We start from the raw sequence: 144,179 nt of genomic DNA, 5'->3' as shown, positions 1-144,179 counted from the left end.
TCTCAGACACAACATGCCACTAACACTGGGGTATTTAGCAATAGGCATGTGTAGGCATATACAACAGACTCATTGTGCCGTTTCAAAGGTTGTGCATCTCCCCAAAATGTTTAAGTAGGTAGCTCAAGCCTCAACTGAAGCCAGTGAACACGCAGGTTCTGATATACTAATTTAACTTGATATAACTACCTTATGTGATGTTGCCCCAGGTTCTCTTTTTATGTTGTCTCTCTAATTTTGTTCAAATTTGAAATATAGTTTTGTCATTAGTTTTTAATGTATCAGATTCCAGAGGTGCCAACAGTCCTTTCAGAGACCACATCATATACAGTCTCACTCCACAATAAACAGCTTGGCTTCCCAGAAGTGATGTATTTTCAACTGTGACACCTTTCCAATATGGCTTCCAGTTGTCACATTGTTACTGTAACTCAGCCAAGGCTCCTATAAGCCTACACCATTTCAAGTAGGCCTTTAGTTTTAAACCCCCATTACAACCATCACCTCTGAGAAAAGGACAGAGGCGCAAGAAAACAGACGTGTGTGGATGGACAAGCAATGTTCAATGTGGAGGAAGGTTAGGCTATAGGAGGTAGGGCAGACATAGCCGCATGTTGTGTGAACCATGCGGTCTACAGTATATTTACTTTCACTTCAAACGGAGCGAGAGAGGATGAGTACGATCAAATGGGGGGATGGTGAGGTGCATCATTGGTTCACGAGGCATGACAGTACAGAAAGAATGGAGAACAGAAGGAAGGTGGGGGTTGAGGGGGGGACTGGGGAGGGAGTCAACAGAGCTGAAAACGGATACGATGACATCGTGTTGTTTAGAAAAAAGTACACCAGAAAACTTTACCACTATTTAGGGCTTTGTTAAGCCAGTATCGCTGAAGCGTTATAGAACGCTCGATTTTCTGCAATATGTATTGAATAGAGCCCTCAGTTGTGTTTTTCACTTGACTTTTAATCCTTTATAGGTTCTAACCCCTGATGCTTCAATAGTCACATGATGGACGGACTCATGCCAAACATAGCCACAGTTCACAGGAGGTTGGTGGCAACTTAGTTAGGGAGTACGGGCTTGTGGTAATGACTGAAGCGGAATCAGTGGAATGTTATCAAATACAGTTGGAAACCAAGTGTTTGATGCCATTCCATTCGCGCCGTTCCTGACATTATTATGAGCCGTTCTCCCCTCAGTAGCCTCCACTGACATAGCTATGCAACAAATCAACAAGTGAAAGCTGATGTGCAACATCATTTAGTTTTTTGGTAGACATTACATAATTTTATTGCATTCATAAAATGTCACGCTTTTTGGTTTAATAAAAAACAAATCAATTGTTACAATTGTGAGTTCTAAAAGCAATATGAAAGGAATCTGCTAATGCGTTGCTAGGCAATAAAGAAGGCTACATGTCATTGTGTAATTTCTTACAATTTTGCAAAATATTAACAAGTAGAAATGGGAGGTGTTTCCGCATGATTAATTTATTCTAGATTTTACATTACCGTTATAAGCTACCATAACTGTTCATAGACCTAGTAGTTTATTGGTGCAAGTCAAATCAGTTTTATCCTTTAAAATAATGTTATAGTACTATCCCATTAGTCTATGAGATACAGCCCATAGCCAATGAAAAAACCCAGGGCTCTGTCCCAAATGAAACCCTATTCCATATACAGTAGTGCACTACTTTGACCAGTGCCCTGGGACACAACTAGGCCTACTGTATAAGGTTATTGTCAATATGTTGGCTAACCAGATGGATCCTCATTCCCATGCAGTCATCCAGATAGTTATGTCCTTATAGGGATAAACCAGTGATAGACAGATAAGCCTGTCTGGATCAATGGGACGAGATGAGAAGGCAATTGGATCCAAGTCATGCGGAGGAAAGGAATTTGGCCAAAGCTGGATCCAAGTTGGTCTGACTGTTCTTTTTTAGTTTGAGTGAATCCTGAGTGTGATTCACTGGGTTCCATCTTTAGTCTGCCTATTCAAGGTGCCAAGATCTGTAGAGACGACAAACAATGAGATCTTTGTTAGTCTTAAATAACTATTTGGATGGTATTCAGGGGTTAAAGTTACTCTGACATTAAAGAGCCACTCACTCAACCAAACATATATCTTATACTATAGGACTCCTTCAAAACCACAGAACCCCAGTCAGAAGTTGTGTATTCAAAGTCAAAGACCCACTTCATATTCATTGATACATATACTTTATTTATGACAAGATGTATAAATGATATATTTTATTTTCTGTGCAATGTTTATTATTATGATCTGTCTCTTGTATTGTGTGCACTAAATGAAACCCCCCCATAGTTTTTACCTGTGTGGCACAATAAAGTCTCTTAAAACAACCATCCCTGTCTGACTCATTGTCTAATAATGGAAGACAATACCGAGATAATACAAAGGTAATGGGGGTGGGGGTATCGACACCGAGTGGCTCATGGGACGGGCGAGGGTGGGATGAGGACAGTGCTGTAGCAGTTCTTTCCACTTCTGAGAGTCATAACTCAGACAAACAGATAGGAAGGCCAGGGAACGAGGGTGAGTTAATTTGCATACACTACCAGTCAAAAGTTTTAGAACACCTACTCATTCAAGGGTTTTTCTTTATTTTTACTATTTCGTACATTGTAGTGAAGACATCAAAACTATGAAATAACACTATGGAATCATGTAGTAACCAAAAAAGTGTTAAATAAATATTTGACATTCTTCAAGTAGCCACCCTTTGCCTTGATGACAGCTTTGCACACTCTCATCCAGCTTCATGAGGTAGTCACCTGGAATTCATTTAAATTAACAGATGTGCCTTGTTAAAAGTTAATTTGTGGAATTTATTTCCTTCTTAATGCATTTGAGCCAATCAGTTGTGTTGTGATAAGGGGTGGGGGTAAAAGACCAAGTCCATATTATGGCAAGAACAGCTCAAATAAACAGAGAAACGACAGTCCATCATTACTTTAATACATGTCAGTCAATATGGAACATTTCAAGAATTTTTAAAGTTTCATCAAGTGCAGTCGCAAAAACCATCAAACTGGCTCTCATTAGGACCGCCACAGGAATGGAAGACCCAGTGTTACCTCTGCTACAGAGGATAAGTTCATTAGAGTTACCAGTCTCAGAAATTGCAGCCCAAATAAATGCTTCACAGAGTTCAAGAAACAGACCCATCTCAACATAAACTGTTCAGAGGAGACTGCGTGAATCAGGCCTTCATGGTCAAATTGCTGCAAAGAAACCACTACTAAAGGACACCAATAATAAGAAGAGACTTGCTTGGGGCATGAAACACAAGCAATGGACATTAGACTGGTGGAAATTGGAGTCCAAATTTGAGATTTTTGGTTCCAAACGCTGTGTCTTTGTGAGATGCAGTGGGGGTGAACGGATGATCTCTGCATGTGTATTTCCCACCATAAAGCATGGAGGTGGGGGTGCTTTGCTGGTGACACTGTCTGTAATTTATTTCGAATTCAAGACACACTTAACCAGCATGGCTACAACATTCCGCAGCAATACACCATCCCATCTGTTTTGGGCTTAGTGGGACTATCATTTGTTTTTCAACAGGACAATGACCCAATACACCTCCAGGCTGTGTAAGGGCTATTTGACCGAGAAGGAGAGGGATGGAGTGCTGCATCAGATGACCTGGGCTTCACAATCCCCCGAATCCCACAAAACCCAATTGAGATGGTTTGGGATGAGTCGGACCACATATTGAAGGAAAAGCAGCCAACAAGTGCTCAGCATATGTGAGAACTCCTTCGAGACTGTTGGAAAAGCATTCCATGTGAATCTGGTTGAGAGAATGTCAAGAGTGTGCAAAGCTTTCATCAAAGCAAACGGTGTCTACTGTGAATATTCTCAAATATAAAATATATTTGGATTTGTTTAACCCTTTTTTGGTTACTACATGATTCCATATGTGTTATTTTATGGTTGATGTCTTCACTATTATTCTACAATGTAGAAAATAGTCAAAATAAATTAAAACCCTTGAATGAGTAGGTGTGTCCAAACTTATAACTGATACTGTATATTTGTTTATTTTTTTTCTCATATGTAGCTAGGGAACTGACTGTTATTGGTGATATGAAGACCTTTACATTGAGATGGATGTTAAGCCAAAACAACAGATATGCTATCCATGATGCATTGACATTTATTTAATAAAAGTAAGATTTATGTAATGTATTTTTCAGTGCGGACACATTACATTTTTGCTTATTTAGATTTCCTGTTTTTGGCAATTAATAAATCTGTCCAGAACAGTACACCGTGTGGACCAAGGGGGCCAAGTAAGGAAATGTGGACAGAGGCATGCATTCGATAACAACATATTTACATTTCTCCCATTGTTCCTGGCTCAGGTATAGCCCAATCACCCATTACCTCAACGCCTACTGTTTCTTTAACCTTCCAGATTATGACAATTGCCAAATATCTCAATCGAGGTGTAAGCTGTGACTGCGGACATAGGCATTGCAGCAACCACATCGCCACCCCACCCCAGTGGTCTAGGAATTATCCATCACATTCTGTCCAATTCTTCTCTCATTGTCTACAGGGTGTTCTAGAACCCTCCATGGGTTCCTTCAGTAGTTATGTGAAACCTAGAGTATTCTTGAAGATGTCAACAACTGTAAAGGACAATAGAAGTTTCCACAGGATGAGGGTTGGGGTTCGAGGGAAGCATTTTCTCACAAAATACTAAGTTGTGGAATAAAGGAGACTGGTTTCCCTTAATGTGTGGGATTCTTATCTCCTATTAGTGTTGACATCATGCCAGTTAATGTAGCCCCAGGGAATTGTTTTCCACTTGGTTGTGCAGTAGTTTCTTCATTACAAACTATACATAACAATGCAAAAACATGTCCTGGAGGTCTCATGTATTAGCTTGTGACTGGGGCCACCTTGGGTCCACTTCTTAGCTCTTTGCCTTGGGGAAAGTAAAACATGATTAATTGTGGTAGGTATTGAACAGGGAAAATCTGCATAATACCAGTCAATCTTACAGAAAATGTATGACAAATCTTTACCTTTTGCAAGATGTGGCCCTCTCAGCTTCAGGCAAATGCTTTTTCTTTGGGATTTGCCTGGCAACAGAAACACCCCTGGCAATGGAAGCAACTTGTCTAGCAGTATGTGCAAAGAAGCCCTGCTAATAAAAGCTGGTTTAGGGCCGCCATCTTGTGGTAAAACTTTGTGTGCATCATGTATAAGACAGCCATCACTAACACAACCATCACGAAATACACCCTAAAAAGGTGGACTGTGCACTAAGTATCAACATAGAGACAACAGAGCATTTAGAGAGGAACTTTATTGGAAAATATGAGATCTTGCCTAGTCAGCATGGCTCCACCTGCCCATATTCCTAACCAAAACTACAATAGGCTACATTTGCATGTACAAAATGCCTGTTCTCATCTCGCATATATGCTTGAAAAGGGCACTAAGGAGATACCATAACCATTGCAGTGCTAGCCATTTTGAAACATAGTTTCCTGTTTACTGTACATAGATAAAGAAGCTTGTGGAATTGTCTTTGCAAATAAAGTTGTTATCATTCTTCTTTTCATGTGAATGGCAGAAAGCTATTGTATATTTTTCTATCAAGTCTTTATTTATCCAGGAAATCCATTGGAAGCATCAGGGGATGGAGGCCCATGTAGGCACGAAGGCTTTCTGTCATATGTTAAGGTCATTCATTCAGTGTTAAATGTTGTTTTTTTTAAACAGTTTGTGCGATTTGCGGTGTCTTTCTCTCTAGCGTGTAGGGCCGCCTCCTCTCCTACATTCATGCATTCTGTAGGCACACATGTAAAATATCCCTGGAACACACAGAGCACACACAGGTTAATGGACAATGGACATTAGAAACCAGCTGTAGACACCCAAAAAACCACAAGCCTCCCGTCAGCACCTACACTATCTATCAGGTCTGAAGGTTCAGCACTATGATGCAGCAAGGCCCCCCTAACCCATTGGAAGGCTAGGGGAAATCATCACCATATTGCTTTCATCAGACTCTTCAGATCTGCTAATGCTGGGGGACTCAGGGCTTGTGAGTTGTTTTTGGACCGGGCAATGGAAATATTGGGCATGTTGGTATGGAGCCAGTTTTGAGTACTGTGATTGACCCTGTATGTCAGTTCTTACCTGCAAAGAAGGTCATGAGCAGTGCCACCCAGCCCAATATGTAGGACCAAGAGAAACGCCAGTCACCGAAACGCTTGCCCAGAAAGTTCACTGTCACACCCGTGTAGATGGCCATTGCCAGAAGAACAAATAAGGCTGGGAGAAAGCAGGGGAATATAACAGGTAAATATGCTGTACTAAACATGTGTGTGTGTGCGTGTGTGCATGCGCGTATGTGTGCGGATGTGCAAGTGTGAGACTCACTGGAGACGAAAAACATGATCCCTGCAGCAAAGGAACGGTTGAACCTCTCGAAGGCAGAGAAGTGGGCGAAGGAGAGGATGCCTGCGATGATGCCCGCAAAGCACGACATCCCTGACAGGATCATAAAGGCCCGGGTGGCATTCCAATATGCTAGAAGAGGACAGACAGAGTAGTGAGCAGGAAGACAACAACAGAGCCCCAGCATCCCTCCTTCAGGCAGTTTGTCAACTAAACCTAGTACAATTCTCAGCCTCTAGATGGCGCCATATTTCTCCTCGTGTGCAACATTACTCTAAAATACATCCCAGTAACGGGTTTGTGACAACAGGATTGTAACATGAAACAAAACAGCTATTGATGAGATGTCTCTGACAAATTACTAGACTAGGAGGAAGCCTCTATTAACTACTGAGAGGCTGCAGGTAGCCTATTCTCTTGGGCCATGTACAGGAGGGGTAAACATAGTTTTAATTACTATTGCTCTCTTAGTCTGTGTCCCAAATGGTACCCTATTCCCTATATAGTGCACTACTTTAGACCAGAGCCCTATGGGCATAGGGAATAGGGTGCCATTTGGGAGGTGTTGCTTGATGTGTGTTCTCACCGATGCTGTCCGTCTGCATGTAACACTTTCCCGACATGCAGTACCTCCACAGGCCCTGGTGGGCGAAGCTGCCCGACAGACGGTACTGCATCCAGTAGTCTGTTGCTGTGGAGACCACCAGCAGGATGTTCCCCACCATGGCACAGAACAGGCCCCCTCCCATGAAGCTGTACATCCTAAGAGAAGCTGCTGTGGCCACTGTGTGGTACCTGATTCTGCATGGGAAGATGAAGGAGGGTGGGTAAACACACCTGGATTATACAATGTTTTGTATGACACACACTCAGTTTGCTCTGGCCACTTCGTAGTTCTTCATACTGGGGAGGGAGATGATGAAGCTAGACAGACACACCTGTACCTATCTGGTATGATCTACGTATGTAGAACACACTCAATTTGAATTATTATTATTCCATACTGGAAAGAATGTAATAGAAACAGAAATAAGTTCAGTACGATTCTTGACACAGGAAATAACTGTTACATGGACAACAATATTTGAAAGCCAAAGTACAAATTGCTGAATCACAGTAGTCTCAAAATGCTGGTAATTTTGGGATCATATATATTACAGAGTTTCTAATTATTATCAGTTGAGCTCACTCATAAGCACTACTTCATATGATTCTATGGCACAGACAATAAGTCAGATACAATCTAAGCTTTATACGACACCTGTTAACATATATGAACATTTGCTCCATATAGCATAAACAAACACGCATGCGGTTTTTACATTGTCATAGAATGCACGTTTACAACTAGTATCCTTAAACAGCTCTTTTGCCAAGTATGTTCTGCCAAGCACTTAATTGAGTTTGATCAGTGTTTATTCAACCACTAGTTCACTATTGTCTTCTTTTCAGACTTCAGTTTATGAGTAACTGTGTCTTTGGCACAACTATACATTTTTATCAAGGGAACATTATATAGATATAATGTATTTAGGATGCCCCTTACCTTGTTTCTTCAGTAAAAACACCCTCTTAATCGTTTACCTTTCTGGGGAGAAAGGGAGAGAGGGATAGTGGGAAAGAGAGAGACGTTGCACGCCTAGGAGAGATAGGAGAGTGGAAGAGGACTCCACTGGGCTATCCCCTCTGTTGATGAAAGCAAAATTCTTAAACAATCAGTCCCCATGTAACGGATGCAATTGAACAAGCCATCGCTAGTGGCACGGGATCATGTGACCCCCACAGCCCTTTCAGTGTAGGCGGCTGGGAGGGGGTCACGGGGTTAGAGTAGGGGCTTTGGCTGGTTTGTATTTGGTATGTTCTAGAATTGTGGATGTGCATAGGTATGCAGTACTGTTGGAGTCAATGCAACATGCTGAAGCCAACATTTTTTCTTTCAATGGATGTGTGGCTATGGCGGCATGGATAGACTGTTAGACACACATACAGTATAGGGATGGAAAGCCCCTCTGTCTATCTGGTTATCCTCTCTCTAATATACAGAATACATCTGTACTATGTTGCTCACCTGCTTCCTCATAATACTGTTTTTAAATACCTTGTAAATTGAATACTCTGCGATCATAGTTTTCCATGACAGTATTTATACAGTGAATTTTTTAGACACACACACACACGCACACAAACTGCCATCTAAAGACAGATACAGACAGTCTGTGAGGTCTGATTAAGGGATACCCTTCTTCAAAAGCCAACGTCAATGTGTCATTTAACGGAATCAGTGGATCGAAACATAGCAATTATGACTGCCATTTAATTTCCCAATACATCAGTATTAGCATTTATGTCCAGAGGATGCAGACGCCAAACATGCAGATAAGGTTCTGTTTATGACTGCTTCATTATGCAAGGTGAGTGGTGGGGATAATTTAAAGTAAAAGCGCTGGTTGACAATTTCAGGGCATGTTTTGACGTGTGAAAAGTGGTGTGATTTTTTGTTTTAAAGGCTGTGCATATGGAGGTACATATGCTATCTGCTTGGTATTTTTCTTTAAAGAATTAGGCTACAACAGCTTTTTCAAACTGGAACTCCAAATCACACTTGGTTTGTGTGGTAGGCTACAGACACCATAGTCTTCTTGTTTGCTTGACAGACTCATGACGCTTCTCCAGGGGCACTTGTTGTGTCAGCAGCTGTGGGAAGAGATTAACACAAGAATACATGTTTATATTATAACAGTTATATATTGATTATATTGACATATACAACTTAAAAATATTGATTTGAATAAGTTTGGAACACAAAGAAAACTTTGCCAGTCAAATCAACATGTAAGATAGTCATCAGGACCAGGTACAGCCTTGTGGAGTGAAATAGCTATTACATTAGTGCTTTGTCATCCGGTCTGGTGCATTTGGGTAGCCTTTGCACGGTATACATCATTGCTGTCAACCTGCAATTGCATATTTTTGTTTGAGGATGGCTTACCCCCTGTTGCCAAGTGTAGTGTATATATTAAATGTTGTGCATTGGAATATTTCACTAGCCTACCATAGACGACAATGCTAAGGCAGCGGCTTTACCGTCCCTTTGCAAAGGCATGTACCGTAGTCTGTGTTTGGTTCAAATTATTCGTCATCATGAGGCACATTTTCTGGAAAGGAAATGGTGACCTATGTTGACCCGGAATTGGACGCCAAATCCGAGCGATTCTATCGGAGGAGTAAACATGGAGGACAACGGCGGTGAAGATCCTGTTAATAACAACAATGATACAACGGTATCTTCGGAGGGATCTACTATTAAGGTTACAGTCAAAACCCCGAAAGATAAGGAAGAAATCGCCATATCGGAAGATGCCTCGGTCACTCAGGTTCGTGTATTTTGTTAATCCGTAGCTTGCAGCGAGCGGCCACAAACGTTAGCTGCTATGCTACATCATCATCATGCCCACTGGTGGGTGTGTGTGTAGTTAAATGTAGTGTAGTGTAGTTAGTTAGCGAGCTAACATTTCAGAATTGGACGATGTAGCGATATTTATAGCTATTTACTTAGCAAACTATTCACTAACTTTGTTATAATACCACTCTCAACTACTCTAGTCCTCCATATTGTTAGGTGCTTAGTTGTTTTATGTAGCCTAGCTAACGTTAGCTAACCGGCTTTCCAACTCAACAAATGACAGCTGATTCCCTGCACAGTCAAGGCAATGTGTCGTGTGACTTCTGTATGTTAGTCATAAAAAAAACAATATTTTAACAAAGTAGTTAGCTAACTAGGTAAATTATTAGCTAACGTTGGATAAATGTTGTTAGCTAAATGCTAGCTATCTAGTTTCTTAGCTGTTTCTCCAGAAACAACTTTGTGCTGGCCTTGGTACTCTATAAACAGTCTTCTTCAGAATGTAACGGAACCTCATTGTTCTGAATATCAGTTACTAGACTTTAGATTTCTGTCCATGTGAATCATCTCTCCCATACACAAGTCCCCCTGTTACATTCAAGCTGATGTGTTATGTATCTGTCAGCTTATGTCTCTTTTCTTCCTGTCACTCCAGTCCTGATTTGATATCCTGAACAGCTAAATGGCCTACAGCTTATTTTTTACTCCTTTATAATGTGCCTCTCATATGTGTAGTATTCTTGTGCTCACTGGAGGCACAACACTAAGAGTGATTTGGTATTTGTGATCAGGTAGTATGATTCTTGTAATAGGATAAGCAGTGAGCATTTACCCAGAGATAAGCAATGAGCATTTACCCAGAGATAAGCAATGAGCATTTACCCAGAGATAAGCAATGAGCATTTACCCAGAGATAAGCAATGAGGATTTACCCAGAGATAAGCAATGAGGATTTACCCAGAAACAAGGCTTTAGAATTATAAGTTCATTTAGAATTGTTTGACTACGTCACTTTGTTTCCCTTTCTTCCCTCATCTTCCGCCCTCTTTCTCTTGCTGTCCATCCCTCCTCTCTCTATATATCTTTCTCCTTTCCCAGTTTAAGGAGGAGATCTCGCGGAGGTTCAAAGCCAAGCAGGATCAGTTGGTTCTGATCTTTGCAGGGAAGATACTGAAAGACGGGGACTCTCTCAACCAACACGGCATCAAGGACGGCCTGACAGTCCACCTGGTCATAAAGACGGCACACAAGTAAGATGATGCAAAATGGATATTGTGTATTAGTTGGATACTGTCGTCTTCTCCGGACATTTGGCAGAAAGGGAAAATTGGAATTGGAAAAGGAATTGCTTGATCAACTTTTGAATAGGTGAATAGGCTATATGTAGTGTCTCCACTTGCATTGCCGAATAGCTTTCGGTAACGCAACTGGTTAGTATGTATTAAAGTGGGCGGTCACGTGTTTTGCAGATTAGTATTGCTAGTTTGAGCCGACAGATCTATAACTGACATTTATGTGAATTTGGTCGGGTCGCTAAATTCATATTGCATATTGTAGCTTTAATGTGAATATGGAAAAATAACTGATCGGTGCATTGTCCCTCCAGGGCAGGAGATGGTGCTAGTTCCTCCACCTCCTGCACCTCCCAGGTAGGCAGCAGTAGTGGCAGCTCCTCGGGCCCCAGTTCTGCAGCCCACTCCTCCACAGTAGGGTCCACTGGAGGCCCTGCCTCGGCACCCCCACAGACCCCCAACATACTGAGTGAGTTTACAAAGCTAAATAAGTACACACTTCTAATCTTATCTATCCACCCCCTCACACACCCCCAACAGTTTATACTGAAAAAGACATCTGACAACAATTTCCAAAGATCATTACTATCACCATCACGCCCTCTGACCATGCCCCTCTCCCTCCCTCCTAGCCGGGTTCGGTGACCTGTCCAGCCTGAGCAGTATGGGCATGGGCTCAGCTAACTTCATGGAGCTGCAGCAGCAAATGCAGAGCCAGCTGATGTCCAACCCAGAGATGCTGTCTCAGATCATGGAGAACCCCCTGGTGCAGAACATGATGTCCAACCCAGACCTGATGAGGCAGATGATCGTGGCCAACCCTCAGATGCAGCAGCTGATGGAGCGTAACCCCGAGATCTCCCACATGCTCAACAACCCCGAGCTTATGAGACAGGTGAGGGACCTTACAGTGAAATGCTTACTTACGAGCCCCTAACCACCAATGCAGTTTAAAAAAATACGGATAGGAATAAGAGATAAAAGTAACAAGTCATTAAGGAGCAGCATTAAAATAACAATAGCAAGACTATATACAGGGTGTTACCGGTACAGAGTCAATGTGCTGGGGCACCAGTTAGTTGAGGTAGTATGTACATGTAGGTAGAGTTATTAAAGTGACTATGCATAGATGATAACAACAGATTAGCAGCTGTGTAAAAGAGGGGGGGGGGGGGCAATGCAAATAGTCTGGGTAGCCATTTAATTAATGTTCAGGGGTCATGGCTTGGGGGTAGAAGCTGTTTAGAAGCTTCTTGGACCTAGACTTGACGCTCCGGTACTGCTTGCAGTGCGGTAGCAGAGGGAACACTCTGACTAGAGTGGCTGGAGTCCTTGACAATTGTTAGGGCCTTTCTCTGACACTGCCTGGTATAGAGGTCCTGGATGGCAGGAAGCTTAGCCCCAGTGATGCACTGGGCTGTTCGCACTACCCTCTGTAGTGCCTTGCGGTTGGAGGTCGAGCAGTATCCATACCAGGCAGTGATGTGTACCAGTCAGGATGGTCTCGATGGTGCATCTGTAGAACCTTTTGAGGGCCTGAGGACCCATGCCAAATCATTTCAGTCTCCTGAGCGGGAATAGGCTTTGTCGTGCCCTCTTCACGACTGTCTTGGTGTACTTGGACCATGTTAGTTTGTAGGTGATGTGGACACCAAAGAACGTGAAGCTCTCAACCTGCTCTACTGCTGCCCCGTCAATGAGAATGAGGGTGTGCTCGGTCCTCTTTTTCCTGTTATCCACAATCATCTCATTTGTCTTGATCACGTTGAGGGAGAGGATGTTGTCCTGGCATCACACGGCCAGGTCTCTGACCTCCTCCCTATAGACTGTCTCGTCGTTGTCTGTGATCAGGCCTACCACTGTTGTGTCATCGGCAAACTTAATGATGGTATTGGAGTCGTGCCTGGCCGTGCAGTCATGAGTGAACAGGGAGTACAGAAGGGGACTGAGCACGAACCCCTGAGGGGCCCCCGTGTTGAGGATCAGCGTGGTGGATGTGTTGTTACCTACCCTTACCCCGTGGAGGTGGCCGTCAGGAAGTCCAGGATCCAGTTGCAGAGGGAGGTGTTTAGTCCCAGAGTCCTTAGCTTATTGATGAGCTTTCAGGGCACTAAGGTGTTGAACGCTGAGCTGTGGTCAATGTATAGAATTTTCACATATGTGTTCCTTTTGTCCAGGTGGGAAAGGGCAGTGTGGAGTGCAATAGAGATTAGAGCTTGACCAATTAATCTGCATGGCAGATTGATTAGGGCCGATTTCTAGTTTTCATAACAATCGGTAATCGGCTTTCTTGGACGACGATTACATTGCAATCCATGAGCAGATTGCGTGGCAGGCTGGAGTGTACTGTGGCTGGAGTGTACTGTGTAATTGACAGGCTGGGATTGGCTGGAGTGTACTGTGTAACATCCAGATTGGGATTTGCTAGAGTGTACTGTGTTTATGACAGGTTGCGATTGGCGTTGGGATTGGCTGAAGTGTACTGCGTTACTACAGGTTGGGATTGTCTGGAGTGTACTGCGTTACTGACGGGTTGTGATTGGCTGGAGTGTACTGTGTTACTGACAGGTTGTGATTGGCTGGAGTGTACTGTGTTACTGACAGGTTGTGATTGGCTGGAGTGTACTGTGTTACTGACAGGTTGTGATTGGCTGGAGTGTACTGTGTTACTCATAAATTGGGATTGGCTGGAGTGCACTGTGCAACAGACAGGTTGGGATTGCCTGGAGTGTACTGTGTTACTGACAGGTTGTGATTGGCTGGAGTGTACTGTGTCACTGACAGGTTGTGATTTGCTGGAGTGTACTGTGTTACTTATAAATTGGGATTGGCTGGAGTGTACTGTGCAACAGACAGGTTGGGATTGGCTGGAGTGTACTGTGCAACAGACAGGTTGGGATTGCCTGGAGTGTACTGTGTTAATGACAGGTTGCGATTGGCTGGAGTATACTGGATCACTGACAGGTTGTGATTGGCTGGAGTGTACTGTGTTAATGACGGGTTGGATTTGGCTGGAGTGTACTGTGTTACTGACGGGTTGGGATTGGCTGGAGTGTACTGTGTTACTGACTGGTTTGGATTGGCTGGATTTTATTGTTACTGACTGGTTGGGATTGGCTGGAGGGATCACTGACAGGTTATTGTTGGCTGGAGTGTACTGTGTTAATGACAGGTTGTGATTGCCTGGAGTGTACTGTGTTACTGACTGGTTTGGATTGGCTGGATTTTATTGTTACTGACAGGTTGTGATTGGCTGGAGTGTACTGTGTCACTGACAGGTTGTGATTGGCTGGAGTGTACTGTGTTACTGACAGGTTATGATTGGCTGGAGTGTACTGTGTTAATGACGATTTGGGATGCCTGGAGTGTACTGTGTTACTGACAGGTTGTGATTGGCTGGAGTGTACTGTGTCACTGACAGGTTGTGATTGGCTGGAGTGTACTGTGTTAATGACGATTTGGGATGCCTGGAGTGTACTGTGTTACTGACAGGTTGTGATTGGCTGGAGTGTACTGTGTCACTGACAGGTTGTGATTGGCTGGAGTGTACTGTGTTAATGACGATTTGGGATACCTGGAGTGTACTGTGTTACTGACAGGTTGTGATTGGCTGGAGTGTACTGTGTTACTGACAGGTTATGATTGGCTGGAGTGTACTGTGTTAATGACGATTTGGGATGCCTGGAGTGTACTGTGTTACTGACAGGTTGTGATTGGCTGGAGTGTACTGTGTCACTGACAGGTTGTGATTGGCTGGAGTGTACTGTGTTAATGACGATTTGGGATGCCTGGAGTGTACTGTGTTACTGACAGGTTGGGATTGGCTGGAGTGTACTGTGTTACTGACAGGTTGTGATTGGCTGGAGTGTACTGTGTTACTGACAGGTTGTGATTGGCTGGAGTGTACTGTGTTACTGACAGGTTGTGATTGGCTGGAGTGTACTGTGTTACTGACAGGTTGTGATTGGCTGGAGTGTACTGTGTTACTGACAGGTTATGATTGGCTGGAGTGTACTGTGTTAATGACAATTTGGGATGCCTGGAGTGTACTGTGTTAATGACGATTTGGGATGCCTGGAGTGTACTGTGTTAATGACGATTTGGGATGCCTGGAGTGTACTGTGTTAATGACGATTTGGGATGCCTGGAGTGTACTGTGTTAATGACGATTTGGGATTAACTGGAGTGTACTGTGTTAATGACGATTTGGGATTAACTGGAGTGTAAGGTGTTAATGACAATTTGGGATGCCTGGAGTGTACTGTGTTAATGACGATTTGGGATGGCTGGAGTGTACTCTGTCACTGACAGGTTGTGATTGGCTGGAGTGTACTGTGTTAATGACGATTTGGGATGCCTGGAGTGTACTGTGTTAATGACGATTTGGGATTAATTGGAGTGTACTGTGTTAATGACGATTTGGGATGGCTGGAGCGTACTGTGTTAATGACAATTTGGGATGCCTGGAGTGTACTGTGTTAATGACGATTTGGGATGGCTGGAGTGTACTGTGTTAATGACGATTTGGGATTAACTGGAGTGTTCTGTGTTAATGACGATTTGGGATGGCTGGAGTGTACTGTGTTAATGACGATTTGGGATTAACTGGAGTGTTCTGTGTTACTGACGATTTGGGATGCCTGGAGTGTACTGTGTTAATGACGATTTGGGATGGCTGGAGTGTACTGTGTTAATGACGATTTGGGATGCCTGGAGTGTACTGTGTTACTGACAGGTTGTGATTGGCTGGAGTGTACTGTGTTACTGACAGGTTGTGATTGGCTGGAGTATACTGGATCACTGACAGGTTGTGATTGGCTGGAGTGTACTGTGTTAATGATGATTTGGGATGCCTGGAGTGTACTGTGTTACTGACAGGTTGTGATTAACTGGAGTGTACTGTGTTAATGACGATTTGGGATGCCTGGAGTGTACTGTGTTAATGACGATTTGGGATTAACTGGAGTGTACTGTGTTACTGACAGGTTGTGATTGGCTGGAGTGTACTGTGTTACTGACAGGTTGTGATTGGCTGGAGTATACTGGATCACTGACAGGTTGTGATTGGCTGGAGTGTACTGTGTTAATGATGATTTGGGATGCCTGGAGTGTACTGTGTTACTGACAGGTTGTGATTAACTGGAGTGTACTGTGTTAATGACGATTTGGGATGCCTGGAGTGTACTCTGTTACTCATAAATTGGGATTGGCTGGAGTGTACTGTGTTAATGACGATTTGGGATGCCTGGAGTGTACTGTGTTACTGACAGGTTGTGATTGGCTGGAGTGTACTGTGTTACTGACAGGTTGTGATTGGCTGGAGTGTACTGTGTTACTGACAGGTTCTGATTGGCTGGAGTGTACTGTGTTACTGACAGGTTGTGATTGGCTGGAGTGTACTGTGTCACTGACAGGTTGTGATTGGCTGGAGTGTACTGTGTTAATGATGATTTGGGATGCCTGGAGTGTACTGTGTTACTGACAGGTTGTGATTAACTGGAGTGTTCTGTGTTAATGACGATTTGGGATGCCTGGAGTGTACTCTGTTACTCATAAATTGGGATTGGCTGGAGTGTACTGTGTTAATGATGATTTGGGATGCCTGGAGTGTACTGTGTTAATGACGATTTGGGATGGCTGGAGTGTACTCTGTCACTGACAGGTTGTGATTGGCTGGAGTGTACTGTGTTAATGACGATTTGGGATGCCTGGAGTGTACTGTGTTAATGACGATTTGGGATGCCTGGAGTGTACTGTGTTAATGACGATTTGGGATTAACTGGAGTGTACTGTGTTAATGACGATTTGGGATTAACTGGAGTGTACTGTGTTAATGACGATTTGGGATTAACTGGAGTGTACTGTGTTAATGACAATTTGGGATGCCTGGAGTGTACTGTGTTAATGACGATTTGGGATGGCTGGAGTGTACTCTGTCACTGACAGGTTGTGATTGGCTGGAGTGTACTGTGTTAATGACGATTTGGGATGCCTGGAGTGTACTGTGTTAATGACGATTTGGGATTAACTGGAGTGTACTGTGTTAATGACGATTTGGGATGGCTGGAGTGTACTGTGTTAATGACGATTTGGGATGCCTGGAGTGTACTGTGTTACTGACAGGTTGTGATTGGCTGGAGTGTTCTGTGTTACTGACAGGTTGTGATTGTGATTGGCTGGAGTATACTGGATCACTGACTGGTTTGGATTGGCTGGATTTTATTGTTACTGACTGGTTGGGATTGGCTGGAGTGTACTGTGCAACAGACAGGTTGGGATTGCCTGGAGTGTACTGTGTTAATGACAGGTTGCGATTGGCTGGAGTATACTGGATCACTGACAGGTTGTGATTGGCTGGAGTGTACTGTGTTACTGACGGGTTGGGATTGGCTGGAGTGTACTGTGTTACTGACAGGTTGTGATTGGCTGAAGTGTACTGTGTTACTGACTGGTTTGGATTGGCTGGATTTTATTGTTACTGACTGGTTGGGATTGGCTGGAGTGTACTGTGTTACTGACAGGTTGGGATTGGCTGGAGTGTACTGTGTTACTGACAGGTTGTGATTGGCTGGAGTGTACTGTGTTACTGACAGGTTGTGATTGGCTGGAGTGTACTGTGTTACTGACAGGTTGTGATTGGCTGGAGTGTACTGTGTCACTGACAGGTTGTGATTGGCTGGAGTGTACTGTGTTAATGATGATTTGGGATGCCTGGAGTGTACTGTGTTACTGACAGGTTGTGATTAACTGGAGTGTACTGTGTTAATGACGATTTGGGATGCCTGGAGTGTACTGTGTTACTCATAAATTGGGATTGGCTGGAGTGTACTGTGTTAATGACGATTTGGGATGCCTGGAGTGTACTGTGTTAATGACGATTTGGGATGCCTGGAGTGTACTGTGTTAATGACGATTTGGGATGCCTGGAGTGTACTGTGTTACTGACGATTTGGGATGCCTGGAGTGTACTGTGTTAATGACGATTTGGGATGCCTAGAGTGTACTGTGTTAATGACGATTTGGGATGCCTGGAGTGTACTGTGTTAATGACGATTTGGGATGCCTGGAGTGTACTGTGTTAATGACGATTTGGGATGCCTGGAGTGTACTGTGTTAATGACGATTTGGGATGCCTGGAGTGTACTGTGTAAATGACGATTTGGGATGCCTGGAGTGTACTGTGTAAATGACGATTTGGGATGCCTGGAGTGTACTGTGTTAATGACGATTTGGGATGCCTGGAGTGTACTGTGTTAATGACGATTTGGGATGCCTGGAGTGTACTGTGTTAATGACGATTTGGGATTAACTGGAGTGTACTGTGTTAATGACGATTTGGGATGCCTGGAGTGTACTGTGTAAATGACGATTTGGGATGCCTGGAGTGTACTGTGTTAATGACGATTTGGGATGCCTCGAGTGTACTGTGTAAATGACGATTTGGGATGCCTGGAGTGTACTGTGTTAATGACGAATTGGGATGCCTGGAGTGTACTGTGTAAATGACGATTTGGGATGCCTGGAGTGTACTGTGTTAATGACGATTTGGGATGCCTGGAGTGTACTGTGTTAATGACGATTTGGGATGCCTGGAGTGTACTGTGTAAATGACGATTTGGGATGCCTGGAGTGTACTGTGTAAATGACGATTTGGGATGCCTGGAGTGTACTGTGTTAATGACGATTTGGGATGCCTGGAGTGTACTGTGTAAATGACCATTTGGGATGCCTGGAGTGTACTGTGTTAATGACGATTTGGCATGCCTGGAGTGTACTGTGTAAATGACGATTTGGGATGCCTGGAGTGTACTGTGTAAATGACGATTTGGGATGCCTGGAGTGTACTGTGTTAATGACGATTTGGGATGCCTGGAGTGTACTGTGTTAATGACGATTTGGGATGCCTGGAGTGTACTGTGTTAATGACGATTTGGGATGCCTGGAGTGTACTGTGTTAATGACGATTTGGGATTAACTGGAGTGTACTGTGTTAATGACGATTTGGGATGCCTGGAGTGTACTGTGTAAATGACGATTTGGGATGCCTGGAGTGTACTGTGTTAATGACGATTTGGGATGCCTCGAGTGTACTGTGTAAATGACGATTTGGGATGCCTGGAGTGTACTGTGTTAATGACGAATTGGGATGCCTGGAGTGTACTGTGTAAATGACGATTTGGGATGCCTGGAGTGTACTGTGTTAATGACGATTTGGGATGCCTGGAGTGTACTGTGTAAATGACGATTTGGGATGCCTGGAGTGTACTGTGTAAATGACCATTTGGGATGCCTGGAGTGTACTGTGTAAATGACCATTTGGGATGCCTGGAGTGTACTGTGTAAATGACCATTTGGGATGCCTGGAGTGTACTGTGTTACTGACAGGTTGTGATTAACTGGAGTGTACTGTGTTAATGACGATTTGGGATGCCTGGAGTGTACTCTGTTACTCATAAATTGGGATTGGCTGGAGTGTACTGTGTTAATGACGATTTGGGATGCCTGGAGTGTACTGTGTTACTGACAGGTTGTGATTGGCTGGAGTGTACTGTGTTACTGACAGGTTGTGATTGGCTGGAGTGTACTGTGTTACTGACAGGTTCTGATTGGCTGGAGTGTACTGTGTTACTGACAGGTTGTGATTGGCTGGAGTGTACTGTGTCACTGACAGGTTGTGATTGGCTGGAGTGTACTGTGTTAATGATGATTTGGGATGCCTGGAGTGTACTGTGTTACTGACAGGTTGTGATTAACTGGAGTGTTCTGTGTTAATGACGATTTGGGATGCCTGGAGTGTACTCTGTTACTCATAAATTGGGATTGGCTGGAGTGTACTGTGTTAATGACGATTTGGGATGCCTGGAGTGTACTGTGTTAATGACGATTTGGGATGGCTGGAGTGTACTCTGTCACTGACAGGTTGTGATTGGCTGGAGTGTACTGTGTTAATGACGATTTGGGATGCCTGGAGTGTACTGTGTTAATGACGATTTGGGATTAACTGGAGTGTACTGTGTTAATGACGATTTGGGATTAACTGGAGTGTACTGTGTTAATGACGATTTGGGATTAACTGGAGTGTACTGTGTTACTGACAGGTTGTGATTGGCTGGAGTGTTCTGTGTTACTGACAGGTTGTGATTGTGATTGGCTGGAGTATACTGGATCACTGACAGGTTGTGATTGGCTGGAGTGTACTGTGTTACTGACTGGTTTGGATTGGCTGGATTTTATTGTTACTGACTGGTTGGGATTGGCTGGAGTGTACTGTGCAACAGACAGGTTGGGATTGCCTGGAGTGTACTGTGTTAATGACAGGTTGCGATTGGCTGGAGTATACTGGATCACTGACAGGTTGTGATTGGCTGGAGTGTACTGTGTTACTGACGGGTTGGGATTGGCTGGAGTGTACTGTGTTACTGACAGGTTGTGATTGGCTGAAGTGTACTGTGTTACTGACTGGTTTGGATTGGCTGGATTTTATTGTTACTGACAGGTTGGGATTGGCTGGAGTGTACTGTGTTACTGACAGGTTGGGATTGGCTGGAGTGTACTGTGTTACTGACAGGTTGTGATTGGCTGGAGTGTACTGTGTTACTGACAGGTTGTGATTGGCTGGAGTGTACTGTGTTACTGACAGGTTGTGATTGGCTGGAGTGTACTGTGTCACTGACAGGTTGTGATTGGCTGGAGTGTACTGTGTTAATGATGATTTGGGATGCCTGGAGTGTACTGTGTTACTGACAGGTTGTGATTAACTGGAGTGTACTGTGTTAATGACGATTTGGGATGCCTGGAGTGTACTGTGTTACTCATAAATTGGGATTGGCTGGAGTGTACTGTGTTAATGACGATTTGGGATGCCTGGAGTGTACTGTGTTAATGACGATTTGGGATTAACTGGAGTGTACTGTGTTAATGACGATTTGGGATGCCTGGAGTGTACTGTGTAAATGACGATTTGGGATGCCTGGAGTGTACTGTGTTAATGACGATTTGGGATGCCTCGAGTGTACTGTGTAAATGACGATTTGGGATGCCTGGAGTGTACTGTGTTAATGACGAATTGGGATGCCTGGAGTGTACTGTGTAAATGACGATTTGGGATGCCTGGAGTGTACTGTGTTAATGACGATTTGGGATGCCTGGAGTGTACTGTGTAAATGACGATTTGGGATGCCTGGAGTGTACTGTGTAAATGACGATTTGGGATGCCTGGAGTGTACTGTGTTAATGACGATTTGGGATGCCTGGAGTGTACTGTGTAAATGACCATTTGGGATGCCTGGAGTGTACTGTGTTAATGACGATTTGGGATGCCTGGAGTGTACTGTGTAAATGACGATTTGGGATGCCTGGAGTGTACTGTGTAAATGACGATTTGGGATGCCTGGAGTGTACTGTGTTAATGACGATTTGGGATGCCTGGAGTGTACTGTGTTAATGACGATTTGGGATGCCTGGAGTGTACTGTGTTAATGACGATTTGGGATTAACTGGAGTGTACTGTGTTAATGACGATTTGGGATGCCTGGAGTGTACTGTGTAAATGACGATTTGGGATGCCTGGAGTGTACTGTGTTAATGACGATTTGGGATGCCTCGAGTGTACTGTGTAAATGACGATTTGGGATGCCTGGAGTGTACTGTGTTAATGACGAATTGGGATGCCTGGAGTGTACTGTGTAAATGACGATTTGGGATGCCTGGAGTGTACTGTGTTAATGACGATTTGGGATGCCTGGAGTGTACTGTGTAAATGACGATTTGGGATGCCTGGAGTGTACTGTGTAAATGACGATTTGGGATGCCTGGAGTGTACTGTGTTAATGACGATTTGGGATGCCTGGAGTGTACTGTGTAAATGACCATTTGGGATGCCTGGAGTGTACTGTGTAAATGACGATTTGGGATGCCTGGAGTGTACTGTGTTAATGACGATTTGGGATGCCTGGAGTGTACTGTGTAAATGACCATTTGGGATGCCTGGAGTGTACTGTGTTAATGACGATTTGGGATGCCTGGAGTGTACTGTGTAAATGACGATTTGGGATGCCTGGAGTGTACTGTGTAAATGACGATTTGGGATGCCTGGAGTGTACTGTGTTAATGACGATTTGGGATGCCTGGAGTGTACTGTGTTAATGACGATTTGGGATGCCTGGAGTGTACTGTGTTAATGACGATTTGGGATGCCTGGAGTGTACTGTGTTAATGACGATTTGGGATTAACTGGAGTGTACTGTGTTAATGACGATTTGGGATGCCTGGAGTGTACTGTGTAAATGACGATTTGGGATGCCTGGAGTGTACTGTGTTAATGACGATTTGGGATGCCTCGAGTGTACTGTGTAAATGACGATTTGGGATGCCTGGAGTGTACTGTGTTAATGACGAATTGGGATGCCTGGAGTGTACTGTGTAAATGACGATTTGGGATGCCTGGAGTGTACTGTGTTAATGACGATTTGGGATGCCTGGAGTGTACTGTGTAAATGACGATTTGGGATGCCTGGAGTGTACTGTGTAAATGACGATTTGGGATGCCTGGAGTGTACTGTGTTAATGACGATTTGGGATGCCTGGAGTGTACTGTGTAAATGACCATTTGGGATGCCTGGAGTGTACTGTGTTAATGACGATTTGGGATGCCTGGAGTGTACTGTGTAAATGACGATTTGGGATGCCTGGAGTGTACTGTGTAAATGACGATTTGGGATGCCTGGAGTGTACAAAGAAGTTAGATTTGGCTAATAATGTAGCATCTGCTGGTTTTTTTCCATTTAAAAAAAAACTGTTCTAAGTCGACTGCTTTTTGAGAGGAATCTTTACATTTAGCTGCATTCTAAATTATTTAAAGATATAGGTTTCTCAGACACAGATTAAGTTTAGTCCTGGACTAAAAAGAAAGCTCAATTGAGAAAAGTATTTTTGTCCAGAATAAGGCTTAGCCTTATCTGTGGCTGGGAATGGTGTTTGGGTCTCCCTTACCGTTCTAGTCCCTGTACCCCAGAACCCAGCCTAGCTTCCTGTTCCCTTCTCCTCAGACCATGGAGCTGGCCAGGAACCCTGCTATGATGCAGGAGATGATGCGTAACCAGGATCGGGCGCTTAGCAACCTGGAGAGCATTCCGGGGGGCTACAACGCCCTGCGACGGATGTACACAGACATCCAGGAACCCATGTTCAGCGCCGCACGAGACCAGGTACCCACTGATGACAATGATTTAAAATCAGTTGACATCACGACTAAGTTAAAATTCAAACCAGAGATTCACCCATTTTTTTTACAAGGTTTTTCAGCCTCAGAAACCAACTCTATGCAATCCCGTGGAGAGTGCTGAACATAAACTCCATTGGTATTCAAGAAGTTGATAATTACTTATTTCTCTCCTTTCTCCCAGTTTGGAAACAACCCTTTCTCAGCCCTGGGGGGCAACTCTGATGGGGGGGTGCAGCCATCGAGGACAGAGAACCGGGAACCACTGCCCAACCCATGGGGCCCCCCCAGCTCCACCAACCCCTCTGAGGGTGGAGGGGGCACGGGCACCACAGGCTCCTCTACCACTGGCAGCACCAACCCCAGTGTCTCCAACCCTCTGGGTGTCAACTCTGCCAGTCTGGGAAATGGTACGGTAATACATAGACTGACTTCCTGTTGAAGTGACAGCATTCAGTTGATATACTACAGCTTCACATACTGCAATATCACATGGACGTGAATTCCTAAATGCATACTTAATGCATACTTATCAATTTGTGACACCCATACATACAGTGCATTCAGAAAGTATTCAGACCCCTTGAGTTTTTCCACATGTTTTTACGTAACAGCCTTATTCTAAAATGGATAAAATATATTTTTTCCTCAATATCCCATAATGACAAATACCCCACAATGACAAAGACAAAAACCAAGTGTAGACATTTTTGAAAATGTATTAAAATTAAAAACGGAAATATCACATTTACGTAAGTATTCAGACCCTCTGTACTTTGTTATAGCACCTTTGGCAGCAATTACAGCCTCAAGTCTTCAAGCTTGGCACACCTGTATTTGCGGAGTTTCTCCCATTCTTCTCTGCAGATCCTCTCAAGCCCTGTCAGGTTCGATGGGGAGCATCGCTGCACTATTTTCAGTTCTCCAGAGATGTTCCATCAGGTTCATGTCCAGGCTCTGGCTGGGCCACTCAAGGACATTCAGAGACTGAAGCCACTCCTGCGTTGTCTTGGCTGTGTGATTAGGGTCGTGGTCCTGTTGGAAGGTGAATCTTCGCTCCAGTCTGGGGTCTTCAGCGCTCTGGAGCAGGTTTTCATCAAGGATCTCTTTCTACTTTGCTCAGTTATCTTTCCCTTGATCCTGACTCGTCTCCCAGTCCCTGCCTCTGGAAAACAACAACATGATGCTGCCACCACCGTGCTTCGCCGTAGGGTTAGGGCCAGGTTTCCTCTAATCAAATCAAATGTATTTATATAGCCCTTCGTACATCAGCTGATATCTCAAAGTGCTGCACAGAAACCCAGCCTAAAACCCCAAACAGCAAGCAATGCAGGTGTAGAAGCACCTCTAGACGTGACGTTTGGCATTCAATCTTGGTTTTATCCAACCAGAGAATCTTGTTTCTCATGGTCTGAGTCCTTTAGTTGGCTTTAAGCAAACTCCAAGCGGACTGCTATGTGCCTTTTACCTCTGTCTGGCCACTGTACCATAAAGGCCTGATTGGTGGAGTGTTGCAGAGATGATTGTCCTTCTGGAAGGGTCTCCCATCTTTACAGAGGAACTCTGGAGCTCTGTCAGAGTGACCATCGGGTTCTTGGCCACCTCCTTGACCAAGGCCCTTCTCCCCCGGTTGCTCAGTTTGGCAGGGCGGCCAGATCTAGGAAGAGTCTTGGTGGCTCCAAACTTCTTCCTTTTAAGAATGATGGACACCAATGTGTTCTTGGTGACCTTCAATGCTGCAGAAATGGGTTGTGTGCCTTTCCAAATCAGGTCCAATCAATTTAACTCCAATCAAGTTGTAGAAACATCTCAAGGATGATCAATGGATACAGGATGCACCCCAGCTCAATTTTGAGTCTCATAGCAAAGGGTCTCAATACTTATTCAATAAGATATTTCTATTTTATTTTAATACATTTGCTAAAATGTCTAAACCTGTTTTCGCTTTGTCATTATGGGGTATTGTGTGTAGATGAAGATTTTTTTATTTAATAGATTTTAGAATAAGGCTGTATCCTAACAGATTTTTGGAAAAAGTCAAGGGGGTCTGCATACTTTCCGAATGCGCTGTATGTCAGGTTGGGGATTGTAAGCACACGCACACACAACGGCACTTACCCACCCTCCCTCAACCTGTGTGTGTGTGTGTGTGTGTGTCTGTCTTTGTCTGTCTGTCTCTGTCTGTCTGTGTCTCTCTCTCTCCCAGGCATGTTCAGCAGTCCAGGCATGCAGAGTCTGATGCAGCAGATTTCAGAGAACCCCCAGCTGATGCAGAACATGCTGTCTGCTCCCTACATGCGCAGTATGATGCAGTCTCTGGCCCAGAACCCAGACATGGCCTCCCAGGTCTGTAGCAACAGAGTAGTGGGGGTTATCATGGTTCATAAAGTCACTTTAAGTGTGTCATACGGCACCCTATTCCCGTTATAGTGCACCCATAGGGGCCATGGTTAAAAGTAGTGCACTATAAAGGGAAGAGGGTGACCTCTGGGACATAATCTGAACGCAGGGGGATCCATAGGAATCGATGGGAATGGGTTGTGTGTAATTCATTGGCAGCTGTACAGAACAGATCCAGCTGGCAGTGCTGTTCCTCGAGGTATCTAGAACAGGTCCAGCTGGCTGGCAGTGCTTTACCTCGAGGTATCTAGAACAGGTCCAGCTGACTGGCAGTGCTGTACCTCGAGGTATCTAGAACAGGTCCAGCTGGCAGTGCTTTACCTCAAGGTATCTAGAACAGGTCCAGCTGGCTGGCATTGCTTTACCTCGAAGTATCTAGAACGGGTCCAGCTGGCTGCCAGTGCTGTACCTCGAGGTATCTAGAACAGGTCCAGCTGGCTGCCAGTGTTGTACCTCGAGGTATCTAGAACAGGTCCAGCTGGCTGGCAGTGCTGTTCCTCGAGGTATCTAGAACAGGTCCAGCTGGCTGCCAGTGTTGTACCTCGAGGTATCTAGAACAGGTCCAGCTGGCTGGCAGTGCTGTACCTCGAGGTATCTAGAACAGGTCCAGCTGGCTGCCAGTGTTGTACCTCGAGGTATCTAGAACAGGTCCAGCTGGCTGGCAGTGCTGTTCCTTGAGGTATCTAGAACAGGTCCAGCTGGCAGTGTTGTACCTATCTCCATATAGATAGACCGATGTGAGGAAGAGGGTGAACGACCTCCCCACTGGGGTAGCAGCAGGTTGCAGCTGGCGAACGACAGGACCCTGATCTTCTCTCACCTTCTGTGTCTCCCGCAGGTGTTGATGAATAATCCCCTTTTTGCTGGAAACCCCCAACTGCAGGAACAGTTCAGGAGCCAGCTGCCTGTCTTCCTGCAGCAGGTATACACACACACACACACACATACATACACACACACACACACACACACACACACACACACACACATACATACATACATACATACATACATACATACATACATACATACATACATACATACATACATACATACATACATACATACATACATACATACATACATACATACATACATACATACATACATACATACATACATACATACATACATACATACATACATACATACATACATACATACATACATACATACATACATACATACATACATACATACATACATACATACATACATACATACATACATACATACACACATACATACACACATACATACACACATACATACACACACACATACATACATACATACATACATACATGCATACATACATGCATACATGTATACATACCAAACAGAGAGCTGAACCTGTCCCAAGGACTTGATTGATTTGAGTCTGGACTGGATGATTTGTTTCAGAATGTTAATTGATTCATTGTTAGTTTGATTGTGACTGATGTTGTTTAGATGCAGAACCCAGAGGCGCTCTCTGTCATGACCAACCCCCGAGCCATGCAGGCTCTCCTCCAGATACAACAGGGTCTACAGACGCTGCAGACAGAAGCACCGGGACTCATGCCCAGGTACACACACACTAATATATGTATATACTAAACGATATCATAACCGCCATCGATAAAAGACAGTACTGTGCAGCCGTCTTCATCGACCTTGCCAAGGCTTTCGACTCTGTCAATCACCATATTCTTATCGGCAGACTCAGTAGCCTCGGTTTTTCGGATGACTGCCTTGCCTGGTTCACCAATTACTTTGCAGACAGAGTTCAGTGTGTCAAATCGGAGGGCATGCTGTCCGGTCCTCTGGCAGTCTCTATGGGGGTGCCACAGGGTTCAATTCTTGGGCCGACTCTTTTCTCTGTATATATCAATGATGTTGCTCTTGCTGCGGGCGATTCCCTGATCCACCTCTACGCAGACGACACCATTCTATATACTTCCGGCCCGTCCTTGGACACTGTGCTATCTAACCTCCAAACGAGCTTCAAGGCCATACAACACTCGTGGCCTCCAACTGCTCTTAAACGCTAGTAAAACCAAATGCATGCTTTTCAACCGATCGCTGCCTGCACCCGCATGCCCGACGAGCATCACCACCCTGGACGGTTCCGACCTTGAATATGTGGACACCTATAAGTTCCTAGGTGTCTGGCTAGACTGTAAACTCTCCTTCCAGACTCATATAAACCATCTCCAATCGAAAATCAAATCAAGAGTCGGCTTCCTATTCCGCAACAAAGCCTCCTTCACTCACGCCGCCAAACTTACCCTAGTAAAACTGACTATCCTACCGATCCTCGACTTCGGCGATGTCATCTACAAAATTGCCTCCAACACTCTACTCAGCAAACTGGATGCAGTTTATCACAGTGCCATCCGTTTTGTCACTAAAGCACCTTATACCACCCACCACTGCGACTTGTATGCTCTGGTCGGCTGGCCCTCGCTACATATTCGTCGCCAGACCCACTGGCTCCAGGTCATCTACAAGTCCATGCTAGGTAAAGCTCCGCCTTATCTCAGTTCACTGGTCACGATGGCAACACCCATCCGTAGCACGCGCTCCAGCAGGTGTATCTCACTGATCATCCCTAAAGCCAACACCTCATTTGGCCGCCTTTCGTTCCAGTACTCTGCTGCCTGTGACTGGAACGAATTGCAAAAATCCCTGAAGTTGGAGACTTTTATCTCCCTCACCAACTTCAAACATGTGCCATCTGAGCAGCTAACCGATCGCTGCAGCTGTACATAGTCTATTGGTAAATAGCCCACCCATTTTCACCTACCTCATCCCCACACTGTTTTTATTTATTTACTTTTCTGCTCTTTTGCACACCAGCATCTCTACCTGTACATGACCATCTGATCATTTATCACTCCAGTGCTAATCTGCAAAATTGTAATTATTCGCCTACCTCCTCATGCCTTTTGCACACAATGTATATAGACTCGCCTTTTTTTTGTACTGTGTTATTGACTTGTTAATTGTTTACTCCATGTATAACTCTGTGTTGTCTGTTCACACTGCTAAGCTTTATCTTGGCCAGGTCGCAGTTGCAAATGAGAACTTGTTCTCAACTAGCCTACCTGGTTAAATAAAGGTGAAATAAAAAAAAATAAAAAAATATATACAGTGCCTTGCAAAAGTATTCGGCCCCCTTGAACTTTGCAACCTTTTGCCACATTTCAGGCTTCAAACATAAAGATATAACACTGTATTTTTTTTGTGAAGAATCAACAACTAGTGGGACACAATCATGAAGTGGAACGGCATTTATTGGATATTTTTGGGGAAAAAACTGAAAAATTGGGCGTGCAAAATTATTCAGCCCCCTTAAGTTAATACTTTGTAGCGCCACCTTTTGCTGCGTTTACAGCTGTACGTCGCTTGGGGTATGTCTCTATCAGTTTTGTACATCGAGAGACTGAAATTTTTTCCCATTCCTCCTTGCAAAACAGCTCGAGCTCAGTGAGGTTGGATGGAGAGCATTTGTGAACAGCAGTTTTCAGTTCTTTCCACAGATTCTCGATTGGATTCAGGTCTGGACGTTGACTTGGCCATTTTAACACCTGGATATGTTTATTTTTGAACCATTCCATTGTAGATTTTGCTTTATGTTTTGGATCATTGTCTTGTTGGAAGACAAATCTCTGTCCCAGTCTCAGGTCTTTTGCAGACTCCATCAGGTTTTCTTCCAGAATGGTCCTGTATTTGGCTCCATCCATCTTCCCATCAATTTTAACCATCTTCCCTGTCCCTGCTGAAGAAAAGCAGGCACAAACCATGATGCTGCCACCACCATGTTTGACAGTGGGGATGGTGTGTTCAGAGTGATGAGCTGTGTTGCTTTTACGCCAAACATAACGTTTTGCATTGTTGCCAAAAAGTTCAATTTTGGTTTCATCTGACCAGAGCACCTTCTTCCACATGTTTGGTGTGTCTCCCAGGTGGCTTGTGGCAAACTTTAAACGACACTTTTTATGGATATCTTTAAGAAATGGCTTTCTTCTTGCCACTCTTCCATAAAGGCCAGATTTGTGCAATATACGACTGATTGTTGTCCTATGGACAGAGTCTCCCACCTCAGCTGTAGATCTCTGCAGTTCATCCAGAGTGATCATGGGCCTCTTGGCTGCATCTCTGATCAGTCTTCTCCTTGTATGAGCTGAAAGTTTAGAGGGACGGCCAGGTCTTGGTAGATTTGCAGTGGTCTGATACTCCTTCCATTTCAATATTATCGCTTGCACAGTGCTCCTTGGGATGTTTAAAGCTTGGGAAATCTTTTTGTATCCAAATCCGACTTTAAACTTCTTCACAACAGTATCTCGGACCTGCCTGGTGTGTTCCTTGTTCTTCATGATGCTCTCTGCGCTTTTAACGGACCTCTGAAACTATCACAGTGCAGGTGCATTTATACGGAGACTTGATTACACACAGGTGGATTGTATTTATCATCATTAGTCATTTAGGTCAACATTGGATCATTCAGAGATCCTCACTGAACTTCTGGAGAGAGTTTGCTGCACTGAAAGTAAAGGGGCTGAATAATTTTGCACGCCCAATTTTTCAGTATTTGAATTGTTAAAAAAGTTTGAAATATCCAATAAATGTCGTTCCACTTCATGATTGTGTCCCACTTGTTGTTGATTCTTCACAAAAAAAATACAGTTTTATATCGTTGTTTGAAGCCTGAAATGTGGCAAAAGGTCGCAAAGTTCAAGGGGGCCGAATACTTTCGCAAGGCACTGTATATACACACAGACACACACACACCCCGCAGGAGGTCGGTGGCACCTTAATTGGGGAGGATGGGCTCGTGGTAATGGCTGGAGCAGAATGGTATCAAATACAGCAAACGCCCTGTTCCAGCCATTATTGTGAGCCGTCCTCCCCTCAGCAGCCTCTGCTGACACACACACTGAGACACTTTGGGTAGTAGCCTAAATCCTCTTTTAGTACAGACTTTGAGAACATATTGCCTAACATCTTTGTGTCTCCCAGTTTGGCACCGGGTGGGCTGCCAGGTGGTCTACCAGGGGGGCTAGTAGGTGGATTACCAGGTGGAATACCCACAACCCCCCTGTCCGTAGGAGGGGGTGTGGCTCCAGAGAACCCCGCCTCTTCACCGAGCGCCGGAACAAACCCCGCCCAGCAGCTGATGATGCAGCAGATGCTCCAAATGTTCGCAGGAGGGAATGCCTCGGTATGTACCACACACATCCTGTCTTCCCTCATTCTGTTTTACTGTTTGATTGATTAGTTGATGATTGGTTGACTGATTTGATTGAGTGATTGTGACTGGTCCCCCCTACAGAGCCAGACCCCGGAGGTGCAGTTCCAGCAGCAGCTGGAGCAGCTGGGTGCTATGGGCTTCATCAACCGAGAGGCCAACCTGCAGGCCCTGATCGCTACAGGAGGAGATGTCAACGCTGCCATCGAGAGACTGCTGGGCTCTCAGCCCTCATAAAGACACACTCGCACACACACCGTTACGTATATAAGCATACGTCGATACAGACACGCGCACACACACTATCCAGCTCTGGGTAGCAAGGGATAAACACACACAGTTACGTATATAAGCATACGTCGATACAGACACGCACACACACTATCCAGCTCTGGGTAGTAAGGGAGAAACACACACACATACTGTCTACAGAGAATCAAGAAGTGAAATGAACCCTCCCAAACCGACACAGATGAGACCCGGTCAGGATATGTACCATTCTAAACATCCACCGCAGCCTCCTGTCAGATCATGCCCCCCCCCCCTCACATCCATATCCCCTGTTCTTAGCCTCCTCCACAGAGCTCTGCCCAGCAGAACCAGACTGACCAGACCTCCTCAACAGAGGGGTGCGAAAGGGAAGGGGGCGAAAGGTACCCTCTCTTAAACAGAGATGCTTTACCCGACAAGATTCATTCATCCATCTTCCTCTCTAATAAATCTGAGGGGTTTATTCAATGAGATGAGAGTTCAGAGTGCGGCAGTTAGAAATGCATTCACTGCATTGCATAGAGCTGTTATGACGCATTTGTTTCCTGTCTATATGTTGCATTTCTGTCTACAGTGATGTGAACAATCCACCATTTTGACCAAACCCCTGCTCTGCAGGGTATATGGAGAGGAGGGGAAGAGAGAAATACAAAATAGTTTTGTCAATATCACACGGATATCAGGCTCCAATCCCTTACCCCTCTTTCCACTACTTTAACCGTCCAAAACCCTTTCTATTTATTGCTAGTGCTGAAAAGAAAAGATCCCCCACACTTCCACATCCCCCACACTTCAAATCAAATGAGTCTGCCGGTGCTGGTGTAGATCGACTTCACACAGGCGGTGCCACAAGATTGAGACCATTGATAAGATTGAGAAATGTCATGATAATCGTTAATGAAGGAAGAAAGGTGTGGTTCTGAGGAAGACAAAGACGAGACAGACAGATTTCCTTTTCATTTTAATCTGATTCATTATGTATTTTAATTTGAGGTGTAAGTCGTACCTACCTATAGATAATCTGATTTGTCTCATTAAACAAAACTCTTCCTGGAAAATGTATGAATAAAATATTATGAAAAAAGGCTTTACATTTTTGGTATGGTGTGGCACCATACGTTGTTGTAAATTAGGTTCTTGCTTTTTGCTTTTATTTTAGCATTGTAGTTGTGGTAACCTTGGCAATGGCTTCCATAGCTGTGATTTGTCTGTTGGCCTCAGCTAAAAATCCATACCCAATTCAACATGTTTGAACTAACTTTTAACAGAACTGTACTACAAAATAAAACTAAGTTGGTCAATAAGATCCCTATTTCAAATTGTGACCATCCTGACTTGTAGTATGAAGAACAGAATTATACTTTGCGTTCCATTCAGCAGTCCACTTCACTTATAAATCACTTATTCTGGACGTAGTGAAACAGTTTCATTTAAGTTGAATGAATAATGCATTTTCCTGGTAGCCTGGAGGCTCCTCGATGTTATACTGTTGTCTACTGTAGTATCTACCTGTCAAGTGAGTATCTGTCACGGTGCATTGGAAGACGGTGCATTGAAACTGTCATTTAGTTTAGTGCACCTCTGTAGTCAGGGCCGTGCACAGACCTTTCAGTGGGCAGGTGCTCAAAATGAAAAATGGGCACCCCCCTCCCCGCTTGATAATTATTTTCAGAATATCTCGAAATTGATAAACATACCAAATGTCTCTGTAGTGAAAATTAAAATAAATTTAAACAACTACAAATAGCATAGGCCTATTTATTTCTGCAACAACACACTAATCATCACAAATTGTAAGCAAGCTATTTACTTAGTGCCCCCTAAAGACATGACTGACCTCAGGGAAAAGATTGTGGGCTGTCAGCTGATCGTTGTTGATTGATTCACATGCTCTTTTACTAATTGTGAATTAACTCTTGTCTTTTTGCATCTCTTTGCTGTGGATATCAGCCAACCAGACCAAATATTGATGATGTAGGCTAATTCAAATGTTAAACAAATGTCATACTGCTGTGGCAGTACTGTTGATATTTACTAGTTAGCTAGCAACACACACTCGACTTGTGACCGCAAAGCTCAAGCCATGCAAGTTTGGATACCAGGCGCGTGTGAGCTCCATACAGGGTGGCCAAGCAGGAGAAACCAGAGCCATATACACAACATGGCCAAAAGTAGTTGACCACTACATGGTCAAATTAGTGGATTTGGCAATTTCAGCCACACCTGTTGCTGGCAGGTAGATAAAAATGGACCACACAGCCATGCAATCTCCATAGACAGACACTGGCAGTAGAATGGCTTAACTGAAGAGCTCAGGGACTTTCAACGTGGCACCTTTTTATAGGATTTCACCTTCCCAACAAGTCAGTTCAATTACTTTTTGCCCGGTCAACTGTAAATGCTGTTATTTTGAAGTGGAAACCTAAGAACAACGACGGCAAAGTGGTAGACCACACAAGCTCAGAACGGGACAGCCGAGTGCTGAAGCGCGTAGCTCGTAAAAATCATTTGTCCTGGGTTGCAACACTCACGACAGAGTTCCAAACTGCCTCTGGAAGCATCGTCAGGACAATAACTATTAGTGGGAGCTTCATGAAATGGGATCGCCAAGCGCCAGCTGGAGAGGTGTTGACCTCGCTGCCATTGGACTCTGGAGCAGTGGAAACGTGTTCTCTGGAGTGATAAATCACACTTCACTATCAAATCAAATTTTATTTGTCACATACACATGGTTAGCAGATGTTAATGCGAGTGTAGCGAAATGCTTGTGCTTCTAGTTCCGACAATGCAGTAATAACCAACAAGTAATCTAACTAACAATTCCTAAACTACTGTCTTATACACAGTGTAAGGGGATAAAGAATATGTACATAAGGATATATGAATGAGTGATGGTACAGAGCAGCATAGGCAAGATACAGTAGATGGTATCGAGTACAGTATATACATATGAGATGAGTATGTAAACAAAGTGGCATAGTTAAAGTGGCTAGTGATACATGTATTACATAAGGATGCAGTCGATGATATAGAGTACAGTATATACGTATGCATATGAGATGAATAATGTAGGGTAAGTAACATTATATAAGGTAGCATTGTTTAAAGTGGCTAGTGATATATTTACATCATTTCCCATCAATTCCCATTATTAAAGTGGCTGGAGTTGAGTCAGTGTCAGTGTGTTGGCAGCAGCCACTCAATGTTAGTGGTGGCTGTTTAACAGTCTGATGGCCTTGAGATAGAAGCTGTTTTTCAGTCTCTCGGTCCCAGCTTTGATGCACCTGTACTGACCTCGCCTTCTGGATGATAGCGGGGTGAACAGGCAGTGGCTCGGGTGGTTGATGTCCTTGATGATCTTTATGGCCTTCCTGTAACATCAGGTGGTGTAGGTGTCCTGGAGGGCAGGTAGTTTGCCCCCGGTGATGCGTTGTGCAGACCTCACTACCCTCTGGAGAGCCTTACGGTTGAGGGCGGAGCAGTTGCCGTACCAGGCGGTGATACGGCCCGCCAGGATGCTCTCGATTGTGCATCTGTAGAAGTTTGTGAGTGCTTTTGGTGACAAGCCGTATTTCTTCAGCCTCCTGAGGTTGAAGAGGCGCTGCTGCGCCTTCTTCACGATGCTGTCTGTGTGAGTGGACCAATTCAGTTTGTCTGTGATGTGTATGCCGAAGAACTTAAAACCTGCTACTCTCTCCACTACTGTTCCATCGATGTGGATAGGGGGGTGTTCCCTCTGGCAGTCCGACGGATGAATCTGGGTTTGGTGGAAGCCAGGAGAACGCTACATGCCCCAGTAAAATAGTGCCAACTGTAACGTTTGGTGGAGGAGGAATGATGGTCTGAGGCTGTTTTTCATGGTTCGGGTTAGGCCCTCTTAGTTCCAGTGAAGGGAAATCTTAACACTACAGCATACAATGACATTCTAGATTCTAGATGATTCTGTGCTTCCAACTTTGTGGCAAAAGTATGGGGAAGGCCCTTTCCTGTTTTTGCATGACAATGCCCGCGTGTAGAAAGTGAGGTCCATACAGAAATGGTTTGTCGAGATCGGTGTGGAAGAACTTGACTGGTCTGTACCGAGCCTTGACCTCAACCCTATCAAACACAGTTGAGATGAATTGGAACCACGACTGCAAGCCAGGCCTCATCCCCCAACATAAGTGCCCGACCTCACTAATGCTCTTCTGGCATAGATATTATAAACAGTACCAGTCAAAAGTTTGGACACACCTACTCAAATGTGAGTAGTTTTCCCCTCATCAAGCTACACACAATAGCCCGAAATAACAAAGCAAAAAATGTAAAACTTAAAAAATAAATTGACATAAGTTTTCAGACCCTTTACTCAGTACTTTGTTGAAGCACCTTTGGCAGTTATTACAGCATCGAGTCTTCTTGGGTATGACGCTATAAGCTTGGCACACCTGTATTTGGGGAGTTTCTCACATTCTTCTCTGCAGATCCTCTCAAGATCTGTCAGGTTGGATGGGGAGCGTTGCTGCACAGCTATTTTCAGGTCTCTCCAGAGATGTTCAATCGGGTTCAAGTCCGGGCTCTGGCTGGGCCACTCAAAGACATTCAGAGACTTGTCCCAAAGCGTTGTCTTGGCTGTGTGCTTAGGGTCATTGTCCTGTTGGAAGGTGAACCTTTGCCCCAGTCTGAGGTCTTCATTGCACTGGAGCAGGTTTTAATCAAGGGTATCTCTACTTTGCTCCGTTCATCTTTCCCCTGATCCTGACTAGTCTCCCAGTCCCTGCCGCTGAAAACATCCCCACAGCATGATGCTGCCACCACCATGCTCCACCGTAGGAATGGTGCCAGGTTTCCTCAAAACGTGACGCTTGGCATTCAGGCCAAAGAGTTCAATCTTGGTTTCATCAGACCAGAGAATCTAGTTTCTCATGGTCTGAGTCTTTAGGTGCCTTTTGACAAATTCCAAGCAGGCTGTCATGTGCCTTTTACTGAGTAGTGACTTCGTCTGGACACTCTACCATAAAGGCTTGATTGGTGGAGTGCTGCAGAGATGGTTGTCCTTCTGGAAGGTTCTCACATCTCCAGAGTGACCATCAGGTTCTTGGGGACTTTTAATGCTGCAGAAAATGTTTGATATCCTTCCCCAGATCTGTGCCTCGACACAATCCTGTCTCTGAGCTCTGCGGACAATTCCTTCGACCTCATGGCTTGGTTTTTGCTCTGACATACACTGTCAACTGTGGGACCTTATATAGACAGGTGTGTGCCTTTCCAAATCATGTCCCATCAATTGAATTTACCACAGGTCGACTTCAATCAAGTTGTAGAAACATCTCAAGGATGATCAATGGAAACAGGATGCATCTGAGCTCAATTTCAAGTCATAGTAAAGGGGCAGAATACTTACGTAAATAAGTGATTTCAGTTTCTTTTTTATATATAAATGCAAATTTCTCAGCCTATTTTTGCTTTGTCATTAAGGGTTATTGTGTGTAGATTGCTGAGGAATTGTTTTATTTAATCCATTTTAGAATAACGTAACAAAATGTGGAATAAGTCACGGGGTCTGAATACTTTCCGAATGCACTGGACATTGGGTGATCAACAGTATGGAAAGCCTTTGTCAGGTCTATGAAGAGGGCAACAAAATGTTGCCTTTTATCCATACAGTTTACCACATCATTTATAACTAAGGATGCAGCAGTGCTATGACCTGGTCTAAAGCCCGGCTGATGTACATTTAGAATACATTTCAAAGGGAAGAACGATCTTAGCTGAGAATGAATCAAGGATTGAAATATTTTAGCTAGGCAAGAAAGTTTAAAAATAGGCCGATTTAATTATTTAGGTCACAAGGGTCAACACCTTTGTGAAGGGGGACCACACTGGCCGTCTTTCAAATCTTGGGGAAAGTACCAGATATAATCGTCAGGTTAAAAATATGAATTAATGATTCAGCTATCGGGGGGCAGAGAGCTGCAGCAAAAATGGATGAATCATATCAGTGCCAGTGGATATGGATACACAGTTGCAAATGCTGAGCAATAAAATGTCTGTCTAGTAAATTGTTGAAATATAAACAGAAGATTGACTTGAAGTTGACGGGTTAGATGTGGAGTCAACTCGAGACTGGCAGAGAAAAGAGCAGTTGATTGACTGACCAGGGTCAACTACACCACCGTTTCTCTCAAATAAAAAGCCTGCTGAGATAAAAATGATGATTAAAAGCATAACTTATCCCATTCATCTCAGTTATGATGCCAGAGTCAGACAGAACTTGCTTAGGCAGGGAAGATGAGGAATTTGTTCGCTTCAGTGCATTTACTGTTTTCCAACATTTTGAAGGATCACCAGCAGAGTCAGAGAGAGAGCTTAAAAAGTAGCTTGATTTAGCTTTTATAATCGAGATTGTACATCTGTCTCTCAATTGCCAGTCCACTATGGAGACAGTTTTCCCTTGCTTTGTCCCAGGCATGATTTCTCATCTGAATGAGCTCAGAGAACTTTGAAGAAAACCAAGGCTTCGATCTATCTCTGACTGTTAATTGTTTAAGAGGGCCGTGCTTATCTGCCAGAGAAATAAATATGGATTATACATTTTTTTGTAGCCAACTCAGGGTCAGAAATACAAGAGACCGTGGTTAAATCAGAGAGCAGACTATGTCATGTAAAAACCCTTGAGCAGAAAACATTTTAAAAATGTATTTTCTAAAATGTAGATAAGTGTTTTGGTGTTTTGTAACTCAAATGCCCTCAAACTCAACTCTGGCCCTGGAAACCAGTTCCACTGGATTTTTTTTTATTGTTCCCCTCTAATCAGGTACTGAGTTAGATCTGGGATGTCAGGTGTTTGCAATTCATTATCAGGTAGAACAGAAAACCAGCAGGCTCCGGATCTCGTAGGGTAAGAGTTGAGTACACCAGCTCTAACACATACTATGGGACATTGATCACTGAGATCATATGCAAATACTCCACTAGACAAATATTAGATTTTTTAAATAATTAAATCAATTAATGAAGAGAGAATAGGGCTTTCAGATCACTTGAGTCAGATTCAAATGAATGCATATACTTTTAAATTGATCTGAGGCCAGAGATGGCCAATCCAGAGTCAAATCCCCTAAAATGACCAACTTTGAGGACAGAAAATGTGTTAAACACTCCGATATAGCACCAATAGCATCCACCATGGCAGCAGGGGGGGCAGTAAATCCCAGCAACAAATAAATGTGTATTCTGATTTATCGACACATCTACAACCAGGAGCTGAAATTTCTAAGGATCAGAAATATTTAAAGATTGAGATGCCATGAAATTAGATTTGACATATATGGCCACTCATTCCCCCTCTGTCACATCTAAATACATTACAATAATTTACTTCAATGTCTTTGTCAGAGTCAGAACCATCTAACCATGTTTCCAAGAGAACCAGAATGTCAGGATATAAGTCCTGTAGCCAAATGTCAATTGTGTCCCTTTTTTAAATCTTACTTCACACATTTTGGTGCATTAGTCCAAGCCCCCTGTGCTATTTAAAGTCAGAGGGGGTTTTCAGAGCATTCCCATAAGAGCTAACAGGCAAATGGTCATTTGCAGCTATTTGTTGAGTGAGCTGAGACTTTGCCATGGTCCCTGGCCTTGGCAACCAACGGACCGTGTGTGGAGTGGCAAACTTGACAACTTGCGTGCAGTGGGTTCCAAACAACACGAGGCAGGTTTCCATTGACCCAGGTTTATTTGATAAAATCAATGTTGTGACATGTGTAATGGAAACAGCAGATAGATCAATAGGAGAAATTTTATTAACAATATTTTCATCCGTTCGACGGGTATATTTTTCTTCTGTCTAACTAACTTTCTTTCTTGCGACAAATGATGGAAACTGTTTTTTTTTCGAATAAATTATTATTGACAAATCATTTTGATGGGTAGGCCGATGCGGGGCATGTGATGTCACCCGTGTAACCATAAAGCTTGACTCCACAATTCATTCTAAATGCCTACCTCTTGCAAAATAAATGTTTTCAACTATAAAAATAATATTTTTTTGCAGTACAGAGATTGTCCTGATTTTCAAGAATGGCAGAATTGCTTTGCCTTCCTTTTCTGGTTGGTTGGTAAGTTTCACCATCCAATTATTTCAGATCTACAGGAGTGCAAGTTTCACCACCACACAGACCGTGGCGATACTTTGACACAACAGAATTAGAATATGTCAAATATTAGTCAATTCTTGCATTCTATCCATGCTGGCTTTCGCGGGCTACCTGAGACATGAAACTGATAGGTGGGAGGGCATACAAGCTGTCGCCAATTTATTAAGGAGAAATTTTCCTAAATGTATCATGGAAACACTTTATCCACTTAAAATGTACTTTTTTTGGTGTGACATCATTACATCCAGCTGTTTTCATGGGAAAAAATGGTGTTTGACCAGATACAATGATATTTTACATTAAACAAATTGACAAGACTTTCAGCACACTTATATGGAAGTACATTCAACAAGCACAGCACTTACACAAATGACTGATGATTGGCTGAGAGAAATGTATGATAAAAAGATTGTGGGGGACTAAAGCAGTCTGTTTTGCTTGACTTCATTGCAGCTTTTGACATTATCGATCATAGTCTGCTGCTGGAAAAACGTATGTGTTATGGCTTACCTGTCTAACAGAACACAAAGTGTTCTTCTTCCAACATACTCCAGGTAGAATCAGGAATTCCCCACGGCAGCTGTCTAGGCCCCTTACTTTTTTCAATATTTACTAACAACATACTACTGGCTTTCGGTGTGTTTATGTATGCGGATGACTCAATACTATACACGTCAGGTACTACAGCAACTAAAATGACTCCAACAATCAGAATGGGTGGCAAGGAATAAGTTAGTCCTAAATATTTCAAAAAGCATTGTATTTGGGACAAATCATTCACTAAACCCTAAACCTAAACTAAATCTTGTAATAAATCATTTGGAAATTTAGCTAATTGAGGTGACTAAATTGCTTTGAGTAACCCTGGATTGTAAACTGTCATGGTCAAAACATATTGATACAGTAGCTAAGATGGGGACAAGTCTGTCCACAATAAAGCGCTGCTCTACCTTCAACAATGCAGGTCCTACAGGCTCTAGTTTTGTCACACCTGGACTACTGTTCAGTCACGTGGTCAGGTGCCACAAAGAGGGACTTGCAATTGTTCAGAACAGGACAGCACGGCTGTCCCTTGGATGTACGCATAGAGCAAACATTAATAATATGCATGTCAATCTCCCCTGGCTCAAAGTGGTCGAGAGATTGACTTCATCGCTACTTGTATTTGTGAGAGGTGACATGTTGAAAGCACCTAGCTGTCTGTTTAAACGACAAGTACACAGCTCAGACACCCATGTATACCCCACAAGATATGCCATCAGAGGTCTATTCACAGTCCCCAAGTCTAGAACAGACTATGGGAGGTGCACAGTACTACATAGAGCAATGACTACATGGAACTCTATTCCACATCAGGTAACTGATGCAAGCAGTAGAATCAGAATTTTTAAAAACGGATAATATTATACCTTGTGGAACAGTGGCGACTGTGAAGCAACACAAACATAAGCACAGACACATGCATACACACACACATGATAACATACGCACTATACACACACATACACATGGATTTAGTGTTGTAGATATGTGCTAGTGGAGTAGGGGCCTGAGGGCACACACTTAATGTGTTGTGAAATCTGTTATGAATGTATTGTAATGTTTTTTTAAATTGTATAACTACCTTAATTTTGCTGGACCCTAGGAAGAGTAGCTAATGGGGATCCACAATAAATACAAATACAAGATACAGTAGTTAAATGGAAACGCACCCTAGCAGGCAAATGTCATCTATTTTCAATGCAACTTTCTAAATGTCAACACCAACAAAAATGACTAGACAAGTTAATGGAAACACAGTTAATGACAAATGTATACATTTTGGAGGAAATTATACCACCACCCAAAAGGACACTTTAGAGAGTGGAAAGTCAAAGGGGCGGAGCCCTATCTGTGCACGTGCATGTCTGTAGTAACAACCCGAGGTAAGAGTTGCCCTCAGGGTCAGCTGATCTAGGATCCAATTACCCTCTACAAATCATAACCTGAGGAGGAAACCAAAAATGATCTTAGATCAGTGTCTAAGGACACGTTTGTCCTATTCACCATAGCACTGCTTCACCTGCCATTCACTGAAGATGCACCTGTCAGACGAGATAGACAGACTCGATGGGGAGGGAGGGTGGAGTCTATTCTCTTGTGATAACTGTACATGCTAGTGGTTCTACCTGTTACACCTGCTCTGACATCAACTTTCCTCCCCCCGCCTCTGCCTCTCCCATGTGTCAGCTGAGACGCAGGAGGAATCGGCAGCAGGCATCGTCTCTCTGTCTGTCCATAGACAAACCGCCCCCATCTACAGGTAAAGGAAGAGGAGTGTCAGTGTTAGACTAGCCCTAACCTGTTCTCTCTCTTTCTCCTTCATTTTCACCTCTGTTACACTGTCTCACTACATTGGTGCCTTGGGAGACAAGAGAGAGGCTTGTCTCTGCTGTTCTCTCTCTTTTTCTCTCGTTCTCCCTCTCCTGGGACCTAATGCAGTAGCGCCCCTATACCAGGCGGAGTAGGAACCCGCTAAGGCTCAACAACGGCACAGTATGGGTGACGAAAGCTACAACTTTGTCTTCAAAGGTGAGCCTTGTTTGTCAAAGAAGCTGATTCTGTATGTAAACAAATCCCCTGGGATGTCCTTTGGGTGGTGGACCATTCTTGAAACCATTCTTGAAACCATTCTTGAAACACACGGGAAAGTGTGTGAAAAATCCTGCAACATTCCAGTTCTTGACACAAACTGGTGCACCTGGCACCTACTTCCATACCCCGTTCAAAGGCACTTAAATAGGTTGTCTTGCCCATTCACCCTCTGAATGGCACACATACACAATCCATGCTTACAAATCCTTCTTTAACCTTTCTCCACCCGTTCATCTACACTGATTGAAGTGGATTTAAGTGACATCAATAAGGGATCATAGCTTTCACCTAGATTCACCTGGTCAGTCTACGTCATGGATGTAGATGGTACTGTTGTACCTCTAACATTGCACCCAAGAAACGTAATAATGATACAAGTAACTGACTAAATAAAGGAAACAGCAACAAGATTCTACATGTTTCTGGAACTCTATTGGATGGATACGACACCATTCCTCCACAAGAAATTCCATCATTTGGTGTTTTGTTGAAGGAGATAGAAAACGGTTTCTCAGGCACCGCTCAAGAATCTCCCATAAGTTTTCATTTGGGTTGAGATCTGGTGACTGAGAAAGCCATGGCATATGACTTACATCGTTTCATGCTCATTAAACCATTAAGTGAATATTCGTGCCCGGTGGATGGGGGCATTGTCATCCTATGGGGGCATAGCCATGTAGCCAAAATAATGGCTAAAATAATGGCCTGCCCAGCATTTTTATATATGACCCTAAGCATGATGGGATGTTAATTGCTTAATTAACACAGGAACCACACTTGTATGGCAGCACTTGCTTTCAAAATACTTTGTATTACATTTACATTTACAAAATACATTTACTCAAGTGCTTCCATGATATCTGTCATCCTTTAGTGGTTCTGATTGGTGAGTCTGGTGTTGGGAAAAGCAACCTGCTGTCTCGCTTCACCAAGAATGAGTTTAACCACGACAGCCGCACCACCATCGGAGTGGAGTTCAGCACTCGCACTGTTCAGCTGGATACCTTCGCCATCAAGGCTCAGATCTGGGACACGGCAGGGCTGGAGAGATACAGAGCCAACACCTCCGCGTGGGTACACACATCAGGACACACACGTGCACTCAACACACACATATGTGCACTCACCAGAACGCATGCACAGACATACACACACTCCTTGTACACAACAAATACATTAGAGCGCTAGAGAGCCAATCACCTCAGTGTGGATAGATACACACACTTAAAATGCGTTCGGAAAGTATTCAGATCACTTGACTTTTTCCACATTTTGTTACGTTACAGCCTTATTCTAGAATTTATAAAATTATTTTTTTCCTAATTAATCTACACAGAATACCTCATAATGACATAGCGAAAACAGGCTTTTAGGTTTTGCAAATGTATAATAAAACCCCCAGAAGTAACTTATTTACATAACTCTCTCTCTCTCTCTCCGTTTCTCTCACTTTCTCTCTCCAGGTACTACAGAGGGGCGGTGGGGGCTCTGCTGGTGTATGATATCACCAAGCATCTAACCTATGAGAGTGTGGAGTGTTGGTTGAAGGAGCTGTACGACCACACCGACCCCCACATGGTGGTCATGCTGGTGGGCAACAAGAGTGATCTGGATACCCTGAGGACCGTGCCCACCGAGGAGGCCAAGGACTTCACAGGTGATCATTTACTTACCAGTTAGTTAAAAGTTACTAGTTACTTACTAGTTATTTACCAGTTATGAGTTACTTAGCTACTAGTTAGTTAATAGTTACGTACCAGTTATTTACCAGTTACCTGTAACTTAGTTACTAGTTACACAAGTGTGCAATATGCAGTCAATGACAGAAAGTGGCAGAATATTGCAAAATGTTTCATAAAGCTTTTCGATAGAATAGCATGGTAATGTAAAAGAAATGACCAACTTTGCATCAATGAAAAGGAATTCTATGGTTGGTTCTTAGCATGATTGAGTGTGATGTATGTAAGAATATAGTCAACAAGGTATTCCTTCTCATGCAGAAAAGAATGGCCTCTTGTTTATGGAGACGTCAGCTCTGGATTCTACCAACGTTGAAGCTGCTTTCCAGGAAGTTCTCACAGGTTCTTATGTTGCTCTTCTACTTCATACCTTTATCTAGAAAACGTTAGACAACACCATGTCATGCTGTGTGCGTGCGTGCGTGCGTGTAAGTAAGTAAGTAAGTAAGTGTAAGTAAGTAAGTAAGTAAGTAAGTAAGTAAGTAAGTAAGTAACCAAGTAACCAAGTAACCAGCATCACTTTTTGACGTGATGATATCTGTTACCCCCAGCGATCCACAAGAAGGTGGCCAGTCGAGAGGTGCCCCGCGTGTCCATCACTGCCTTGACCCTGTCCAGTACTATTGGAACAGCTAGCGACGCCCAGGAGAAACGCAGTACCTGCTGCAAGAACCTCTGACTGGTTCTGACCAGGTTTGACCTGTTCTATCTGATTATCTTCAGTTCTACACAGAATCTTCCTAATCTGCCCTCATTCAGGTTAAAGGAAATAGTGTATAGGACTGTCCAAACCAAAGACCAGGCAAGTCAAATCAAGTCACATTTAATTTACAGTGCATTTCACAATTCTCAGCAAGACAGATTTAAGAGACATGCCACATTTATGTACAGTTGATCAATGTTGACACTATTGGTGCTACTGCTTGGCTAAATGTTGCTGACCACAACATATTTGGGTGGATTTTTTCTTCATCTGTATGTTATTATACAGCAAATAAATCTTGATTTGGTATATTCGAAAGGAGGAACTACATTATTTTGGTATATACATCAAGTCAGGATGACCACATAAAAAAAAATCGCAAATGCGGAACAGCGGTATGATTTGCGTGATATTCGAGTGACAATGTAGCTTACACACACACACACACACACACACACACACACACACACACACACACACACACACACACACACACACACACACACACAAATCCCCCTCCCGCTGCACTAACAGAGCTAATTGAATAGCACGTAGCATAGTCTTTTGCCTCTTGCAAAATTTGGTGATGCAGAAACGAGAGACCACTTTTGTGGCTGTTTTATGAAAATCTGCAAATATTTGGCCAAGGAAACGTTTCTTGTTGGTCTCAAGGAATGTAAAACAGTTAGGATGGGAGACTTAAAACCTCTCTGGGATAGGGGGCAGCATTTTCACTTTTGGATAAATAGTGTGCCCAATTTCAACTTCCTGCTACTCATGCCAAGAATATAAGATATGCATATTATTAGTATGAGTATAACAGAACTTATGTAGCAGGCAAAACCCAGAGGACTAACCATTCAGATACATATTTTTTGAGGTCACTGTCTATTCAATGAGTTTTCATTGGGAAACAAGATTTCTAAGACACTTGTTTGCAGTTCCTACCACTTCCACTGGATGTCACCAGTCTTTGGAAATTGGTTGAGGTTATTCCTTTGTGTAATGAAGAAGTACGGCCATCTTGAATTTGGGTCATTTGAAGTGGACTTTTTGAGAAGGCCCCTGACTGGAAAAGTAGCATGAGATTGTTGTCTTCCTGTATTGAACACAGCTTGTCCCGTCTACAATTTGATCGATTATTAACGTTTAAAAATAACTCAAGTTGTATTACAAAAGTAGTTTGAAATGTTTTGGCAAAGTTTACAGGTAACTTTTGAGATATTTTGTAGAAATCTCTCCTCCTTCAGCCTTCTTCTTCTTTGGACTTTATATGGCGCTTGGCAATCAATTAAGGTGCATTACTACCCCCAGCTGGACTGGAGTGTGGACCTCAATTAATCTTTCAATCACCCACGTTGGTATATGCTCCAAAAAAACAATGAGGAGATGGGAGACTTGCAGTGCCTCAAGCTTCACCAATAAAACCACGTTATATCTTAGTGCCTAGCTATGCAGACACTCGTTGATGCGAGCGAGCCGTGTGTGTGCAACTATTGAATAACATGTATGTGTACATTTATTTTGCGACACAGGCTGTGTGGTCTGCATGTGAGAGATTGCTGAGTACTCTGTCATTCACTCTCACTATTATCCTCCAGAGGGCAGTGCTGTTTAAAATACATCTACGGTGGTGTGAGGACTCAACAAAATGGTGTCTCCATAGGTCTACATTTGATACGTAATTCCTTATCACACATATTTCCTTCAGTATTTTCTGAATGAATAAACATCATAAACACAGATAAATGTTTGATCGGTCTTATTATGGGACTTTGACCTCATCTACATTTCGATTGAGTCAGTCTGAGCGTGGTGTCTTGGTAAGTGTTTGTGTTGGTCAAGGCCCATGTCATTGTCTCATAACACCCACATACTGTGTCGTTCTCTGTCAAACACACCTGTTTTAATGGTACCTGGTTAGAGAGGACAGCAGTGTCAATGGAGGGAGCGATTCATTCTCACAAACAATACTAGTCAAACGTTTGGACACACCAACTCAAGTTTTTTCTTTATTTTACTATTTTCTAAATTGTAGAATAATAGTGAAGACATCAAAACTATGAAATAACAAATATGGAATCATGTAGTAACCACAAAACTGTTCAACAAATCAAAATATAGTTTATATTTGAGATTCTTCAAAGTAGCCAGCCTTTGCCTTCATGACAGCTTTGCACATGCATGGCATTCTCTCAACCATCTTCACCTGGAATGCTATTCCAACAGTCTTGAAGGAGTTCTCACATATGCTGAGCATTTGTTGGCTGCTTTTCCTTCACTCTGCAGTCCAATTCATCACAAACCATCGGGTGATTGTGGAGGCCAGGTCATCTGATGCAGCAATGCATCATTCTCCTTCTTGGTCAAATAGTCCTTACACAGCCTGGAGGTGTGTAGGGTCATTGTCCTGTTGAAAAACAAATGATGGTCCCACTAAGAGCAAACCAGAAGGGATAGTGAATCCCTGCAGAATGCTGTGGTAGCCATGCTGGTTAAGTGTGCCTTGAATTCTAAATAAATCACTGACAGTGTCACCAGCAAAGCACCATCACGAAAAGTCAAAAAGTTCCGTTACAGTCCGTAGAAACATGTCAAACGATGTATAGAATCAATCTTTAGGATGTTTTTAACATAAATCTTCAATAATGTTCCAACCGGAGAATTCCTTTGTCTGTAGAAAAGCAATGGAACGTGAGCTACCTCTCACGTGAACGAGTGTCACGGGTTTGTGGCACTCTGCCAGACCACTGACTCAAAGAGCCCTTATGAGCCCCTCTTACAGTAGAAGCCTCAAGCAAGTTTCTAATGACTGTTGACATCTAGTGGAAGCCTTAAGAAGTGCAATTTGACCCCGTAGACACTGTGTTTTCGATAGGCCAAACTTTGAAAAACTACAAACCTCAGATTTCCCACTTCCTGGTTGGATTTATCTCAGGTTTTTGCCTGCCATATCAGTTTTGTTATACTCACAGACATCATTCAAACAGTTTTTGAAACTTTTCTATCCAAATCTACTAATAATATGCATATATTAGCAACTGGGTGTCACACCCTGACCATAGTTTGCTTTGTATGTTTCTATGTTTTGTTTGGTCAGAGTGTGATCTGAGTGGGCATTCTATGTTGTGTGTCTAGTTTGTCTATTTCTATGTTTGGCCTGATATGGTTCTCAATCAGAGGCAGGTGTTAGTCATTGTGGTCCGCCTCTCCTTCCCAGGGAGAATCCCGTTACACTAGGACTGTGTAGCAGGCAGTTTACTCTGGGCACGCTTTTCATCCAAACGTGAAAATGCTGCCCCCTATCCCAAACAGGTTAAGGCCTTGTAAGTAAGCATTTCACTGTAAGGTGAACACCTGTTGTATTCGGCGCATGTGACAAATACTTCTTTTTTTTGATAAAGTAATGATGGACTGTCATTTCTCTTTGCTTATTTGAGCTGTTCTTGCCATAATATTGACAAGGCCTTTTACCAAATAGGTCTATCTTCTGTATACGACCCCTACCTTGACACAACACAACTGATTGGCTCAAACACATTAAGAAGGAAAGAAATTCCACAAATAAAATTAAAAAGGCACGCATGTTAATTGAAATGTATTCCAGGTGACTAACTCACAAAGCTGATTGAGAGAATGTCAAGAGTGTGCAAAGCTGTCATCAAGGCAAAGAGTGGCTACTTTGAAGAATCTCAACTTTAACATATATTTTGATTTGTTTAACACTTTTTTGGTTACTACATGATTCCATATGTGTTATTTCATAGGTTTGATGTCTTCACTATTATTCTACAATGTTGAAAATAGTAAAAATAAAGAAAAACCCTAGAATGAGTAGGTGTGTCCAAACTTTTTAATTGTACAATATTTAGAAAATGGCCTTCATAAACCTATTTTTGAATCAAGCATTTTGAGTGTGTGTGGGCATGTGCACATGTATACAACTGTGTCTGTAGCTCATCTGTGGACCATGGTTTAAATTAGTATTTTTGTGTAGCTCGGCCAAGAGAGTATAAATCTCCAGTATTGTTGATTAGTGACATTCATGATAGAAACTGCTCTATCTGTGTCTCACAGATGTGCACAAAGGACTTTTACAGTGTGTGTGTGTGTGTGTGTGTGTGTGTGTGTGTGTGTGTGTGTGTGTGTGTGTGTGTGTGTGTGTGTGATCATTTCATTATAGAAAAATACAAAGGTTTCATAAAAAAATATTTTATGAATAGTCGCTGAACTTTCTGCACAGGACAGTAAATGTTTTGACCGCGTTTTGACCGCGTTTTGACCCTTCACTATCGAAGTTAAGTTTGAGAGTGGCCTGAGTGAATGCGGGGAAAAGTGGGGATTTAAAAGGTCCGTGGTGGCCATTACGCCACCTGACATGCATCCCGTAAAACCATGTGTAAACCCTGGGATGCATCCATGGCTAATGGTTGAGCTTCTAAAACAGCAGCACTGGTCGTATATCTACTGGTTGAGTTTTGACGTGAGTAGTTGCTGTCCGTCCACTCCGCTCGATTGGCATTATCCCTGTGTTGATTTACGATCGTCGCACCGCACCTATGTTTTATCACGACCCCCATGACCCCTGCGTTCATCCTGATCCTTGACCACAGAGAGCGTGGAACCCCCCCCCCCGACCAAACCTCGGCGGGGAATCTTTCCAATCCACTGATGCCATGTATAATGTGGATCTCTCTCTGTAATCTGGTGGAGACCCTTCTATTATCTACAGTATCCCCAGACAGAATGCAGCCATAAGCTATTGCTACAGCCCCTCTAGCAGTGTATACTATAAGGTTAACTGTGAAGTGATGTGTGCATTAGCTGTGTTTATGGTTCATCTGGTGTTAGGGTTCAGCCTAGGGACAGACCATTGTGGCTGCTGAGGTTTGACAGGGAGTTTGTGCTACCCTGCTCAGCTCTAACTCTGAATCTCCATGTCACAGGCAAGGATCATGGTTCAAACCACAGGGAGCTTCATTCTATTCCGTCCTCCCCTCTATACACTCCTACATGTGTATAGAAAGCTGACTGGTTGTGCTAGCTTTAATCACACATGTACGGTGCCATCAGAAACTATAAACACCCTTTGACTTAGGAGTTAATGTTTTAAGTTCAAGTTTTACCCTTTCAATGTTTACAATACTGGTTGAAATGAGATGAAAATGAGATGAGATGAAAACCATAATGGTTGATTACTTTTTTCAAATACAGTGTATTTTCCATGCTGATTCCAAATCACAGTACGTTGACAAAGGACGTTCAAACAACGTTGATTCAACCAGTTTGTGCCCACTGGAAAGGAGGTCTACAGATTTCCCAGTGTGTGTGACTCTGTTCTTCCTAAAATAGTTTGTCTTGTTCTGCCAGAGGCTATCTCTGCACATTTACCCTACACACAGGAGAGGAAACACACACACACACACTCTGTCAACGATTTGTGTATAGGTGGCAGGGAAGTCAGGCACAGGAGAGTCAAAACGGAGTGTAAATGGAGTCTTTTAATAAATGTCCACGCAACATGCTCCATCACACTAAAATGTACAGACATAAACACACATGGGTACGAGGACCCGTCGCGCACCTATACAACATAAAACTACACTGACAATAAAACAATCTCTGACAAAGACATGAGGGGAAACAGAGGGTAAATACACAACAGGTAATGAATGGGATTGAAATCAGATGTGTGGGAAGACAAGACAAAACCAATGGAAAATGAAAAATGGATCAATTATGGCTGGAAGACCGGTGACGTCGACCGCCGAGCACCGCCCGAACAAGGAGAGGCATCGACTTCGGCAGAAGTCATGACACACACACACACACACACACACACACACACACACACACACACACACACACACACACACACACACACACACACACACACACAAAGGTAGAACAAAAAAGCTTTAGGAAGAACAGAGTCACAGACACACTCATCACACAGACTCACACAGGCATACTTACACAGTCTGTCAGTCACTCGCAGTGGGATGGGGACCTTGAGGAAACGCAGGAGTGAATGGAAACCATCTAGAAGTTCCTTCATCCCATCTCACACATCACAAGGCACAGGAGACTGCATTCCGTAAGCTGCTGCTGAGATGTACAGGAGACTGGATACCATGAGCTGCTGCTGAGATGTACAGGAGATTGGATACCATGAGCTGCTGCTGAGATGTACAGGAGATTGGATACCATGAGCTGCTGCTGAGATGTACAGGAGATTGGATACCATGAGCTGCTGCTGAGATGTACAGGAGATTGGATACCATGAGCTGCTGCTGAGATGTACAGGAGACTGGATACCATGAGCTGCTGCTGAGATGTACAGGAGACTGGATACCATGAGCTGCTGCTGAGATGTACAGGAGATTGGATACCATGAGCTGCTGCTGAGATGTACAGGAGATTGGATACCATGAGCTGCTGCTGAGATGTACAGGAGATTGGATACCATGAGCTGCTGCTGAGATGTACAGGAGATTGGATACCATGAGCTGCTGCTGAGATGTACAGGAGATTGGATACCATGAGCTGCTGCTGAGATGTACAGGAGATTGGATACCATGAGCTGCTGCTGAGATGTACAGGAGATTGGATACCATGAGCTGCTGCTGAGATGTACAGGAGATTGGATACCATGAGCTGCTGCTGAGATGTACAGGAGATTGGATACCATGAGCTGCTGCTGAGATGTACAGGAGATTGGATACCATGAGCTGCTGCTGAGATGTACAGGAGATTGGATACCATGAGCTGCTGCTCAGATGTACAGGAGACTGGATACCATGAGCTGCTGCTGAGATGTACAGGAGATTGGATACCATGAGCTGCTGCTCAGATGTACAGGAGATTGGATACCATGAGCTGCTGCTGAGATGTACAGGAGACTGGACACCATGAGCTGCTGCTCAGATGGAGACATTACAATACACCTTCCACTACATACAATATGCCTACTGACAGCTACATGTGTAAGAAACATCAAACGTTATCACTCTGTGTTGGACAGTGTAATTTACAACATATATTATATAGCCTACTGTGTGTGTGAGCTGTGTCTACTGTGTGTATTCTCATTTAGCAGTCACCTGATGCAGAATCCCATTCCAAGTTCCCCTGCAGAAGATTTACCATTGGAATGTCTCCAATGTCTGCGTTTGTTGGAAAACCTATTGCACATTTCTTTGACTAATGTCATCACATAAACACATTATCTAATGATCTGCAGATCACCATGGTGATGTTGTTGTGGTCACCAATCAGGTGGGCTGAATGATTGTTGAAGTAACATTTCAAACCTCTCAAACAGGAGATCTAGAGTGAGTCTGGAGTACTGTCGGAAGTACACTATATATACAAAAGTATGTGGACACCCCATCAAATTAGTGTATTGGGCTATTTCAGCCACATCCATTGTTGACAGATGTATAAAATCCAGCACACCGCCATGCAATCTCCATAGACAAACATTGGTAGTAGAATGGCCTTACTGAAGAGCTCAGTGACTTTCAACGTGGCACCGTCATTGGATGCCACCTTTCCAACAAGTCCGTTCGTGAAATTTCTTCCCTGCTCGATCTCTCCTGTCAACTGTAAGTGCTGTTATTGTGAAGTGGAAACATCTAGGAGCAACAATGTCTCAGTAGTGAAGTGGTAGGCCACACAATATCACAGAACGGGACAGCTGAATGCTGAAGCGCGTAGCACGTAAAAATCGCCTGACCTTGTTTGCAACACTCACTACCGAGTTCCAAACTGCCTCTGGAAGCAACATCAGCACAAGAACTGTTCGTTGGGAGCACGCTACCTGCCCAAATGCATAGTACCAATTGTAAAGTTTGGTAGAGGAGGAATAATGGTCTGGGGCTGTTTTTCATGTTTCGGGCAAGGTCCCTTAGTTCCAGTGAAGGGAAATCTTAACACTTCAGCATACAATGACATTCTAGACCATTCTGTGCTTCCAACTTTGTGGCAACAGTTTGGAGAAGGTCCATTCCCTGTCCATACAGAAATGGTTTGTTGAGATCAGTGTGGAAGAACTTGACTGGCCTGCACAGAGCCCTGACCTCGACCCCATCGGACACCTTTGGGATAAATTGGAACGCCGACTGTGAGCCAGGCCGAATCGGCCAACAGCAGTACCCGACCTCACTAATGCTTGTGGAAACAAGTCGCCACAGCAATGTTCAAACATCTAGTGGAAAGTCTTCCCGGAAGAGTGGAAGCTCTTATAGCAACAAAAGTGGGACCATCTCCATATTCATGCCCATGATTTTGGAATGAGATGTTCGATGAGCAGGTGTCCACATACTTTTGGTCATGTAGTGTGTACAGTATATGGATGGAGCCTGGAAGTGACCACTTAGAACATTCATACTCAACTCTGGATCACAAATCCAGTTCCACTGTATTTAACTGTTCCCCTCTAATCAAGGACTGATTTATACCTGGGACATCAGGTGTGTACAATTAATTATCAAGTAGAATAGAAAACCAGGAGGCGCCAGACCTCGAAGGGTAAGAGTTGAATACCCCTAATTTAGAGCAAGTATTTGAAGACTTCTAGAAATATGTTGTTATTTTGAATGCCTAGTTGATTGCAATGTGAAATAATATATATAGGCAGTGGTTGTATTTGTGTGCGTATGTGCGTGAGTGTGTGTGCATGCATCAGAGTTTCTGTGAGCCTAATAAAGCCAATAAATAAAATTAGCACCGGCAAATCATCCTGGTGAAAAAAAAAATTCCATTGTGATATACTAATTTTTTGCCTATTCATTGATGGGAACACCAGTTCATATAAATACATTTGACCCATCATGCATATTGTCTATGGGTTCATTTGCGTAATTTAGTGGCATTAAATTGGGCTGGTGTATATTCGTTAAGTATCTTATTTTTCACAGGCGCACAGCATACAGCTTTTGTGTGTTAAAAATAGTTTGTTGGCCATGATTAAAAAGGGCTACTCCTTTTAATTTCTCAACTGGTAATTGAAGAGCACATCCCATTTGCCATTCAAATGCTTAGGTAACAGTAAGCAGGCTTCAGCGCAACACACCACAAAAGTATGTGGACACCCCGTCAAATTAGTGGATTAAGCTATTTCAGCCACACCCGTTGCTGACAGGTGTATATAATCGAGCACACAGCCATGCAATCTCCATAGACAAACATTTTTAGTAGAATGGCCTTACTGAAGAGCTCAGTGACTTTCAACATGGCACCATCATAGGATGTCACCTTTTCAACAAGTCAATTCGTGAAATGTCTGCCCTGCCCCGGGGAACTGTAAGTGCTGTTATTGTGAAGTGGAAACGTCTAGGAACGGCTCAGCCGCGAAGTGATAGGCCACACAATATCACAGAACGATCCCAAAGAGTGCTGAAGTTCGTAGCGCGTAAAAATAGTCTGCACTCTGTTGCAACACTCACCCCCGAGTTCCAAACTGCCTTTGAAAGCAACATCATCACAAGAACTGTTCACAGGGAGTGGTGTAAAGCTTGCCGTCATTGGACTCTGGAGCAGTAGAAAGGCGTTCTCTGGAGTGATGAATCACGCTTCACCATCTGGCAGTCCGACGGACAAATCTGTAACGTTTGGTGGAGAAGGAATAATTGTCTGGGGCTGTTTTTCATGGTTCAGGCTAGGTTCAGTAGTTCAAATGAAGAGAAATATTAAGGCTACAGTATACAATGACATCCTTTTTTAAAAATGTAACCTTTATTTAACCAGGTAAGACCCATTTAGGTAAAAACTTGGCAAGGGCAACCTGGCAAGAAGGAAGGCAAAACAGGGAAATAGCAGCATGTACATAAAATATTACTACAAAATACACACAAAATACAAAGTGTTACAAGTTACAGATACATTTGAAGACTAGAAACAACTGCTGCTATCACAAACGGTGTCGTTGATCAGAGTCTTAAAAACTCCCCTAACTTTAATATCTTTGGAAGCATGTTCCAGGATGAAGGGGCATTATGGGAAAAAGATTGTTTCCCCATCTCAGTTCTAGCCTTAGGAACAGACAAGGTCAGCAGCGACTGTGAACGAAGACTGTATTGAGTGACTGATCTGGTCAGTAAGGAACAGAGATACAATCAATGCCTTATCAATGCTTGGTACACAAACGTGTACCAGTGCTTTAGCCTTCTGGTGGAAAGAGAGGTCCATTGCACCATAGCATACAGATCACAGTGATGGGTGAGTGATCTAGTATTGGTAATACATCTTAAAGCACCATGACACACTGTGTCCAGAGTTTAAGGTACTTGCTGCATATAGACAATATCACTGTAATCCAGCACTGATAACGAAATGCTTTGATTAATATCCTTTCTGACTGACATTGAAAAGCAAGATTTGTTCCAAAAATAGAAACCCAATTTCAACTTCAGTTATTAATGTGCTGTTTCAAATTCAGCTTTTCATCTAACCAAATCCCAAGATACTTATAGGAGGTGACCCTATCAATTTTCTGACCTTTTAGAGTTAAAATCGGCAAGTGACTCCATCTGTCTACTTTTAGAGAAGAGAAAACCACAGATGAATCTTTGCTTCCAACTTTGTGGCAACAGTTTGGGGAAGGCCCTTTCCTGTTTCAGCATGACAATGCCCCTGTGCACAAAGCGAAGTCCATACAGAAATGGTTTGTCGAGATCGGTGTGGAAAAACTTGACTGGCCTGCACAGAGCCCTGACCTCAACTCCATCCAACACCTTTTGGTGAACCAGGCCTAAACACCAAACATCAGTGCCCGACCTCACTAATGCTCGAGGCTGAATGGAAGCAAGTTCCCGCAGCAATATTCCAACATCTAGCGGAAAGCCAAAGAGTAGAGAGTATAGCATCGAAGGGGGGACCAACTTCATATTACGGCTAGGGGTAGCCTAGTGGTTAGAGCATTGGACTAGTAACCGAAAGGTTGCAAGTTCGAATCCCCGAGCTGACAAGGTACAAATCTGTCGTTCTGCCCCTGAACAGGCAGTTAAACCCACTGTTCCTAGGCCGTCATTGAAAATAAGAATCTGTTCTTAACTGACTTGCCTAGTAAAATAAAGGTAAAATTTAAATTTAAAAAAATATTAATGCCCATGATTTTGGAATGAGATGTTCGATGAGCAGGTTTCCACATACTGTTGGTCATGTAGTGTAGCTACTTAATTGTTTGGAACAGTGGTTCCCATAGTCCTGTACCCCTTCCCACATGCAACCTCTAGCACCAGGGTCAGCGCACTCTCAAATGTAGTTTTTTTGCCATCATTGTAAGCCTGCCACACACACATTAAACGATACATTTATTAAACATAAGAATGAGTAGGAGTTTGTCACAACGCAGCTCGTGGGAAGTGACAAAGAACTCTTATAGGACCAGGGCACAAATAATAATCAATAATTACATATAAATCTTTATTTGTTAATCAAAAATGGTGAATAACTCATCACAGGTTCATGAGAAGGGTGTGCTTGAAAAGATGCCCATAACTCTGCAATGTTGGGTTGTAAATCAGTTTTCACACACTGTGCCTGCATTTAGTTGTCATGCTAGTGAGGGCCGAGAATCCACTCTCCCATAGGTAAGTGGTTGCAAAGGGCATCAGTGTCTTAACAGCACGATCTGCTAAGGCAGGATACTCTGAGCGCTGCCCAATCCAGAAATCTGGCAGTGGATTCTGATTAAATTATATTTTCACTGAACTGCTGGTTGCAATTTCGATGAGACTCTCTTGTTCAGATACCAGTGGACTGGAGGCATGAAAGGGATAAGGAATCCAGTTGGTTGTGTCATCCGTTTGGGGAAAGTACCTGCGTAATTGCGCACCCAACTCACTCAGGTGCTTCGCTATATCACATTTGACATTTGACAAGCTTGAGTTAATTTGCACACAAACAATCATTAAATGATGGAAGACCTGTGTGTTTTCCTTGTTAATGCAGACAGAGAAGAGCTCCAACTTCTTAATCATAGCCTCAATTTTGTCCCGCACATTGAATATTGTTGTGGAGAGTCCCTGTAATCTTAGATTCAGATCACTGACGTGAGAAAAAACCACCCACATAGGCCAGTCAGAAAATTGGGCTACCGAGTGACGAAGCCGTCTAAGGCACTGCATCTCAGTGCTAGAGGCGTCACTACAGACCCTGGTTCGATCCCGGGCTGTATCGCAATCGGCTGTGAACGGGGGTCCCATAGGGCTGCACACAATTGGCCCAGCGTCGTCTGGGTTAGGGGAGGGTTTGGCCGGGGTAGACCGTCATTGCAAAATAAGAATTTGTTCTTTAACTGACTTACGTAGTTAAATAAAGGTTAAAAAGAGACAGGAACATTATTGCAGAGCTGGATGTATCTTCCCATATTCACACAAGGGGCAATTGAGGTCAACACCTCTCTCTGTCTAGCAATTAGCAACAGGCCAGACACAAACTATGGGAGCAGCACATAGTTCCCCTTCCATGTCATGTCTTGTTATGTCTGTTCCTGTCCTTTCTCTTCATTCTCTCTCTCTGCTGGTCTTTTTAGGTTACCTTCTCTGTCTCTCATTCTTCAGCTGTTCTACATCTCCTCTAACTAGCTCATTCACTCTTTCACACCTGTTCTCTCTTCCCCCTCTGATTAGGTCTCTATTTCTTTCTCTGTTCCTGCTACTTTCAGTGTCTGATTCTTGTTTGTGTTTTTTGATGCCAGAAGCAAGCTGTCGTCTCGTTTGCTTCCACCTTGTCCTGTCCTGTCGGAGTCTGCCTGGCAGGAGCATCCTGCACTATACTAACGTTCTTTTTGTTCCGCTGACAACGTTGGAAGAGGATTTATGCCATTCCTGTATTTTCATTAAAGAACTCTGTTTTCTGTTAAAACCGCTTTTGGGTCTTCACTCAAGTTCATAACAGAAGAATCAGACCAAGAATGGACCCAGCGGCTCCGGACCCTTTTCACTCCGCCGTCGAGATCCAGGGAGCGATGCTAGGCAGACACGAGGAGGAATTGTCTGCTGCTCAACATGCCGTTGAGACCCTGGCCGTCCAAGTCTCCGACCTCACAAGACAGGTTCACCAACTCCACCTCGATCCACCGCCCACTTCCAGGGTTTCCGAGTCTCCGGAGCCCAGGATCAACAACCCGCCGTGTTACTCTGGGGAGCCCACTGAGTGCCGCTCATTCCTCACTCAGTGTGATGTGGTGTTCTCTCTCCAGCCCAACACTTACTCCAGGAGCGCAGCCCGCATCGCCTACGTCATTTTCTCTCCTTACCGGACGGGCGCGTGAGTGGGGCACGGCAGTCTGGGAGGCGAGGGCTGAGTGTATTAACCAGTATCAGGACTTTAAGGAGGAGATGATACGGGTTTTTGACCGTTCTGTTTTTGGCGAGGAGGCTTCCAGGGCCCTGTCTTCCCTATGTCAGGGGAATAGATCCATAACGGATTATTCTATTGAGTTTCGCACTCTCGCTGCCTCTAGTGACTGGAACGAGCCGGCTTTGCTCGCTCGTTTTCTGGAGGGTCTCCACGTCGAGGTTAAGGATGAGATCCTCTCCCGGGAGGTTCCTTCCAGTCTGGACTCCTTAATAGCTCTCGCTATTCGCATAGAGCGACGGTTTGATCTTCGTCGCCGAGCTCGTGGAAAGGAGCTCACGTTCTCGTTGCTCCCCTCTCCACATCACTGCCACCTGCCGCATCACTGCCACCCTCCTCCGCCGGCTCGGATGCTGAGCCTATGCAGCTGGGGGGTATTCGCATCTCGGCCAAGGAGAGGGAACGGAGAATCACCAATCGCCTCTGTCTCTACTGCGGCTCCGCTGGTCATTTTGTCACCTCATGTCCAGTAAAAGCCAGAGCTCATCAGTAAGAGGAGGGCTACTGGTGAGCGCAACTACTCAGGCCTCTCCTTCTGGATCACTCACTACCTTTCCGGTCCATCTCCGCTGGCCCGGTTCATCTGCTTCCTGCAGTGCCTTGATAGACTCTGGGGCGGAGGGCTGTTTTATGGACGAGACCTGGGCTCGGGAACATGACATTCCTCTCAGACAGTTAGGGAGCCCAGGGCCTTGTTCGCTTTAGATGGTAGTTCTCTCCCCAAGATTCAGCGTGAGACGCTGCCTTTAACCCTCACTGTCTCTGGTAATCATAGCGAAACCATTTCTTTTTTAATTTTTCGTTCACCTTTTACACCTGTTGTTTTGGGTCATCCCTGGCTAGTGCGCCATAACCCTTCTATTAATTGGTCTAGTAATACTATCCTATCCTGGAATGTTTCTTGTCATGTAACCTGTTTAATGTCTGCTATCCCTCCTGTTTCCTCTGTCTCTTCTTCACAGGAGGAGCCTGGCGATTTGACAGGGGTGCCGGAGGAGTATCACGATCTGCGCACGGTGTTCAGTCGTTCCAAGGCCACTTCTCTCCCTCCACACCGTTCGTATGACTGTAGTATTGATCTCCTTCCGGGAACTACTCCCCCCCGGGGTAGATTATACTCTCTGTCGGCTCCCGAACGTAAGGCTCTCGAGGATTATTTGTCGGTTTCGCTCGACGCCGGTACCATAGTCTCCTCCTCCTCCCCCGCCGGAGCGGGGTTTTTTTTTGTTCAGAAGAAGGACGGGTCCCTGCGCCCATGCGTGGATTATCGAGGGCTGAATGACATAACAGTTAAGAATCGTTATCCGCTTCCTCTTATGTCTTCAGCCTTCGAGATCCTGCAGGGAGCCAGGTTTTTCACCAAATTGGACCTTCGTAACGCCTACCATCTCGTGCGCATCAGGGAGGGGGACGAGTGGAAGACGGCGTTTAACACTCCGTTAGGGCACTTTGAATACCGGGTTCTTCCTTTCGGCCTCGTTAACGCTCCAGCTGTCTTTCAGGCACTAGTTAACGACGTCCTGAGAGACATGCTGAACATTTTTGTTTTCGTTTACATGGACGATATCCTGATTTTTTTCACCGTCTCTCTCGATTCATGTTCAGCACGTGCGACGCGTCCTCCAGCGCCTTTTGGAGAACTGTCTTTATGTGAAGGCTGAGAAGTGCACTTTTCATGCCGCCTCTGTCCCTTTTCTCGGTTCCGTTATTTCCGCTGAGGGCATTAAGATGGATCCCGCTAAGGTCCAGGCTGTCATTGATTGGCCCGTTCCTAAGTCACGCGTCGAGCTGCAGCGCTTTCTGGGCTTCGCTAATTTCTACCGTCGTTTCATCCGTAATTTCGGTCAGGTGGCAGCTCCTCTCACAGCCCTTACTTCTGTTAAGACGTGCTTTAAGTGGTCCGTTTCCGCCCAGGGAGCTTTTGATCTTCTTAAGAATCGTTTTACATCTGCACCTATTCTTGTTACACCTGACATCTCTAGACAGTTTGTTGTTGAGGTTGACGCGTCAGAGGTGGGCGTGGGAGCCATTCTTTCTCAGCGCTCTCTCTCTGACGGCAAGGTCCATCCTTGCGCGTTTTCTCTCATCGCTTATCGCCGTCAGAACGTAACTATGATGTTGGTAATCGCGAACTGCTCGCCATCCGCTTAGCCCTAGGCGAATGGCGACAGTGGTTGGAGGGGCGACCGTTCCTTTTGTCGTTTGGACTGACCATAGGAACCTTGAGTACATCCGTTCAGCCAAACGACTTAATGCGCGTCAGGCTCGTTGGGCTCTGTTTTTCGCTCGTTTCGAGTTTGTTATTTCTTATCGTCCGGGCTCAAAAACACCAAACCTGATGCTTTATCTCGTCTCTTCAGTTCTTCTGAGGTCTCCACCGACCCCGATGGGATTCTCCCTGAGGGGCGTGTTGTCGGGTTGACTGTCTGGGGAATTGAGAGGCAGGTAAAGCAAGCACTCGCTCACACTCCGTCGCCGCGAGCTTGTCCTAGGAACCTTCTGTTCGTTCCCGTTCCTTCTCGTCCGGCCGTTCTTCAGTGGGCCCACTCTGCCAAGTTAGCCGGCCACCCCGGCGTTCGGGGTACGCTCGCTTCCATTCGCCAGCGTTTCTGGTGGCCCACTCGGGAACGTGACGCGCGTCGATTTGTCGCCGCTTGTTCGGTCTGCGCGCAGACTAAATCTGGGAACTCTCCTCCTGCCGGCCGTCTCAGACCGCTTCCCATTCCCTCTCGACCGTGGTCTCACATCGCTTTAGATTTTATCACCGGACTGCCTTCATCAGCGGGGAAGACAGTTATTCTTACGGTTGTCGATAGATTCTCTAAGGCGGCTCATTTCATTCCTCTCGATAAGCTCCCTTCTGCTAAGGAGACGGCTCAGATCATTATCGAGAATGTTTTCCGAATTCATGGCCTTCCGTCTGACGTCGTTTCCGACAGAGGCCCGCAGTTCACGTCTCAATTTTGGAGGGAGTTTTGCCGTTTGATTGGGGCTTCCGTCAGTCTCTCGTCCGGCTTTCATCCCCAGTCTAACGGTCAAGCCGAACGGGCCAATCAGACTGTTGGTCGCATTTTACGCAGTCTTTCTTTTCGTAACCCTGCGTCTTGGTCAGAACAGCTCCCTGGGCAGAGTACGCCCACAACTCGCTTCCCTCGTCTGCTACCGGTCTATCCCCTTTTCAGTGTAGCCTCGGGTACCAGCCTCCGCTGTTCTCAGCTCGCCGAGTCCTGCGTCCCCTCCGCTCAGGCTTTTGTCCAGCGTTGCGAGCGCACCTGGAAGGGGGTCAGGTCGGCACTTTGCCGTAATAGGGCGCAGACTGTGAGGGCCGCTAATAAGCGTAGGACCAAGAGTCCTAGATATTGTTGCGGTCAGAGAGTATGGCTCTCCACTCAGAACCTTCCCCTTAAGACAGCTTCTCGCAAGTTGGCCCCGCGGTTCATTGGTCCGTTCCGTATTTCCCAGGTCATTAATCCTGTCGCAGTGCGACTTCTTCTCCCGCTATCTTCGTCGCGTTCACCCGGTCTTCCATGTCTCCTGTGTTAAGCCCGTTCTTCGCGCCCCGCTCGTCCCCCCCCCATCCTTGTCGAGGGCGCACCCATCTACAGGGTTCGTAAGATTTTGGACATGCGCCCTCGGGGCCGTGGTCATCAGTACCTAGTGGATTGGGAGGGGTACGGTCCTGAGGAGAGGAGTTGGGTTCCCTCTCGGGACGTGCTGGACCGTTCGCTGATCGATGATTTCCTCCGTTGCCGCCAGGTTTCCTCCTCGAGTGCGCCAGGAGGCGCTCGGTGAGTGGGGGGGGTACTGTCATGTCTTGTTATGTCTGTTCCTGTCCTTTCTCTTCATTTCTCTCTCTCTGCTGGTCTTTTTAGGTTACCTTCTCTGTCTCTCATTCTTCAGCTGTTCTACATCTCCTCTAACTAGCTCATTCACTCTTTCACACCTGTTCTCTCTTCCCCCTCTGATTAGGTCTCTATTTCTTTCTCTGTTCCTGCTACTTTCAGTGTCTGATTCTTGTTTGTGTTTTTTGATGCCAGAAGCAAGCTGTCGTCTCGTTTGCTTCCACCTTGTCCTGTCCTGTCGGAGTCTGCCTGGCAGGAGCATCCTGCACTATACTAACGTTCTTTTTGTTCCGCTGACAACGTTGGAAGAGGATTTATGCCATTCCTGTATTTTCATTAAAGAACTCTGTTTTCTGTTAAAACCGCTTTTGGGTCTTCACTCAAGTTCATAACATTCCATTTATCATACATCAGTTGGCATGGCAGCCAGAGTGTTTATTGCTGTATCTGTGACACTAAATGGTCTCTGGTGTAAAGGGATGGATCTAGTATCTCGAGGCAAGAGCTCCCAAACTATGAAGTGATGGATCTGAATATCTGGATGTGATAGCCCTCAACCCATAAAGTGATGGATCTGAATATCTCATGGTGATTGCCCCCCAACCCATAAAGGAATGGATTTAGTATCTCGAGGTGATAGCTCCCAACACATAAAGTAATGGACCGAGTATCTCGAGGGGATAGCCCCCAACCCATAGAATAATGAACCTAGTATCTTGAGGTGATAGCCCCCAACCCATGAAGTGATGGACCTAGTATCTTGAGGTGATAGCCCCCAACCCATGAAGTGATGGACCCAGTATCTCGAGGTGATAGCCCCCAACCCATGAAGTGATGGACCCAGTATCTCGAGGTGATAGCCCCCAACCCATGAAGTGATGGACCCAGTATCTCGAGGTGATATCCCCCAGCCCATAAACACAAAGCAGATAGTAATGTGAAATAGGCTTTTAACATCTGGATGGTTTGGCCCTTGCCTGGCTACCCAAACTCCTTACTCCGGCCTAACGCTACGCCCACGGACGTTTGCTTCTTTTTCTAAATGAGTCTGGATCAGAGTACCTCTCTGACGATTTCTAGAATGGAAACACATGCTAACCGTTCTGATTGGTTCCAGAAACTGGTTGGTTGAGCCAGAGACAGGACACACGTGGGTAAAGCGGCTTTGATACTCTGATTGGTTAGAGATGATCCAATCGCTGATGACTTTGTGTACAACACCCCTCATTTTGACGTCACCACAGACGACTTCAACGATGGCAGTCTCAGACTGAAGTACTGTATGTAGCAAACATAAAGCAGCGGAAGAATTCAATTTGAGTCGTCAGGCAAGTTTGGACCAGGGATGTCATTAACATTATTGCTAGCCTTCACCCAGCAATGCAACCTAGAGCTGTGGTTGTCTCAAAGCAGATCTAGTATGTACCAATTTTCACACCAGCCTGCTAATGGTGAATTTAATTTCTATCTCAGTTCTGCTCTTAGGCAGAGGAGCCAAGAGAAACACCTGTGGATTCTGACTAAGACTAGCCTGGACCCAGTCTGTATGTGCTTTACCCAACATACATGTAGCCCATTTGTAGTTTTTTATTTAACTAGGCAAGTCAGTTAAGAACAAATTCATTTTTTACAATGACGGCCTACTCCGGCTAAACCTGGATGATGCTGGGCCAATTGTGCGCTGCCCTATGGGACTCCCAATTACGGCCGGTTGTGATATAGCCTGGAATCAAACCAGGGTGTCTGTAGTGACGCCTCTAGCACTGAGACGCAGTGCCTTAGACTGCTGCGTCACTCGGTAGCCCATGCCATGCCCAAGGAACTGGCTAAAGTACCTACAGGTCTGAGACCAGCTCCAGGCTACAGTAAGACTGCTACACTCAAACTTTCCCAACCCAAGTCTGAAACCAAGCTTAGTCCTGAGACTAGAGAATTGGGAAACGTTTTGACTTCACTCTCCAGGGAGAAAAAAATGAATAATACCACCAAGACTTAAAGCATTCTGTTCTTTTCCGAGAACAGAAAGTGTCTGGTCTGGCATAACAGTAAGTGACAAAGGAGCGTTACATTTAGTTTATGAGCAGATATTTCCATCTGTGTACTTTTCTTCTCCTCTCTCTGCTGTTGTTCCATGGAGCTGGACAGAAACACGCTAAATAACTCAGGTCAGTGGGAGATACTCTGGGAGGATGCTGGATGTTGAGCTGTTACTGTTACTAAGGGCTTCCTTATATTTGTGTGAAGTGTGAATGATTTATCATGTGATGCTAAGTAGATTCATTTCTTAATTAAAAGGATATTTAAACCAAAACACTGCATTGTATTATGTGGCAGATCCAAGACACCATTCCATTTAAATGCCACTAATTCTGATGAATCTGCCCCAGGTGCCATAGATTGTGAGAAAACAACATGTTTATTGTCCTCCTCGCAAAAACTGGAGGTGAGATTGGAGCAGACAGGCCAAAACGAATGTATATTCTCTGACTGTGAGTGCACAGGGCCTTCAGAAAGTATTCACACCCCTTTATAATGGGAAGCCTAAATAAGTTCAGGAGTAAACAATTACTTAACAAGTCACATAAGTTGCATGGACTCACTCTGTGTGCAATAATAGTGTTTAACATGATTTTTGAATGACTACCTCATCTCTGTACCCCACACATACAATTATCTATAAGGTCCCTCAGTCAAGCAGTGCATTTCAAACACAGATTCAACCACAAAGACCAGGGAGGTTTTCCAATGCTTTGCAAAGAAGAGCACCTATTAGTAGATGGGTAATAATTAAAAAAGCAGACACTGAATATCCCTTTGAGCAAGGTGAAGTTATTAATTACACCTTGAATGGTGTATCAATACATGGTGTATCAATACACTACAAAGATACAGGTGCCCTTCCTAATTTCACCATGAGGCCAATGGTGACTTTAGTTACAGAGATTAATTGCTGTGATAGGAGAACACTGAGGACAGATCAACAACATTGCAGTTACTCCACAATACTAACCTAATTGAGAGAGTGAAATGAAGGAAGCCTGTACAGAATAAAAATATTCCAAAACATGCATCTTGTTTGCAACAAGGCATTAAGTAGTACTGCAAAAAATGTTGCAAAGCTATTCCCTTTCTGTCCTGAATACAAAATGTTATGTTTGGGGCAAATCTAACACAACACATTACTGAGTACCACTCTCCATAGTTTCAAACATAGTAGTGGCTGCATCATGTTATGGGTATGCTTGTAATCAGGACTAGAGAGTTTTACAGGATAAAAAATAAATGGAATGGAGCTAAGCGCAGGCAAACTTCTAGTGGAAAACCTGGTTCAGTCTGCTTTCCACCAGAGACTACACTAGAGTTGCTTACCAAGAAGACAGTGAATGTTCCTGAGTGGCCGAGTTACAGCTTTAACCTAAATCTACTTGAAAACCTATGGCAAGACCTGAAAATGGTTGTCTAGCAATGATCAACAAGGAATTTGACAGAACTTGAAGAATTGTAAAAAGAATGGGCAAAAGTTGCACAATCCAGGTGTGGAAGCTCTTACACCGAACCCAAACCGGATGCGTGCATGCGCCATCGTGCATACAGTGGGGCAAAAAAGTATTTAGTCAGCCACCAATTGTGCAAGTTCTCCCACTTAAAAAGATGAGAGAGGCCTGTAATTTTCATCATAGGTACACTTCAACCATGACAGACAAAATGTAGGATTTTTTATGAATTTATTTGCAAATTATGGTGGAAAATAAGTATTTGGTCAATAACAAAAGTTTATCTCAATACTTTGTTATATACCCTTTGTTGGCAATGACAGAGGTCAAACGTTTTCTTTATATTGCGATTGGCAACTTTCATAAATTAGGTGCATTACCACTACCGACCTCTTTCATCTTTCAGTCACCCACGTGGGTATAACCAATGAGGAGATGGCATGTGGGTACCTGCTTCTACAAATCAATGAGGAGATGGGAGAGGCAGGACTTGCTGCGCAATCTGCGTCAGAAATAGAACTGACTCCTATTTTAGCCCTTGGCAACGCAGACGCTCGTTGGCATGCGCGAGCAGTGTGGGTTCAATAATTGAATAACATGTATGTCTAAATTTATTTTGCAACGCTCGCGCTCACACTTGCACACGCGAGCGGTGTAGTCAGCCTGTTAGAAACTTACCCAGAAAGATTCACAGCAGTTTCGTGAGTGGTGCCTCTCCAAAATATTGACTCAAGGGTGTGAATACTTATGTAAATGAGATATTCCTGTATTTTATTTTCAATAAATTTGCAAACATTTCTAAAAACATGTTTTCACTTTGTCATTATCGGGTATTATGTGTAGATGGGTGAGAGAAAATCAAATGTATTTAATCCATTTTGAATTAATTCAGGCTGTATACCACAACAAACTGTGGAATGAGTCAAGGGGTATGAACACTTTCTGATGAGAAGAGTGTATTTAAGAGCCATGCTTGAGCCAACGTGCGTGTGCGTGTGTGTGTGGACATCTTTAACTATACTTGTGGTTTACTACCACGAGAGGACATTTTGTTTTGTCCCCACAAGGTGAAATGTTATTTCTAGGGGCTTTAGGGTTAAGGTTAGAATTAGTTTTAGGGTTTGAATTAGGGTTAGGAGCTAGGGATCGTTTTATGGTTAGGAGGTAGGTTTAGGTTTAGGGGTTAGGGAAAATAGGATTTTGAATTGGATGAATTGTGTCCCCACAAGTTTAGTTCTACAAGACTGTGTGTGTGTGTGTGTGTGTGTGTGTGTGTGTGTGTGTGTGTGTGTGTGTGTGTGTGTGTGTGTGTGTGTGTGTGTGTGTGTGTGTGTGTGTGTGTGTGTGTGTGTGTGTGTGTGTGTGTGTGTGTGTGTGAGAGGGAGAGAGAGTCTATGCATGTGCACATGTGATGGTGATGGTGATGATGATAGCACCTAGTGTGATGTTATGTGTGTGGGACATACGGTGCATTCAGAAAGTATTCAGACAACTTGACTTTTTCTACATTTTGTGACGTTACAGCCTCGTTCTAAAATTGATTAAATTGCCTTTTCCACTCATCAATCTATACAAAATACGTCATAATGAAAAAGAAAAACAGATTTTTATACATTTTTGCTAATTTATAAAAAGAAGACAACTGAAATATCATATTTACATAACTATTCAGAACCTTTGCACAGTACATTGTTGAAGCACATTTGACAGTGATTACAGCCTCAAGTCTTCTTGGGTATGATGCTACAAGCTTGGCATACCTGTATGTGGGACTTTCTCCCATTCTTCTCTGCAGATCCTCTCAAGATCTGTCAGGTCTCTCTAGAGATGTTCAATCGGGTTCCAGTCTGGACTCTGGCTGGGCCACTGAAAGACATTCAGAGACTTGTCCCGAAATCACTCCTGTGGTGTCTTGGCTGTGTACTTAGGGTCGTTGTCCTGTTGGAAGGTGAACCTTCACCCCAGTCTGAGGTCCTGAGCGCTCTAGAGCATGTTTTTATCAAGGATCTCTCTGTACTTTGCTCCGTTCATCTTTCCCTCGATCCTGACTAGTCTCCCAGTCCCTGCCACTGAAAAACGTCCCCACAGCATGATGCTGCCACCACCATGCTTCACCGTAGGGATGATGCCAGGTTTCCTCCAGAAGTGACACTTGCTATTCAGGCCAAAGAGTTCAATCTTGGTTTTACTGCATTTTACTGAGGAGTGGCTTCCATCTGGCCGTTCTACCATAAAGGCCTGATTGGTGGAGTACTACAGAGATGGTTGTCCTTCTGGAAGGTTCTCCCATCTCCACAGAGGAACTCTGGAGCTCTGTCAGAGTGATCATCAGGTTTTCGGTCACCTCCCCGACCAAGGCACTTCTCCCCCGATTGCTCAGTTTGGTTGAGCAGCCAGCTCTAGGAAGAGTCTTGATGGTTCCAAACTTATTCCATTTAAGAATGATGGAGGCCACTGTGTTCTTGGGGACATTCAATATGGCAGAAATGTTTTGTTACCCTTCCCCAGATCTGTACCTCGGCACAATCCTGTCTCGGAGCTCTATGGACAATTCCTTCGACCTCATTGGCTTGGTTTTTGCTCTGATATGCACTGTCAACTGTGGGGCCTTATATAGACAGGTGTGTCTTTCATAGCAAAGGGTCTGAATACTTATGTAAATAAGGTATTTCTGTTTGAATTTGTATTTTTATTTAAGCAATTTTACAATAACGCTGTAACGTAACAAAGTATGAAAAAAGTCAAGGGGCCTGAATACTTTCCAAATGCTCTGTATCTGCATGCTGTATGTGGCTTCCTTCTGAACCAGTGAACACAGGGAGCATCTAAAAATACCAGCCACTGGAGGAATGGAGTGAGGATGTTAAAGGATTTACACACAGGCTCATCCAAAGACAACAGCCTGGTCAGCCTCCATAGACTCACAGTGGAGTGAATGAATCACAGTGAGGAAGCAGGGATTTCCCCATTTTTAGGGCTGGATGGTGACCATGGTATCCCATATGCCGCATCAGATGACATCAGTTCTCTGCCCTCCCTCCCTCCCTCCCTCCCTCCCTCCCTCCCTCCCTCCCTCCCTCCCTCCCTCCCTCCCTCCCTCCCTCCCTCCCTCCCTCCCTCCCTCCCTCCCTCCCTCCCTCTCTATGTCTATGTTTGCATGCACACGTGTGCATGTCAATAGGTTAACAAGAGCACCTGGCTCAGTGAGGACTTGACCAATAACCTCAAATAGCATACTACAGATGACACAGACACACCCTGCATATGGAGCCTACACTCCAATAAAGTAAAATTCTTCACACATCTCAGAGCAAGACAGAGAGAGAAGGAGGGGGAGGGAAACAGAAGCCATGTTTACACCTGGTTCTAACATCATTTATCATTTTTCCTGATCTTGTTTACATTCTGATTCTGCCCACATTTTCAGGCAGGTGTAGACGACTAAAAGATCAGCCTCAAGAGTTATTCAGGGACCCATTGTACATGGATATCATTCAAGTTTTAACAGATCTGGATGGTCAAATCATTTAAATCATTATTATACCGACCTCTCAAATCATTGACAGGTTGCACCATTGGCGTATGGCATCAATAATTGTCTTAAAATAAATACATTCATATTATTTTGATAGAAAGTCAAATAATGTGTATACAGGCAGGCACCAGGAAATCTAGTCACAATGCGAGCACAGTGGACTGAAAAGAGAGACATTTTACCTCCATGTGTAAACGAACCTTAAGCTGATAGTGATTGGGACCACATGTTAGCTCAAGGTGTAAACAAGGTTAGAGAGAGAGAGGGAGTTCAGCGGAGGGAGAGTAGCCTACCTCAGCCTACCTCAGCAGTGAGTGGTAGCCTATTGTGGAGGAGAGGAGACTCATTCTGGACCCATCATACCACCATGCTCAGCTAGAATCGATTGAAGACTTGACCAGGGGGTGGTGAAGTTGCATGCAAACGGAATATTGATTGTTGATAAGACCAGCATGTATTTTGGTAAGGAGATACTTATTTTTACTTCAAGTATAGTAGGAAATTACCAGAATGCATTTAGGTAGCCTTAAATAAATAAAATATTGCCTACTCAAACGGGTTAGGTTAATTACAATTTAAGGCTCAGTAAATGCACAGTTAGATGCTTCATGTAAATGTCTGCTGTAAAGATGCAGACGTATGGGTCACAGAAATAGCCTGTTGCCCACCCTGGCAAGTTGAGTCAACCTTTTTGTTTTGTTGTCCCCAACGATGAAATCGGGAGGGGTCTGTGGATCTGTCTACGTCCTTTAGTACGTACATACATACATGCTTTTGCAGACTGTACGATTTTATGCGTTTTATGCCCAGATTGTATCCCCAGAAAAGATTGATTTCCACGTCGTGGGAAAATTCTTAGGTCGTAAAGGATTATCGAACGTCTTGGACCGTTCAGTGTGACAGGGTCTAGGTCTGCCGATGAAGTACCACTACGTGAGAATGTAGGCTCCGACAAAGTTCTGGTAGTGTCAGAATGTTTAGCCTTTATAGTGTAATGCGGCAGCTGTTACACAACGATCAGAGCGACTGACAAATAGGAAAACGTCTGGCAGTGAGTAGTATGCACACAGTAATACGGAATATTCAGATTAATATAATTGTCAATTTTTTTAAACGTTTATGATGTGAAAAAAGAACGATTCCCAAAAGATCTTGTTTACATGTAATTTGAAATCAGGCTACTTGATGGGATTTTGATAAATGCACAAAATCGCCAATCAAAATAAACGTTCTACCACAGCGACCATGTTATTTTGGGGAAGACTATTTGATTATGAGTTGGACACAAAGTTTCTATGTGAACTATTTCACACATAGTTTTGAGGAGTTCGAATCAGAGTTCACTTTGGTCATCCAACAACAGCGCAATATCTCAATCTGCTACGTGTGTAGGCTATATTCAGCCTATACATAGCCCCCTTCTCCCACCAATCCGAATCGGATGCACTCATAAATGCGCTGCTACTACTCACATATTTCTGAGATCTCAAATGATGATGCTGTGTGCATTTAATCAAATGCTGTCAAAAACAACCAATGAGCGCAGTCAAGCAACCAATAATAATGCGTGACTGGTTATTTTCTTGTGTTCGCTACGGACTGCGTTCTGTTCTCACCGTGAGCGAACGGCACCACAGTACGAACTGAATCGGACCGAGACCACCCTTTTTGAGTACCACGGCGCGTTGTTTAGTGCGTTCCCGAGTGCGGATAGATCGTTAACACCAGATTTCGGGAAAACCTCACCAAATCATTTCGGTGTAAAATCCCCCTAAAATTCATAGAATAAATGATGTTTTCCGAACTCACTTCACTAGCATAGAGCAGGGGCTCCCAAACTTCAAGTGGTCTGAATACTTTCTAAAGGCACTGTATTTGAAAACCACACCACAAAAAAACGACATACATGCAGTGCATTCGGAAAGTATGCAGACCCCTTGACTTCTCCACCTTTTATTACCTTACAGCCTTATTCTAAAATGGAATTAAAACATGTTTTTCCTCATCAAACTACACACAATACCCCATAAAGACAATGGGTCTGAATATTTTCAGAATGCACTGTAAGTACAGAAATATGGTATTACTCTTGTTTACTCAACTCAGGGCTTCTGCCTCCAACTCTATTTGATGATAAAGTGTGACTTTGCTCCATGCTGTCATGCCTGGTGCTACAACATAAACCTTCTAAGTCTGCTTCCCAAATCGACCCCTGTTCCATACATAATGAACTGGTTTTGACCAGTCCGATGGGAGGGATCAATGGGATTTAGAAGGGGGAAAAAGTAGGAAGCATTGTTCTCTCTGCATGTCTCTCAGCCAAAGGCAATGATATTACTATCTATACATTTTATATTAGAAGACTGCAGAATCACAGAGTGTGAGACAGAAAGAGAGAAAGAGATGGAGAAAGAGACAGTGAGGGACAGAGTGAGAGACATAAAGAGAGAGACAGATATAGAGAGACAAACAGAGCGAGACAGAGAGAGTGAGTCAGAGAGGGAGTCGGAGAGGGAGTCGGAGAGGGAGTCGGAGAGGGAGTCAGAGAGAGGGAGTCAGAGAGAGGGAGTCAGAGAGAGAGAGAGTCAGAGAGAGAGAGAGTCAGAGAGAGAGAGAGAGTCAGAGAGAGAGAGAGACAAAGAGGGAGAAAGAGAGACAGAAAGAGAGACAGACAGAGCGAGACAGAGAGAGGGAGTCAGAGAGAGGGAGTCAGAGAGAGGGAGTGAGAGAGTGAGTCAGAGAGAGAGAGAGTCAGAGAGAGAGAGTCAGAGAGAGAGAGACAAAGAGGGAGAAAGAGAGACAGAAAGAGAGACAGACAGAGCGAGACAGAGAGAGGGAGTCGGAGAGGGAGTCAGAGAGAGGGAGTCAGAGAGAGAGAGAGACAAAGAGGGAGAAAGAGAGACAGAAATAGAGACAGACAGAGCAAGACAGAGAAATAGACTGAGAGAGAGAGGGAGACTCCCATATCTACTGGGTAAAATACCAAAGTGTGCCATCACAGCAGCAATATTTGTGACCTGTTGCCACAAGAAAAAGGCAACCAGTGAAGAACAAACACCATTGTAAATACAACCCATATGTATGTTTATTTATTTTCCCTTTTGTACTTTAACCATTTGCACATCGTTACAACACTGCATACATAATATTACATGTGTAATGTCATTATTCTTTAGGAACTTCTATGAGTGTAATGTTTACAGTAAATTTTTATTGTTTATTTCACTTTTGTATATTATCTACTTCACTTGCTTTGTCAATGGTAATATATGTTTCACATGTTAATAAAGCCCCTTGAATTTAATTTAGAGACAGACAGACAGACAGACAGACAGACAGACAGACAGACAGACAGACAGACAGACAGACAGACAGACAGACAGACAGACAGACAGACAGACAGACAGACAGACAGACAGACAGACAGACAGAGACATCGAGAGAGGAGGGAGGGAGTGAGGTAGGGACAGACAGAGAGATCAAGAGAAGATGAGGGAGCGAGGTAGGGACAGACAGAGATCAAGAGAAGATGAGGGAGCGAGGTAGGGACAGACAGAGAGATCAAGAGAAGATGAGGGAGCGAGGTAGGGACAGACAGAGAGATCAAGAGAAGATGAGGGAGCGAGGTAGGGACAGACAGAGAGATCAAGAGAAGATGAGGGAGCGAGGTAGGGACAGACAGAGAGATCAAGAGAAGATGAGAGCACGAAGGGAGCGAGGTAGCGACAGACAGAGAGATCAAGAGAAGATGAGAGCACGGAGGGAGCGAGGTAGGGACAGACAGAGAGATCAAGAGAAGATGAGAGCACGGAGGGAGCGAGGTAGGGACAGACAGAGAGATCAAGAGAAGATGAGGGAGCGAGGTAGGGACATACAGAGAGAAAACACACAATCAGCTTGTGCTCTAACACTCATCTTTCTCTTATTAGCTCTTGTACTTACTAGTCCTCTTTAGTCTTCACTCTCTTTCTCTCTCTCTCTCGCTCAGACACACACACACACACACACACACACACACACACACACACACACACACACACACACACACACACACACACACACACACACACACACACACACACACACACACACACACACACACACGGTAATCAGGCCAAATGTTTGTGCAGCAGGGTGTACATGGGTGGGGCTGTGATTGTTATGATTATCAAACTGTAATCAGGCTCAGTGGAAATCCCAAAACAAAACAAACTCTCCATAATCAGGAACTCACCCACACAAACAGAGCTAATCACAGAGGATGCACTAATGACCTTATTGAACCACATACTGTGGGCCAGTATGTGTGTATGTGTATGTGAGTGAGTGTGATTAGCTCCTCGCCCTCACCCTCTTTTTAAACTGTATTAATCTGTTTAGAATTGACATGATGACTGTCTCCTAGGTAACGTCTCTCAGACCGCTACCCTGCCTTCATTGGACCTTGGGCCTCCTGTGGGAGGAGTCCACCAATCCATGGCGCTGAAGCCCCTCCTCCCGCTCAGCCTGTTCCATGGTTTCACTGAAGTGAGTAGTGTCTATCACTACCATCACCATAGTTAGTTAGTAGTACACAATGCTTTGACATTTTTCCACACAACCGGAGGTGAGCTTTACTCTGCTGTTTCTGCACTTAGAACTCTGTCCAGGTCACGCTAGACAAGGTGGAATCTTTTTGTGTCTGTAAAATGTATCATGTGAGAAATGTCAGTGGAAACGCTTTTATGCACAAATATTGATATAATAACCATCATTTCTAAGTAAACTTGGAGTCATGCGATGACATGTTGTGTGGTCCTCCCACTACAACTCGTCAGGAAAGCATGCAGTTTATTAGGCTACAGATGAAATAAGTTATGATGAACTTCACAGGGTGGTGAAAGTGCACAGAGATGAGCTTGATGCTCCTTTCAACAGTACATACAGTACAATACATATCAAGAGGCATGGTGGCATGATGATCGATGCTTGGCTGCCATTTGACAAGTAAAAAGAAAAAGAAAAAGAATCTCGCTCTTTTTTCCATAAAAAGAATCTCATCATGTAGGCTACACGTGCGCTCTAGCCAAGCGCACAGATAGAGCTGTTGTGGTGGCCACAATACCAGAGTGGGCACACTCACTGTATAACGCAACAGTTTTTGTGAGACAACCATCAGTATAGTTGAAAATGAGATGGAAACCCATTTAAGTAGTATTTTTTTATTCGGTACATGGGAATTTGAATACAAAAAGTATTTTGATGTGCATTACGTCATCACACACAGCCTTTTATCGGCAACAAGTCAATTTGATGGAAAATGTGCATATTGTTTTTATGCAGATTCTTTTATATTCGTATGAAAATCTTTCGCCAATTGGATGGAAACCTACCTCATGAAAAGTTTCAGAGATAGACAGCCAAACAGTGGAGATAGGATTCTCTGTATCACCTGGTTTAAAATTGAGATTTTCTTATCAAATCAAATGTTTTTCGTCACATGCTTGGTAAACAACAGGTGTAACAGTGAAATGCCTACTTACGGGCCCTTCCCAACAATGCAGAGAGAGAAAATAGAGAAATAATAGAAAAGTAAAACACGTAATAATAGATACACAATGAGAAACAGTAACTTAGAGTCGATGTGTAGGTAATTGAGGTAGATATGTACTGTACATCATCAAAATCAGATCAAATCAAATTTATTTATATAGCCCTTCGTACATCAGCTGATATCTCAAAGTGCTGTACAGAAACCCAGCCTGAAACCCCAAACAGCAAGCAATGCAGGTGTAGAAGCACGGTGGTTAGGAAAAACTCCCTAGAAAGGCCAAAACCTAGGAAGAAACCTAGAGAGGAACCAGGCTATGTGGGGTGGCCAGTCCTCTTCTGGCTGTGCCGGGTGGAGATTATAACAGAACATGGCCAAGATGTTCAAATGTTCATAAATGACCAGCATGGTCGAATAATAATAAGGCAGAACAGTTGAAACTGGAGCATCAGCACGGCCAGGTGGACTGGGGACAGCAAGGAGTCATCATGTCAGGTAGTCCTGGGGCATGGTCCTAGGGCTCAGGTCCTCCGAGAGAAAGAAAGACTGAGAGAAGGAGAGAATTAGAGAACGCACACTTAGATTCACACAGGACACCGAATTGGACAGGAGAAGTACTCCAGATATAACAAACTGACCCCAGCCCCCCGACACATAAACTACTGCAGCATAAATACTGGAGGCTGAGACAGGATGGGTCAGGAGACACTGTGGCCCCACCCGAGGACACCCCCGGACAGGGCCCAACAGGAAGGATATAACCCCACCCAGAGACTGAGTTTGCGTCTCTGACATGGGTAGGCAGACCGTTCCATAAAAATGGAGCTCTATAGGAGAAAGCCCTGCCTCCAGCTGTTTGCTTAGAAATTCTAGGGACAATTAGGAGGCCTGCGTCTTGTAACCGTAGCGTACGTGTTGGTATGTACGGCAGGACCAAATCAGAGAGATAGGTAGGAGCAAGCGCATGTAAGGCTTTGTAGGTTAGCAGTAAAACCTTGAAATCAGCCCTTGCTTTGACAGGAAGCCAGTATAGGGAGGCTAGCACTGGAGTAATATGATCACATTTTTTGGTTCTAGTCAGGATTCTAGCAGCCGTATTTAGCACTAACTGAAGTTTATTTAGTGCTTTATCCGGGTAGCCGGAAAGTAGAGCATTGCAGTAGTCTAACCTAGAAGTGACAAAAGCATGGATTAATTTTTCTGCATCGTTTTTGGACAGAAAGTTTCTGATATTTGCAATGTTACGTAGATGGAAAAAAGCTGTCCTTGAAATGGTCTTGATATGTTCTTCAAAAGAGAGATCAGGGTCCAATTACCCTGAGAGATCAGGGTAATTGTCAGATTCAACAGAAGATCTCTTTGTTTCTTGGGACCTAGAACAAGCATCTCTGTTTTGTCCGAGTTTAAAAGTAGACAGTTTGCAGCCATCCACTTCCTTATGTCTGAAACACATGCTTCGAGCAAGGGCAATTTTGGGGCTTCACCATGTTTCATTGAAATGTACAGCTGTGTGTCATCCGCATAGCAGTGAAAGAAGTGCCGTCTCAGTGCTATGATGGGGTCTAAAACCAGACTGAAGCATTTCGTATACATTGTTTGTCTTCAGGAAGGCAGTGAGTTGCTGCGCAACAGCCTTTTCTAAACTTTTTGAGAGGAATGGAAGATTCGATATAGGCCGATAGTTTTTTATATTTTCTGGGTCAAGTTTTGGCTTTTTCAAGAGAGGCTTTATTACTGCCACTTTTAGTGAGCTTGGTACACATCCGGTGGATAGAGAGCCGTTTATTATGTTCAACATAGGAGGGCCAAACACAGGAAGCAGCTCTTTCAGTAGTTTAGTTGGAATAGGGTCAAGTATGCAGCTTGAAGGTTTAGAGGCCATGATTATTTTCATCATTGTGTCAAGAGATATAGTACTAAAACACTTGAGCGTCTCTCTTGAACCTAGGTCCTGGCAGAGTTGTGCAGACTCAGGACAGCTGAGCTTTGAAGGAATACGCAGATTTAAAGAGGAGTCTGTAATTTGCTTTCTAATAATCATAATTTTTTCCTCAAAGAAGTTCATGAATTTATCACTGCTAAAGTGAAAGCCATCCTCTCTTGGGGAATGCTGCTTTTTAGTTAGCTTTGCGACAGTATCAAAAAGGAATTTCGGATTGTTCTTATTTTCCTCAATTAAGTTAGAAAAATAGGATGATCGAGCAGCAGTAAGGGCTCTTCGGTACTGCACGGTACTGTCTTTCCTAGCTAGTCGGAAAGACTTCCAGTTTGGTGTGGCGCCATTTCCGTTCCAATTTTCTGGAAGCTTGCTTCAGAGCTCGGGTATTTTCTGTGTACCAGGGAGCTAGTTTCTTATGAGAAATGTTTTTAGTTTTTAGGGGTGCAACTGCATCTAGGGTATTGTGCAAGGTTAAATTGAGTTCCTCAGTTAGGTGTTTAACTGATTTTTGTCCTCTGGCGTACTTGGGTAGACAGAGGGAATCTGGAAGGACATCAAGGAATATAATTCAACTCAGCACAAAAAGAAACGTCCCTTTTTCAGGACCCTGTCTTTCAAAGATATTTCCTAAAAATCCAAATAACTTCACAGATCTTCATTGTATAGGGTTTAAACACTGTTTCCCATGCTTGTTCAATGAACCTTAAATAATTAATGAACATGCACCTGTGAAACGGTTGCTAAGACACTAACAGCTTATAGACGGTAGGCAATTAAGGTCACAGTTTTGAAAACTTGGGACACTAAAGAGGCCTTTCTACTGACTCTGGAAAACACCAAAAGAAAGATGCCCAGGGTCCCTGCTCATCTGCGTGAATGTGCCTTAGGGATGCTGCAAGGAGGCATGAGGACTGCAGATGTGGCCAGGGCAATAAATTGGAATGTCCGTACTGTGAGATGCCTAAGACAGCGCTACAGGGAGACAGGACGGACAGTTGATCGTCCTCGCAGTGGCAGACCACGTGTAACAACACCTGCACAGGATCGGTACATCCGAACATCACACCTGCGGGACAGGTACAGGATGTCAACAACAACTGCCCGAGTTACACCAGGAACGCACAATTCCAAAAAGTGCTCTTCTCTGGCGAGTCGCGGTTTTGTCTCACCAGGGGTAATGGTTGGATTCGCGTTTATCGTTGAAGGAACGAGTGTTACAGCGAGGCCTGTACTCTGGAGAGGGATCGATTTGGAGGGGGAGGGCCTGTCATGGTCTGGGGTGGTGTGTCACAGCATCATCAAACTGAACTTGTCATTGCAGGCAATCTCAACACGGTGTGTTACAGGGAAGACATTCTCCTCCCTCATATGGTACCCTTCCTGCAGGCTCATCCTGTCATGACCCTCCAGCATGACAATGCCACCAGCCATACTGCTCGTTCTGTGCGTGGTTTCCTGCAAGACAGGAATGTCAGTTTAAAAAAAATAATTTTTTAACCAGGCAAGTCTGTTAAGAAAAATTCTTATTTTCAATTACGGCCTAGGAATAGTGGGTTACACTGCCTGTTCAGGGGCAGAACGATAGATTTGTACCTTGTCAGGTCAGGGGTTTGAACTTGCAACCTTCCGATTACTAGTCCAACGCTCTAACCACTAGGCTACCCTGCCGCCCCTCAGTGTTCTGCCATGGCCAGTGAAGAGCCCGGATTTCAATACCATTGAGCACGTCTGGGACCTGTTGGATCGGAGGGTGAGGGCTAGGGACATTCCCCCCAGAAATGTCCGGGAACTTGCAGGTGCCTTGGTGGAAGAGTGGGGTAACATAGTGGGGTAACATCTCACAGCAAGAACTGGCAAATCTGGTGCAGTCCATGAGGAGGACATGCACTGCAGTACTTAATGCAGCTGGTGGCCACACCAGATACTGACTGTTACTTTTGATTTTGATCCCCCCCCATTGTTCAGGGACACATTATTCAATTTCTATTAGTCACATGTCTGTGGAACTTGTTCAGTTTATGTCTCAGTTGTTGAATCTTGTTATGTTCATACAAATATTGACACATGTTAAGTTTTCTAAAAAATAAACACATGACGTTCCTTTTTCTGCTGAGTTTAGGAATAAAGTGACAGATAGTAAACACTAGTAGATGCGTATGTGATGAGTCAAAGTTAGTGCAAAAAGGGTCACTGCAGACAGTCCAGGTAGCTATTTTTTAACCCCCCTTTTTCTCCGCAATTTCGTAGTATCCAATTATTAGTAGTTCCTATCTTGTCTCATTGCTACAACTCCCATACGGGCTCGGGAGAGATGAAGGTCGAAAGTCATGCGTCCTCCGAAACACATCCCAACCAAGCCGCACTGCTTCTTAACACAGCGCGCATCTAACCCGGAAGCCAGCCGCACCAATGTTTCGGAGGAAACACTGTGCACCTGGTGACCTTGGTTAGCGTGCACTGCGCCCGCCACAGGAATCGATGGTGCACGATGAGACAAGGATATCCCTACCGGCCGAACCCTCGCTAACCCGGAGTCTCTGGTGGCATAGCTAGCGCTGCGATGCAGTGCCCTAGACCACTGCGCCACCTGCAAGGCTTTTGGATAACTATTTAAATAACTATTTAGCAGTATTATGGCTTGGGGGTAGAAGCTGTTCACAATCCTGTTGGTCCCAGACGGTGCATTAGTCCCGCTTCACGTGCGGTAGCAGGGAGAACAGTCTATGACTTGGGTGGCTGGATTCGATGAAAATGTTGGACACTTCCTCTGACAACACCTTGTATAGAGGTCCTGGACGGCCTTTTCACGACTGTGCTGGTGTGTTTGGACCATGATAGATCCTTAGTGATTTTTGTGGTATTTTATTAGGATCCCAATTAGCTGTTGCAAAAGCAGCAGCTACTCATCCTGGGGTCCAACACAAAACATGAAACATGACACAATACAGAACATTAATAGACAAGAACAGCTCAAGGACAGAACTACATAATTTAAAAAATAAATGTTTCAAAAGGCACACGTAGCCTACTTATCAATACCAATACACAAACTATCTTATATGTTATGCAGTCAGTCTATCCCCAACTCTTAGCCAAGAGTGACTGGCAGCATAGTATTTGTATCAGCCCTCTGATTACAATGAAGAGCAAGACGTGACGCTGGTTCCCCACAGCGCCGGTGTTATGGGTGGGCCTCAGGGGGCCTGGCCTGCCCAACTGTACCTCCTTGCCAGTCCAAATAAAATATTGGTAATCTATTTGACTAACACGTGCATAGAAAGACGTATCAATCTCAAATAAATCATCCGAGCGAGCGAAACAGCGCCCCTCTGTCTGCGTATGTGTAGACCATGTATCTGATGCTGTCTGGACAAAAATAGTATGGCATGTCATACTATTTCTGTCCATACAGCATCAGATACATTGGTTACCTATAGTAAGATAGAGGGGTGCTGTTTCGCTCACTCGGATGCTTTCTCTGGTGAGATACAGTAGTTTTACCAGAGAGAAAAAGCGAAGCGAGAGGGCTCATGCTCGACAACCTGTCCATAATAAGCTAAATGCGTTTCTATGGGGATACCTTATTATAAAATGACTCAAGTAAAAGTAAGTCACCCAGTAATTACTACTTGAGTAAAAGTCTAAAAGTATCTGGTTTTAAATGTACTTAAGTACAGTGCTGGAAAAAGTACTCAATTGTCATACTTGAGTGAAAGTAAAAACTAAAATTGTCTTGTCTTAACTCACCACTACCACCACCAATAACCTGAGCTTCTAAGTCATTTTTCCTTCACCTCACACAATAAGTCAAAAAGGTATTCTTTTTTTTACATCCCGGCTTCGATAATCACCAAGCCTCGGTGTGAAAGCAAAATATCATGTTCATCCCAAATATCCAGCGGAAATGTCCTAAAAAACAGCTTTCTGTACTGAGCTCACTGGTGGTGGGAAACTATTAGGGCCCGCGGAATAGCCTAGTTCAGTGGTTCCCAAACTGTGGGGCGCGGCCAGTTTCACTCTTGAAAGTTGTAATAGTAGAATGGACAAAAACAGGTTTTTAGAAATGTTTGCAAATTTGTTACAAATATAAAACAGAAATACCTTATTGACGTATTCAGAGCCTTTGATATGAGACTCGAAATTGAGCTTAGCAGCATCCTGTTTCCGTTGATCATCCTTAAGATGTTCCTACAACTTGATTGGATTCCACCTGTGGTAAATTCAGGTGATTGGACATGATTTGGAAAAGCACACACCTGTTTATATAAGGTCCCACAGTTGACCGTGCATGTCAGAGCAAAAACCAAGCCATGAGTTTCGAAGGAATTGCCCATAGAACTAAAAGAGACAGGATTGTGCTGAGGCAGAGATCTGGTGAAAGGTCCCAAAAAAGGTCCCCAAGAACACAGTGGCCTCCATCATTCTTTAATGGAAGAAGTTTAGAGCCACCAAGACTCTTCCTAGAGCTGGCCGCCCGGCCAATCTAAGCATTCGGGGGAGAAGGGCCTTGGTCAGGGAGGTGACCAAGAACCTGATGGTAACTCTGACAAAGCTCCACAGTTCCTCTGTGGAGATGGGAGAACCTTCCAGAATGGCAACCATCTCTGCAGCACACCACCAGTTAGGTTAGAGTGGCCAGCACACCACCTTTAGGTTAGAGTGGCCAGACAGAAGCCACTCCTCAGTAAAAGGCACATGACAGTCCGCTTGGAGTTTGCAAAAAAGGCACCTAAAGACTCTCAGACCATGAGAAACAAGATTCTCTGCTCTGATGAAACCAAGATTGAACTCTTTGGTCTGAATGCCAAGCATCACGCCTGGAGAAAACCTGGCACCACCCCTACTGTTGAAGCATGGTGGTGGCAGCATCATGCTGTGGGATGTTTTTCAGGGTCATTTGTAAAAACCTGTTTTTGCTTTGTCATTTGTCATTATGTGGTATTGTGTGTAGATTGAAGAGCGGAAAAATACAATTTAATCCATTTTAGAATAAGACTGTAACCCAACAAAATGTGGAAAAAGTCAAGAGGTCTGAATACTTACCGAATGCACTGTTTGTTGTAGTAATGTTCGAGTCACTCATATCAAATGAATACACAATAGTCACGTCAAGATGTATAGAATTGAAAGAAAAAAGGGCTATACAACGGCACTATGTTCTGTACACCCCATGACCATATGTGTGGAATTGAAAGAAAAAAGGGCTATACAACGGCACTATGTTCTGTACACCCCATGACCATATGTGTGGAATTGAAAGAAAAAAGGGCTATACAACGGCAATATGTTCTGTACACCCCATGACCATATGTGTGGAATTGAAAGAAATAACCTTTTTCTGCAATGGGGGTCTGAGTGAAAAAGTTTGGGAACCCCTGGACTAGTTGATACAATGTTGAAAGTTCGCTAGTAACAGCTTCAGCTGGACCCAGTTGATTTATTTGATAGCCTTGTTGCACTTCACTAGTGATAGCTCAGGTCAACACCGATAGAAAGGCGGCCGACTGCCGGCGTAGAGAGATGAATACGATTGAAAGAATCTGAATTTTCATCAGGATATTTTCTATTTTATTTCTCAGCTTTAGGCCCATGTATTTTACTTAGTTGATGATGGAAGTTAAAGGCCTACTGCTGCATTGGCTTATAGGATATCTCTGAGTTCCATGCGCTCACTTCATTAGCTTCCAATGGATCACAGTTTATCAATGTGCCCATATGACCGAGGCTGATTGTCACAACGACTCCTGCTCCCTCCCGGCGTTCAACGTCACAGTTTGTCAATGTGCCCATATGACCGAGGCTGATTGTCACAACGACTCCTGCTCCCTCCCGGCGTTCAACGTCACAGTTTGTCAATGTGCCCATATGACCGAGGCTGATAGTCACAACGACTCCTGCTCCCTCCTGGCGTTCAACGTCACAGTTTGTCAATGTGCCCATATGACCGAGGCTGATAGTCACAACAACTCCTGCTCCCTCCTGGCGTTCAACGTCACAGTTTGTCAATGTGCCCATATGACCGAGGCTGATAGTCACAACGACTCCTGCTCCCTCCTGGCGTTCAACGTCACAGTTTGTCAATGTGCCCATATGACCGAGGCTGATAGTCACAACAACTCCTGCTCCCTCCTGGCGTTCAACGTCACAGTTTGTCAATGTGCCCATATGACCGAGGCTGATAGTCACAACAACTCCTGCTCCCTCCTGGCGTTCAACGTCACAGTTTGTCAATGTGCCCATATGACCGAGGCTGATTGTCACAACGACTCCTGCTCCCTCCTGGCGTTCAACGTCACAGTTTGTCAATGTGCCCATATGACCGAGGCTGATAGTCACAACGACTCCTGCTCCCTCCTGGCGTTCAACGTCACAGTTTGTCAATGTGCCCATATGACCGAGGCTGATAGTCACAACAACTCCTGCTCCCTCCTGGCGTTCAACGTCACAGTTTGTCAATGTGCCCATATGACCGAGGCTGATTGTCACAACGACTCCTGCTCCCTCCTGGCGTTCAACGTCACAGTTTGTCAATGTGCCCATATGACCGAGGCTGATAGTCACAACGACTCCTGCTCCCTCCTGGCGTTCAACGTCACAGTTTGTCAATGTGCCCATATGACCGAGGCTGATAGTCACAACAACTCCTGCTCCCTCCTGGCGTTCAACGTCACAGTTTGTCAATGTGCCCATATGACCGAGGCTGATAGTCACAACAACTCCTGCTCCCTCCTGGCGTTCAACGTCACAGTTTGTCAATGTGCCCATATGACCGAGGCTGATTGTCACAACGACTCCTGCTCCCTCCTGGCGTTCAACGTCACAGTTTGTCAATGTGCCCATATGACCGAGGCTGATAGTCACAACGACTCCTGCTCCCTCCTGGCGTTCAACGTCACAGTTTGTCAATGTGCCCATATGACCGAGGCTGATAGTCACAACGACTCCTGCTCCCTCCTGGCGTTCAACGTCACAGTTTGTCAATGTGCCCATATGACCGAGGCTGATTGTCACAACGACTCCTGCTCCCTCCTGGCGTTCAACGTCACAGTTTGTCAATGTGCCCATATGACCGAGGCTGATAGTCACAACGACTCCTGCTCCCTCCTGGCGTTCAACGTCACAGTTTGTCAATGTGCCCATATGACCGAGGCTGATAGTCACAACGACTCCTGCTCCCTCCTGGCGTTCAACGTCACAGTTTGTCAATGTGCCCATATGACCGAGGCTGATTGTCACAACGACTCCTGCTCTCTCCCGGCGTTCAACGTCACAGGTCTACTAACCACTGGCCATGGCTTCATTATTATGCACACTTGTTCCCCACCATTATGCACACCTGTTCCCCACCATTATGCACACCTGTTCCCCATCATTATGCACACCTGTTCCCCATCATTATGCACACCTGTTCCCCACCATTATGCACACCTGTTCCCCATCATTATGCACACCTGTTCCCCACCATTATGCACACCTGTTCCCCACCATTATGCACACCTGTTCCCCACCATTATGCACACCTGTTCCCCATCATTATGCACACCTGTTCCCCATCATTATGCACACCTGTTCCCCATCATTATGCACACCTGTTCCCCATCATTATGCACACCTGTTCCCCATCATTATGCACACCTGTTCCCCACCATTATGCACACCTGTTCCCCATCATTATGCACACCTGTTCCCCACCATTATGCACACATGTTCCCCACCATTATGCACACCTGTTCCCCACCATTATGCACACCTGTTCCCCATCATTATGCACACCTGTTCCCCATCATTATGCACACCTGTTCCCCATCATTATGCACACATGTTCCCCACCATTATGCACACCTGTTCCCCATCATTATGCACACCTGTTCCCCACCATTATGCACACCTGTTCCCCACCATTATGCACACCTGTTCCCCATCATTATGCACACCTGTTCCCCACCATTATGCACACCTGTTCCCCATCATTATGCACACCTGTTCCCCATCATTATGCACACCTGTTCCCCACCATTATGCACACCTGTTCCCCATCATTATGCACACCTGGTCGTCATTGCCTCCTTGATTTCTCCCCCTTTATTTAGCCTTCAGTCACTCGGTGTTATTGTTTTCTCTCACGTTCATCATTCGTGTTTGTTCATCTGCAACGGTTCTTTATTAAACTCACCTTCTGCACTGGTTTCCTGACTCGCGGCATATGCATTGCACGTATACTATTGCATTAGTTACATTTTTACTTAAAACATGTGTTCCGCTTTTTATGATTAACCACGTGACAGTGATTTTGAGAAACTTAAACTTTATTATGAAAATTTACACAAAAATGCTCATACAAAAATAATCATAACTGGCACACAGGTCAGTAGAAATGGTAGCTTCCCCAAACTTTAAACTCACAACACAAATACAAAAACATTATTCACGTGTTTGCCTTCTCACTTCCTACATATCCCTCTCTCCCTCCATGTCCCCTCTCACTTCCTACATATCCCTCTCTCCCTCCCTCCATGTCCCCTCTCCCTCCCTCCATGTCCCCTCTCCCTCCCTCCATGTCTCCTCTCACTTCCTACATATCCCTCTCTCCCTCCCTCCATGTCCCCTCTCCCTCCCTCCATGTCCCCTCTCCCTCCCTCCATGTCCCCTCTCACTTCCTACATATCCCTCTCTCCCTCCCTCCATGTCCCCTCTCCCTCCCTCCATGTCCCCTCTCACTTCCTCCATGTCCCCTCTCACTTCCTACATATCCCTCTCTCCCTCCCTCCATGTCCCCTCTCACTTCCTCCATGTCCCCTCTTACTTCCTACATATCCCTCTCTCCCTCCCTCCATGTCCCCTCTCACTTCCTCCATATCCCCTCTCACTTCCTACATATCCCTCTCTCCCTCCCTCCATGTCCCCTCTCACTTCCTCCATGTCCATTCTCACTTCCTACATATCCCTCTCTCCCTCCCTCCATGTCCCCTCTCACTCCCTCCATGTCCCCTCTCACTTCCTCCATGTCCCCTCTCACTTCCTACATATCCCTCTCACTTCCTACATATCCCTCTCTCACTCCCTCCATGTCCCCTCTCACTCCCTCCATGTCTCCTCTCTCCCTCCATGTCCCCTCTCACTTCCTACATATCCCTCTCTCCCTCCATGTCCCCTCTCACATCCTCCAGGTCCCCTCTCACTTCCTACATATCCCTCTCTCACTCCCTCCATATCCCTCTCACTTCCTACATATCCCTATCTCACTCCCTCCATGTCCCCTCTCACTCCCTCCATGTCTCCTCTCTCCCTCCATGTCCCCTCTCACTTCCTACATATCCCTCTCTCCCTCCATGTCCCCTCTCACTTCCTACATATCCCCCTCTCCCTCCATGTCCCCTCTCACATCCTCCATGTCCCCTCTGACTCCCTCCATGTCCCCCTCTCACTCCCTCAGTGTTCCCTCTCAATTCCTACATATCCCTATCTCCCTCCATGTCCCCTCTCACTCCCTCCATGTCCCCTCTCACTCTCTCCATGTCCCCTCACCCCCTCCATGTCCCCTCTCACTTCCTACATATCCCTATCTCCCTCCATGTCCCCTCTCACTCCCTCTCACTCCCTCCATGTCCCCTCTCACTCCCTCCATGTCCCCTCTCACTTCCTACATATCCCTATCTCCCTCCATGTCCCCTCTCACTTCCTCCATGTCCCCTCTCACTTCCTCCATGTCCCCTCTCACTCCCTCCATGTCCCCCTCTCTCCCTCCATGTCCCCTCTCACTCCCTCCATGTCCCCTCTCACTTCCTCCATGTCCCCCTCTCACTCCCTCCATGTCCCCTCTCACTTCCTACATATCCCTCTCTCATGGTTTCTCTTACTCTCAGTTTCTCTCTCTCTTTCTCTCCATCCATCACACCCTCTTACCTTTCCTCCCCTCTCTCCCTCCCGTCCGTCCGTCCGTCCGTCCGTCTGTCTGTCTATATGGTGGTGTTGATATGATGATTGTGGTAGGTAGGTTTTGTCAGAATGTTAATGAGACCTGGCTAGGGTAATGGGAATCCACCCCCTTTCTCGAACGCAGCACGGATGATTTGAACCAGTGGGTGTTTCAGTTGCGTAAGTGTGTACAGTTGTGCGCGCGTGCGTGTGCGCATGTGCACGCGCGCTACTGTGTTTTGTGTTACTGTTAGAATTTACCCAGGAGTCTGTAAGCACACACACCATCTCCAACATTACTTTTTGTTTGTCGTCGACATGTGGGTTGTCATGGTTACAGGAATGTGTATGTTGTGTGCCAAGCAGCATGTCTAATGGGGAGGGATTGAAGGGTTGTTTGGCTTGTTGTGTAGCAGTGTTTCTTTGGGAACGGGAGAGACGGGTGTCTCAGTATCCTAAGTGGCCTCTTAGTGAGTTGAGAGTTAAACAAAGACTCACCCATTCATTTCATTTCAGGTCTATGCCATCTAATAACACACAAGTTATTACAATGTAACAGCAGTCAAGAGTTGTAATAACAGTCAAGAGATGTAATAACAGTCGAGAGATGTAATAACAGTCGAGAGCTGTAATAACAGTCGCGAGATGTAATAACAGTCGCGAGATGTAATAACAGTCGCGAGATGTAATAACAGTCGAGATGTAATAACAGTCGAGAGATGTAATAACAGTCAAGAGATGTAATAACAGTCGAGAGATGTAATAACAGTCGAGAGATGCAATAACAGTCGAGAGATGTAATAACAGTCGAGAGATGCAATAACAGTCGAGATGCAATAACAGTCGAGAGATGTAATAACAGTCGAGAGATGTAATAACAGTTGAGATGTAATAACAGTCAAGAGATGTAATAACAGTCGAGATGTAATAACAGTCGAGAGATGTAATAACAGTCGAGAGCTGTAATAACAGTCGCGAGATGTAATAACAGTCGCGAGATGTAATAACAGTCGAGATATAATACCAGTCGAGAGATGTAATAACAGTCGAGAGATGTAATAACAGTCAAGAGATGTAATAACAGTCGAGAGATGTAATAACAGTCGAGAGATGCAATAACAGTCGAGAGATGTAATAACAGTCGAGAGATGCAATAACAGTCGAGATGCAATAACAGTCGAGAGATGTAATAACAGTCGAGAGATGTAATAACAGTTGAGATGTAATAACAGTCAAGAGATGTAATAACAGTCGAGATGTAATAACAGTCGAGAGATGTAATAACAGTCGAGAGATGCAATAACAGTCGAGAGATGTAATAACAGTCGAGAGATGTAATAACAGTCGAGAGATGTAATAACAGTCGAGAGCTGTAATAACAGTCGAGAGATGCAATAACAGTCGAGATGCAATAACAGTCGAGAGATGTAATAACAGTCGAGAGATGTAATAACAGTCGAGAGATGTAATAACAGTCGAGATGTAATAACAGTCGAGAGATGTAATAACAGTCGAGATGTAATAACAGTCGAGAGATGCAATAACAGTCGAGAGATGTAATAACAGTCGAGATGTAATAACAGTCGAGAGATGTAATAACAGTCGAGATGTAATAACAGTCAAGAGATGTAATAACAGTCGAGAGATGTAATAACAGTCGAGAGCTGTAATAACAGTCGCGAGATGTAATAACAGTCGCGAGATGTAATAACAGTCGAGATGTAATACCAGTCGAGAGATGTAATAACAGTCGAGAGATGTAATAACAGTCGAGATGTAATACCAGTCGAGAGATGTAATAACAGTCGAGAGATGCAATAACAGTCGAGATGCAATAACAGTCGAGAGATGTAATAACAGTCGAGAGATGTAATAACAGTTGAGATGTAATAACAGTCAAGAGATGTAATAACAGTCGAGAGATGTAATAACAGTCAAGAGATGCAATAACAGTCGAGAGATGTAATAACAGTCGAGAGATGTAATAACAGTCGAGAGATGCAATAACAGTCGAGATGCAATAACAGTCGAGAGATGTAATAACAGTCGAGAGATGTAATAACAGTCGAGAGATGTAATAACAGTCGAGATGTAATAACAGTCGAGAGATGTAATAACAGTCGAGAGCTGTAATAACAGTCGCGAGATGTAATAACAGTCGCGAGATGTAATAACAGTCGAGATGTAATACCAGTCGAGAGATGTAATAACAGTCGAGAGATGTAATAACAGTCGAGAGATGTAATAACAGTCGAGAGATTTAATAACAGTCGAGAGATGCAATAACAGTTGAGAGATGTAATAACAGTCGAGAGATGCAATAACAGTCGAGATGCAATAACAGTCGAGAGATGTAATAACAGTCGAGAGATGTAATAACAGTTGAGATGTAATAACAGTCAAGAGATGTAATAACAGTCGAGAGATGTAATAACAGTCGAGAGATGCAATAACATTCGAGAGATGTAATAACAGTCGAGAGATGTAATAACAGTCGAGAGATGCAATAACAGTCGAGATGCAATAACAGTCGAGAGATGTAATAACAGTCGAGAGATGTAATAACAGTCGAGATGTAATAACAGTCGAGAGATGTAATAACAGTTGAGATGTAATAACAGTCCAGATGTAATAACAGTCGAGATGCAATAACAGTCGAGAGATGTAATAACAGTCGAGAGATGCAATAACAGTCGAGAGATGTAATAACAGTCGAGATGTAATAACAGTCCAGATGTAATAACAGTCGAGATGCAATAACAGTCGAAAGATGTAATAACAGTCGAGAGATGTAATAACAGTCGAGATGCAATAACAGTCGAGAGATGCAATAACAGTCGAGAGATGCAATAACAGTCGAGATGTAATAACAGTCAAGAGATGTAATAACAGTCGAGAGATGTAATAACAGTCGAGAGATGTAATAACAGTCGAGAGATGCAATAACAGTCGAGAGATGCAATAACAGTCGAGAGATGCAATAACAGTCGAGATGTAATAACAGTCAAGAGATGTAATAACAGTCGAGAGATGCAATAACAGTCGAGAGATGCAATAACAGTCGAGATGTAATAACAGTCGAGAGATGCAATAACAGTTGAGATGTAATAACAGTCGAGAGATGCAATAACAGTCGAGATGTAATAACAGTCGAGAGATGTAATAACAGTCGAGATGTAATAACAGTCGAGATGTAATAACAGTCGAGAGATGTAATAACAGTCGAGATGCAATAACAGTCGAGAGATGTAATAACAGTCGAGATGCAATAACAGTCGAGAGATGTAATAACAGTCGAGATGTAATAACAGTCAAGAGATGTAATAACAGTCGAGAGATGTAATAACAGTCGAGAGATGTAATAACAGTCGAGAGATGCAATAACAGTCGAGAGATGTAATAACAGTCGAGAGATGTAATAACAGTCGAGAGATGTAATAACAGTCGAGATGTAATAACAGTCGAGAGATGTAATAACAGTCGAGATGTAATAACAGTCGAGAGATGTAATAACAGTTGAGATGTAATAACAGTCGAGAGATGTAATAACAGTCGAGATGTAATAACAGTCGAGAGATGTAATAACAGTCGAGAGATGTAATAACAGTTGAGATGTAATAACAGTCGAGAGATGTAATAACAGTCGAGATGTAATAACAGTCGAGAGATGTAATAACAGTCGAGAGATGTAATAACAGTCGAGAGCTGTAATAACAGTCGAGAGATGCAATAACAGTCGAGAGATGTAATAACAGTCGAGAGATGTAATAACAGTCGAGAGATGTAATAACAGTCGAGAGATGCAATAACAGTCGAGAGATGTAATAACAGTCGAGATGTAATAACAGTCGAGAGCTGTAATAACAGTCGAGATGTAATAACAGTCGAGAGATGTAATAACGGTTGAGATGTAAAACAGTCAAGAACAATCACCATACAGTTGAACAGTTAACCTTCTGAATGTACTCAGATTGAACTGGAGCTATACTCACTTCTCTGTCCGGATTCCCATAGTACACACAGACATAACTCATGCTAATGACTGTAATGACCATGATCATCTCTAACACTTAACTCTGTCTGTCACCTCCCTCAGAAAGGGACAAGGAAGTGTGAGCTCCAGTACAGCAGTATTTACATTATGTATGATGTGTTTCCATCTACTGACACATAGCCCATAACTCTTTCTCCTAAAGAACAATAAATAGACAAAGAGAGATTATATGAGGGATGGAGAGATTGAGAGGTGAGATTTGTACGTGTGAAAAGAGGAAGATATATACAGACAGAGAGAGAAAAGGAGAGAAATTGACAGTGTAGAGGAGAAAGCAATAGTAATGTTTGTCCAGCTTGAGACACAGTAGCCACTATATACATCATGAATCATATATCGTATATCGTGAATCATATATCGGAGAATGACAACAAACACTTAATTGAAGAATACCTACGGTTGACCAATGGAGAAATGACTGACAGTGTAGGCTACCAAAATCCGACTTGCCTCGCTAATTTTCTGGGGGTGTGCACAAACAGCCCAAAAAAACCTGGTTGAAGACCAAAACAAACAAAAATGTCAGAAAATGTTGTCATAATATATGCAAGATACTGTTTTGGATGGGAAGCATGCAGATGCCTTAATAAGAGCTAGAGATTGATACAGTGCAGTGTCATGCCGTTGCCCTCTTTGGGTACAGCAAGCCCCATCCCCCTCTCCCTGCCTCCCCTGCCCCCTTCAACTAGGCTGCTGTGGTCAGAGAGAGGTAGTAAATTCCTGAGGAGAAGACCTGCCTCATGGCCACACAGTATAAGAGACAGAGTGAATTTTCATAGAGAACAAAGGAATTTTTTCCACCTCACAGAACTTGAGGTCCGAACAACATTTATGTTCTGGAGAAGGTATAAAAGATCGGTGAAGAATCCAGCCACGAACTGGTCCGTTTGTTAGCTCATGGGAGACGGTGTGGCCACATTACCATATCGCTGTTTATATAATAGCCTCAGATATGAGGTTTACATCTAATTGTTGTATAAGAGGAATGAGTGAGTATGATACTGTTTACACAATTTTACAATGTGATTTTGGACTGTTTAATGAAGGAAACTCCAATTCCCTTTTGAGTTTAACTAAATCAGGCATCCTGGGACAGCCCCTTTTCTGCAATTCCGAATAAAACCCAACTTTGAGAAATTACCACCACCACCACCATGTTTCTCTCAAACACAAGAGTACAAAGGTTGTAGACCATTGCTGAATCTTTTAACCATACCACGTGGTTAAACTCTTAGACTATTGATACCGACAGAATAAGAACAAGTCTTTGATATTAATTACTAGTCTACAGCTAGGAATTCGGTATCATTGAACGCGAAGAACGACAACCGCCGAAACATCCATCCTATAACAAAACGAATTAACTGAACGATCCATCCTAACCGCAGAGAGAGAGAGAGAGAGAGAGAGAGAGAGGACAAAAACTCTCCAACAGAAACTAACTTTTCAACAGCGATCAAGACGACACACTGAACGTAAATATATATATTGATTGCAATTGTTCCCGAATAAGTGAGCGTTCATGTGTAAAGGATTAGCATTTCAATTGTTATAATTATTAACTCTGTAGTGACTTCTTGGTCAACCACCACTTCCCTTTTGTCTAACAAGCCGCAATGCCGGTTTAGCCCACTAGGGCACATTCTCCTATCATTTCTTGTAACCATATTTAGCTTGTTTGTTTGTTTGTTTATGCATTTCTGTGAATTGCTTAGTTATTAATAAATAAATGATTTAAGACAATTGATGTATGGATTACTCATAGTGAAGACTGGGTTCGTGCAGATAACCAACCATTTACGACGTTTGGAATGAGACTAACGTGAGGTAAAGTAAATAATTCATTAATCAGAAGACTATGGATCAGATATGAAAATATCTGAAAGTTATTTTAGGAAATGATACAAGTAATCTTGTAATCTGAATATTTTCCTTGTTGCCCCGACTTCCTAGTTAATTACAGTTACATAATTAAGCAGTTTGATCGCGTAATACTATTACAGAGAATCTTTGATAAAACTAAGTCTTCAGTGTAATGATAGCAGTAACCACATGTGGAAGACAGTCCATCACACTCAGAGGAGAGTGTCTGAGACAACAGCTCCTTGGGGAGACCTGAAGGTGACTTTGATCAGACAAAGACAGAGGAGGTGAGAAAGAAGGATAGAGAGGGTAAAGAAGTGGAGAGGGTTCATAGTGGAGCAAATAGAGTGTGGATTGGGGTTGGAATGTGGAGTGCCGGCTCAGAGATGGGTCAGAGGGTGATATAAGGGTTGAGGGTGCTGAAGGGTTAAGGCTTCAGTTCTGCTGACACCTAGCTGAACTTGACACGGTGAACCAAATGAATGTGCTCGCATACTCCCTTAAAATACCTTTTCTTGAAAAATAAGTAAAAACATTCCCTACCGTTGACCAATCACAGACGAAGGGGTGTAGTTTTTGGCTCCCGAACTTCAGCTTCCCTCCAGTAAAAATGGAGCTGAAGGGTTGTGTGTGGGGGGGTGCTGAAGGATTAGGAGCAATGATTTATAGATAACTGTGTTGAAGCTACCGTGCCTCCATCTTGGCACTCCCTCACCATTGTATAAAATATTGTGTAAGCTGTAGAAATTTATTTATGTCTACATTCATTTTTGTCATAGTTGTTCTATTACAGATACCTTAATATATACTTTTAAATTAGATTATGTGAGCATGCTAGCAGAAACTCATAGACTTCAAGTTATTGCGCTAACGCTATTTAGCATTAGCTCGCAAAACTGCCTCTATGTCATGCCCTGACCTTAGTTATCTTTGTTTTCTTTATTTTTTTGGTTAGGTCAGGGTGTGACGAGGGTGATTTGTTTAGTTTTTGCATTGTCTAGGGTTTTTTGTATGTCTAGGGGGTGGTTGCCTAGATTGGTTCTCAATCAGAGGCAGCTGTTTATCGTTGTCTCTGATTGGGGACCATATTTAGGTAGCCATATTCCTTGGGTAGTTTGTGGGCTCTTATTCTATGTTTAGTTGCCTGTCTGCACTAGCCATATTAGCTTCACGGTTCGTTTTGTTGTTTTGTATAGTTTGTTCAGTGTTCTTTCTTTATTAAAGAAGTATTTACGCTTACCACGCTGCGCCTTGGTCTCCTCCATATGACGACCGTGACACTCAAACTGGACACAGAGACATACAAATGATATCCACTAGTTCATCTGATTCTGTTGAAGTAAATAAAGGTTCCTAATTGCCAAAATTCCGAAGTATCCCTTTAAGTCACGGTACAATGCTTCCCAGTGACCACAGGTAGAGGGAGACAAAGTTGGTTAATAAACTAAATAAAACAATTTTATTTAACTGTAAGAGGTCAGATTTAGATTAAACGTTATGTGTTGTGAATGTGATCTTGTCAAGTCATGAATTGTATTCCTCTAGAGAGGTGGTGGTGGTCAATTTACCTCCTTGAGAGTTACTGGGTGTGCAGGCTTTTGCTCTAGCCCTATGATAACATTTACATTTACATAACACACCTGATTTAGATGTCAGTAGAAGCAGTAGAATCAGGAGAATCAGGAGAGTCAGTAGAATCAACAGCCTCCTTCATTACTATTCTACCTGTAGGTTTACCATACAATTAAAGTGCTTTTTGGCCAAGTTCAAGAGTTTATTTTTGAACTTGTCGAGGTGAACTCGGAGATGCTTGTCTCACCCCAGTTTTCAAAGCCGTCTCTGAAGCCAATAATGACCGTCACCCTTTAGAGAGGTGTCCAGTAAGGGATGTTGGACCTGCCCACCTTTTAATTGCACTTTGAGGTGTTTAGGGGTATTTACTGTTGAAAGGTACCATGTACCATGTAATCAGTTATGGAGCGATTTTATGGAGAGATTTTCCTCAACCGGGACCTCTTGATCAACCCTAAAACTAACCCCATTTTACCACTTGCTCACTGTTGAAAGGTAGGAGTTGGTCACCCTGCGCCCTGTTATAAGGAACAAAATCATTATTTTTAGTGTCTGGCAGAATCTGGTCAAAAGTAGTGCACAAAAGTGGTCCACTACATAGGGAATAGGGTGCCATTTGGAACATAACGTCTGGCTAATATGCCTGTCTAGTCAAGGGAGCATTGAATATATAATAATATTAAATGCCATTTAGCAGACGCGTTTATACAAGTGACTTAGTCATGTCTGGATACATTTTAAATATAGGTGGTCCCTGGAATCAAACCCACTATCCTGGTGTTGCAAGCGCAATTCTCAACCAACTGAGCTACAGATGACCATTTCTGGTCTTCTTGCTCAACATTGACCTGTTGCTTAACCCTATGCCGACCGCATTATCTACCAAGAGAATTCTCTTCAATCATAATCACAGTCGTGTACATTCCCCCCCAAGCAGACACATCGACTGCCCTGAAAGAACTTCATTTGACTCTATGTAAACTGGAAACCACATATCCTGAGGATGCATTTATTGAAGCTGGGGATTTTAACAAGGCTAAACTGAAAACAAGGCTCCCTAAATTCTATTAGCATATCGATTGCACAACCCAGGCTGGAAAAACCCTGGATCATTGTTATTCTAACTTCCGTGACACATATAAGGCCCTCCCCGCCCTCCTTTCGGAAAAGCTGACCATGACTCCATTTTGTTGCTCCCAGCTTATAGACAGAAACTAAAACCGGAAGCACCCACGCTCAGGGCTGTTCAACGCTGGTCCGACCAATCGTATTCCACGCTTCAAGATTGCTTCGATTACATAGACTGGGATATGTTCCGCATAGCGTCAAACATAACATTGATGAATACGCCGATTCGGTGAGCAAGTCTATTAGCAAGTGCATCGGTGATGTTGTACCCACAGCGTCTATTAAAACATTCACCAACCAGAAACCGTGGATTGACGGCAGCATTCGCGCAAAACTAAAAGCGCGAACCACTGCTTTTAATCATGGCAAGGTGACTGGAAACATGACCGAATACAAACAGTGTAGCTATTCCCTCCGCAAGGCAATCAAACAAGCTAAGCATCAGTATAGAGACAAAGTAGAGTCGCAATTCAATGGCTCAGACACGAGAGGTATGTGGCAGGGTCTACAGTCAATCACGGACTACAAAAGAAAATCCAGCCCCGTTGCGGACCACGATGTCTTGCTCCCAGACAGACTAAACAACTTCTTTGCTCGTTTTGAGGACAATACAGTGCCACTGACACGGCCCGCTACCAAAACCTGCGGGCTCTCCTTCACTGCAGCCAACGCGAGTAAAACATTTAAACGTGTTAACCCTCGCAAGGCTGCAGTCCCAGACGGCATCCCTAGCCGCGTCCTCAGAGCATGTGCAGACCAGCTGGCTGGTGTGTTTACGGACATATTCAATCAATCCTTATCCTGCTGTTTCCACATGCTTCAAGAGGGCCACCATTGTTCCTGTTCCCAAGAAAGCTAAGGTAACTGAGCTAAATGACTACTTCCCCGTAGCACTCTCTTCCGTCATCATGAAGTGCTTTGACAGACTAGTCAAGGATCATATCACCTCCACCCTACCTGACACCCTAGACCCACTCCAATTTGCTTACCGCCCCAATAGGTCCACAGATGACGCAATCTCAATCACCCTGCATACTGCCCTAACCCATCTGGACAAGAGGAATACCTATGTAAGAATGCTGTTCATTGTCGTGGCTGAATCAGAATTATTTAGGTAAGATAGATAAATCCGATGTTTTATCAATGTTCATAAGTATGCTTATGTGAGAAAAGTTACTTGGGCCCCAGAGAGGGGAGAGGTCAGGCTTGTCTTCATATGTGAACGTATCTTTTAAACCATGTGAAGGGATGATTGAGGGGGAACCAATTATCTCTTGGCTCCACAATGTCTGTGTGCGCGTCACTCCCTGTTGTTCATCGACTATAGCTCAGCATTTAACACCATAGTATCCTCCAAACTCGTCATTAAGCTCGAAACCCTGAGTCTCGACCCCGCCCTGTTCAACTGGGTCCTGGACTTCCTGATGGGCCGCCCCCCAGGTGGTGAGGGTAGGTAACAACATCTCCACCCCTCTGATCCTCAACACTGGGGCCCCCGAGGGTGTGTTCTCAGCCCTCTCCTGTACTCCCTGTTCACCCAGGACTGCGTGGCCATGCACGCCTCCAACTCAAATCATCAAGTTTGCAGACGACACTACAGTCGTAGGCCTGAATACTAACAAAGATGAGACGTCCTACAGGGAGGAGGTGATTGCTTTCGAAGTGTGGTGTCAGGAGAATAACCTCACTCTCAAAGTCAACAAAACAAAGGAGATGATCGTGGACTTCAGAGGTGCAGCCCCCTATCCACATAGACAGGACAGGAGTGGAGAGGGTGGAAAGTTTTAAGTTCCTCAGCATACACATCACGGACAAACGGAAATGGTCCACCCACACAGACAGCGTGGTGAAGAAGGCGCAGCAACGCCTCTTCAAACTCAGGAGGCTGAAGAAATTCAGCTTGTCACCAAAAACACTCACAAACTTTTACAGATGCACAATTGAGAGCATCCTGTCGGGCTGTATTACCGCCTGGTATGGCAACTGCTCCGCCCATAACGGTAAGGCTCTCCAGAGGGTAGTGAGGTCTACACAACGCATCACCGGGGGCAAACTACCTGCCCTCCAGGACACCTACACCACCCGATGTCACAGGAAGGCCAAAAATATCATCAAGGACAACAACCACCCGAGCCACTGCCTGTTAACCCCGCTATCATCCAGAAGGCGAGGTCAGTACAGGTGCATTTAAAGCAGGGACCGAGAGACTGAAAAACAGCTTGTATCTCAAGGCCATCAGACTGTTAAACAGCCACCACTAACATTGAGTGACTGCTGCCAACATACTGACTCAACTCCAGCCACTTTATTAATGGAAATATTGATGCAATAAATGTATCACTAGCCACTTTAAACAATGACACTTTATATAATGTTTACATACCCTACAGTACTCATCTCATATGTATATACTGTACTCTATACCATCTACTGCATCTTGCCTATGCTGTTCGGCCATCACTCATTCATATATTTTTATGTACATATTCTTATTCATTCCTTTACACTTGTGTTTATAAGGTAGTTGTTGTGAAATTGGTAGGTTAGATTACTTGTTAGATATAGCTGCATGGTCGGAACTAGAAGCACAAGCATTTCGCTACACTCACATTAACATCTGCTAACCATGTGTATATGACAAATAAAAAATACAATTTGATTTGATATTCTTAAGTCTTCTTTTAACCCTTATCTTAACCCTATCCATACCACATTTTCCCTCTGGTTTGGTTTGGGAAGGTAGGTCTGCATATGTTATAAGTAAAGGAAGGACCATTACTCTAAGCCTGTATAAGTCTGAGATAGGGCTGTTACGGTAACCATATTAACGCCACACCGGTGGTCACGAGTCATGACGGCAGTCAAATTCCCCGTGACCATTTAGTCACAGTAATTAGGCTTCTCCAAGCTCTGATGCTGCTTATGGTCTCTGGCAGTCTCTATGGGGGTGCCACAGGGTTCAATTCTCGGGCCGACTATTTTCTCTGTATATATCAATGATGTTGCTCTTGCTGCGGGCGATTCCCTGATCCACCTCTACGCAGATGACACCATTCTATATACTTCCGGCCCGTCCTTGGACACTGTGCTATCTAACCTTCAAACGAGCTTCAATGCCATACAACACTCCTTCCGTGGCCTCCAACTGCTCTTAAACGCTAGTAAAACCAAATGCATGCTTTTCAACCGATCGCTGCCTGCACCCGCATGCCCGACGAGCATCACCACCCTGGATGGTTCCGACCTTGAATATGTGGACACCTATAAGTACCTAGGTGTCTGGCTAGACTGTAAACTCTCCTTCCAGACTCATATCAAACATCTCCAATCGAAAATCAAATCAAGAGTCGGCTTTCTATTCCGCAACAAAGCCTCCTTCACTCACGCTGCCAAACTTACCCTAGTCAAACTGACTATCCTACCGATCCTCAACTTCGACGATGTCATCTACAAAATTGCCTCCAACACTCTACTCAGCAAACTGGATGCAGTTTATCACAGTGCCATCCGTTTTGTCACTAAAGCACCTTATACCACCCACCACTGCGACTTGTATGCTCAAGTCGGCTGGCCATCGCTACATATTCGTCGCCAGACCCACTGGCTCCAGATCATCTACAAGTCCATGCTAGGTAAAGCTCCGCCTTATCTCAGTTCACTGGTCACGATGGCAACACCCATCCGTAGCACGCGCTCCAGCAGGTGTATCTCACTGATCATCCCTAAAGCCAACACCTCATTTGGCCGCCTTTCGTTCCAGTATTCTGCTGCCTGTGACTGGAACGAATTGCAAAAATCCCTGAAGTTGGAGACTTTTATCTCCCTCACCAACTTCAAACATGTGCTATCTGAGCAGCTAACCGATCGCTGCAGCTGTACATAGTCTATTGGTAAATAGCCCACCCTTTTCACCTACCTCATCCCCACACTGTTTTTATTTATTTACTTTTCTGCTCTTTTGCACACCAGTATCTCTACCTGTACATGACCATTTGATCATTTATCACTCCAGTGCTAATCTGCAAAAATTGTAATTATTCGCCTACCTCCTCATGCCTTTTGCACACAATGTATATAGACTCCCCTTTTTGTACTGTGTTATTGACTTGTTAATTGTTTACTCCATGTGTAACTCTGTGTTGTCTGTTCACACTGCTAAGCTTTATCTTGGCCAGGTCGCAGTTGCAAATGAGAACTTGTTCTCAACTAGCCTACCTGGTTAAATAAAGGTGAAATAAAAAAAAATAAAAAAAAATATGGTCATTAGTAGCCTACCAAACGTGCTAACTGCCTGGTACTCTATTGCTAACTACCTGGCACTCTATTGTCCCTCTTATCGCTCTGCATCAATGCAAATGTAATTGAAAATCTAATCAAACACTTAATGAGAGCCCATGAGCTCATGTTGTGCAACATTTCTATAGGGTATGCAATTGCATGAGAAGATAGAGTTTTGATGGCCTCTATTAAAAAGAGGAGGAACCCATCAGCTTTCTATAGGCTAGGCCTATAATAACTATTTGTACCCTTTCATAATATTTAGCAAATTGCTTGTCTTTACAACAGGAGTATAGCCTACCGTACCTGGCTGGCATGAAAATGAACCATGGAAAATGTGTCCTCCATTCGCTATTTATGTGCATAGATTACATATATTTTTTCCCCTGCCCCTGTTTTGAGAAAGGAGCATGATTCTAAATCAAAACAAATTCCAACATACAGTACCATTCAAGGGTTTCTTTATTTCTTTATAGTAAGCAAAAAAGCCCAATATTTTATATTTGAGATTCAAAGTAGCCACCCTTTGACTTCATGACAGCTTTGCACACTCTTGGCATTCTCTCAACCAGCTTCATGAGGTAGTCGCCTGGAGTGCATTTCAATTAACAGGTTGCCTTGTTAATTTGTGGGATTTCTTTCCTCCTTAATGCGTTTCAGCCAATCAGTTGTGTTGTGACAAGGTAAGGGTGGTATACAGAAGATAGCCCTATTTGGTGAAATACTAAGTCCATATTATGGCAAGAACAGCTCAAATAAGCAAAGAGAAATTACAGTCCATCATTACTTTAAGATATGAAGATCAGTTCATCTGGAAAATGTTAAGAACTTTGAAAGTGCAGTCGCAGAAACCATCAAGTGCTATGATGAAACTGGCTCACATGAGGACCGCCACAGGAAAGGAAGACCCATAGTTACCTCTGCTGCAGAGGACAAGCTCATTAGATTTAACTGCACCTCAGATTGCAGCCCAAATAAATGCTTCACAGAGTACAAGAAACAGACACATCTCAACATCAATATTGTTCAGAGGTGACTGTGTAAATCAGGCCTTCATGGTCAAATTGCTGCAAAGAAACCACTACTAAAGGACATCAATAATAAGAAGAGACTTGCTTGGGCCAAGAAACACGAGCAGTGGACATTAGACCGGTGGAAATCTGTCCTTTGGTCTGATGAGTCCAAATTTTAGATTTTTGGTTCCAACCGCCATGTCTTTGTGAGACACAGAGTAGGTGAACGGATCTCCGCATGTGTGGTTCCCACCGTGAAACATGGAGGAGGAGGTGTGATGGTGTGGGGGTGCTATGCTGGTGACACTGTCTGTGATTTATTTAGAATTCAATTTCTTAACCATCATGGCTACCACAGCATTCTGCAGGGATATGCCATCCCATCTGGTTTGCGCTTACTGGGACTATCATTTGTTTTTCAACAGGACAATGACCCAACACACCTCCAGGCTGTGTAAGGGCTATCTGACCAAGAAGGAGAGTGATGGAGTGCTGCACCAGATGACCTGGCCTCTACAATCACCTGACCTCAACCCAATTGAGATAGTTTGGGATGAGTTGGACCACAGGAAAAGCAGCCAACAAGTGCTCAGCATATGTGGGAAGTCCTTCAAGATTGTTGGAAAAGCATTCCAGGTGAAGCTGGTTGAGAGAATGCCAAAAGTGTACAAAGTTGTCATCAAGGCAAAGGGTGGCTACTTTGAAGGATCTAAAATCTAAAATCTATTTTGATTTGATTAAGACTTTTTTGGTTACTACATGATTTCATATGTGTTATTTCATAGTTTTCATGTCTTCAATATTATTCTACAATGTAGAACATTGTAAAAAATAAAGATAAAACCCTTGAATGAGTAGGTGTGCCCAAACTTTTGACTGGTACTGTATATTATTTAGTATATGTAAAGACAAGATTAAATCAAGATTAGTCTGATGGGTGACAATATTAGCCTTTTACTTGGGAATTATATATTATAATTTGTGAATGATGCCCAGCTTGTGCAGTGTCGTGGAAATTCTAATCAAAAGGAAGAGAGACTGCAGATTCTTCACTTTGTATTATAAGGTTTACAAATCTGGAGCTGGTTAACAATCCACTCAACAACATTGCAGAGTTAAGAGCCAAACAAGCAAGAGTTGGGTCTCAGCCTTTATAGGAAAATACAACCACTGTCTACATGGCAGTTTAGCAGATGTGTGAGGATCATGGTGGGAACATAGCGCACAAACTAGTGATAACGCCAGTTTTGTTACTCCTTTCTGCTGGTAGAATGTTCTCTGCTGCTCAAGCTAGTCTCTGTTCTCTTCATATCTCCACACAGCTGTGCCCTTGAAAGATACGAAAAGAACCGGATGGACCAAAATCTGTGGTCATTCTTAGAGGCTCTTTGTCTTTGGCCGCGTGACCAAGTCACTCAGAAACAAGAGAGGAAAAAACAATGGCTTCTTACATGAGAGAAACAGACAGTGGAAATGTACAGGTTTAAGGCTCATACAGTGCATTTGCATAATAATGTTTCTAATTTTGCCACCATAGCAGTAAGGCAAGAAACAGCATATGCCTTTTTTGTTGTTGACTTTTTCAAATCATAAACACACACCTCATGTAGCCTAGCCCATATGCCTATATGTTTTGAGGTTTGTATCACAACTGAAGGGGGCCAAATAACCTCTTAAAATGAAGCACATTAATCCGCTTTACAACAGGTGTAGCGCCTAACACACGCAGTGGTTGAGTTTAAAGTTTGATAAAGATAGTTTTCACCATAAAATGCACCTTTATAATAAAAGCATTACATGCAGAATTGCATTTGTGATCACTTTTGAGAATTCCTGCTAATTGATTGCATTTTGGAACATTTGAGCTTATAGCCTACTACCGTGTGTGCATTGCTGTGCTTAATGTGAAGAAATTGCCTAATAGTTTATCAACATTTTAAGCTAAACGTTCTGATCTGTTGCATCCGCCTCATTGGTTTTTGTTTTTGATGCTAGTGGTTGTATTCATTTGGGATCTATCGCATCCCAGACTATGTTTGGAATATTTTTTTCTCGCACAGAATAGAACAAGTCAATTTTTATACTATGCAGGATAGTAGATTGACATCGGCTAGTGCTTTTGATATTCGTTAGGCTTACTCATCTTGTTGGCTGATGAATAGTAAATATGGATAATTCTTCAATTCTCGGAATTTCGCAGTTGCATCCCTGATGTGTCTGTCTTCACTTGTAGCCTGTGAGAAGGACCCGATTACATGACGGGCTTAATAAGAATTTAGATATCTGAGAGAGCCATGTGAGTGAGAGGTGCTTCGGAGCACTCAGCCGGGAGAAGGGTATTATAATTATTATATTCAGCCCAAGGGAACAACGACCACACAAAGGGGATGCTGCCGGGAAAATCGAGACATTATCAAGTGCTTGTCAAATTGTGAATGAGAGACTGATAAAGTGTGTGCAGCCTGCACAAAAAATAAAGCAGAGCTCATGCCTTTTCACATCATCATTAGAGTCGCATCATGCAGCCTTGGAATGTATTAAACATCAAAACATACAGCCCAACGTTTGTATCACAACTAAAGTTGCATAAATAACCCTAAATGAAGCATATAGGAGGACCTGCTCCTTTGTTAACCACTCAACACAGAAATGTGACACTCCCTCAAATCATTTGGAGAAAATATTCTTTCTATTTTATTCAGCTCTGTTCAATTGTATTCTTCATACTATAATATAAAATAATGCCACTGAATTCTCTGCAAATCTTGTCTACTAAATTAACTAGTGTATACGGCCATATGGCATAGCCAGACCTGGGCCTAACATAAGGCTAGCTCAGAGTAAGCTATTCTGTTCAACTGAAAAAGACCACATTTTCTTCATATCATGTTTCTTTAGACTGGTCTAAAATAAATAATGGATTTATGTGTATTTATGGTGTAGGCTATATTATATTGATTTATTAGACTTTTAAAATGTAGATATTCCAAAGATTTATGTCAGTGGCTTGTAGGCTATGTGTGGAAGCCACGAGATGCTAAATGTGTTTATGTTAATTAATGGTCAATTACCGTGAGACTGGCAGTTATTTGCTTGACAATCACCAGCTGACAAAATGTCATGACCCCCACAGCCCTAGTGTGAGAGCATTTAAGGTACTCTTTAACATTGACATCTTGCTCAACCTTCACTTCTGCCTCAGCCCTAGCCATACCACAGTAATTCAACACCTTTTCACTCTTGTTGTTGCAGATGGACCGTGATCACAAATCCCGTTTTGGTCCAAGATTTGGACTAACCACGCCCTTTATGAGGAAACCCAGCTCATCGTGTGTCGTTTGCCGACTGAGGTTCAACTCAGAGGTAGGCAGAGTTTCACCTCTTACAGGGCAGTACCAGGGATGCTGCAGAGTTTCACCTCTTACAGGGCAGTACCAGGGATGCTGCAGAGTTTCACCTCTTACAGGGCAGTACCAGGGATGCTGCAGAGTTTCACCTCTTACAGGGCAGTACCAGGGATGCTGCAGAGTTTCACCACATACAAGGCAGTTGCAGGGATGCTGCAGAGTTTCACCACATACAAGGCAGTAGCAGGGATGCTGCAGAGTTTCACCACATACAGGGCAGTACCAGGGATGCTGCAGAGATTCACCACATACAAGGCAGTACCAGGGATGCTGCAGAGTTTCACCACATATAGGGTAGTACCAGGGATGCTGCAGAGTTTCACCACATACAGTTCAGTACCAGGGATGCTGCAGAGTTTCACCACATACAGGGCAGTACCAGGGATGCTGCAGAGTTTCACCACATACAGGGCAGTACCAGGGATGCTTGCAGAGTTTGAACTTAACAAGTAGATATATACTAAGTGTTGTGTGGTGTTGACCAATAAACATATACTAAATGTTGTGTGGTGTTGACCAGTAGATATATACTAAGTGTTGTGTGGTGTTGACCAGTAGATATACTTTGCGGATGGCACAGATTTGATATTGGATGAGATGTATGGGATGAAAATCTCAGAGTTTATAAGTTGCTCTGGATAAGAGCATCTGATAACTGATGAAACACTAATAATGTTCGATCTCTGGCTTGACCCTGTGGCTATATGACTTGATGACTTGAGTTCTCACTCCTGCATGGTCATTGGAGTTGTTGTCGCTTGTGTGACTCAGTGGTTCTGGTTCTATTCTCTCTGTGTAGAGCCAGGCCTCATCCCATTACAATGGTACCAAACACTTCAAGAGGCTCAAAGCCCTCGACCCACTGGACTGCAAGACCAGAGCCTCCGACACAGTAACCAAGGAAACCACGACCAAGAGCGTATCACCCTGCCTTGTGCCGTCCAGCTCAGAACCCAGTTCAACAGGTTAGTGTGTGTGTGGTGTGTGTGTGTCAAGCCACTTTAAAGATGCCACTTTGTTTACATACCCTACATTACTCATGTCATATGTATATACTGTACTCGATACCATCTACTGTATCTTGCCTATGCCGTTTATGTACCATCACTCATTCATATATCTTTATGTAATATTCTTTATCCCTTTACACTTGTGTCTATAAGGTAGTAGTTGTGGAATTGTTGGGTTAGATTACTCGTTGGTTATTACTGCATTGTCGGAACTAGAAGCACAAGCATTTCGCTACACTCGCATTAACATCTGCTAACCGTGTGTATGTGACAAATAAGATTTGATTTGATTTGATTTGAATGACTGTACCGTGGTCGGCCTTGAACTTCAGTAGCTTCAATGAGAGGGGGCAGTCTTTCCCCTTGTATGCACTGCGTGCATACGTGTGTGTGTGTGTGTGTGTGCATGCGTTCATGAGTGCATGTGCACGTGTTTGTGTGCACCTGTCTATCCTCACTGTCAAAAAGTGCAGATGGACTAAAAGGCTGAAAGGCATTAAACACTCCTTCCTCTACATTACCCTGAATACATATTAAATACAGTGCATTCTTGAAAGTATTTAGACCCATTTACCTTTTCCACATTTTATTACATTACAGCCTTATTCTAAAGTGAATTAAATATTTTTTTTGCCTCATCAATCTACAAACAATACACTATAATGACAAAGCAAAATCAGGTTTTTAGAAATTTTTGCAAATGTATTTAAAAAATATCACATTGACATAAGTTTTCAGACCCTATATACATGTATACATACATACAGTTGAGTCGGAAGCTTACATACACCTTAGCCAAACACATTTAAACTCAGTTTTTCACAATTCCTGACATTTAATCCTAGTAGAAATTCCCTGTTTTTGGTCAGTTAGGATCACCACTGTATTTTAAGAATGTGAAATGTCAGAATAATAGTAGAGAGAATGATTTATTTCAGCTTTTATTTCTTTCATCACATTCCCAGTGGGTCAGAAGTTTACATACACTCAATTAGTATTTGGTAGCATTGCCTTTATATTGTTTAACTTTGGTCAAACGTTTCGGGTAGCCTTCCACAAGCTTCCTACAATAAGTTGGGTGAATTGTGGCCCATTCCTCCTGACAGAGCTGGTGTAACTGAGTCAGGTTTGTAGGCCTCCTTGCTCACACACACTTTTTCAGTTCGGCCCAAAAATGTTCTATAGGATTGAGGTCAGGGCTTGTGATGGACACTCCAATACCTTGACTTTGTTGTCCTTAAGACATTTTGCCACAACTTTGGAAGTATGCTTGGGGTCATTGTCCATTTGGAAGACCCATTTGCGACCAAGCTTTAACTTCCTGACTGATGTCTTGAGATGTTGCTTCAATATATTCACATAATTTTCCTACCTCATGATGCCATCTATTTTGTGAAGTGCACCAGTCCACAACATGATGCTGCCATCCCGGTGTTTCACGGTTGGGATGGTGTTCTTCGGCTTGCAAGCCTCCCCCTTTTTCCTCCAAACATAACAATGGTCATTATGGCCTAACAGTTCCATTTTTGTTTCATCAGACCAGAGGACATTTCTCCAAAAAGCACGATCTTTGTCCCCATGTGCAGATGCAAACCCTAGTCTGGAATTTTTATGGCAGTTTTGGAGCAGTGGCTTTCTCCTTGCTGAGCGGCCTTTCAGATTATGTAGATATATGACTCGTTTCACTGTGGATATAGATTCATTTATAACAGTTTCCTCCAGCATCTTCACAAGGTCCTTTGCTGTTGTTCATTTTCACTTTTCGCACAAAGGACGTTAATCTCTAGGAGACAGAACGTGTCTCCTTCCTGAGCGGTATGACGGCTGCGTGGTCCCATGGTGTTTATGCTTGCATACTATTGTTTGTACAGATGAACGTGGTACCTTCAGGCGTTTGGAAATTACTCCCAAGGATGAACCAGACTTGTGGAGGTCTACATTTTTTTTCTGAGGTCTTGGCTGATTTCTTTTGATGTTCCCATGATGTCAAGCAAAGAGGCACTGAGTTTGAAGGTAAGCCTTGAAATACATCCACAGGTCCACCTCCAATTGACTCAAATGATGTCAATTAACCTATCAGAAGCTTCTAAAGCCATGACATAATTTTCTGGAATTTCCAAGCTATTTAAAGGCACAGTCAACTTAGTGTATGTAAACTTCTGACCCACTGGAATTGTGATACAGTGAATTATAAGTGAAATAATCTGTCTGTAAACAATTGTTGGAAAAATTACTACACAAAGTATATGTCCTAACAGACATGCCAAAACTATAGTTTGTTAACAAGTCATTTATAGAGTGGTTGAAAAATGAGTTTTAATAACTCCAACCTAAGTGTATGTAAACTTCCGACTTCAACTGTATATTCTCAGTCTTTAGAGGTTCAAACGCAGCACTTTGCTTGTGTGTTTGTAATGTATGCAGATCTGTGAGTATGTATGCATCCACAGCTGTAGGAGTTTGCGTTGCTTGTTAATCTCTGCAGATCTGGGAGTGTGTATGTGTCTTTATATCACAAGAGGTTGGTGGCACCTTAATTGGGGTAATGGCTGGAGCGGAATCAGTGGAATGGTATCAAATACATCAAATACATGTTTCCATGGTTTCCAGGTGTTTGATACATTCCCTTATCATATTGGTGTGCATGAGTGTTTTAGAGAGAGGGAGGCATATTGTTTGATAAATATGTGACATAGTGAGAGACCATTTTGATTTCATGCGATAGCGATAGAGTGAGTTTTTCTGTGTGTGGAAGAAACAGGGGGAGCTTTGTGATGATGACTTCGTCAAACAGCCTTATTGCCATTTTAGAGAGACAGTCAATGAAAACAGACAAACAAACCCTCACAGGCCTAATCACCATTACCAAGGCAAGGTTCCCAAATTCCCTATTTCCAGTCTGTCTCACTGCAGATAATGGAGTATAATCATCTCAATCCAAGCCTCTAATTTTCCTACTCTGAGAAATGGAATCAGATTCCCAGAGGGGTAAATCCAGATTAATTAAGACCATGGAAGAACTACTCTGAGAAATGGAATCAGATTCCCAGAGGGGTAAATCCAGATGAATTAAGACCATGGAAGAACTACTCTGCGAAATGGAATCAGATTCCCAGAGGGGTAAATCCAGATGAATTAAGACCATGGAAGAAGAGGTCAAAAAGGGACTTTTTGGACCTGAATGCCTAAACAGGTGCTCAAAGTTGACCCATTTTGTATTCCCGCTCATACAATGAGACATCTATGTCTTCATCACTAGAAAAGATAAACAGTTGAGTTTAATATAATTTAAAAGCATATTAACAGAGTTGTCCATCTATTTTAAAACGTCTTGAAAGAAAACATTTTTTAATGAAAACAAAATATTTTTTAACCTTTAATCTCAGATTCTTCTCTTATTCGCATATGTTGTAGCCTAGAACCGATGTGAGGTTTTTGTGCTGTGCCAGCCATTGGTTGAAACACAACATGGTCTTGAATGCAGGGTGTTATTTCAATCATAGAAATAGAATTCATAGAATGGAGCTATCCCTTTGGACTATTGCAATTCAGCTGGTACACCATTGAAATTTAATTTAAATTTTAACTTTAACTTTAGAAGCCTTTCAAAACTCAAATACCCGACATGTTTGCATTTCCTACTAGGCAGGAAGATTCTCAAAAACAAAAGAGTGATCAAATTAAGATACTACATCTGTAGGTCTCCTATGGAGGATTGACAGTATAATTTAAAACAACAGATCTTCCCATTCAACTCAACATTCTCTGATGTGTGGATGTCCAACCATCTTTGTGGTACTATTTGAAAGTCAAAATGTCTATTTCATTCCCATTTTAGTACATTTAACAGTCAAAACATGACATCCACCCTGTCTCAACAGATGCTGTCTCAACAGATGCTGTCTCAACAGATGCTGTCTCAACAGATGCTGTCTCAACAGATGGCTGGCACAACACAAACACCTCAGATGATGTAAAATAGGGTCTAAGCTACAACATATGCGAATATGAAAACATTTGGACACATTTTAGATAATTGATGCTTAAGGCAAAAAAAAATGCCATAATTGCTATAAATAAATAAATCAATAAAACATTCAATAAATTATAGAATTGTTTGACAACCCTGTTTTTGTAAACTTTTAAAAGACATCAATCTCAACCGTTTATCTTTTCCAGTGATCAAAAAAGGTCAACTTTCAGGACTTCTATCTCTTGAATGTTTTGAATGTTCCAAAAAGTAACTTTCTGAGCAAGTAAACAATGGGCCAATACTGTATGTAATTTGTTCAAATCAAAAGGGGTGCTGTCTAAAAGTGATTGAATTCAAGTGGATTTACCCATATGAAGTCTTGGATTATTACCAAGATTACAGTTAATGAATCTCATACACACTGGTGTGCTTTTATCTGTCTCCGTGAGTTATGGTAAGAGTTGAGAAACTTGAGATGCTTGCGAAAATGGGCCCTGGTCAAAAGTAGTACACTAGATAGTGAATAGGGGGTCGTTTGGGACGCAGACCCTGCAGTGGTAATCAGCATTAGAGACTCTGTTAGAGGTTGATGTAGGAGAGAAGAAAGCATCAGAGTTAACTTATCTCCCCTCTCTCTCACCACCACTGTCACACACACAAACACTCTCCCCACTAATTCACCATTCACCACACTCAAATTCGTTTTCATTTTACGATGACAGAAAATGGAGGGATAAACCCTTATCACGATGCTCTTTTCTAATCTTCTGTGTAGATGTCACAGCCGGAGCCGTGTTGTCACCACCCTCTGCCTCTAGGGTGGCTCCATCGACCTGCAGCCCATCTGTGTCCATGGAAATGCCCTCTGACCCCTCTCTGTCACTCTGTCCACTGGTGGAGAAGGAGAAGGAGATGGAGGGAGAGGTGGAGGAGGTTGTGGAGTCGGAGGTAAAGAAGGCTAAGAGACTACTATACTGTTCTCTCTGCAAGGTGGCGGTCAACTCTGCATCCCAGCTACAGGCTCACAACAGTGGTGAGAATGAAGCTTTACTGACCTGTTTGTGCACAGGTGTGTGTCATCATCATGTTGCAACAAGTCCGTCTTCTTAATCATTGCTCTCATCGGGTCAATACCACACCAATCGATCACTCACTCCCTATTCCCAAGGGCTAGGCCATTATTGTCATCTTGATCTGACAGGTAAAGTGATGAAGTTTGATTATACCCTTATGAAGACAGCTTGGCTGTTGAAACGTTGGATATTAAATATTTGTATCTGAATTTTTTTTTTTAAATAACGCATATTACATTTTTGCTTCTGAGCTCCTAGAGTGTGATGTCCCACTTTGCTAATACTGTACTTAGTTGGCATCTCTGCTTCTAACCTTTGACCCATCTGACCTTTCACCCTGTCAGGCACGAAACACAAGACAATGCTGGAGGCCAGGAGCGGCGACGGAGCCATAAAGTCATTCCCCAGGTCAGGGGTCAAAGCCAAGCTGGCCACTCCCACTGAGGTGTCGACTGGGCTACAGAACAAAACTTTCCACTGTGAGATCTGTGATGTGCACGTCAACTCCGAGACACAACTCAAACAGGTTATTTGTATACTGTATTTAAACTGAAATCCGCCCTTTAATGACTATTTATACATCTGCGTTCCAGAGATGAGAGGAAAAAGATGGATTTTAATTAGGTTTAGTGTTTCCGTTAATTTCCTGTGACCTGATGAATCTATGAGCTAGACTGACCCATGTGGCTAAGACATCTCCTTCTCCCTCATTCCTGTCACCCCCACTCCTCTCTCCACCCGCCCCTCTCTCTCTCTTCAGCACATCAGCAGTAGAAGGCATAAAGACCGTGCAGCAGGGAAGCCAGCCAAGCCCAAGTTTAGCCCCTATGGTCTGCCGCCTCAACGCAACCAGAATCTGCAGACAGTGAGTACCACATTATTGTCTTTTGGCAGTACTTTACTGGAGGTTTTGTTGTGGACTGTTTGTGGTTTACATCTGGTATGATTGGATTGGAGTTGTTTTGCAAAGTGTTGTAGATTGTGGAACAGGTGTGATAGCGGTATGGTTGTGATCACGTTGTGATTTAATTATAGACTGGTTGTGATCATGTTGGGATTTAAATGTAGACAGGTTGTGATCATGTTGTGATTTAATTGTAGACTGGTTGTGATCATGTTGTGATTTAAATGTAGACTGGTTGTGATTTAATTGTAGAAGTGTTTTGATCACACTGTGTGTGGTTTCCAGGTTGGGATCACTCTGAGGAAGGAGGACTTGGCAAAGCCTCTCGTCTCGCGCCTCTTACAGAGCCATCTCTCCCTCGCTGCTGCTGCTGCCATGGCAACCCTGTCCCCGTTCCATTTGCGCCCTGCCCCTACATCTGGCTCCGCCCTCTTTCAGACTCAGCCCCTACACCAGCCCCTATTACATCCTGCCCCAGGACCTCTCCGTACGGCACATACATCAGTTCTGTTCTCACCGTACTGACACAGACCTGAACCAGATTTGGCCTACTCCTGACTCAGACCCATGTCAGATGGACCAGAACTCAACTCTGTGGGATCAGTGCAGACAAACTGCAGTCTGTAAAGTTGGAAACAGAGTTGGGATCAGATTCAGAGTATTTATCTCTACTGACCATCTTGGACCAGGGTGTCTATGTTGGTTTTTGTGCGATGCTTGAGTGTGTGGGTGTGTGTGTGTTCATGTGTTCGTTCGTGTGTTTGTCATGAAATATGAGTATTGTTTTTCAATAAAGAATTTGTTGCTTACCTTGATACTAATCCCTCTTTGGGTCCCATTCAAGAATTTCTCAAAAACTGAAGTGAATTAAGAGATGCAGATCCTTCATTTTGGCTTCAAACGATGGGCCTCAATTATTTATTACTTACAGGTAATCCCCTTGGCTTTACTTCTTCAGATAAATCACAACAGGAATGTGCTCCTTGACCGTGACTTTATTGTCTGGGAGATGCTGCTGTGCACAGGAGGACCCAGGCCCCATGAATCTCTGTAGAGATCCATTTAATCAGACATATGTTGGTATATCTAATGTTTTGGTGGGAGGTAGTCTAAGAAGGGGTTAAACCCTATCAAATACAACTATTTGATAAAGACATCCTTAACAAGATTTTTTACAATATACATATCATATGTTCTCTGTGGAGATGGGAGAACCTTCCAGAAGGACAACCATCTCTGCAGCACTCCATCAATCAGGCCTTTTATGGTGGAGTGGCCAGACGGAAGCCACTCCTCAGTAAAAGGCACATGACAGCCCCTTGAAGTTTACCAAAAGGCACCTAAAGGACTCTGATCATGTGAAAGAAGATTATCTGGTCTGATGAAACCAAGATTGAACTCTTTGGCCGGAATGCCAAGCGTCACGTCTGGAAGACACCTGGCACCATCCCTACGGTGAAGCATGGTGGTGGCAGCATCATGCTGTGGGGATGTTTTTCAGCAGCAGGGACTGGGAGACTAGTCAAAGTAAAAAAAGATCCTTGATGAAAACCTGCTCTTGAGCGCTCAGGACCTCAGACTGGGGTGAAGGTTCACCTTCCAACAGGACAACAAACTGAACCACACAGCCAAAACAATGCAGAAGTAGTTTCGGGCCCAGTCTCTGAATGTCCTTGAGTTGCCCAGACTTGAACCAAATCGAAAATATCTGTAGAGACCTGAAAGCTGTGCAGTGACGCTTCCTATCCAACCTGACAGAGCATGAGAGGATCTGAAGAGAAGAATGGGAGAAACTCCCCATTGGTGTGCCAAGTTTGTAGTGTCATACTAAAGAAGAATTGAGGCTGTAATTGCTGTTAAAGGTGCTTCAACAAAGTACTGAATAAAGGGTCTGAATACTTCTGTAAATGTGATATTTCCAGTTTGTTTTTTATACATTTGCAAATAAAAATTAAAAAATCTATTTTTGCTTTGTCATTATGGGGTAATTTGTGTTGATTAATGATTTTTGTTTTGTTGAATATGGCTGTAATATAACAAAATGTGGAAAAGGTCAAGGTTTTTTGAATCATTTCCGAATGTACTTCATCTAAGGAACTGTTTCAGAGGAAGACGTGTGTATAATCAGCTGAATCTCAGTCGACCTTCAGTGACAAAGAATGCCAGCATACATCTGAGAGAAAAGTAGAAGTGCTTTTTGGGGATTCTAGTGGTACATGTAACGTGCTTTTAGCCTAATGGCCACGATGAAGGAAGGCTCTTATATAAACAACGTCCCACTCATTAGATCAGATCTCCTGCTGCTCTTACGGATGTGCTTGAAGGATCTAAGAAGCACTGCCCATTCTCTTCAACTCAGTGGTTTGTTTCCAGTGGTTTGAGCTGAGATTAACAAGATGGATTGTGTGTGTGTATGTAACATTTTAGATATGCTTCAATTTACCACTTCAATCATTTCAGAGGTCATGACCTTTATGTTACCTTTGAACCTACTGCATTGCTCATGGAGTGGTCATCAGTCTCTCAAGAAATAAACCCGATTCCTGCTATATTAGAAACTTTCACCGAAGTCCGCCACTAATGCTAACATCTACTCACAGTTGCTCCAGTACTAATAACTAAATTGGCCTGGCAAGAAAATCACCCCTCGCTCGATCACAGCAGCATCCTCATCCTCCCTCTCAACATGGCTGCCATATTGCTTACATTCATTCTCTGGAGCCGTGATTGAGAACATCTGTGTGTGGGATACTCAGGGTAATATTTAATATTCCAGCGCTTGTCAGACAACAGACCCCCTTTTAGCCCTCTGGCCAAGCCGGGCTGCTCTGCTCTTCACCTCATTCTGTCTCTCACTTCCTCTCCCTTTCTTTCTCTCCTTCTCCCTCTCCTCCTCCATCTCAATCTCTCTTGCAGTCTCACTCACACACACGCACGCACACAATAAAAAATAATAATTGATTCAACTTTTAAAGAGCTACTCAACACATGAAGAATCTGAAAGTGCTTTAAAGCAACAAAAAAATACAAGAACTTTAGAGAAAAACGATTTAATTCATGAGATGGAAGGTCATAAGAGGGTCGGGAAAGTTCATGGCTTGAATGTTCATTGGAGGAAGGTGGTCAAAGGGGGCAAGCAAACAAAGATGGTTTCTGAAGCAAGTCTGGGGGGGCCGGCAGGCAGCACGGTGTCATCTAGGTGTCTCACCATCCCTGCTGTCTGTGTGGCTTCTCCATGGTAGGATTTGGATTGAGTTTAAACTCACCTACTCCAGTTCATGGACTCTGTATAAGTGTAGCTAGTTAGCTACTCCTTCAGTACTGACAAAATGAATCACCCACTTGAGAGAAGCCGTGGCAGTCAAGTGGTGCCAGAAAGCACACCACATTTCAATAATACTCAAAAGTAGCCTTCCAACTTAGTCTTCCCTTAGATCCTCATCACTGCACAAGTCTACTGTGCCGTCTTGCTTTCCGCTTCTCTCCATCTTCAACCTCCGGACACTGGCTGGCATTCGAATCAAAACAATTGCCAGCTAGCCAGCTAACAATAGCTAGCTAGCCAAACAAACAAACGGCCGAAGTCTGTAACTGTAATAATAAAAAGAATGGACACAAGTTTATGTCTGCAAAGTTCTGGCGCTTTCTTTATTCTGAAGAATGTTTTTTTTCTCTTGTTCAATTGTCTACTTTCTTGATTGTACTTTTAAAACCTTCACATCAAACAAGTGCACACTTTCAATTACACAACATAAATGCACTTGACCTAAAGCAGAATTCTAAAATATTCCACAAATAACCCTGTCTTACTGTATGATTTCAAATGAAAACCAAAATGTATATCACATTCATACAACAGAAACACTTATATATGAAGACAAAAATAACTGAATGTATTTCTACATGCTGCTACCGATGTAGAAAACTGACAACAATACATTCAGCTGTAAAATAGTGGCACCTCCGTAAAATCATCTCTCTCTCATGCACTCGCACTGTCTGCACTAAAAGTCCACGGTCCAGACTGAGCGTGCACGGCCAGTTTACCAGCTCATGAGCACAATTTTACATAAAACCAATAACATGTAAAACAAACTCAGAAATTCCGAACAAATGTAATCTTTATAAAATCTCCTAGACAAAATTCAGTACACGTGAGCTACTCAGTAAACAGTCTCTGTGACTTGTAAATAGTTTTTACCTCAGCTAGCATCAAGCTAACATATACTCTCACTCATTGTAAATCATGTTCTTCTCTCACTCAGTTTGACACAAAACCATTCCTAATGTGATAATACCTTGACAAAGTTGTTTTACAGCATGTTATTACATATTCATTCTATATTAGAATGTTTGGAAGTTCTGTTACATACATGTAATAGTAGAAAAAATGGACACAAGTTTACGTCTGCAAAGTTCTGCCGCTTTCTTTATTCTGAAGAATGATGCATGCGCTTGGCCAGAACTTGCTGTTTCGCCTACTACCACAGTGCAACAGCGCCATCTATTGGCTTGATGGAATACTAATGCTAAAGCATGCAGAATATGCCATTTAGATTAATTAAGACAAATATATAAACAAATTGGTTAAAAAAATATCAAATGGGTGTTTGTTTTTAGTGAGTTTGTTTTCAACCAAGTACACTCTCCCCTCCTCTTTTTGATGACTCCGGACATCTATTTGTTTGCTGTCTATAGTCAAGTCAATTTCTATTCCGTGTCGAGCATGTCCAGACAAGTGGTGTTCCTTCGTGCCAGTAACCTCCTTGTAACACTAGATAAGTCATTATGTTTCCAGGCACCATGTAAAAATTGAGCACAACTGCGTTTGCTCCTTGCCTCCATAACTGGTATGACAGTTGTGTTACGTGGAGTGGAACAGGGGAACCCAAAAGCAGACTCAGACGCAAAGACTGGGATAAAGTAACCAAGGTATTTATTGATACACAGGGGGAAGATGGAGTGCAGACCAGGGGAAGCTCGGGCGGGTTGCAGGAAACCAGGTGCGGAGGCTGAGGCTGGAGTGAGAGGGGTTGGAACAGAGGTAAGCAGGTCCGGAGGGGGAATCCAGGGAAGTGGTAGAGTGGGGTTACCAGGACAGAGTAGCAGGATGACGTGACGTAGGACTGGAGAGAGGAAGCAGAGTCAGAGCGGGCAGAATGACCAGAGATTACGATCTGGCAGCGTGGAAGTGGCAGGGCTGGGTATTTGTAGAGGTCTTGATTATGGAACAGGTTGCAGCTGGTGGGGATCTGCTCTGACTCCAGCACACCTGTCTCCGCCCACACAATCACACACACACACAGAGAGGGGAGGAGGGAGAGAGCACTAGGGGAGTGGCGGCAGTTCAAGGAGACACAGAATGAGCAGTAGAGGGCGTGGCAGGAGCAGATGTAACAAGTTGTCCCAGACTCTCATAGCTAAGCATTTCTCTGGGCCTTCCAGTGCGCTTGGACCTTCTCATAGGTAAGTCTTCCTTTCCATTGACCTCTTGCCACTGTACTAGCACATCATCTTGGAGTTCCTCCTGCACTTCATCCTCCACTCCGTGCTGTTCAGGTCCTTCAGACTGCTGCTGGATCTGTTCTATTTTCTGTGCCACTGTAGGTCTGAACTCCTGAGCAGTAGCTTGCAGTCTGGTATGTCCCTCTGGTTGACTTGGTTGTTGTCTGACATCGATCTGATGGACCCGAGGACTGTGCTGGTTAGTATAGTAGCTTTCCTCTTCATCTGAACTGCCAGATTCTTGGTCAATCAGGTTACTGATGGTTGTCTGTTTTTGTCTTGGTGTTTTCACAGGTTTGGATGGAGTGTCTTGAGGCACTGGCAAGTCATTTACAGGTAACAGGAGGTTCCGGTACAGCACACAAAGAGTGTTGTCTCCAGACTGGATGTTATACACTGGACCCTCTCTAATTCTCTCCACAACTCTATGTATTGTCTTCTCCCAGTAAACACAGAGTTTCCCGGGGCCACCTCTTTCAGATATGTTCCTCACAAGGACTCGATCACTTTCACTGTTCTCAGAAGCCATTTTGTTTGCATCTTGCATCTTTGTTGCCCACTTCTCTATGGATGTTTGTTGGGTTCTTGTCACTATTTCTGGTTCGAGGTTGAACAGTAGGTTGATAGGAAGGTGTGGGGCTCTGCCATACAGGAGGAAAAATTGTGAGTATCCCGTTGCCTCGTGCCTTGTATAGGTATAGCCATGGATGATGTTTGGTATATGGTCTTTCCACTCTGTCTTCTTCTCTTCTTGCAGAGTACGGAGCATCTGCAGGAGTGTTCTATTAATCCGTTCCACAGGGTTACCATGTGGATGGTAGTGTGAGATCCCTGCAGATCCCTGAGAGTGTGAGATCCTGCAGTTCCCTGAGAATGTGAGATCCCTGCAGATCCCTGAGAGTGTGAGATCCCTGCAGACCCCTGAGAGTGTGAGATCCCTGCAGATCCCTGAGAGTGTGAGATCCCTGCAGTTCCCTGAGAATGTGAGATCCCTGCAGATCCTTGAGAGTCAAATCAAATCAATCAAATCAAATTTTATTTGTCACATACACATGGTTAGCAGATGTTAATGCGAGTGTAGCGAAATGCTTGTGCTTCTAGTTCCGACAATGCAGTAATAACCAACAAGTAATCTAACTAACAATTCCTAAACTACTGTCTTATACACAGTGTAAGGGGATAAAGAATATGTACATAAGGATATATGAATGAGTGATGGTACAGAGCAGCATAGGCAAGATACAGTAGATGGTATCGAGTACAGTATATACATATGAGATGAGTATGTAAACAAAGTGGCATAGTTAAAGTTAAAGTGGCTAGTGATACATAAGGATGCAGTCGATGATATAGAGTACAGTATATACGTATGCATATGAGATGAATAATGTAGGGTAAGTAACATTATATAAGGTAGCATTGTTTAAAGTGGCTAGTGATATATTTACATCATTTCCCATCAATTCCCATTATTAAAGTGGCTGGAGTTGAGTCAGTGTCAGTGTGTTGGCAGCAGCCACTCAATGTTAGTGGTGGCTGTTTAACAGTCTGATGGCCTTGAGATAGAAGCTGTTTTTCAGTCTCTCGGTCCCAGCTTTGATGCATCTGTACTGACCTCGCCTTCTGGATGATAGCGGGGTGAACAGGCAGTGGCTCGGGTGGTTGATGTCCTTGATGATCTTTATGGCCTTCCTGTAACATCGGGTGGTGTAGGTGTCCTGGAGGGCAGGTAGTTTGCCCCCGGTGATGCGTTGTGCAGACCTCACTACCCTCTGGAGAGCCTTACGGTTGAGGGCGGAGCAGTTGCCGTACCAGGCGGTGATACGGCCCGCCAGGATGCTCTCGATTGTGCATCTGTAGAAGTTTGTGAGTGCTTTTGGTGACAAGCCGAATTTCTTCAGCCTCCTGAGGTTGAAGAGGCGCTGCTGCGCCTTCTTCACGATGCTGTCTGTGTGAGTGGACCAATTCAATTTGTCTGTGATGTGTATGCCGAGGAACTTAAAACTTGCTACCCTCTCCACTACTGTTCCATCGATGTGGATAGGGGGGTGTTCCCTCTGCTGTTTCCTTAAGTCCACAATCATCTCCTTAGTTTTGTTGACATTGAGTGTGAGGTTATTTTCCTGACACCACACTCCGAGGGCCCTCACCTCCTCCCTGTAGGCCGTCTCGTCGTTGTTGGTAATCAAGCCTACCACTGTTGTGTCGTCCGCAAACTTGATGATTGAGTTGGAGGCGTGCGTGGCCACGCAGTCGTGGGTGAACAGGGAGTACAGGAGAGGGCTCAGAACGCACCCTTGTGGGGCCCCAGTGTTGAGGATCAGCGGGGAGGAGATATTGTTACCTACCCTCACCACCTTGGGGGCGGCCCGTCAGGAAGTCCAGTCCCCAGTTGCACAGGGCGGGGTCGAGACCCAGTACCCAGTTACCTTAGCTTTCTTGGGAACAGGAACAATGGTGGCCCTCTTGAAGCATGTGGGAACAGCAGACTGGTATAGGGATTGATTGCATATGTCCGTAAACACACCAGCCAGCTGGTCTGCGCATGCTCTGAGGGCGCGGCTGGGGATGCCGTCTGGGCCTGCAGCCTTGCGAGGGTTAACACGTTTAAATGTTTTACTCACCTCGGCTGCAGTGAAGGAGAGACCGCATGTTTCCGTTGCAGGCCGTGTCAGTGGCACTGTATTGTCCTCAAAGCGGGCAAAAAAGTTATTTAGTCTGCCTGGGAGCAAGACATCCTGGTCCGTGACTGGGCTGGATTTCTTCCTGTAGTCCGTGATTGTGTGTGAGATCCCTGCAGATCCCTGATCCCTGAGAGTGTGAGATCCCTGCAGATCCCTGAGAGTGTGAGATCCCTGCAGATCCCTGAGAGTGTGAGATCCCTGCAGATCCCTGAGAGTGTGAGATCCCTGCAGATCCCTGAGAGTGTGAGATCCCTGCAAGCTGCTGGAGTCTCTGGAACTGGTTGTTCGCGAGCCCTTGGTCATGGTGAAACTTATTAGGGTAGCCAGACAGAGGAACGAAGTCTTGGAATATCTTCTCAGCTGCAGTTTTTCCTGACTTGTTCTTCATTGGTTAGGCCTGTGCAAAGCGTGTGAAATGATCGACCAGTACAATAATATATTCATAGCCTCCTTTGCTTGGCTCAAGGTACATGTAGTCGACAGAGAGAAGCTCAAATGGTGCACTGATGGTGATAGAACCCATACGTGCTTTCTTTGGAACACAGGGACTGCAACGATGTGCGCTGAGAGACAGGAAGCAAGAACAGGAGTGAGTGTTTTCATAAATAAACAAAACAATTAACATGAAACACAAACAACGCGCCAACATGAAACAGAGTCAATAACACCTGAGGAAAGAACCAAGGGGAGTGATAGACATAGGGAAGATAATCAAGGAGGTGATGGAGTCCAGGTGAGTGTCCTGAGGCGCTGGTACTCTTGACGATGGTGACAGGTGTGCGGGATAATCAGTAGCCTGATGACCTAGAGGCCGGAGAGGGAGTATACGTGACAGGGACGTTTCTGCTTGATACATGCACACTGTTTGATGACATGGTCTTCTATTTCATGCTGCCAGTGAAATGTTTCCCTGACTAGATGGATCACTTTGTCTGCTCCGTTGTCATGTAAGTTCTTCAGCACCACTGACTTCAGCTTGCTGGTTAGTACAAGTTGTTTTCGTTTTCCTGCCTTTCTGTACAGGATTCCATTTTCCATGACCAGCTTGTTCCACTCACTAGTCTCTTTATTTCTGTTCCCGTGAGCTTTTTCTCTTTCTTATTTGGATTCCATCTTGTTTTTCAGTAAGATGATTTCTCTGATTGCAGCATCCTCGTGCTATGCAGCCTTAATATCCTCTGGTGGGATGGCAGGCACGCCTTCAGGTGACACACCACCCTCTCTAGAGTTGACTTGCAGCACAGCCACCCATGGGAAATCCAAATTTTTCACTGCTCTGCTTCCTTGCCATTCCACTGAGAAGAATTCTGGTGGAATAGATTCTGTGTATTCACCCACGTGGTTGTGGAGAACGACAGGACAACGAGACAGTATGTCAGCGTCTGCATTCATTTTCCCAGGCCTGTATTTCAAGTCGAAGTGAAAGTCAGCCAACTCCCCAACCCAGCGGTGACCTACTGCATTGAGTGTAGCTGTGCTCAGAACATAGGTCAAAGGGTTGTTGTCTGTGTTTACGGTATAAGGTGGGTGCATAGTATAGATAGTCTCTAAATTTGTCACAGATCGCCCATTTAACTGCTAAAAACTCAAGTTTGCCAGAATGGAGGTGGTAGTTTTTCTCTGCTGGAGTTAACGATCTGGACCCATACCGATTACACATAGTCTCCCATTCTGATGTTGGTAAAGGACAGCCCCTAGACCCTCATTGGAAGCGTAAGTGTGGAGCAAAAATGGTAAGTCACAGTCTGGGTACGCTAGTATGGGTGGATTGGTTAGCATGTCAACCAACTTGGCTATGATGGCTCTGTGTACAGCCGTCCACTGAACTGGTGTCTTGGGATGCCATTGTCCATTGCTAACCTTTTTGGCCTGGGTTTTTCCTCTGGTTGATTTGGGCTTTTCTTCTGATGGACTTTGTAGCAACTCAAATATGGGTTTGGCCATCCTGGAGAAATCTTGGATGAACGACATGTAGTAGCTGAAGAATCCCAGCAGTGTTCTGACCTCTCCAGCTGTCTGTGGGTCCGTCTCCTTTAGCCGCAACACAGCCTCCAAGTCTTTTGGGTCGATTTGTACTTCCTTGCTGGATACGATCTGACCTATGTACCTCACTCAGCGTCTGAAGACTTCACACTTTTCGGGCCCAGTTTGATACCATGCTTCCTCATCCGACTAAGCACTCTTCTTAGGCCTTCCACATGTTCACTGAACTTCTTAGAATAGCAGAGAACATCGTCCAGATATGAAGATCAGCTGTCTTCTCTCATGGTTTCTGGAACTCCTTCCATACACCTCTGGAAAGCGGGTGGGGCGTTGGTCAAACCAAAGGGGATGCGAACCAACTCATATAGACCCCAGGGGGTGCTGAACACGGTGGCTAGTCTTGAGCATTCATCGACAAAGCCTTGGTGGTAAGCACTGCCTTGGTCGAGTATCAAGAACCATGTGTATCCCCCTAGGTTATCCAGCAGGTCTTGTAAACCTTGGCAACGGATGATGGTCAGGGATGGTCTTGTGATTCATCTCCCTGAAGTTGACACATAACCACAGGCTGCTGACCTTCTTGCACACGCAGACCACCTGGGATGAATATGGAGATTTCTTGATCCAGCCTCTCTCCAGTAGGTTTTGGACTTTCTTTAATTTCTTTGTATAGAGGTTTCGGAATGGAGTTGTAACTTTTCTGGACAGACCTTCAAGTTGAGTTTTAAGGTTCGGAATGCAGCCCATATCTCCATCTTCCTGTGCGAACACATCAGATCCTTCATATAGCATTCTTCTTACTATTTTTTGTTCCTCTTCCTGTAGATGTTCTAAGTCAACAGGCGGGTGCCATTTTTCTCTGGACCCAACTGGTGTGTGACACTCTCTTCTCATGGTGAAGCTGAGTGGAGCATTGAAAAGCATTACTAGACTGACTCACATGCTTTTTCTGACAGTCAGGTGCTGTGATGACAGGTCTGATGTCGTCCATCAACTCTACCCAACCCAGCACAGTTCTCTGAGAGAGATACATGTCATGTTGTCTGGAATTCTGAATTTGAATCTTTACCACCATTGAGGCTCCACAGGACACATCCACAAGGCATAGAAACAGCTGAAAACCTTCTGGGCAATGGCTGTCCATGGCTGGCTCGAACACAATTGTTCCTCCCTCCGGCCAGGCCCTGATTCTAAATTTTAACTCCGCTATTTGACCCTGTAGGAATGGTAAGTCTTTTCTTTCACACATTTACCAGACAGCTCTGAGACATTTCTTCATTGGCCATCACTTTAATGGCAGAGACCATGGTTTCAACCGCTTTTTCTGTTACATTCATCAACTCACTCAGCAGTGCACTGAGATTGACACCATCAGTCTGTTCATTGTTTTCTCTGAGTTCCTCTATGCCATTAAAGTCTAGTACTGGACAGTCTACACAGCTCTGACTAACTAGCATAGGCACACGTATGGCCATTTCCCATGTTTACTACTAAGAAGCTCCAGGGACACTTCAATTCATCCATCAATGGGGACAGTAGTTCAGCTTGCTGCAGACGTGGAGCTGGCCTTCAGTTAACAAAGTCTCAAGGGTTTGGATCTCAACCCTTGGCAAAGAGTTCTCTACTGGCAAACAGTGCTGCTACATCAGTAACCCTCATCAACCCAGATACCTGCTCTGCAACCAGGGGTGCTGCATGTGCTGACCCATTGCTCAGTGTCTCTTTGGTTGTTGTGTTGTTGGTCTCGGTCAGTGACTGATAATAGTATCAGTCAGTCATTGTCTGTGGCTGATAATAGTTCATCAAGTTGATCATGCAGGTGAAGTAGATAGGACAATCCCTTGTCCTCCAGCTTCAGTATCTCCTCACCCATGATGTAGTCAAAACGTTCTGGTTCGTTAGACTCCGATGCCTCTGGAATGTCTCTTTCGCTCTTGTTGTCTCGTGCCATTGATAGTGTGTGCAGCTGGCTTCCATTCATTGATGGGCGGCAGGTAGCCTAGTGGTTAGAGGGTAGGACTAGTAACTGGAAGGTTGCAAGATCAAATCCCCAAGCTGACAATGTAAAAATCTGTTCTGCCCCTGAACAAGTCAGTTAACCCACTGTTCCTCGGCTGTCATTGAAAATAAGAATTTGTGCTTAACTGACTTGCCTAGTTAAATAAAGGTAAAATAAAAATAAATAAAAATAACTTTCTGAAGATTCCAAATAATCTTGTGACGCTTTACCATCATTACTGGATGTCTTAATCTGCTCTCTGGTGACTCTCAAAGTCGTCCCTGTAGCCTCAGCTCTCTGGATAACTCTTGCAGCCTTCATGGCAGCTCTGACATCTGTATCACCCAGTTTTAGGATCAGTAATTCACCAGATTGTAGCGCTATCCCGGACAAGCACCCAATCTTGCTACTCCATGCTGGATTCTGATATTAATTAGCTATATTAATTGTTAATTCTTAAAACAGCAAGTTTGTATGGAAGAAATAACAATTGATTCATTATAAAAAAAATTACAAAATGTACAGCAGCTCTGTCAAGGCAACCACAAAGTCACAAGGTTTTTCTTTGCACTGAGATGTCATGATGTTATAAGGTTGTTGTAGTACTGATATGTCAATGTTACAATGTTGCAGAGCCATTTATTTACATTTACATTTAAGTCATTTGGCAGACGTTCTTATCCAGAGCGACTTACAAATTGGTGAATTCACCTTATGACATCCAGTGGAACAGCCACTTTACAATAGTGCATCTAAATCATTTAAGGGGGGGGGGGTGAGAAGGATTACTTTATCCTATCCTAGGTATTCCTTAAAGAGGTGGGGTTTCAGGAGTCTCCGGAAGGTGGTGATTGACTCCGCTGTCCTGGCTTCGTGAGGGAGTTTGTTCCACCATTGGGGGGCCAGAGCAGCGAACAGTTTTGACTGGGCTGAGCGGGAACTGTACTTCCTCAGTGTTAGGGAGGCGAGCAGGCCAGAGGTGGATGAACGCAGTGCCCTTGTTTGGGTGTAGGGCCTGATCAGAGCCTGGAGGTACTGCGGTGCCGTTCCCCTCACAGCTCCGTAGGCAAGCACCATGGTCTTGTAGCGGATGCGAGCTTCAACTGGAAGCCAGTGGAGAGAGCGGAGGAGCGGGGTGACGTGAGAGAACTTGGGAAGGTTGAACACCAGACGGGCTGCGGCGTTCTGGATGAGTTGTAGGGGTTTAATGGCACAGGCAGGGAGCCCAGCCAACAGCGAGTTGCAGTAATCCAGACGGGAGATGACAAGTGCCTGGATTAGGACCTGCGCCGCTTCCTGTGTGAGGCAGGGTCGTACTCTGCGGATGTTGTAGAGCATGAACCTACAGGAACGGGCCACCGCCTTGATGTTAGTTGAGAACGACAGGGTGTTGTCCAGGATCACGCCAAGGTTCTTAGCGCTCTGGGAGGAGGACACAATGGAGTTGTCAACCGTGATGGCGAGATCATGGAACGGGCAGTCCTTCCCCGGGAGGAAGAGCAGCTCCGTCTTGCCGAGGTTCAGCTTGAGGTGGTGATCCGTCATCCACACTGATATGTCTGCCAGACATGCAGAGATGCGATTCGCCACCTGGTCATCAGAAGGGGGAAAGGAGAAGATTAATTGTGTGTCGTCTGCATAGCAATGATAGGAGAGACCATGTGAGGTTATGACAGAGCCAAGTGACTTGGTGTATAGCGAGAATAGGAGAGGGCCTAGAACAGAGCCCTGGGGGACACCAGTGGTGAGAGCGCGTGGTGAGGAGACAGATTCTCGCCACGCCACCTGGTAGGAGCGACCTGTCAGGTAGGACGCAATCCAAGCGTGGGCCGCGCCGGAGATGCCCAACTCGGAGAGGGTGGAGAGGAGGATCTGATGGTTCACAGTATCGAAGGCAGCCGATAGGTCTAGAAGGATGAGAGCGAGTTAGCTTTAGCAGTGCGGAGCGCCTCCGTGATACAGAGAAGAGCAGTCTCAGTTGAATGACTAGTCTTGAAACCTGACTGATTTGGATCAAGACGGTCATTCTGAGAGAGATAGCGGGAGAGCTGGCCAAGGACGGCACGTTCAAGAGTTGGAGAGAAAAGGGATACTGGTCTGTAGTTGACATCGAGTGTAGGTTTTCAGAATAATAACTTATTCAACTTATATAGTGCTTTTCAAAGAATCTCTATGCCACGCCCTGGCCTTAGTATTTTGTTTTCTTTATTATTTTGGTCAGGCCAGGGTGTGACATGGGTATTTATGTGGTGTGTTTTGTCTAGGGTTTTTTTTGTCTAGGGGTTGTTTTTTTTGGTTTAGTGAAGTAGTCTAGGTAAGTTTATGGTTGCCTAGAGTGGTTCTCAGAGGCAGGTGTTTATCATTGTCTGATTGGGAACCATATTTGAGTGTTTCGTGGGTGATTGTTCCTGTCTGTTGCACCAGATAGGGCTGTTTCGGTTTTTCACGTTTCTTATTTTTGTATATTGTTAATTTCTTCAATAAAGATAACCACGCTGCATTTTGGTCCTCCTCTCTTACGACAGAAGAAAACCCTAACACTAAGCATTTCAGAGCACAAAAGACAAGAGATTTAGAAAAACATCATGAGATGAACAGTCATTAGAAAGTTCAAGGCTTGACTGGTCATCTGTATCAAGACTCAGATGCAGAAAGTTCAGATCAGATTTTTAGAAAACAGGGGGCAGGCAAACAGGTCAAGAGCAGGCAGAAGTCAGAAAGGTACAGAATGTCAGGCAGGCAGAATGGTCAAAACTGGGAAGACTAGGAAAAACAACTAGAGCACAGGAAACACAGGAACACGCTTGTAGGCCTTGACAGGAGAAGACAAACTGGCAACAAACAGAAAACGCAGGTATAAATACACAGGACATAATGGGGACAAATGGGAGACACTACAAAGTTTTATGGTCGTGTCACGGCAGATTTCCTCTTCCTCTGAAGAGGTGAAACAAGGATCGGACCAAAATGCAGCGTGGTAAGTGTCCATGGTTTTAATAGGAAAACTCAACATGAACACCACTACAAAACAAGAAACGTGAAAAACCGACAACAGTCCCATGTGGCACAAACACTGACATAGGAGACAATCACCCTCTCCAGCTCTGGACAGGCGAGGCGCACTGTAGGCCTGGCGCGTGGTGCCGGCAGGAGTGCGGGGCGGCGATATTCCCCCGGCTGCGTCCAGGGTCCATCTCCATCCAGTATCTCCTACCAAGTTCAATAGTCCTGATTGCGCTGCTCCTCCTGCTGCTGCCTGTCACCACGCTGCTTGGTCCTGTTTTGCTGGGTGATTCTGTAACGGTTTTCTTCCGCTGAAGGAGAGGAGGACCAAAATGCAGTGTGGTTAGTGTTCAACATCTTTAATATAGACGATTAACGAGAACACTACAAAATACCAAACAACAAATGTGAAAACCTAAACAGTCCTATCTGGTGCAATGACAGAAGACAATCACCCACAAAATACCCAAAGAACATGGCTGCCTAAATATGGTTCCCAATCAGAGACAACGACAGACAGCTGCCTCTAATTGAGAACCAATCTAGGCAACCATAGACATATAAAACTACCTAGAAAGAATACAGCCCCATAAACATACAAAACCCCTAGACCAGACAAAACACATAACTCCCCCATGTCACACCCTGACCTAACCAAAATAATAAAGAAAACAAAGATAACTCAGGCCAGGGCGTGACACCCTCCCCTAACCCGGACGACGCTGGGCCATTTGTGCGCCATCCTATTAGTCAACCATGGTCTGCCAGTGCTGTGATAAGAAATTGTGTAAAACAATGAATGTAAAGAATTGATCTGCACTGTATGTGTGTTAGCTAGCTAGCCAGTCAGTTGTAGAGGTTTGATTCCATACATTGTGTCAAATTAACTGCCAATATCCAAACATTCCATTCAAGCAATGCAGTCAATCCGCAGCCAATCCACTGGCTCAAATCAGTTGATGATAGGACTTAGACAAGTTATAAATGCAACAAGTACTGACATTGTATCATATAATAGCACTCACAGCTTTCAAAACCCCATTCTGTAACTTTGTAGGTTCATGACATCCTCCCTCTAGTAATTAATTTAATAGGATCTCTATAGCAATGGCATACACAATGTCACAATTATGATGTTGTTATCCTAAGACGATGGTAGAAAAATGGTCTAGCCATTTACAATGTTACAATTTCAAAATGTTTATAGTGTAGCTCTGAGATTGTTACAAAGCCTCTTTTTATAACGTTAGATTGTTAGTGTTTCTCTATTACAAAGTAGGTAAAGCAATGCTATTTTGATGCAGCAATGTCAGATTGAACACTGTTCTTCTATATTAGGGAGAAACACACAATCGTCTCAACAGTGTTTGAGAAAGGCATCTGTCTAAAATTGACTCTATAAAACAATAATCCCAGATTTTCTGGGTTGTTTCTCTTTAAGTGTTTGCTTTGGGTCTGATTGACTCTCTCTGCGCTAGGATTTCATTATCATAAATTGTGTGCTTGGCTCTCCACATTTTCCACATTTAATTTTGGGTTGTGTTTTTTGGCCTGGGGAGGGGGAGCAGAGAGTACAGCTAATGCATTACATCTGCTGGGAGGGAGAGCTCCAAATCGACCTGATCACTGGCTAGAGCAACGCGGGGCTCTTATTTGCTGAGATGGACCCGTCTGGTGGTCTGACATGTCTTCATTGGTGTTGTCTTCAGCTAAACAGTGATGTATAGATGGATGGACGGATGGGTGGGAGGATTGATTGGTTAACAGCTTTTTTTGTGAATGTACTATAAAGGCAGGTAACACATCCAGTGTCCATGTCAGAACCCTCTCTTTCATCAGTCAGTCATACAGTCAGCCAGTCAGTCAACGAGTCAGTGGACGTGTTGGAGTGCTAAGCCGAAAGTAGACGAATGTTGACAGAAGTCGACATCGGGGGAGGGACATGCATTCGGAAAGTATTCAGCGCCCTTGACTTTTTCCACATTTTGTTACGTTACAGCCTTATTCTAAAATGGATTAAATTGTGTTTTTCCCTCATCAATCTACACACAATTTCCCATAATGACTAAGCATAAACAGGTTTTTAGACAAAAAATATATTAAATATTACATAAGTATTCAGACCCTTTGCTTTGTTGAAGCACCTTTGGCAGCGATTACAGGCTTCTTGAGTCTTCTTGGGTATGATTCTACAAGCTTGGCACACCTGTATTCGGGGAGTTTCTCCCATTCTTCTCTGCAGATCCTCTCATGCTCTGTCAGGTTGTATGGGGAGCATTGCTGCACAGCTATTTTCAGGTCTCTCCAGAGATTTCCGATCAGGTTCAAGTCCGGGCTCTGGATGGGCCACTCAAGGAAATTCAGAGACTTATCCCAAAGCCCAATCCCATTGCCTTAGCTGTGCGCTTCGGGTCAATGTCCTGTTGGAAGGTGAACCTTTGCCCCAGTCTGAGGTCCTGAGTGCTCCGAGTCAGGTTTTCATCAAGGATCTCTCTGCACTTTGCTCTGTTCAACTTTCCCTCGATCCTGACTAGTCTCCCAGTCCCTGCTGCTGAAAAATATCCCCACAGCATGATGCTGCTACCACCATGCTTCAGCGTAGGGATGGTGCCAGGTTTCTTCCAAACGTGACGCTTGGGATTCAGGCCAAAGAGTTCAATCTTGGTTTCATCAGACCAGATAATCTTGTTTCTCACGGTCTGAGAGTCCTTTAGGTGCCTTTTGGCAAACTCCAAGCAGGCAGTTATGTGCCTTTTTACTGAGGAGTGGCTTCCATCTGTCCACTCTACCATAAAGGCCTGATTGGTGGAGTGCTGCAAAGATGGTTGTCCTTCTGGAAGGTTCTGCCATCTCCACAGAGGAACTCTGGAGCTCTGTCAGAGTGACCATCGGGTTATTGGTCACCTTCCTTTCCAAGACCCTTCTCCCCCGATTGCTTAGTTTGGGTGGGTGGTTAGTCTTGGTGGTTCCAAACTTCTTCCATTTAAGAATAATGGAGGCCACTATGTTCTTGTGGACCTTCAATGATGCAGAATTTATTTTGGTACCCTTCCCCAGATCTGTGCCTCCACCCATTTTGTATCTGGACTCTACTGACAATTCCTTCGACCTCATGGCTTAGTTTTTGCGCTGACATGCACAGTGTCGTGTATTTACTATCATTAAATGAAGACTTTTAGTTTTTATCAAAGATTCTCTGTAATTAGTATTACGCGATTAAACGGAATAATAATGTAACTGTAATTAACTAGGGAGTCGGGGCACCAAGGAAAATATTCAGATTACAAAGTTATAATTTCCTAATATAACTTTTCAGATATTTTTATATCTGATCAATAGTCTTCTGAATTAATGAATTATTTATTTACCTCACGTTAGTCTCATTCCAAACGTCGTAAATTGTTCGTTATCTGCACGAACCCAGTCTTCACTATGAGTCATCCATACATCAATTGTCTTAAATAATTGATTTATTAACTAACTAAACAATCACAGAAGTGCACACACAAACAAAGTAAATATGGTTACAAGAAATGATAGGGGAATGTGACCTAGTGGGCTAAACCGGCATGGCGGCTTGTTGTACAAAAGGGAAGTGGGGGACAACTGAGATGAGACACTACAAAGTTGATAATTGTAACAATTGAAATGCTAATCCTTTGCACATGAACGCTCACTCATTCGGGAACAGTTGCAATCAATATATGTATTTACGCTCAGTGTGTCATCGTGGTCTCTGTTGAAAAGTTTGTTTCTGTTGGAGAGTTTGTCCACCCTCTGTCGTGGTTAGAATGGATAGTTCAGAGTGACATTCATTCATGTCGTTATGGATAGATGTTTCGGTGGTTGTTGTTCTTCGCGTTCAATGATACCGAATTCCTAGCTGCAGACTAGTAATTAATATCAAAGACTTGTTCTTATTCTGTCGGTATTGATAGTCTAAGAATTTAACCACGTGGTATGGTTAAAAGATTCAGACATCTACTCAAACCTTGGCTCTCTTGTTATCGAGGTAAGCTGGTCTGCAACCTTTGTCCTCTCGTAATTGAGGGAAACATGGTTTGTTGAGAAATTCTCAAAGTGGGGGTTTTATTCGGGAGTTGCAGAAAAGGGCCTGTCCCAGGATGCCCGACCCTAACTGGGCTCATGGGCGGTCCTCTGATTTAGTTCAACTCAAAAGGGAATTGGAGTTTCCTTCATTAAACAGTCCAAAATCACATTAAACAATTTTACAAACAGTATCATCCTCCCTCATTCATCTTATTCAACAATTAGATGTAAACCTCATTACTGAGGCTATTATATAAACAGCGTTATGGTAATGTGGTCGTATTATCTCCCATGAGTTTCACCAAATTGTACCAAACGGACCAGTTCGTAGCTGGATTCTTCACCGATCTATTATACCTTCTCCAGAATATAAATGTTGTTCGGACCTCAAGTTCTGTGAGGTTGAAGAAATTCCTTTGTTCTCTATGAAAACTCACTCTGTCTCTATACTGTGGCCATAAGGAGATAATCTCCTCCAGGAATTTACGACCTCTCCTTGACCACAGCAGCCTGTGTGTAGGAGACAGGGAGAGGGGGATGGGGCTTGCTGTACCCAAATAGGGCAATGTCATGACAACTGTCATCTGTGGGGCCTTGTATAGAGAGTTGTGTACCTTTCCAAATCATGTCCAATCAAGTGAATTTACCACAGGTGGACTCTAAGTTGTAGAAACATCTCAAGGATGATCAACGTAAACAGGATGCACCTGAGCTCAATTTTGAGCCTCATAGCAAATTGTCTGAATACTTATATAGAAAATGTATTTTTGTATTTTGTTTTGAGTACATTTGCTTAAAATTCTAAAAACCTGCTTTTGCTTTGTCATTATGGGGTATTGTGTATAGATTGATGAGTTTTTTCTTAATTGAATCAATTTTAGAATAAGACTGTAACATAACAGAATGTGGATAAAGGGAAGGGGTCTGAATACTTTCCACATGCACTCTAAGTTACCGGGTAAACAATATGCAAATAATTAGACTATACATATATATATATATATATATATATATATATATATATATATACAGTGGGGCAAAAAAGTATTTGGTCAGCCACCAATTGTGCAAGTTCTCCCACTTAAAAAGATGAGAGAGGCCTGTAATTTTCATCATAGGTACACTTCAACTATGACAGACAAAATGAGAAAAAAAAGTGTTATTCACAGAATTAAAGATAGACTTCTCCTTAATGCAACCGCTGTGTCAGATTTCAAACAAACTTTACGGAAAAAGCATAATCTGAGAACGGCGCTCAGAGCCTAAAACAGCCAGAGGAATTTTGGAATCAACAAAGTTAGAAACAACACCATAAATATTCACTTACTTTGATGATCTTTATCAGAAGGCACTCCCAGGAATCCCAGTTCGATAATAAATGACTGATTTGTTTCATAAAGTTCCATCATTTATGTCCAAATAGCCACTTGTTGTTAGCTTGTTCAGCCCAGTAATCCATCTTCATGAGGCACAAGCATTTCGTCCAGACAAAAACTCGAAAAGTTCCGTTACAGTCCTTTAGGAACATGTCAAACGATGTATGGAATCAATCGTTAGGATGTTTTTAAAATAAAACATCAACAATGTTCCAACCAGAAAATGTCTTTGTCTTCAGAAAATCATTGTAATGAGAGGTAACTCTGTGGGGAGCGCGCATCATGAGACAGACTTAGAGGTCTCATGAGCCCTTCCTTTATAGTAGAATCCTCAAACCAGTTTCTAAAGATGGTTGACATCTAGTGGAAGCCCTAGGGAGTGCAACCTCATCCATATCTCAATGTGTATTCGGTAGGCCAAGCTTTGAAAAACTACACAACTCAGGTGTCCCACATCCTGGTTGGATTTTTCTCAGGTTTTCGCCTGCCATATGAGTTCTGTTATACTCACAGACATCATTCAAACAATACTAATAATAATATGCATATATTAGGATCTGGGACAGAGTAGGAGGCAGTTCACTCTAGGCAAGCTATTCATCCAAAAGTGAAAATGCTGCCCCTATCCCATAAAGCTTAAGCCTCTAGTGTATAAATCCCTTACAATAACCCATGTGTAGCCTATAATATGTATTACATTTTATTCACACTTAATAGACAATCAACAAATTTGATATGTATATTGTGGCAAGTGGGATATTTCATTTATGTTTGTTAGAAATGTTGATGTAATTACATTGTAAGGATAAAGATGTATTTAAGCTCTAAATATACATTTACCCAAAACAATAAACATGCATTGATAATAACCAATGATAGGTGGAGACATCAACAATTTGCTTACAAGAAAACGAAGAAGGTTTTCTCCCACAAGTTGCAGTTGCAGAAATTTCTCCTTGACTGCAGTCGAAATTTCATGACCTTTAAACACATGATCGTTGTAAAGGTAATGCAGTTGACCAGTAGTCGCAAGTCCTACAATTTGTATACCCATAATGCAACACACTTTGAAAAACGGTGACCAACTTTGGCCTTCGTTCTTATCCAGGTTGGGGTAGGGGGCAGCATTTTCACTTTTGGGTAAATAGCGTGCCCAAACTGAACTGCCTCCTACTCTGTCCCAGATCCTAATATTTGCATATTATTTTTAAAATTGGATTGAAAACACTCTGAAATTTCTAAAACTGTTTGAATCATGTCTGTGAGTATAACAGAACTTATTTAGGAGGTGAAACCCCGAGGACAAACCATTCAGATGTTTTTTTTAAGTCACTGTCTTTTCAATATGTTTTCTTGGGGAATCCAGAATTCGAATCGACTTTCCTGCAGTTCCTTCCGCTTCCACTGGATGTCACCAGTTTGTAGAAATTGGTTGAGGTTTTTCCTTTGTGTAATGAAGAAGTACCATAGCTCAGAACGAACGTCACGTCATGCGTACCTTTTGATAGAGGCGCATAACCAGAAAAGTAGCGTCAGTTTGCTTTGCTCCTGTATTGAACACAGATCATCCCGTCTTCCATTTGATCGATTATATACGTTTAGAAATACCTAAAGTTGTATTACAAAAGTAGTTTGAAATGTTTTGGCAAAGTTTACAGGTAACTTTTGAGATATTTTGTAGCGACGTTGCATAAGCTGGAAGCTGTGTTTTTCTGGATCAAAAGCACCAAATAAATTGACATTTTGGATATACACTGCTCAAAAAAATAAAGGGAACACTTAAACAACACAATGTAACTCAAAGTAAATCACACTTCTGTGAAATCAAACTGTCCACTTAGGAAGCAACACTGATTGACAATAAATTTCACATGCCGTTGTGCAAATGGAATAGACAACTGGTGGAAATTATAGGCAATTAGCAAGACACCCCCAATAAAGGAGTGGTCCTGCAGGTGATAACCATAGACCACTTCTCAGTTCCTATGCTTCCTGGCTGATGTTTTGGTCACTTTCGAATGCTGGCGGTGCTTTCACTCTAGTGGTAGCATGAGAAGGAGTCTACAACCCACACAAGTGGCTCAGGTAGTGCAGCTCATCCAGGATGCGAGCTGTGGCAAGAAGGTTTGCTGTGTCTGTCAGCGTAGTGTCCAGAGCATGGAGGCGCTACCAGGAGAAAGGCCAGTACATCAGGAGACGTGGAGGAGGCCGTAGGAGGGGAACAACCCAGCAGCAGGACCGTTACCTCCGCCTTTGTGCAAGGAGGAGCACTGCCAGTGCCCTGCAAAATGACCTCCAGCAGGCCACAAATGTGCATGTGTCTGCTCAAACGGTCAGAACCAGACTCCATGAGGGTGGTATGAGGGCCCGACGTACACAGGTGGGGGTTGTGCTTACAGCCCAACACCGAGCAGGACGTTTGGCATTTGCCAGAGAACACCAAGATTGGCAAATTCAACACTGGCGCCCTGTGCTCTTCACAGATGAAAGCAGGTTCACACTGAGCACATGTGACAGATGTGACAGTCTGGAGACGCCGTGGAGAATGTTCTGCTGCCTGCAACATCCTCCAGCATGACCGGTTTGGCGGTGGGTCAGTCATGGTGTGGGGTGGCATTTCTTTGGGGGGGCGCACAGCCCTCCATGTGCTCCCCAGAGGTAGCCTGACTGCCATTAGGTACCGAGATGAGATCCTCAGAACCCTTGTGAGACCATATGCTGGTGCGGTTGGCCCTGGGTTCCTCCTAGTGCAAGACAATGCTAGACCTCATGTGGCTGGAGTGTGTCAGCAGTTCCTGCAAGTGGATGGTATTGATGCTATGGACTGGCCCGCCCGTTCCCCAGACCTGAATCCAATTGAGCACATCTGGGACATCATGTCTCGCTCCATCCACCAACGCCACGTTGCACCACAGACTGTCTAGGAGTTGGTGGATGCTTTAGTCCAGGTCTGGGAGGAGATCCCTCAGCAGACCATCCGCCACCTCATCAGGAGCATGCCCAGGCGTTGTAGGGAGGTCATACAGGCACGTGGAGGCCACACACTACTGAGCCTCATTTTGACTTGTTTTAAGGACATTACAGCAAAGTTGGATCAGCCTGTAGTGTGGTTTTCCACTTTAATTTTGAGTGTGACTCAAAATCCAGACCTCCATGGGTTGATAAATTTGATTTCCATTGATCATTTTTGTGTGATTTTGTTGTCAGCACATTCAACTATGTAAAGAAAAAAGTATTTAATAAGAATATTTCATTCATTCAGATCTAGGATGTGTTATTTTAGTGTTCCCTTTATTTGTTGGTGCAGTGTATATCGACGGAATTAATAGAACAAAAGGACCATTTGTGATGTTTATGGGACATATAGGAGTGCCAACAAAAGAAGCTCTTCAAAGGTAAGGCATGATTTATATTTTATTTCTGCGTTTTGTGTCGCGCCTGCAGAGTTGAAATATGCTACTCTCATTGTTTACTGTTGTGCTATCATCAGATAATAGCATCTTATGCTTTTGCCAAAAAGCCTTTTTGAAAGCTGACATGTTGGCTGGATTCACAACGAGTGTAGCTTTAATTTGCTATCTTGCATGTGTAATTTAATGAAAGTTAGATTTTTATAGAAATGTATTTGAATTTGGCGCCCTGCATTTTCCCTGGCTATTGGCCATGTGGGACACAAGCGTCCCGCCGACCCCAGAGACGGTTGAAGATACAGATTCTTTTACCGCTTTGGTACTATTTTTACAAGTATGTGGTGAATTAGAACAATACTTCAAATGATAACATTTGTTAATTAAGCAGCCAGTGTTACAGTCAAAACCTTTCACTGTGCATTCATTTGTAGACATCTTTCACCACGCAACCATTCATCCAAAACATACGTTTACTGAGAGATATGAGTACATTGATTTAATCCCCATAACATAACATCATGATATTTTCTCAATTTAGTTATTTCAACAAACCGTTTATCCAATAGAACAAATTAAGATATTTGTTTCAAAATTGCCCTTTGAATTGTATTATGCTACAGTACATTACACTGTTTTCACATTAGGCAATACACTACCCCCCAAAAATGTACTGAACATCACATTTCCATAATTTCGATCCCATGTGCATACCCTGTCTGTGTGTAAATATGTAGTGCACCTAAAAGTAACCTTTGCAGTTAAATTCCCCTGTACAAATTAAGAAATACAAATGAAATGGGTTTCCATCTCTTGGCCAACTGACGATTTTGTGCGTAGGTATAGCGACTGTGCCCGCTCTAGTATTGGTATTCGTGCTCTTGCCAACAGCTTGATGTTACGATGTGGGTATAGCATACTACATGATGAGATTATTATTATGGACAAAAGAGCAAGATTCTTTTTATTTGTCAAACGACAGCCAAGCATCGATCAACATGTCACCAGAATAAGACCCTTGATATGTGTTGAAAGGAGCATCAAGCTCATCTCTGTGCACTTTCACCACCCTGTGAAGTTTATAACTTATTTCATCTGCAGCCTAATAAACTGCATGCTTTCCCATGATGTCGTGACATTATTTATCTGGCGTATCTTACTCGCAGAAAAAGTTAGGAAGGAAACCTGGTTAATGTCAAGCCATTTTGAGGATGCTGTAATTATATTTTTGAGGTGATTACAGGATATTTTTGAAGTAGCCTAATCAGATTCATTGTGACTTGTTGTGTTTATGCAACAAATAAATAGGCATACATTTTTAAAGAACAAATGAGTGAGGTGAGCAAGGAAGAGCCACTCGGATTGGAGAGGAGGCAGACCAAGTGTTAAGCTTTCCTGGATAACTGGGGACGACTTAGGAGTATGATCGTCTGCTACAGAAAGTGCATTCAGTATCAGAAGTAAAAATCCAGCCAGACTGGCCTGCTACTGTGCCTTTCTATGCCTTATAAACGGTGGAGAGCAGACACACAACTAATCCAAATGGAATGAAACAAATGGGTTTTGCATTGTTATTCAAGTGACATTTTCACTCACTTGGAAACAATAATGAAATTATTCATTGCATTGTGGTGTTGTAGACTGGTCTAGGTAGGATAATTGTATTGTTCCTAAACAATAGGGGACATTTTTGAGCTGCGTGTCTCATGTCTTTACTGTTCTTTCATGCACAATGATACACCTGGCCTCTCCACTGCTATCAGCTGTTCCTATTTGTTCTTGTGGATTCATATTGAGAATTTATGCAGCTTTGAATGATTTTATGTGTGGTATGCAGAGGAGGCTGGTGGGATGTGCTAAAGGAGGACTGGCGCATTAAAATGGCTGGAATGTAATAAATGGAAGGGTATCAAAAACACATCAAGCATATGGAAACCACATGTTTGACTCCGTTCCATTGATTCCATTACAGTGAGCCTGTATCATTGCATGCCTCATCCATGGCTTGAAGGAGGCTGGTACACTCATGATGGCAATCCTCTTCCACCTGTATTGTAATCATGTATTGTATTTTACAGTATTTGTTTTCTACTTTTACAGTATTGTATGTATGTATGTATGTATGTATGTATGTATGTATGTATGTATGTATGTATGTATGTATGTATGTATGTATGTATGTATGTATGTATGTATGTATGTATGTATGTATGTATGTATGTATGTATGTATGTATGTATGTATGTATGTATGTATGTATGTATGTATGTATTGCAGTGATCCTATACGTGGTATTGTATTGATATTGTATTACTGCACTGTTGGAGCTACAAACACAAGCATTTTGCTTCCACCTGTAGTAACATCTGCTAATCTGTGTACACAATCAATAAACTTTGATTTGATTTGTTACATACAGTACATTTCTGACCTTTCAATATCAGATTTTTTTTAAACTTACTGTGAAGTAAAATCATAATAGTCATAATCATATTAGTACATTTGAGTGTACAAAACATTAAGAACACCTTTCTAATATTGAGTTGCACCCCCTTTTGCACCCAGAACAGCTTCAATTCGTCAGGGCATGGACTCTACAAGGTGTTGAAAGCGTTCCACAGGGATGCCGGCCCATGTTGACTCCAATGCTTCAGTTGTGTCAAGTTGGCTGAATGTCCTTTGGGTGGTGCACCATTATTGATACACATGAGAAACTGTTGAGTGTGAAAAACCCAGCAGCGTTGCAGTTCTTAACACAAATCGGTGCACCTGGCACCTACTACCATACCCGTTCAAAGGTGCTTAAATCGTTTGTGTTGCCCATTCACATAATGAATAGCACACATACACAATCCATGTCTCAATTGTCTGAAGGCTTTAAAAAAGTATCATCCCTTCATCTACAGTGATTGAAGTGGATTTAACAAGTGACATTAATAAAGGACCATATCTTTCACCTGGATTCACCTGGTCAGTCTATGTCACGGAAAGAGCAGGTGTTCATAATGTTTTGTACACTAAGTGTACAGTATGTCATACTTTATTTGTTTCTACTTTACAGACATACATTTTCTTTGTGTTGTCCTCAAAATCTGTAGTAGACAAACCGGTATACATGTAAAAATATATAGGTTTATCAAACGTTTAAGTCAATTAAGAGACGTCACATTAAGTAATAGTCAAATGTCTTCTAATAAAAAAGAAGAGATTCATATCAAAAGTAATGTGAGCATTGCATTGTGAAAGGTGTGACGCCCCTCCCTGCTCTGTCTACTGGGTTTTACTGTACTTACTTCCTGCAGGAGATTGGTGGGCGGAGTAGGAGAGGTGGGCGGAGCTGGGAGGGTTGTCAGCTCAGCTGTGGCATAAAACCACTGTTTCCCCATTCAGCAAGAGATTCCTCTCTCCATGCATTCCTTTAGTTGTTTCGTTGTGGCTTTGTTGGTTGACACCTAATTTACTGACCATCACGCCTCATATGATTATTGTTGTGAGTGTGTACTTTATTTATGAAATAATTTAAATTTTGTTATTCCTTTACTTAGTGTGAGGTTTCCTATTGTTTGTTACAATCTTGAGCCAGGTTGTAAACAAAGGCAATTACTTTATATGAACGTGTATTGCAATGTGAAACATGTATTACTAGATGAAACACTGATATAAGTTTGGTGAAAAAGTGACTGATTTTGTGTTGTACTTAGTTAATTGCGGGGAGGCAGGTAGCCTAGTGGTTAGCGCATTGCGCCAGTAACCGAAAGGTTGCTGGATTGAATCCCTGAGCTGACAAGGTCAAAATCTGTCGTTCTGCCACTGAACAAGGCAGTAAACCCACTGTTCCCCGGGAGGCAGTCATTGTAAATAAGAATTTGTTCTTAACTGACTTGCCAAGTTAAATAAAGGTTCAATAGAAACAACTGCCATTCTGATGATCTGTTTTGAGTTTTGTACTAAAAGTTGTAAATGTACAACATACTTGTGAAAACGTTCACCAAATCGATTAAAAATTAACTCTAATCATCTCTAGTCATTCTGATAACCAGGAGAGGCATTAAGACTGATGGCAATAAACACAGCTGCACACCCAGACCAAATGGTCCCAAATGGTAGCCTATTACCTATGTAGTGCACTATTTTCTTCCAAGGGCCCATGTGGCACTATAGGGTACCATTTGGGACACAAACGTTGTCTGCCTATGATTATTTATACCCAGAATTGACGTCCCCTTGAGGATAAAGTGTATTGAATTGAATGGAAACATGATGTGTCAGACAAACATGAGACAGTGAATGTGGTCTCCCGCTGTGTCAGTGAATGTGGACTCCCGCTGTGACAGTGAATGTGGACTCCCGCTGTGACAGTGAATGTGGACTCCCGCTGTGTCAGTGAATGTGGTCTCCCGCTGTGTCAGTGAATGTGGACTCCCGCTGTGACAGTGAATGTGGACTCCCGCTGTGTCAGTGAATGTGGTCTCCCGCTGTGTCAGTGAATGTGGTCTCCCGCTGTGACAGTGAATGTGGTCTCCCGCTGTGACAGTGAATGTGGTCTCCCGCTGTGTCAGTGAATGTGGTCTCCCACTGTGTCAGTGAATGTGGTCTCCCGCTGTGACAGTGAATGTGGTCTCCCGCTGTGACAGTGAATGTGGACTCCCGCTGTGTCAGTGAATGTGGTCTCCCGCTGTGTCAGTGAATGTGGTCTCCCGCTGTGTCAGTGAATGTGGTCTCCCGCTGTGACAGTGAATGTGGACTCCCGCTGTGACAGTGAATGTGGTCTCCCGCTGTGACAGTGAATGTGGTCTCCCGCTGTGACAGTGAATGTGGTCTCCCGCTGTGACAGTGAATGTGGTCTCCCGCTGTGTCAGTGAATGTGGTCTCCTGCTGTGACAGTGAATGTGGTCTCCCGCTGTGACAGTGAATGTGGTCTCCCGCTGTGACAGTGAATGTGATCTCCCGCTGTGACAGTGAATGTGGTCTCCCGCTGTGACAGTGAATGTGATCTCCGCTGTGTCAGTGAATGTGGTCTCCTACTGTGTCAGTGAATGTGGTCTCCCGCTGTGACAGTGAATGTGACAGCCACAACATTTACATGGCCATTAAGGAAAATAACAGCAATGTCTCCTCTGCAATAAGATGTCTAAGGGAATGGGTAGTGTTTGTGTGAAGAAAGATTGTTGTTGTGAAGGTAATTACAGTATGTGGAATCCCAGGTACCCAATGTGGTGAATCACTTGCTTCCTCTCCCTTGCACCACAATATACAGTACACTAAGTGACTGATTCCAGGCTCCTCCTGACTCACTTTAGGTGTGTCTATTTAGGTGCCCTGCTGCTGTGTTGATAAATGAGTGTTTCTCTGTGTGTCAAGATATAATTGCTCCGTTTGACTCATGCAGAGGAAAGTAAATGAGATCATGACTTGGTATTTAATTTAATGTATTATTTATGGAAGGTTTATTGAGCAGAAAGGAATTACTATTTACAGCATTGGGAGCAGAGAGAGGACAGAATGACGGAATGGGGAGGAGAGAGAGAGTGATGAGAGAGGGGAAGGGGAGACCGTTTACATTGTCAAATTAAAGTATATGGTCCGTCCACACAGCCTGCTTATGATTCTTGATCCACTATGTCTAGTGAACAGGAAACAGCAGTCGGAATATTCAACCCAAAACTTTAAGAATATCAGATAAGCAAATAACTTAATTACATATTGCTTATTGATGGATTTATACTGAGAAACAACACTCAACACCATCCATCCAGCCCCTGCCAACTTGTGCCAACTCATTATCCATTCAAACTCATTAATATTATACCAATAGGGATTACCGATGTTGACTGAGTCATTGTGGTGCTCTTGAATTAGCTTCCTGTCAAAACAGTATTATGCTGTAATTGGTCCACTGTATCTTTTTCAAGCCCTGGTGATGTGAACAAAATATAAATATTCTCCATCAGTTATTTTCCCTTCCTCCTCTATACAAACACCACAGACACAGATAAAGGCATAGACACAGGCACACGCCCCCACAAACATACATCCACATCAGAGAAGGCTCGTGGGAGGAGCTATAGGAGGATGGGCTCATTGTAATGGCTGGAATGGAAGTAATGGAACGGTGTCAAACACAAACATATGGAAACGACATGTTAGACTCAGTTCCATTCATTCAATTCCAGCCATTGCAATGATCCCGTCCTCCTATAGCTCCTCCCGCCAGCCTCCACTGACACACACAGAAAAGGAGAGAGGCAGGAAAGGATGGACACAGAAAGACTTGTGAATCAAATGTCTGTTTGCTGACGATCTGTTGCTTCTGTCCCCAACCAAGGAAGTCCTATGGCAGCACTTAGATCTTCTGCACAGATTCTGTCAGACACTCTATCAGTGAATCTCAGTAAGGTAAAAATAATGGTGTTCCAAAAAAGGTCCACTTGCCAGGACAACAAATACAAATATCTAGACACAGTTGCCCTAGAGCACATAAAGAATTATACCTAGCTCGGCCTAAACATCAACACCACAGGTAACATGGTCCTTTGTAGCTTTGTTGGTAGAGCATGATGCTTGTAACGCCGGGGTAGTGGGTTTGATTCCCGGGACCATCCATATGTAAAATGTATGCACGCATAACTTTGGATAAAAGCATCTGCTAAATGGCATCTTATAACTTCTACAAGGCTGTGAATGATCTAAGAGACAAGGCAAGAAGGGGCTTCTATGCCATAAAAACATCAAACTCAACATCGCAATTAAGATCTGGCTAAAAATACTTGAATCAGTTATAGAACCCATTGCCCTCTATGGTTGTGAGGTTTGGGGTCCACTCACCAACCAAGAATTCACAAAATTGGACAAACACCCAATTGAGACTGCATGTAGATTTCTGCCAAAATATACTTTGTGTACAATGCAAAACCACAAACAATGCATGCAGAATTAGGATTTTACCCGCTAGTTATCAAAATCCAGTAAAGAGTGGTAACATTTTGCAACCACCTAAAAGGAAGTGATGACCACACCTAAAATTAAGTGATGTCCCCTCAGCCAGCTGGTTCTGAGGCTCTGTTCACAAACACAAACAGACCCCACAGGGCCCCAGGGCAGCAACACAATTAGTCCCAACCAAAAACATTACTGATACACTGGAAAGAATCAACAAAAAAACGGAGCAAATTGGAATGCTATAAACAGAGATTACATACGGGCTAAGGGCTGTGTGCAGGCATACCACTTTGCGTCGTGCCTAAGAACAGCCCTTAGCCATGGTATATTGGCCATATACCACACCCCCTTGCCCTATTGCTTAATTTTATCACATGTGGGTCTAATTTTGAATGCTGATTGGTTAAAACCGCATTCCAGCCCATGTCTTTTCCAATGTTTACTATTCATTTCTAATACTTTTTGTTGTTGATGTAACATTTGTTTCTTCTCACCAGTGACGTGTAATCATGGATTCCAAGGGAAGCCAGGCTTCCCCAAGAAATGTACCAAGAAAAGAACATCAAATCATTTATCTTTCATCTCTCTGTTTCAGAATTTTTCTTCAATTCAAAACAGGCTGAATGTATCTCACCGGAGAAAGCATCTGAGTAAGAGAAACAGCGCCCCTCTGTCTCTATGTGTAGCCAATGTATCTGATGCAGTCTGGTCAATAAAGAGTATGACATTGTTGCACACCGTAGCATTGAATGCAAGGGAAGCCAGCGAGCATTTGGCCTCCCTTGATGAAAAATATATAAAATAGTAGCCAATCAGCGTTGAGCTAAACTTAGTGAGCTCAACTGTGAATGGTCCTGGCGCACCAAGAAAAAAGTGTCAAGGGAAGCTTGCTTGCTAGCTAGCTAAAATCGTAGCTAAAATCGCCTCTTTCCTAAATTAGTCATGGATGGAGATAGGGATTTGGACATGTGGTTTTACTTAATTCTCTCTACTGGTGTAATGTGCCTCACTAGGATGAGGTGGGTGCAAGAGTCAGGAGCAGGAGAGCACTGAGGTCCAAATAGAAAATACTTATTTGGAAGTCCCAAAACACAACAAAACAGGTCAGGAAACAAACCCAACGAAGGCACCCAACAAAACAGGTCAGGAAACAAACCCAACGAAGGCGCCCAACAAAACAGGTCAGGAAACAAACCCAACGAAGGCGCCCAACAAAACAGGTCAGGAAACAAACCCAACGAAGGCGCCCAACAAAACAGGTCAGGAAACAAACCCAACGAAGGCGCCCAACAAAACAGGTCAGGAAACAAACCCAACGAAGGCACCCAACAAAAACAGGTCAGGAAACAAACCCAACGAAGGCGCCCAACAAAACAGGTCAGGAAACAAACCCAACGAAGGCACCCAACAAAACAGGTCAGGAAACAAACCCAACGAAGGCGCCCAACAAAACAGGTCAGGAAACAAACCCAACGAAGGCGCCCAAAAAAACAGGTCAGGAAACAAACCCAACGAAGGCGCCCAACAAAACAGGTCAGGAAACAAACCCAACGAAGGCGCCCAACAAAACAGGTCAGGAAACAAACCCAACGAAGGCACCCAACAAAAACAGGTCAGGAAACAAACCCAACGAAGGCGCCCAACAAAACAGGTCAGGAAACAAACCCAACGAAGGCACCCAACAAAACAGGTCAGGAAACAAACCCAACGAAGGCGCCCAACAAAACAGGTCAGGAAACAAACCCAACGAAGGCGCCCAACAAAACAGGTCAGGAAACAAACCCAACGAAGGCACCCAACAAAACAGGTCAGGAAACAAACCCAACGAAGGCACCCAACAAAACAGGTCAGGAAACAAACCCAAAGAAGGCACCCAACAAAACAGGTCAGGAAACAAACCGAACGAAGGCACCCAACAAAACAGGTCAGGAAACAAACCGAACGAAGGCGCCCAACAAAACAGGAATTCGATGTGACAACAGGAGGAAAAACAATCTAGTCCTAAATAAATCACAACGGCTCAAACGACCGTGAGAATAGCCTGTGGCGCAATCTAGCGCACACACACACCAAACAAACACAGAAATAATCCTGCACAAAATACCACAAAATACGAGGTTAATAAACCCACAGAAATTAACTCAATAGAACACAGGTGTAAGAAACAGACAGAACCAAACGAAAAAGAAACATGGATCGGTGGTAGTTCGTAGGCCGGCGACGACGACCGCCGAGCACCTCCCGAACAGGGAGAGGAGCCACCCTCGGTGGAAGTCATGACAACTGGCCAATGATTATAATGACGATTCTGATCCAACCATAAATTCATAATCAAATGTATTTATAAAGCCCATTTGACATCAGCCGATGTCACAAAGTGCTATACAGAAACCCAGTCTAAAACCCAAACAGCAAGCAATGCAGATGTAGAAGCACGGTGGCTAGGAAAAACTCCCCCAAAAAGGCAGGAATCTAGGAAGAAACCTGGAGATGAACCAGGCTCTGAGGATTGGCCTATTCCCTTCTGGCTGTGCCAGGTGCAGATTATAAGAGTACATGGCCATTAAGGCCAGACTGTTCTCCAAGATGTTCAAATGTTCATAGATGACCTGCAGGGTCAAATAATCACAGTGGTTGTAGAGAGTGCAACAGGTCAGTAAATGTCACTTGGCTTTTCATAGCCTGTTTCTCCTTCTTTTCTTATCATCATCCATTATTCCTTTAATGTTCCTGTCTGCCCTTTTCTCTGCTTCTCTTTCCCACTTCATAAAATCATCCCAGTCTATTCTACTTGCCTTGCCTTTCTTGGGTTTCTTCAAAGTCCTGTAACTTCTTTCTACATTCTGCTAATA

The 144,179-nt window shown here is 43.7% G+C and overlaps 5 protein-coding genes across 10 annotated transcripts in view; 4 read left to right on the top strand and 1 right to left on the bottom strand.

The window, feature by feature from the left end:
• Window positions 1-2,376, top strand: part of LOC135549626 (tubulointerstitial nephritis antigen-like) — a 71,388-nt gene extending 69,012 nt beyond the window's left edge. For all 3 annotated transcript variants that reach the window (XM_064979760.1, XM_064979759.1, XM_064979758.1), the window contains one exon: window positions 1-2,376. This exon is cut by the window's left edge and continues 2,315 nt beyond it. The gene's annotated coding sequence lies outside the window, so the exon portion shown is untranslated.
• Window positions 2,377-5,406: 3,030 nt separating this feature from the next.
• Window positions 5,407-7,239, bottom strand: LOC135549041 (lens fiber membrane intrinsic protein-like). Its single transcript, XM_064979110.1, has 4 exons — window positions 7,041-7,239; window positions 6,437-6,586; window positions 6,194-6,328; window positions 5,407-5,865 (listed from the first exon to the last, which is right to left on the bottom strand). The coding sequence occupies exons 1-4, from the start codon at window positions 7,213-7,215 to the stop codon at window positions 5,801-5,803; spliced, it is 525 nt and encodes a 174-aa protein (XP_064835182.1). The 5' UTR covers window positions 7,216-7,239; the 3' UTR covers window positions 5,407-5,800.
• Window positions 7,240-9,639: 2,400 nt separating this feature from the next.
• Window positions 9,640-32,576, top strand: LOC135549625 (ubiquilin-4-like). The gene is made up of 11 exons (XM_064979756.1): window positions 9,640-9,828; window positions 10,956-11,107; window positions 11,464-11,618; window positions 11,782-12,044; window positions 23,197-23,355; window positions 23,554-23,779; window positions 25,576-25,715; window positions 26,608-26,691; window positions 27,222-27,337; window positions 30,774-30,975; window positions 31,087-32,576. Exons 1-11 carry the CDS (start codon window positions 9,685-9,687, stop codon window positions 31,237-31,239), a joined length of 1,794 nt encoding a protein of 597 aa, XP_064835828.1. The 5' UTR covers window positions 9,640-9,684; the 3' UTR covers window positions 31,240-32,576.
• A 9,110-nt stretch (window positions 32,577-41,686) lies between these two features.
• On the top strand, window positions 41,687-48,321 carry LOC135549624 (ras-related protein Rab-25-like). Of its 2 annotated transcripts, XM_064979755.1 has the most exons (6): window positions 41,687-41,981; window positions 42,919-43,114; window positions 43,508-43,701; window positions 44,045-44,125; window positions 44,335-44,476; window positions 48,094-48,321. In XM_064979755.1, exons 1-5 carry the CDS (start codon window positions 41,948-41,950, stop codon window positions 44,460-44,462), a joined length of 633 nt encoding a protein of 210 aa, XP_064835827.1. In that variant the 5' UTR covers window positions 41,687-41,947; the 3' UTR covers window positions 44,463-44,476; window positions 48,094-48,321. The 2 variants fall into 2 exon arrangements, with proteins under 2 accessions (XP_064835827.1, XP_064835826.1); XM_064979754.1 differs by having other exon boundaries at window positions 41,689-41,981; window positions 44,335-48,321.
• On the top strand, window positions 44,390-112,342 carry LOC135549622 (zinc finger protein 385D-like). 3 transcript variants are annotated; one of them, XM_064979753.1, is made up of 8 exons: window positions 44,390-44,476; window positions 73,128-73,249; window positions 103,267-103,377; window positions 104,221-104,386; window positions 109,180-109,437; window positions 109,822-110,003; window positions 110,238-110,342; window positions 110,667-112,342. In XM_064979753.1, exons 2-8 carry the CDS (start codon window positions 73,199-73,201, stop codon window positions 110,904-110,906), a joined length of 1,113 nt encoding a protein of 370 aa, XP_064835825.1. In that variant the 5' UTR covers window positions 44,390-44,476; window positions 73,128-73,198; the 3' UTR covers window positions 110,907-112,342. The 3 variants fall into 3 exon arrangements, with proteins under 3 accessions (XP_064835825.1, XP_064835824.1, XP_064835823.1); XM_064979752.1 differs by lacking the exon at window positions 44,390-44,476 and adding an exon at window positions 69,048-69,184; XM_064979751.1 differs by lacking the exon at window positions 44,390-44,476 and adding an exon at window positions 100,440-100,650 and having other exon boundaries at window positions 73,144-73,249.
• The last annotated feature ends 31,837 nt before the right edge of the window (window positions 112,343-144,179 follow it).

This window comes from Oncorhynchus masou, chromosome 12 (genome assembly GCF_036934945.1).
Source record: "Oncorhynchus masou masou isolate Uvic2021 chromosome 12, UVic_Omas_1.1, whole genome shotgun sequence".
Taxonomy (NCBI): Eukaryota; Metazoa; Chordata; class Actinopteri; order Salmoniformes; family Salmonidae; genus Oncorhynchus; species Oncorhynchus masou.
Note: the sequence above shows the minus strand (reverse complement) of the source record. Positions and strands in the feature narration are given on the sequence as shown.

Bases quoted from the DNA above. Each gene is read 5' to 3' on its own strand.
- LOC135549625 (XM_064979756.1), top strand. From the start codon at position 9,685: ATGGAGGACAACGGCGGTGAAGATCCTGTTAATAACAACAATGATACA. The intron at 9,829-10,955 runs GTTCGTGTATTT...CTCCTTTCCCAG, and splicing joins AAGATGCCTCGGTCACTCAG to TTTAAGGAGGAGATCTCGCG. The intron at 23,356-23,553 runs GTACCCACTGAT...CCTTTCTCCCAG, and splicing joins TCAGCGCCGCACGAGACCAG to TTTGGAAACAACCCTTTCTC.
- LOC135549624 (XM_064979755.1), top strand. From the start codon at position 41,948: ATGGGTGACGAAAGCTACAACTTTGTCTTCAAAG. The intron at 41,982-42,918 runs GTGAGCCTTGTT...GTCATCCTTTAG, and splicing joins CTACAACTTTGTCTTCAAAG to TGGTTCTGATTGGTGAGTCT. The intron at 44,126-44,334 runs GTTCTTATGTTG...TGTTACCCCCAG, and splicing joins TTTCCAGGAAGTTCTCACAG to CGATCCACAAGAAGGTGGCC.
- LOC135549622 (XM_064979751.1), top strand. The intron at 104,387-109,179 runs GTTAGTGTGTGT...TCTTCTGTGTAG, and splicing joins CTCAGAACCCAGTTCAACAG to ATGTCACAGCCGGAGCCGTG. The intron at 110,004-110,237 runs GTTATTTGTATA...CTCTCTCTTCAG, and splicing joins CCGAGACACAACTCAAACAG to CACATCAGCAGTAGAAGGCA.
- LOC135549041 (XM_064979110.1), bottom strand. From the start codon at position 7,215: ATGTACAGCTTCATGGGAGGGGGCCTGTTCTGTGCCATGGTGGGGAAC. The intron at 6,329-6,436 runs GTGAGTCTCACA...GCTTTCTCCCAG, and splicing joins GATCATGTTTTTCGTCTCCA to CCTTATTTGTTCTTCTGGCA. The intron at 5,866-6,193 runs GTAAGAACTGAC...TGTGTGTTCCAG, and splicing joins GCTCATGACCTTCTTTGCAG to GGATATTTTACATGTGTGCC.